This window comes from Zalophus californianus, chromosome 3, assembly GCF_009762305.2.
Source record: "Zalophus californianus isolate mZalCal1 chromosome 3, mZalCal1.pri.v2, whole genome shotgun sequence".
In the NCBI taxonomy this organism is placed as follows: Eukaryota; Metazoa; Chordata; class Mammalia; order Carnivora; family Otariidae; genus Zalophus; species Zalophus californianus.
Window position 1 is genome coordinate 154485136 of NC_045597.1, and position 144179 is coordinate 154629314.

The 144179-nt window shown below is 34.5% G+C and overlaps 1 pseudogene; it reads left to right on the plus strand.

The window, feature by feature from the left end:
* The first annotated feature begins 16986 nt into the window (after positions 1-16986).
* LOC113920329 lies at positions 16987-104251 on the plus strand (annotated as a pseudogene).
* Positions 104252-144179: the final 39928 nt, after the last annotated feature.

Below are 144179 nucleotides of genomic sequence, written 5' to 3' on the forward strand. Positions count from 1 at the left end.
TACTTTTTCTTCATTTTTTACAGAGTTTTATTATTGTTGCTACTCTCTAAGATACCTTTGTTTTGTGTTTGTTTTTTTTTTTTTAATTTGTGCTTCTCTTTATTATTTCTCTCATCTCTTTTTGGTTTGATCTGTAATTACTTTTCTAACTTTTTAGGCTGGATACTCAGACCATCACTCTACACGTTTCAATGAGATAAAATTTGATTCAAGAATTAGTGGTATTTTACCAATCATAATTTTTGTTTTCTTTTAATCCCTGTTCCCTTTAGTTTTTCCCTTATATTCTTCAAAGTTCAGCAATGGACTTTAGTTGATGTTTGATAAATTTTATAAAGAGTTTTTAGTTGGTTAGCAGCAAATGCAAATTGATTTTTCAATCCATCTGGCTCACATATTGCCAGAAATATGTCTCAATTTACAATTTAACTCTCTCTAATTATGCTTCTACCATTACAACTCAACCAGCAAGCTCATGTCTAATGGACATTGTTACTTCCTCAACAGAATCTTGAAACACTCTATTTCCATGTTTCAGCACTTACTCTATTGGTTTCCTTGACACCGCAATCTCTTGTCCTCATATCTATTTGTATGTAATTGCCGTCAGCAGGTGACACCTTTTTTCACCTCCTGTTATGCTTGTTTTCAATTGAGTTTACCTATTCAAATGGCTCAAACTATATCTGTTAATGATTCCTAAATTTGTTTAGGAAATTTATTAATGTTTTAAAAGATTTATTTATTTATTTTCGAGGGGATGGGGGAGGAGCCAAGGGTGAGGGGGAATCTCAAGCAGACTCCTCACTGAATGTGGAGCCTGACATGGGGCTTGATCTCATGACCCTGAGATCACGACCTGAGCTGAAACTAAGAGTCTGATACTTAACCGGCTGTGCTACCCAAGCACCCCTAAATTTGTCCTTTTAGACAGGTCTTCTGAGTTGCAGATTCATCAAGCTAATACCTCCCTTTGACTCTATCATTTGGATGTCTACCGTATGACTGCCTATTTTTTTAATATTTTATTTATTTATTTGACAGAGAGACAGTGAGAGAGGGAACACAAGCAGGGGGAGTGGGAGAGGGAGAAGCAGGTTTCCCGCCAAGCAGGGAGCCCGATGTGGGGCCCGATCCCAGGACCCTGGTATCATGACCTGAGCAGAAGGCAGACACTTAACAACTGAGTCACCCAGGTGCCCTTTTCTTGTTTTCCTTAAATGACCCTTGTATCCATTCCTTATTTTGGAATTTCAGTGAATTTGCCAATGTGTATCAGGATTTTGTTATCTACTTTTTTTTCTTCCAAATTCTTTTCTTTGACCCACATAGTCTGGTATTCAGTCATTCATTTTAGAAAACAAAACAAAACAAAAAAACCTTCCTTCAATTATTAAATAATTGGCTTTAAATCTATGCATAAAATTCTGTCACTTTACTCAAAGGTGCTTAAGTAACACATGTGTAGTTAATTGGTTGGCAGGAAAAATCCCAAATTATTTGCTCTGATTGTTTCAGAGTAGGGTTTTATGCCCATTTTCAGAGTACATGAGCTATTATGGTAGAACTTTTGGAACATTTTAAGCCATAGTTTTGTGTTGGTGGAGACTGTTGGAGTACCATGAGAATGATTATCCCCATTCAAAAGTACAATGTTCTTTAGGGAGGGAATAAAATTAGAATTCAGTGCTGGAATATTAAAAATAGTATTCTACTTATTTTAAAGCTGAACATGTTGCTAAGCTTAGAATTTTTGTCAAATTTGCACAACATAATCAGAGACCTTTTACAAGAGTGTCATTTGAACTAATCCATTAGCCTTGTCCAAATTAGCCCAATTGTTTATAAGGTATTAAATGCACTACAAAGCCTAACATGTTTGTTATGCTCCATAATCATAGCACCTGTTAAACAGCCCACCGCAGCTGTACTTTTAGCAGATTACAGGCCATTAGGCAAGTTATACAGTACCTTCCTTTTATAACCTAATTTCTCTTGCAAGAGACTTTCTGGATCATAAAAATGAGAACTTTTTTATAGCCCTTCACTGACTGAGATGAAGAGAGTGATTTTAAAATTATTAGGATGCTCAGATACAACTTGCAAATGCTATAGTAAAATGAAGTAGGAAAATATTTCATTAACTTTTAATCCAATTTAGGATTGTTTTCTTCCCCTTGGGACTAGATGTCTTCAGATTTATCATGCTTTTTTTGGAATAATTTTTTGAAGGAAAGTTAAAAGTAAAACTATGGAGTAAGGAAACACAAAGACCTATGTTAAAAGATCTTTTTTCAGGGTCCAGACAGTTGCCAAATGGAAGAAACATCTGGCACCTATTTTATTCTCTCATTAATTTTTTAAGCATTTGCAGGTTGTCTAAATCATCAAAACCCTCCTGTGTATGCAGACACATACACACAAAATTACCTTTAGAGTAATAAAGAATATAAAATAGATGAGGCAGGGCGCCTGGGTGGCTCAGTTGGTTAAGCGACTGCCTTCGGCTCAGGTCATGATCCCGGAGTCCCGGGATCAAGTCCCACATCGGGCTCCCGGCTCAGCGGGGAGCCTGCTTCTCCCTCTGACCCTCTCCCTCTCACGCTGTTTCTCTCTCTCTCTCTCTCTCTCAAATAAATAAATAAAATCTTTAAAAAAATAAAAAAATAAAATAAATGAGGCAATTTATTCGCTTATTCAAGATTAAGTAAGAGTCCAGAAGTTTTAGGCATTCTGCTAGGTACTGTCAATAAAACAGTGAGGAAATCTAACTTGTCTAACTTGGTCTCTGCTCTCATGGATCTTACAGTTGCCTGGAGAAGGCTGACTTTAATCAAATGTACCAGAAAAAACAAATAACAGCAATAATGATATACATATATGGAACAATATACATGCAAAATATGTACACACACATAAATACATATGTGTGTATCTCATATTATATATACATTATCACTCTGTGAAGTAAAATGTTCATGTGTGTGTACACACACAAAACAAGAGAATTACAGCGTGTTGTGGCTTTGCCGTAATACAGACAGGGTAATATTTTCATAGAAATCTAGTGTCAAAAAGACAACAGTGAAGTAGAGTATGTGAATTAGGGAGGAAATACAGTGTTATTCTGGACAAAAGAACCACAGTGCAGAAATTCTATGGTAAGGGTTGCACGGGAAGCAATTGAAAAGTTGAGAGAAAGCCAATAAGCCTAGAGCACCAAAACAAGAAGGAAGATTGCAATGGATGAGTCTACAGAGTTTCTCAGGAACTAGCTCATTTAGCACCTTGCAACCCATGTTGGTTTTTGGTCTTTATCCTAGATATAAGGGAAAAACATGAGTTTTTATGTAAGGGAGTCAGATGATCAAATTTGCAGAAAGAACTTCTCTGCTGTATGGAGAATGGAAATAGAGAATGGGAAGTGGTTGTAATAAATATACACTCATACAAACCAGGACAAAGATCTCATTTTGCTGCAAACTTCAAACTAAGAAATCAAATTCTATTTCACCAACATCCCCCTGGAATTTTCATACTGTTTTTAAGGGATTCATTTGACCCTTAACATTAAAATGAAACAATGAACACCTATTGGAAAATGGCACTGAGGGAGTGAATCAGAATGTAAATTATCCAAGTGCATTTATAACCTGTTATACCATTTGGGGTGTGGTGTCAGGGATGTCAATAATTAGTACCTATATTCTTTGACTGGGTTTGTAACTAATAGAGAGATTGACAAAGGAAACTGGCAGAAGGTGATCAAAATATCATCTCTGTTAATGGTAAGCCATAGGGGAGAACATGGCTTAGCCCCGGCCAAATGGCTTAGGAAAACTGCACTCAAAACTGCATGGAACTGGAGATGATTATGCTAAGTGAAATAAGTCAAGCAGAGAAAGATAATTATCATATGGTCTCACTCAAATGTGGAACATAAACAATAGCATGGAGGACCATAGGGGAAGGAAAGGAAATCTGAAGGGGGAGAAATCAGAGAGGGAGACGAACCATGAGAGACTATGGACCGTGGGAAACAAAGTGAGGATTTCAGAGGGGAGGGGGTAACAGGGTAATGGGTATTGAGGAGAGCACGTGTTGTGATGAGTACTGGGTGTGTTACGTAACTAATGAATCACTGAACACTACATCAAAAACTAATGATGTACTATACAGTGGCTAACTGAACATAATAACAAAATTAAAAAACCCTGAATAACCATAATTGTGTTAAAGGCAAGGTTGGATATCACTAAGGAGGGTGGGAGGTCAGCTGGACTTGTAATAGTTAAATTATATACCAAAACAGAAGAAGGAATCAGAAGAGGTTCAGCCATTCTCTCTTAGTGTTTCTCTTTTAAACTCACCATTAGATTCTTCTTTTAGAATGAATTGGTGGAGAGAGAACTGCTACTCTAGTGAGCAATCTCAACATTGAAAACAATGAATGGAAAGTTAACGTTTTACCTAATACTGTCTTTTTAATGACCCATCACTCTTAATTATTAACTGGTATCTGGCTCTTCCTTTCCATGAAGGAGATAAGCAATTTCCTGTTTCTTAGGGAAGTCCTCCCCCACTTTCCTAAGTCTGGTTCCTAATAACAACAAGCCTCTCCTTTGGGCATAGCAGTGTACATGGGCAGTATACCTTTTTGCATTCAGAGGCTAAGAAGTGGTTCTAAAGAGTAATTAAATGAACTTCAAAGCATTTTGAACAAAAAGATGAAATACTACTTACATTCTGTTTTATTTTTGCTCAATTCATACCCATTCATATTGTATAGTATAGTTCATCAAAGATTTTAGAATGACACTAAAAGAACATAAAAATTTCAATAATAAAATGTTAATGATATGGAGATAACCAAAACCTGATTTTTTTCTTTATAAAATCCCCAGGGGAAAAATAGAACTAAAACGATTAAATCCCCTTATAAAGTCCCAAAATGAAAGAAATTATGTTGAAAATAAAATTATTTTAGTAAGATATGTAAAAGCACCCATTCCTAAATTCTTACTTACTTTAATATAAAATCCAAAGAAACAAAATTGTTCCTAATTTCTTATTAAGTTTCATCGAGAATAATACCTAGGTGGAATTGGGTATGGTTTCATTAATATGACCTAAGCTCACTAATAAGAATCATATAGTTCCTTTAGGATCTCAAAATTTGTAATAAGCTCAATAATAAAAACACAGTAAATGGGGAAATAGTTTGAATAGACATAATCATGTAGGGGAAAAGTATATGAATGATCAATAAGATGCAAATTTAAGTAGCCATATAATGAATATAATGATAAATAGTCATCAAGGAAATGTCCATTAAAACCAATTTTCATGATCCTCATGCTTAAATGGCTCATCTAAAAAAAAAAAAAAAAAGAGGGGCATCTGGATGGCTCAGTCAGTTAAGTGACTAACTTGGTTTTGGCTCAGGTGATGATTTCAGGGTTCCGGGATCAAGCTCCACATAGAGCTCCATGCTTGGCAGGCAGTCTGTTTATGGATTCTCTCTCTCCCCTCTGTCTCTACCTCTCCCCCTGCTCATGCTCTCTCTCTCTCAAATAAATAAATCTTTAAAAACAAGGTATGTAATTATCAAAGCTAAGTCTCTCACCAACTAAATTTATTTTTTTTTAAATGTCATTCTTCAAGCTACAATGCACTTATTCGGGGAAAATTATTTTTTCCAAAACAGTATTTTATGTTGTCAAACCCCATACCAAAGATGCAGTGGCATATTAATGATGAAATTTAGACAATCTACCAGATATCAGCCTCAACAGAATGCCAGATACCAATATTGGAACAGATGCTTCAGTGGATGTTTCTGAGCCTTGTGATGCAAGAGCCTATTTAAGACCAATATTTCTGTCATGAACTAAGGCATTGCTTTTTAAAGCATTCTCCTTTCTTTCTTTCATTTTTTTTTCTTAGAACCTACATCATAAATTAGATCCCCCTCCCCTGCCCCACCCCTGCCTCTTTCAAGGTAGGCCAGTATTATTTCTAGAATCAAATTTTTTTTAAAGATTTTATTTATTTATTTGAGAGAGAGAGAGAGAATGAGAGTTAGAAAGCACGAGAGGGAAGAGGGTCAGAAGGAGAAGCAGACTCCCTGCCGAGCAGGGAGCCCAATGTGGGACTCGATCCCGGGACTCCAGGATCATGACCTGAGCCAAAGGCAGACGCTTAACCAACTGAGCCACCCAGGCGCCCTAGAATTGAATGTTTTATTTCTCTTTCCCCTTGCCTTGATTTTTGACTGAGGCATTTGTTTGTTTGTTTGTTTGTTTGTTTCTTATATATAATTCTGAATTTGGTTGGTTGGTTTCCCATTGTGAGAGATGCAAAATCTTGTAATCTTGTTCATGTTCAATTCTTTGAGTTTAATAACTCAGCCCTGAAGGGGCTACCATTAGAATAATACCCTATCTAGGTCTAAACTTTATTTATTATTGTTCTGTCCAACACTCTTTTAATATATCCCATCTTTACTGTTCTATACCCAATAATCCCATTTTCCTATATTTCTCAGTCATGTTTCCTCAGATAATACACCGTACTTATATGCCTATTTAAATAAATATGACTTTTTAAAACTCCACCAAGCACTTTAACAATTTTTAATGCTCATCTTTCTGATTTTTCTCTTCACATTTTGTCCAGAGTTTCTGCTATCAATTGATATCACTGTTGATATTCAAGGAGTAGTTTGTTAATTGCCTTTCATATGAATTTTCTTCTTGTGACTTCAATTGCATTCTTTAAAAAAATGAATTAATTCAAAAATTACTCATAAAAGTATTTACATAATACCTCTACTGCACAAACTTTAAGTAAACAGATAAGTGTATTTTATCAAATATATATTCTTGTGTACCATGTAACCACCACATCAATCAATATATAGAATATATCAATTATCTTAGACAGTTCCTTCAAGGTTCTTAGCACAGTGCAATCATTGATTGGATGTTTATCACCACAGATTAGCTTGTCTGTTTAAAACTTTACTTAAATCAAATAATGCAGTAGGTACCATTTTGTGTCTGGCTTCATTGGCTTAACATGATATCTGAAGATTCATCCATGTTGTTAAGTGTATCAATAATTTGTTTATTTTTGTCATTAATTAGTATGGTATTTTATTGTACAAACATTGGTATAATTATTAAACATTTGACCTGCTATTATTATTATTATTTATATTATTTTGGCTATTATGCAAAAGCCTTCTATAAAAATTTTTTGCTTGAATATTTTTGTGCTTATATAGTTTTGTTAATCTTTGGTAAATATCTAGGAGTGGAATTGCTAGATATTGTGATAGATGTATATTTTACTATATAAGAAACTAAATACAAACTATTTAATTTCCAAAGTGGTTGTACCATATTATACTCTAATAAATAGTTGATAAACTTTCTAGTTGCCCTGCATTCTTACCAATATTTGGTGTTATTAATCTTTTAAATTTTAGTAATTCTTGCAAGTACTCAATGGCTTTAACCTGAATTTCCCTGGTGATTACATATATGCTTATTGATTTACAATCCACTGATCATTTATATACATTTTTTCTTTGTGACTGGCTATTCAAGCCTTTTCCTCATTTATTGTGTTTTTTTTTCTTATTACTGAATTTCTTATTTATCCTGGATTCAAATCCTTTGTCAGATGTATGTATTGCAAACATTTGTTTCCTAGTTTTTGTCTTGCTTCTTCGTTTTACTAACAGTGTTTAATCCAGAGCAGATATTTAAATTGAAGAAATCTTATTTATCATTTTAATTTTATGGTTAGTGGTTTTTCTACCGTTTTGGGTAGTGCTGTTTCTGCCCTTTCTAACAAACATTTTCTTACCCCATGATTGTAAAAGTTATTTTCCTGCATTTTCTTCTTGAAGTCTTCATATATATATATATATATATATATATATATATATATATATATATGACATTATATTAATGTATACTTTAAATATATCTTAGATAAAGTTTCCTAAAAAAAATACTGAGATATTTGTAAACAGTTTTATTGGGGAGAACTCTTAAGTTTAATACTTGTAAGGGATTAAAGGATCTTTGGAGCTGGGATTGATCAGTAATTAGATGAAAACTGCCCCCATGGAAGGGGAAGGACTGGAAGCAGAACTGACTTTCTTTGGCCAAGAGCAACTTTCAGAGAGAAATTCAGCTTTAATGCTGAGCATGCCAGATTTGGTCGAAGGGCCATACTTTCTTGACCCCTGATCCAGGTATAGTATATCATTTGCAAATTAAGATAACTGTCTCCTTCTTCACCAGTTCTGATAACTCTCTGATTTATTTTGTCTAATTGCCTTGGTGATATATATAATCATGTTAAGAAAATATCTCTCAATTTATTTTTCTTGACTTTTTTATCAGATGTAGTTGGCTTTTGTCAGAAGGGTTTTTTTTTTTCCATGCATCATGGAGATAATAAAGGTATTTTATTAGCTAGATCTATTATATAGTGCATTAATATTAATGAACTCTATAGAATTGAACCAATCTTATATTCCTGAAATAAATTCCACTTGATCATTAAGAAGTTTTACTTAGGAGACTATTTTTAAGATGTCAACAAGGAAAAGAATATTTTTAGAGATTTTCCATAGAATAAACAAATAAAATAAAAACTAAACAAAAAAGGAAACAATAACAATAAAAATAAAAAGGTTGATTTATGCTTCCTAAGGGAATTTTTATCAAACTAATTTGCGTTATAGAGGTAAATCAAGTGGTTTTATGGCAATTGTCAAAATAAAGCTTCGCTACTTGTCTTGAGAAATATTTCCACACTATGACTCCACCAATTGTAAGCAGAGTGTGAATAAGTATTATGTGCAAGAAAATCCAAATCCAAGACTTAAATGATTTGGATGAAATTTCATTAAATAAATAGTATTTTAATTTTTCTATATGTTGATATTATACATTTTCCATATGTTGTGATAAGAATGGCACTTTAATTCTTTGGTCTTCCTCTCAAAACCCACAACCACTGTCTAATCATGAGAACAACTTCAAATAATCTAATAGTGAAAGACAGTCTACAATGTTCCTGACCAGTAGTCCTCAAAACTTTCAAGGTCATCAAAAAAGAAAAAAAATCATCTAAGAAATTGTCACAATCTAGAGGACTCTAAGGGAATATGATGACTAAATAAAATGTGAAATGCTGGATGAGATGATCCTGGGACAGAAAAAGTACATTAAGTAAAAATTAAAAAAAAAAAATCCAAATATACTATGTACCTCGGTTAATAATGATTTATTGATATTGGTTGGTTAATTGGTACAAATGTATCATAGGAATATAAGATAATATAAGGGACACTGGGTATGGGGTTATGGGAACTCTTTGTACTATCTTGGCAAATTTTCTATAAATCTAAAACTATTCTAATATAAACATTGATTATATAAAAAAACTTACAGTGATTTTTGTTTATGTCTATTCTAAGTAAACACTTAATGGAACCTAGATAGGATTCTTTTGTAAGCATAACCCAAAATGTAGTTGCCTATGCTTATAATTGCCACTTTGTTGTTATATTTACCCCTTTTGAGCAGTTTATAGGTTTCTTGAGTTATAATTAGGTCTACTAGTCATTTTTGGATCTTATAATGTTTTTTATATACATGCTGATAAAGACAATATAAAAATAGCCTATTAAAATATTAAAGTGAGTTATCCTTTGTTTATTAGTGCAGTATTTAGATTGCTTTGGAGTATCTTTCCTCTTTGGTAATCATTCCAATACTCAATACATAGCTTCACAAACATCAAAACCTAATTAAGAAAAAAGCAAGATAATGAAACTGATTTTTCTTCATGTAATGTAGAAAAAAATAATAACAAACAAAAAGCATTTTCAATGATTTGAAGCAAATGTCTCCTCCAAAATTCCATATGTACCTAAAGATATATTTCACATGTATACACATCTGTTCACTGTTCTTTAAATAAACATTACTCATTATTTTGTGAGTGATTTTTAAACACCTTTATTGATGTTTAACTGAAATACAATAAATCACATATATTTAAAGTATATAACTAAATGTGTTTTGACGTGTGTGTGTGTGTGTGTGCGTGTGTTTAAGTGAGGGAAACCATCCCCTCACCACAATTACTGTAGTGAACATATCCATCATAGCAAAAGTATCCTGGTACTACTTTGTAATCCTTCCTGCCTTTTATGAACATTCCCTCATTCCTACGCAAACAACCACTGATCTTCTTTCTGTCGCTATAGATTAGATTACATTATCTAAAATTTTATAGATATGGAATAATATGAGATGTTGTCTTTTGGTCTGGCTTTTTTGTGAAGCATAATTATTTTGAGAGTCATTCATTTTGTTTTGTATAACAAAAGTTCGTTACATTTTACTACTGAGTAATATTTTATTGTATGAATATGCCAAATTTGTTTTTCCTTTGTGAATGGATATTTGTGTTATTCCCAATTTTTTGCTAATAAATTGGTATGAACATTTATGTGCAAATTTTTATATGGTCATATATCCCTTTTTTTTTTTAATAAAATGACTGGATTAAAGAACAGACTTAACTTTTAAGAAACTACCAAACTGCTTTGCAAAGTGATTGGAACTTTTTCATTCTTAACTGAAATATTTATTAAAAAAATAAAGTACATACATTCTATAAACCCATAAATAATAAAAATACAGAGTAATGTTAAAAAGTAGGTGGGCAATGTTTGTGCCTACTTAATATACTCCTGCACTTGGCATTTTTCAAAGGAACTTTTTCCTAACTACGAAGATTTCTAGTAGTAGTCAAATAGCTTCAAGTAGCAAAATTATCTTCTCAACACTCAGAAAGTTACTAAATTGATGGAAAATCCAGAACACGGGTAGTTAAAGTTAATTGTATTATATATTTAGCCAGTTTTTAATTACACTAAAAGAAGAACAAATTGTCTGGATTTCTGCGGTCCAAAAAATACTTCTGGGCTTGAAATTCACTTCTATATGAAATACTTTTATCTAGTACTTCTCATACAAACACATTATCATTCAATCTTCTATTTCAATCAGATTATCTGGCATAGCAATTACTAGATATTAACCCATAGAAAAAAATTAAGGTATGCATGCTTTTTTCTCTTATGTTAATTTTTTAAGGTAAATGTGGTAGAGATAATAGAGTATAAACAGTTTCTAAGAAGTTTTTCCTAGTTCCTTTAAATTTGAGTTTATAAAGACAGATATTTTCATATTATGCACTTGTATTATCACATTCATTGTGAGAAAAGTTCCAATTCTCCCAAAATTTATAATATTATTACAGTTTTGTAATTTATTTTATTTTTTTATTTTCATTAATATATGATGTATTATTTGTTTCAGGGGTACAGGTCTGTGATTCATCAGTCTTACACAATTCACAGCACATACCCTCTCCAGTGTCCATCACCCAGCCACCCCATCCCTACCACTCCCCCTCCACTCCAGCAACCCTCAGTTTGTTTCCTGAGATTAAGAGTCTCTTATCATTTGTCTCCCTCTCTGGTTTCATCTTGTTTCATTTTTCCCTCCCTTTCCCTATGATTCTCTGTCTTGTTTCTCAAATTCCTCATATCAGTGAGATCATATGATAATTGCCTTTCTCTGATTGATTTATTTCTCTGATTGACTTAGCATAATACCCTCTAGTTCCATTCATGTCGTTGCAAATGGCAAAATTTCATTTTTTGGATAGCTACATAATATTCCAGTGTGTGTGTGTGTGTGTGTGTGTATGTGTGTATATATATATATATGTATATATACACACACACATACATATATATGTATGTATATATATGTATGTATGTATGTATACATACATATATATATAAACACACCACATCGTCTTTATCCATTCATCTGTTGATGGACCTCTATGCTCTTTCCATAGTGTGGCTATTGTGGACATTGCTTCTATAAACATTGGGGTGCATGTGCCCCTTCGGATCACTACATTTGTATCTTTGGGGTAAATACCCAGTAGTGCAATTACAGTTTTGTAATTTTAATCTAAACGTTTCTTTTTTTAATAATATCAGGGGTGATGATTTTTACAAAAGGATTCAGGTTGGGGGGGGCATGTTCTGAATCTCCATTTAACATTGAGATGTTAAAACACCACAGGCACAAAAGCTATAAAAGCACCTGGAATATGATTCCAATAAATAGTACTATAAGCACAACTCAGACTGTTTTTTTTAAAGTCGCACAAAGACTTTAAGCCTAAATTTCTTGCCATTTAATTGAAATTACGTGTTTCCATGACTGGCAAAATTTTTTTCAACACAGAGTCTTATTTTGCTTTTACTTCTTTATGCTGCTGTGTTTGCTTTTGCCCTTCTGAGCTACAGTGCTTTAAGAAATGTGACGAAATGGAAAGAGTGGCCTGAGCAAATAAATAAATAAATAAATAAATAAATAAATAAATAAAAATATAAATAAATACTAATATTTTCCTAAATCAAGGGAGTCTATTTTTATTCTTGGGTAAATATTTTCATAAGTGATTGGGATAAAAATAAAAACAAATAAATAAATTATAAAACACCTATTTCAAATAATTTTTAACTCCAAATTTTCCATTAAACCCTAGTAGACTAGGTGGCATGAAATTACATTAATGAAAATGTCATCTTAGTAATAACTGTGTTGACATCAAAGACAGCAAGTATAGTTTACATTTAAACACGCTCTCCTTCAAATCCTCTAGGCTACCACAAGGATGTCGTTGAAATCTAATGGACCTAAAATTTGTGCCATGTTTTTCAATGAGTATAAAAATGCTTTAATGATTTTGGTGATAATTATGCATTACTGTCAATCAGCCTGTTTCCATTTTCCTCTCTATGATTTCTTAAAATTAAAGCACTAACTCAATACAACATGCAAATACTTCACGCTGTCTATTCTTAGCCCTGCTTAATGTTATTTTTACAGTCAGATATGTCATTCTGCTCAAAAAGAACCATTTTACCTGTTGCCATCATATTTTTGAGAACTTGACTTCCCAGTTTAATGATCTATAACCAAATAAGATATATTCTGCCCTGACCATACTATATTAATCATCCTTCTTTAATCTCTTTCCATTCCTCAGGATGGTAACATTAGCTCAGATGATAACATCAATTAATGTTAAAAAATATACCCTCTACTGAAATTTTCAAATAAGCTGTATTTTGATATTGTGTCTTATTAGCACTTATGGTGTTCATCACCAAGCAAGAATTGGTGGTCTCTAGTACTGCTAATTAAACTAAAAATGTGACCTTCAATAGGCATTTATTTCTGCTTCTCTGGACCATAAGGATATATTTAGATATGAGACAATAACAGCTAAAAGAATATAATATCTGAGAGAATGTAATCAAATGAAATGAGTCTTATGATAATCATGGCTTATCTCTGGGAGTCATGTTCTGGCCATGGTCTAAGTTAAGCCAAAAACTGTAAAGGGCTTGAGATTTTATCCTACCTGTAAGTAAGCTAACAAGTTAGTTTGTCACAGATACATACATACACATGCTCAAGTCCTCTGGAGGAGAAAACAGACATCTTATTTTTGTACAGAGTATTTTATGTCAGCTCCTCCTACTCTAAGTCCATATGAGATGACACTTGAGCCAGCTATCACGGGCAGGTATTTGTACCACAGGAGAGAAATTATGAAATTATGAAACTTTGATCTTAGATAGCAGCTGTTGGCACATCCAAGTATCCAACTTTTCAGAGATAGCAAGAAAGACCTTACTCTAAATGTAAACAAGCTTTCTCCAAAGAGGGGAGGGGAAATCTCTAGTTTTCCTTCATCACCATGGAATATATAGAGATATTAATGAGTTTTATTATTCTTAGAACATAAGCAAATGGTTTCGATGGGGGAGAAGACTTTATTTAAATCTCGTGAGTGCAGTCTCAAACTTTCAAGGTATGTGTGTCATTCAATCATCTTATAATTTAGATGTCTCTTTTCTTAGAAAACACTGACCATCCAGAAACATAAAAATATGAACAGAGTGTTGTCTCTAGAACTGTAGATTGGGGAAATCCAGGAAGAACATAACAGTCACACTGAATTGAGGATACAGAGATTGGAATTCAGGGAACATGAGGTATCTTGAATTTGTAGAATATATATCCAGAGAAGTGGGAGCTACATAGAGAAAGAGCTCAAACAATCTTCATCAAGGTACCCTTAATCCAGATGAAGAATATTAAGCAATGCATGCATAGAGTGGCACTCCATAAAACTAAGCAAGGAACAAACAAGAAGTTGTCTGCTGAAGCTCACAAAGTGCTCGGAGACATTTGAATTCAGACCAGCCACAGTGAAGAGTCTTGTTGAGGCATTTAGTAGAGACTCTAGAAGGGGTAAACCATAATAGTAAGTCTAAACTCTTTTAAATAGTCTAAACCATTATAAAGGTTACTCCAAACTTGTTCTAAGCAACTTAAAAACAAGGCTCAAAAGAACTAAAAGGAACTTAAATGTCTTTTGGAATAAAGGAAGGAAGAAACAGTTGTTGAAGGAATACAACAAAATATAAAACTTACAATGTCCAGCAAATAATCAAAATTACTAGACACAGGAAGAAGCAGGAACATAAGACCCACAACCAAGATAAAAATGAGTCACAAGCAATAGAAACAGAAGGAATAAACATGTCTGAATTATTGGACAAGGACTTTAAAACAGCAATGATAGCTATTTTCAGATTTAAAGGAAAATAAGTAAACATAACAATAGTAATATAAAACATATGAGAGAATCCAACATAACATCTAGAATAAAAATAAATAAATAAATATCTGGAAAAATGTTCATTGAATGCTATACAGGAAAAGAAGAAAAAAATCAAATTTAAGGACCAGATAATGCATAACAGATCAGTGAAGTGAAAGATATAGTAGTAGAAAATATTAAAAATGAAAAAAAAGTACTAGAAAATTGCTAGGAAAAAATATGAATGGACAGTACTCTCTGAGATAATATTAATATGTGTGTATTAATATAAATATATGTGATATTTGAAAAGTACTTGAAAAATGACAGAAAAATTTCTGTATTTAATGAAAATGATAAAGCCACAGATCTGAAATTCTCAATGAAAACTATAAAAATAAACATAAAAACACAACATAGAGTATTATAATAAAATTTCTGTAAAGCATAATAAAACTGAAAAGCCTAAAATCTGCCAGAGGGTAATATAAATATACTCATAACAGCTAAGTAAAGAAAACTAGTGTGAGGGAAAAGAGGTTAACAATCTAGAAAAAACAAGTAAGGTCATTCTGTTAAAACTGCAGAATGATTCTATCTACAGATTCCTGTAGATGACAATGGACAAAGTTCCTCTGTACATTCAGGTCAATTCAGAGCTTTTTCTAAAGTTTGGGAAATCTTTAGGGTAAAGTATGAAGGATACAGAGTGAGCAGTAACAGAGATGGGAAGTATTTCATGCTTGATACACATGTGATACTTAAAGCACCAAAGATAATTTAAAATTGTAAACTAATGGTACAATTAGTATTCAGGAAGTCCTGCCAAGTATGTGGTTCATAATAAATATCCTAGATTGAGACCAAGTCCTTCCAAGCTACTTGCAAACACATTCTGTAATGCCTCAAAGAGGAACTCTTGAAAAGTTAATATTCAGACAGAAAACATGCGTATCTGTCATAATTATTATCTTCTAGGTGGTTGCTCATCTTGTAGACAAGCTCTTGTTCTTGGGGCACAGGATTTTGTATGATGTGAAAAGATATATTAAAGCACTATTTATATTTAATAACTTTCTATTGTTGCAGTTATTAATATGTTCTGGTAGAAGTTTTGGGCAATGTAATTAAGGATTTCAAGTTTAAAATGTCCTCCTCCTGACAGCTGGTAAGCTTTGCTAGTAAAAATTAATTTTCTGCCTAAATGCTGAAATGTAGAATTATATTGTACTTGCTTTTTGGGAAAAGAGGAACATGAAAATTAGCACTTAATCTTTCTGCTGAATTTCATATATAAGGTATTATGTTTTTTTACCTGTATTATACCCTAACAAATCATGGAAGAATGCTTTAAAAATGTCTACTCTAAAAATTTCTTAATATATGATTTTTCTTTGCCTCTCTATTCACCTGTCAGAGTAAAAGACTATCTCTTTATAAGCTAATGATTAATCTTGCCCAGGTGTTGGAGATTATTTTAATGCTTCCATCTTTAAGACTCTATGTTTAAATAATAATTTGGCATCCCATTGTGCTTATCAGTTCTCTGTTCCTCAAATTAATAAAAGAGTTAATAAAGCTGTCTTAAACTATTATTTTCTTTACTGTAGGCAGTGATTTTATGTTTCTATTTAATAAACTTTCAGTTCAGTTAAAAAATTTTAAATAAACACAAAAATTCCTCTACTGAACTTAGTTTACCAAAGAGAGTGGACAGAATTCCTAAATAGTTCACAAGCGCAACATTAGCCTTGCTGACCTTTGGAGGCCTGGCCTCAGTCCTACCACATATAGTGGTTGTTGACAGTTTCATGTCATTCTGAAATGCATCTTTGAAAATCTCCTTTCTTTTTAACTTCAAGAAGAAAGCAACTTTGTTGACACACAGGTCCAGCAGCTAAAATTAACCTCAGTGTCTTGCCCCATGTGTTCCTCTTACCCCACACCTTCTCCCAGATCCGCCATAAATTAGGCACATACCCTGGAGTGAATAAATGAAGTGTAACAGCATTGTAATCGTTGCCACCAATCCAAAATGAAAGTCCAGGGAAAAGGAGCATGAAAAGACACAATTTCACAAACGTGGATACTCATGTGAGTTCTCTTTTTTTTTATTGCTGTTGTTAGTTCTCTCTTTAAAGACTCTGGTTCTAGGAACAGGCTGCCTGAGCCTGGTACCGGTGCCCCATGACGGCCGTACCATGGCTGCCTCCAGGCTGCGACACTCATGTAAGTTCTCTTAATAGTAAAGAACTTTAAGAATAAAAATTTATACTCACAGAAAATGGTTGCATATTTTTTAGGTCTCTCTTTGGATCCTCCTGCCAGTCCTATGGAGTTGGGATTCCACATCAGTTCCTAGCATCAAGAGATAAAAGAACAGTGAACACCTGTGGGGTGTCCCTTAAATTTTCTATCACCCATAAAATACTTAGCATATTTCTGCCACAAACTAAGCAATCACAAAATATTAGTCATTGAACTATGTTAAGCTTTTTATGGAAGGTGAAAAGTATGCTCTTTTCTTCATGATGTGTTTAATAAAAAATGCTAAACATCTCTAGCTGTTAATACGCCACAGAAAGATTAAGCAATGGCAGAACAACTTCATAAAATGGAAAATGTTAAGTAGTTCCAGTACATTTAACTGAAAAATTGATCCAAAGCTTGCTTTATTTCTACTTATTTTATTTAAGATAAGGATAATATCAAAGGAACTAGAATTCTCATTTAATTCCTTCTCTGCCTCTTCAACTGTACTTTCAAGCATTGCTGAAAGGAGCTCTGATCAGGGGCTCTGTTCAGGGTGTGCATGACCGGATATTTGACAGATGCTTGCCTTTTCCAAGGTGAATCGCTTTTATTAAAACATACTGTGAATGGCATTTTACCCTAAAACATGGCATTTTAGAGGTCAAAATAGTACTTCTCCAGCTAAAAATAGTATTAGGAAATGATTCTTACCAAATAATAAACACCTGCCATTGTATATATAGAAAAAGGAAATGAAATACTTTTCATGTCAAAGATCCAATTTTCTTTTCCTGTGTTATGATCAAGATCACTAAGCACTTTACACGTCCAATAAATGGAGCAATACTTCATTGTCATGCATTAGATTGCAAACCTTGTATCATTCTACTTCAAATCATCCCAAGCAGTTGTTGAACACATCATTAGTGTTCCTTCCCTAAAGGGACATTGGAAACATTTTCATAATGAAGTGCAGGCATATTTTGAAAGAAGGTTATTATTTAATAAAGATAAAAAATCATCAGTTTAAGCTGGGCATAAGAAGTATAAATACAACATCAGACATAAGGACAAATGCAGATGCCTGGCTGGCTCAGTCGAGAAGAGCATGCAATTCTTGATCTTGGGGTCATGAGTTCAAGCCCTGCATTGGGAGTAAAGCCTACTTAAAAAAGAGAAGGAAAAGAAAAGAAAGAATGATGAATGAAAAATAAAAGGCTTTAGGTCAGTGACTAAGCCTGAAAATATCATTATTTTATATAAATTAATTTGGTATCAAATAAATAGTAATTATTCATTTTGAAAAGATTTTTTTCCATTAACAGAAATATATCTGTGCATATAAAAAAGCAAGAATACTAATTTTCTATGAAATCATTATCTTTCCCATATCCATGTGCACATACACTTTTATTGTGAGATGTGTCCAGTTCTCTGAGGTTGAATGAATTGAATGGTGGAGAGTGGGAAAGGAGGGAAGAAAAAAAAATATGGGAAACAAAAGAAATAGAGCATCTTTGCTTTAATTCCTCAGATGCACCCATTAAAAAGGGGTAAAATGAATCTCAGAAACCACACGTGCTGTGCAGAAAACTTGGTAGCAGATGTATATTTTACTGGTCCTTTTATGAATTAATTCTGGAAACATTTATTGAACATCCACTGCATATAGGTTACTGTCCTTGCCACTGGCAACACAGATGAGTAAATCATGGTTCTTAACATCAAATGATCATAGTCTAATAAGATAGATAGACTTGCAACCAGATAAATGCAATAAAATATATTAGAATTGGAATATAAAGGTGAATGTGGATTAACACCTGGAAAGCAGAGGGAGATTCATTATTCCCTCATCACAAGGAGGAAGGAAGAGGGCCTCATTAAATACTGGTGGAACATGGAGGTCATGGATGCACTGCGATTTTAAGAAAGACTATCAATTTGCTAGACAGAGAATCTGATAAGGGCACGTAGACCAGAAAGCCTGTTCAAAGGAAGACCTGTGACTTATTACACTCTTGCTGGAACACAGAGTGCAAAGGGGTAAATGGTAGCAGATGAGAGTAAAGTAAACCAGAACACAGAAGGCCCTTGCTTAGAATGCAAGACATCCTGGGCTTTAGCTCTAGGCAGTGGGGAGTCTTTAATTTGGAGGGCAGCATGGCATATAGAACCTATTGTTGAAAGAGAAAGTGGTCTGCAACTATGGAAGGAAAGGAGCTTATAAAGATATATTGATACGTGTAGGCTTGGTGAGTATTATTTATTGAAAAGTATTCTTATATTTGATACATTCTCCAAGTCAGGAATCTGAAGATCGGATCTCTTTAGAACTCCCCAAACATACCTGAGGCCAAGACCAAAGTGATCTCTGACTCCAGGCTTCCTAGAAAGAAATTTTTATTCTCTCTGAATCAGTGAAAAAAATATTTAACCCATATATGGCCCACCAACTTCTCCCCCCAAGAGAAAGCTTTAACTGTTAATACACAAATAAACTGTACTTTCTACTGGGAGTTTATCTATATTAAAAAAAATTGGTTTGGAATTGTTGATTTAAACACCACATGATTTTAACATAAATATTTGTTTTTAATTTTCTGCTGCTTTAGGACAGTGACTTTTGACTTCATCTCATACTTTTTTTATTTAATAAAATGTGTATTTTTTTCTATTTTTCAAGGCATAAAAAGTTTGTGCAATATTTATACCTCAATCAAAAGATAATTATTGTCTGATTTATGACCACCATTGTGCTCAGCATGGGATAACCAAGGCACAAGTTTTCAAATGCCCTTGGGGGAAATGTGTTCTTTGCTTTAGAAAAGATAAATATACATGGAGGAAACAACCCTCCGGAATAAGTTCTGATTATTAGTACAACATTAATGGAGAAAGTGTATCATCAGTAACAATTAGAATCATTCACCTTAAATGGGGACTCAAAACAGAGCTAGTACTTAACATAAACACAAGAAGAGAAGAGAGGAATTTTTAGTTTAATTCTAAATATGATAAATTAGAGGCTGTCTTTAATGTATTCCAAGGATTCCAAGTCATATTCATTCTCAGAAGGAACCAATTTAAGGTTGTAATAGCAAAGGCTTCTGAATGCAGAGAAAAGGGAAGGTAGCACATGTACCATATATTTATTATCCCTGACAAACGTGTACAACAATATTTTGTATTAAAAAAAAAGAAAGAAAAACAGAAGAATCACATGCAAAGATATGGAGGAATTCACGAATGTACTGTGCTAGAGCTATAGGGATGCCCAGTGAAGTAACATTCACAATGAAAAAGTCTGTGTTAGTAATTATGAGAAAATGAGGTCTATTCTCTTCTCTAACTCTAACTACATATTTATTGGTTAACCTTGGTCTTTCACTATGATACTTTTGGTGTTTATAACAGCTTAGTTTTATTTATTCTATCAGTGTTTTCAAACTAAAGGGTGCGTCATAAAATTAGGAGTTCTGTGAGTGAGAAAGAAGCATACCTACTTCATATGATGTTCTGAGGCCAGAGAAGGTAACTGACAAATGGCTGAAAGGACTGGCCAAAAAAGATTGCAACATCAATGTAATTGGTTACAGGGTTAATTTGGTTACTACTCACCACTACAATCGTATTTATTTATTTCCCTATTGCTCTCCGTTCCATATACACATCCAGCTCAACTATTCAAAACTACCTGCAGCCTCCAAAAAGCCCTTCTTCCCTCTAGGCTTTTCCCACATTGACATTCTCCCTGCACTGATTCATTGTCTACTCCACAGCCCCACCTCCAATCTTCTGAAATTTTCACTGCCATTTTGATTATTAGATAATTTAATTCAATTGAGTTACCAAATTTTTGCAGTTTCCTTAGCCCAAGCTACATGAATCAGATACCCATCTGCTCCCTTGTAGGTTTTTCAGGTACTTTTTTACACTCCTTTGTCTCTCAATATGTCTGTCTTTCCACTAATAGGTGAACTTCTTTATAGCAACAGCATTCTTTTCTGTTCTCCATGCTTCTAACAGTGCCTAGCAAGCAGATGGTGACTGATTAATAAATATTTTTTAAAGCATAAATGGTAAATAATTTTAAAATGAATCACCCTCTAACTTCATTTATTGAAGGAATTGTTCTTTTATTGAACAAAAAACTCATCTGGCTTTTCAACTGCCCTAATTTATGACTTAACTAGCTCTGTGATTATGTCTTTCTTTATTGCTCTATGAATTTTTTGTTCAAGCCACAAAATTATAGCAAATAGCATTTGGGCATTACTTCCTTAGGTCCAATGAATGCATGCCCTAATAGATAATTTTGAAGACAGCACAAAATATTCATCAGTTTTCCTGTTAGTGTGTACATACGGTGCTATTTTCTTTCCCATGTTAATTATCACTTTCATAAAATTCTCCATATTTTAAATACTTATAAAATTAATAAATTTTTTCATGTGTTATGAAGATTGAATTTATTAATTATGAAATTCAGAAAAGAATGAACAATTATGAATATCAAAGGGGAAATTATTTTAAATAGTAAAATAATTGAGTAACATTCACTTCATTTTATGTCATGACCTCATAGAAACAAAAGAGACTTTAAATTTAATTCAATATATATCTTCTATTTTACACTTTATAAGTAAGGAAAACAAAGCTCTGAGAGTGTAATTTGCCCAACCTGAGACGACCATTTAGTAATAAAATGAGCACAGACCTCCTGATTACTGACCTAGTAGTCTTTCCAGTCTACAACAATGACATTTCAAAGATTTTAGGAATGTGGCATTTTCTACTTTACTGGATATCTTTTCTGAATTTCTCTCATCTGACCAATAAGTTGAGGGGCATTCCTTCCTTTGGAGACAGCCCACTGCTAAAGAGTGAAGTATCCAACTGAACTGCTAATTTAAGGATGCCTGGATGGCTCAGTCGGTTAAGCATCTGCCTTTGGCTCAGGTCATGATCCCAGGTCCTGGGATGGAGCCCTGCATGGGGCTCCCTGCTCAGAGGGGATTCTGCCTCTCCCTCCCCATCTGCCTCTCCCTCAGCTCATGCACTCTCTCTCGCTCTCTCTCAAATAAATAAGTAAAATCTTAAAAAAATTAAACGGCTAATGTAAAAAGTAAATGATTTGCATGGAAGACAAAGGAGAGAGAGAGAGAGACTTAAGTGCCTCCTCTTCATATAACAAGATCTGGAGAGGGGAAGGAAGGGAATCAGAATTGAAATAAGCATGGCATTTCAGAAGTAATACAGACTCTTTGATCATTAACTTCTCAGAATGAATTCAGAAGAGTGCAAAGAAAGAAAAATGAGGAGTTCCCTTACAAAGTTTGTGGATATTGGTGAATAGGAGAGAGAGAAATGCTGCTTCTCAACTCTAGGTTAGCATTGGCCTTTAGCAAATGTGGTCCATGCCACCAGGCTGGGAAGAACAGTTCAAATGGTGGTATGGTCCCTTGTTACATGAAGATTTCTCACTGCCATCCCTGCAGGATACATGTGGCAGGGAAGAAGATGTTTCTGATACCATATAGCCTCGAGTTGGGGGAAGGGTGTCGAAAGTGGTGGTTGGCAGGTTGGCAGATTCTGTAGTATGAGATCTTATCCTACGCACATTACAAAAAGACATTGCATGTCACCAGCTGAGGGCTGAAAGAAAGGGCAGCTGACTTTCTGAGGGGTTCATCAACACTAAAGAAAATGAGTAAGTTAAGTATGTGCTGGAAGTAGCCATAGTATCAGACAGGGTCAGCCCCAAAAAGACACAAATGGCTGTATATGTGATTCAATTTTATAAATATGTACTCACTCTTCCTAATATTTCTACTTTTAGAGAATTTAAAGTGTGACAGAGAGGCAGCAAAAAAGTTCAAAGGCAGATATTTAACCTACCCTTGGACTAGCATAATCTATTATGAATTTGACAAAACAAACAAGGCTACTCTTAACTAAATATTTCTATTAAAAATCATGATGAAATCATCTGCTAAAATGTGAAAGAACATTTTTTCACATCTGAAATACATATGGTTATCAAAATAAATCTTATTACTAAATTATGCAAAGTATGATTTATATGATTCAGTCTATGTGTAGTGAGTTAATCCTAGAACCGGTTGGTGAAACCAGTTGGTGAATTTGTGAAAATTTGAACATATATATATACATATATATTTTTAAGATTTTTGTATTTATTTGAGGGAGAGAGAATAGTGAGAGAGCACCAGCAGGGGGGAGAGGGAGAAGCAGGTTCCCTGCTGGGGTGGGAGCCCCCCATGGGACTCAATCCCAGACCCCAGGACCATGACCTGAGCCAAAGGCAGATACTTAACCGACTGAGCCACCCAGGTGCTCCAAATTTGAACATATATCAAAATAGGTTTTATTCTTACATAATTCTAGCAAAGACTTTGTTAAAAAAAATTAATGCTGTATATAAAGGAATACAAAAGGCATTATTATCCACTTTAGAAAATAACACATTATCACATGCTTTTAAAAACATGCATAAAATTTTATATAATACACTCATTGATCAAATTGACATACATAGTTTTGACTATATCTACATATATTTATTCATCTCTCTATTTTTGGTAATTCAGAATTTTCACATTAAAACTCCAGTATCTTTTCACTGCATCACCTTGTTTCTTACCCACATTATCTTAATATCTTATTCCCATTAGTGGCATCTCCATCTACCCAATTTTTGAAACTGAAAACTTTGTATTTGTCTTTGAGTTCTTATTCCCTTATACTCCTGCCATTCAGCTGTCACACATACCATGCTGATTTTTACCTCTCAGTTATTGCTTGAATCTAGCTTTTCTTCTTTTGATTTAATGAAGCTGGGTTGTTATAATACCTCTTTGACCGGTTTCTGCTACTAGTTTCTTCCCCATTCCCATATATCTTCTAATGTTTTAACTTTCCTCACTATGACTCTCACTTTCTGATTAAAACCTTCTACTGAATGGCTACAAGATGAAATCCAAACTGACTAGACTGACAAAAAGAAACTGACATATCTGGCTCTAAATTATTATTTTAGCATCATCTTCAACCACCTCTTCAGTTTCTATTAGTAATACACCTAAAGTTTCCCTTATAGGATATACACTTTCTTGATGCTCTACCTGTTCTTATTACTTTAAATGAGCTTTATGTTAATTATTTTTTTCAATTAATTAACACATAATGTATTATTTGTTTTAGGGATACAGGTCTGTGGTTCATCAGTCTTATATAATTCATTCTTTCTTTAAATCCCAAACTTAACATAGAATTTCCTCCAGAGACAGAGAGATGATTACTCTCTCTATCCACCATTCCCTACCACACTTTAGTCACATTATTGTTTTACTCACCACATTGCAATATTAACTTAAAGCTGCCATTTTCACTAACTACTGTAAGATCAATGTTTAAAAAAATTCTACTTTTTATTTATTTTGCAGCATGTGGCAAAGATCCTGGAGTTCATCAGAGGCTAAATAGGTTTCTTGAAAGAACCAGAGGTTTGCTCAAATTAGGGAACTAAGAGAACAAAAATTTGGATAATGATGCATATTTTAAGTACTTGTTTTCAGAAGAATAAATACAAGAAATGGTAAGAACATCAAAATAATAAATTATTTTTTAGCATTTTCTTATCATATTTTAGGTACTGTATTATTTCAATTAGCAAGAACTCTAAAAGTGTTCATGTGAAATATAAATGGGAACTAAAAATAGTTTATTAAATCTTGCTCTTAATTCAGAAAATGCAAAAATAAAGCAATTTCATACATGGGCAGCTTAAATCGTAATATTATCCTTATATTACAATAAATGTCCTCCAACTTCACTACTTCAAGCTTACACATCTGCTTTGTTCTGATGGGATTGTTTGGATTCTTTTATTGATAACTAAAAATAAGAGTAGTACAAGGTGGTACTGCCTATTATTTACTGAAGATTTACTTTCAGCAGGATGTAGACTTCTTTTATCTGAAGATACTATAATAAATGGACTATTTTATTAAACCTTATGCCTTTTCATTTTCTTTATTTTTAGGTGAGACTGATTTGATGCTATGAGTCATAAATCAATAATTTTAAGGAGTAAATATCATAATTTTTTTCAGATCTTTAAGACATAAATGTGGAAGCCCTTAAGATACAGTGTTCAGAATGCTTTATGTTATTGTAACAATTTTTTATAAATTATACTTACTAATGTACTTAACAATTAGTAGTCTCTACATGCTTGATTTTTTTTCTTAGTACAATGTTATCAGAAAGAATATGTTTAAAAAAATAAACCAAAACTATTTTTTATTTTCTATTTCTCTGATCTGATCTGTAAAATTCCTTAGGTTCAACCTAAGCCTGATCCCATTATGTGGTTACTACAACTATTTCCAGTTGTTCATGGTATTAGTTTACAATGACTTGTCCCCAATTCTTTGTATCACGTTAATCCTGTTCTTGTGTACCTACAGTTTTGTGCATCCTTACTCATCCTCTTGTTTCTGGTCTTGGTGAATTTATAGTAATTCAGTTGGAATCTCTTCAGAATCTATAATAATTCAGATACTATCTGAGTTAATTTATCAGTCTTCTAGCAAGATAACATGTTTTGCATAGAAAGTAAGCAATATAAACACAATTTCAAAGAAAATATTTCAAGTATTTGAGAGATTAAACTGTCTGTAAGTATTCCCAGGTCCTGAAAATGTCATTCAAATTAAAACAATTTGGATACTATTTTTTCTTCATTTTATCTTTTCACCAAATAAGTCACCTAAGCCTCTTTACAAGGAGAAAATTATGGGTTTTTTTAAATGTATTTCATTTCTTTAAAATATCCTACAAATCATCAGACAGGTACAACAACCAGTTATTCTAAGAGAATGAATATCATTCTATCAACTTAGGCAAATTTATGATTTACTTTCCTAGAAATATTTAGACTGAAATGATTTATTATTAACTCTGCTGCTTATCTCTGTTCAATAATTCTCATATATTTTATAGAATCTATTATTTTAAATAAAAATTGTAGTGGTGTTTCTTAATATATTTCAAACAATAATAGTTCAGTTTAGTTTTACATAGGTGTTTTGGGGTGAATTATGTCCTCTCAAAATATATGTGTTGAAGCCCTAATCCCAAGTACCTCATTATGACTGTATTTGGAGACAGTGCCTTTAGGAGATGAATAAGTTAAAATGAAATCATTAGAATAACCCCTAATCTAATATGATGTGTGTCCTTATAAGAAAATTTGATTAGGACTCACAGAAAGACACCAAGATGACCATATTAAAGGCGGAAATAGGGCAGCCATTTATAAGCCAAGGAGAAAGGTTTCAGGACAAACCAAGCCTGCTGACACCTCGATCTTGGACTTTCAGCCTCCAGAACCATGAGAAAATAAGTTTCTGATGTTTAAGCCATCCAGTCTGTGGTATTTTGTTATGGCAGCCCTGGTAAATTAATACAATAGGTTTTTTTTGAGGTGTGAGTTAGTACTCTTTATTCAAAGAATTTGTTTTTCTTGTAGATAGCACATGAAAGAATATTTGTATACAAACCAATATAGGTAAAAATCCCAACTCAGCTACTTAACAGTTGCCTGATTTACTAAAACTCATTCAACTTCAATAAGCCCATTCATAAGTGGGAATAATTGCATCCACCTCATAAATATATGTGAAAATTAAATGAGTTTAGATATAGATATAGAAAACTAACTGAAATCATTAATTTCATTGACCATTTTTAAAATGAAAAAGATTTTGCTTACTTTTGGAAAACTTCTCCTTAAGTAAAATATTTACTTGTTATTTTTTAGTTTTTTTAAGAGACTGACCCTGTTTGTTTTATTATCTCTTAGTAATCTTCTTGAATAGTTCTCATTTATTCAAGGCTATCTTCTTTTTTTTTTTAAGATTTTATTTATTTATTTGACATAGAGAGACACAGCCAGAGAGGGAACAGACACAGGGGGAGTGGGAGAGGGAGAAGCAGGCTTCCTGCAGAGCAGGGAGCCCGATGTGGGACTCGATCCCAGGACCCTGAGATCAAAGGCAGACGCTTAACCGACTGAGCCACCCAGGTGCCCCTTCAAGGCTATCTTCTTAAAAGCACAATGTTCTTGATTAATAACAATTAAAACATCCCAAACCTCCCAGTATAACATCAACAGTAAGTGCATACTACCAGTTACAATGAGAATTTATGGATATGTAATGGTTATTTTTCAGAATTGATGTGGCTCAAAGAAATGCAAAAATGTTAATCTCTTCATTTCTTACCTGTGCAGTCCTATTTAAATTCAAACTAATTACATTAAATTAAAAATTCAGTTTCTCAGTCACACAAGCAATTCATGTGCTCAATTGCTACATATGGCTAGGAGCTACTGTATTGATCAGTGAGGATATAGAACATCTCCACCATCTCCATAAGTTTTCTAAGACTGCGCTGCTAGTTATTGACTACAAAGAACATGCAAAACAAAGTTCAAATAATTTGGAAAGGAAAGCAAGAGGTTTAAATTCCCTTATTACTGGCAGTCATTTCCTATAAAGGCCTTAAGGTATTCATAAAACAATATCTATGCTTAATTATAAAAATATGAAATATGCACAGTTTTCTATATCAATAAATATTACAAAGTAAAATTTTCTTTTTACCATAAAACTGGAAATATGTCAGTAAACTTGGCTTCATTTCCTCCTTGATAATTATGGAAATAGATAATTAAATGATGTTTATTAAAATTCCCTCTGGCACTCAATATTTCAAAATAATATGCTCCCTATTATTGGATAGCAAAGAAGAAGAAAAAGAAAAGAAATAGTTGAGCGATCATTCAAATTAATTTATCCTATTAAAAGGTCTATTCATGGATATCAGTTTTTATTACATTCTGCAGCCTACAGGATTACATTGATATTATAAAAATATCTCCTCTAGTTCAAAGAAAATGAGAATGTATACTCAGAATTATCTGGAAGAATCATTGCTAAAAAGAAATGCTTTGCAATGCTGTTTCTTTTCATTTTTTTACTGGTACCTAAAAAGTGAAGTAATATATCAAGCTGGAACTGTTATCATAACCTCTTCCAAGGACTATAATATTGGTACAGTAGATTTAGTTACAAAAATATTTAGAATAGGGCCCCTGGGTGGCTCAGTTGGTTAAGCATCTGCCTTCAGCTCAGGTCATGATCCCAGGGTCCCAAGTCGGGCTCCCTATTCAGCAAAGTCTGCTCTCCCTTTCCCCCATACTCATGCTCTCTCTCTTGCTACTTCCCTCTCAAATAAATATTTAAATATTTAAAAATGTTTAGAATATTTTACTAGTATTATTATGAAGTAGCATAAATTCACCTTTTGTGATGTATCAGATGTTTTTGACTAACAGATTTTATTTACTGAGCAGCTTTATGTTTACAGAAAAATTGAGCAGAAAGTGCAGGGAGTTCCAATATTCCCACTACTCCTCCACCTGGGTTTGCATTACTATTAACATCTTGCAGTAATGAGGTACATTAGTTATAATTAATAAGTCAATATTGATACATGATTACTAGCTAAACTCCATAGTTTACCTTAAGGCTCTCTCTTTGTATTGTACCTTTTATGGGTTTTAACAAATGTGAATGACATGTGTCCACCATTACAATATCATACAAAATAGTTCATTGTTCTAAAAATCTCCTGTCCTCCACCAGTTCATCCCTCCATCCTTCAGTCTAAAACTCTTGCAGCCACTGATCTTTTTACTATACCTACAGTTTTTCATTTTCCAGAATGCCATAAAGTTTGTAATATCTAGCAGGTAGAGTTTTCAGACTGGCTTATTTCACTTAGCAATATGTAAGTTGTTCAGAAAATTTGTGTGTGTGTAGAACCAGTTCTTCCTTAAGTCTTGTTCATATCAGTAATTCATGTCATCAGTTATCCAGTTGCTAAAACCAGTAATAGAGTATTCATCCTTGATTTCTCTCTTCATATCTATTATTCATCTACTGTTACACAGTAAATCACCAACTTCAGCTAGCAGAAACTCTGTAAGTCTCAGTTCTGTTCTCCAATTTCTATCTGCACCGCCACCTCCTCCCAATCCAAACTACCACTGTTCCTCACATGGCCTAGTGAAATATTTTTTTTTCCAATCTTGCCTGTGCCTTTCATTTAAATTGGATCTTACAATACTGACCAGTATCCTATTAAAAATATAAATTGATTAAATTACTATTTTGACTAAATAATATTATGGAATCCTCATTAAACTGAATAAAGTACTCATTCTTTCAATGACCTATAATGATTATAGGCTCCAGAGCCATCACTACTGTCTACACTCAAACTTCACAGCTTCTGATCATTTCTAGAACACATTACGTTTTCCCAGCTTTCCCTAGAAGTATCTATTTTTTAAAAATGGGCTCTTGGTCCAAATGTGTCCTGTTCAGATAAGCAAAACCCAAAACAAAACCTATATCTCATAGTACACATAACATCTTTAACTCAATGATATTTCTCACACAATAAAACTCAGCAATCTTTCACAGTAAAACATATTTTATTTTACCTTAAGCCATTTTCAAAGGTGTATTATTAAAGAAGTTTTTCAAGGAACTTTAAAGAGGTAAAATCTTGGAAAAAACATAATTTATTTTATACTATCAGCCACTCAATGATATTTTAGTCTGTCAATGAAATAAAATTGTCTCATTTATTCTGCTATAAATTTCAGGTCTGAGTTTCAGCAAAAATAATCATTTTCAATATTAGAAAAAGTCTATGGAAAACAGAATAAATTGCCTTTTTCTATCTTTATCCTTATCATATATTTTCTGAAATGGCTTTAAGTTTTCTGGAGAGATTGTAGTTATGAACAAACTTCTGGGGTTGGTTAATTGTAATAAAATATGTTTGCTTAAAAGTACTCATTTTATTTTTAATTTTTTTTATTTATTTGAGAGAGAGAGCACAAGCAGGGAGGAGGGGCATGGGGAGAGGGAGAAGCAGACCCCCACTGCTTAGCAGGGAGCCCAATGCAATTTGGGGCTCCATCCCAGGACCCTGGGATCATGACCTGGGCTGAAGGCAGATGCTCAACTGACTGAGCAACCCAAGAGTCCTGAAAATACGCTTTTTAAAAAATTATTCATGTATATATGTTTTTCTTTAAGAAAAAAGTATACTTACCTTAATAATAATATGGAAAAATATTATCCATATGCAGTAAATTACTGGATTTACATGCTTTCTAAATTGTTTAATTTCCTCATAAATGATATACATATTAAACAACTATCTAAAACTGAGTTCTGGATAGGATTTATTATTTTTCTGCTTGAAATATTTATTATGGATATTAAAACATTTAAATTATTATTTGGGTTATTATTAGCTGTTTATACAGTAATTGAATGTAATTAAACTTGTTTTTATTAAATAGATGTGATTTGTGAAAAAAATAATGAGGCTTACAACCATAGTATTATCATTACAGAGTTAAACTGAGAAGTCATGCTTTTAAAGTTAATGCAGTCAGTGTAAATACCAGCATGGCGGGGAGGAGAGAAGACAACCAGATCAATCTATTTAGCAATATAAAAATAAGAGGTTTAAAAATAAGTTTTGCATTAAGTGTTTGAATTTGAGAAAAGCAATTGTGTTGAAGACAACCTAATGCATAACTGTTCTACTAATCAAGCAGAACTAGAACACATAATAAGGGGAGTCAGAATTCTATTAAAAAAATTCTATTTAAAGAAATGAACTTCACAGTCAAGTAAATCTGGTTTGCAATGTGGTTTAAAACTTATTTGCTGTATGATCTTAGGAAAAATATTTATCTTTTCTAAGTTTTTGGACCTCTGAAAAATCAGAAAAAAATCTACATTACTGGAGGCTTTTAGATATGAAGTAAATGTATGTATAATGATTCATATATATTAGTGAAATATATACTGAACTCTTGGTAAATGGTAGATATGGCATTCTTGTGAATAAATCAAAATCATCATTTTTTGTGGTGAATCTTCCTAAGGTAGATGTGATATGGTGCCCTGCAGGGCAAAGAATGGGTCCCAAAGCTGTGTTTGGAACAGCTAAGTCCTGAAATATAAAAGACTCATTCATTGCAGTTTATTCCCATTGAAAGAAATACACATTCACACATAAATTAGAATAAGAAATAACATAAAAACACAGTCACAGGTATCTGTTACAAAATACATCACCTCACATGTACTTTTCTTCCCACTATGGATTTCCCAATTTAGAAGAAAATCCTAGCCATAGTACAGTTATGAAGAAAGTAATATGCTGATGGGAAAGAAGAATGGAAGGGCAGTGTGAAGATTTAGGATAAGAGATTAAAGCAACAAGAAAACAAGTTTAATTGTGTGAAACTAATAAACTGCAAAATGTAAAGATAATATCTTATTGTCATTTATCAAAAAATATCATTTACTGAATCAAAATACATAGCAAAAATTTTTTTTGCAGTATTTGATAATTATTAAAGCCTTAAAGGATTTGCATGGGGTAGGGAAATAGAATAACCTGAATAGGCTAAGTGAATGATGGCTTAGAATAATATAATAAACTGATTCCATGAATATTTATACAGAGTCTGAAAAATTATGAGAAAATTAAACCATGATATATTTGTTAAAATGTTAAGCACAAAAGAAAAAAATTCAAAAATTTAACACTAGCATTCGTGTCAAATTTTTGTGTTTTACTGATTTTTCAGGGAATCTATGTAAAAATAAGGTTAATAGGATTTTTTTCTTTTTAAAATTGCCTTTAATGTTTCCATTAATAATGTTAAGATTAATACAGTGCAGGGAAAAAAAGAGAAACAAACATATACAATATCAAACTCTGTATATTTCTTCCCTTTCTAACTTTCAGGAAATATTTTGACTATTCATTTAAAACAGAAAGACCAATGTAAGTAAGGAATGAGTTTGTCAAACATTATAACACTCTATTCTATTATGAAAGAGACTCTGACCTTGAATAATTCTGAACTTTATAAATACATAGAAGATATAGTATAATGATAGACATGTCGATTCTGGATCTAGATGTCCTATGTCTAAATCCTGTGGGATCTTGAGCAAGTTGATTAACTCATATATAAATTGAGTCTGTTAATGGAAACTACCTCATAGGCTTGGTAAGAAAATAAATGAGTTAATGTATGTAAATCACTTAGGACCTTGAACATAAAAGCTCAAGAGGTATTAGTCAAAATTTTAAGTGTTTTTGTTATGTCAGTGATATGATATAAAAAGGGCTTTAGACCCATTTCAGCAGAAATATGGATTTCTAAGGGAGTATTAGTATGAGGAATAGAGATATAATAAATCTAAGTAAATACGTTTAGAGACAATGACATTCATATACACAAAGACTCGGTATTTTTGTTTTACTCGTTAAATACCTTAAGTTGAGAAGTGACTTAAAATTGATTTTTGTTTGGAAGGACGTCCCAATGTCCATGTGCATATAGATAATTATCCCATTGGACTAACAGAACATATTTGGCTCAAGAGCTTTTAAATTGAGTTATTTCATAAGCCTACTAAACATTTCATTAAAACTAAATGAACCAACACATCTGCCAGAAACCTCTGAAATGGCAAATGCTTTCTAAAAACTATTAGATTGCTTGAATGTTGCTATTTTCATTCTTTTAACAGTTGTGATATACAAAGGTGACAATGTTCCTAATCACCATGAACAGTTTCAGGTCAACTTACATTATAAATGGATTACTCTGCATTGGGTGAAAAATATTTACCTGGAGAAATGCACTGCATTGGACATTGAGGGAGATACCTTTGACTATTTTCAAGAATATTTGAATTCTCAGTATAATAAATATTACAAATAGGTTATGACATTAAAGATATAATCCTACTTTCTATAAGTGTATTCTATAACATATTTTTGAAAGTTGGAACTCTCTCATTCTTAGAACAATTATTGTATAGGATGTGCCACATTTTACAAAAAGTTTCCAAAAAAGAGTAAACATTTTTTTTTTCCAACATGACCTTAACATTCCCCTAAGTTTGATTAAATTTTAGACAGGTTTCTTCCTGACTGTTGGCTCCTGACCTCTCCTTTTTTTAAACCATTTGCTTTAGAAAAAGTTCAATTATAAATTCTTTATCTGTCCCTTTGAGACAGGAATCTTCTTTTAGCAACCCAGGAAAGTCTTTCTGAAGGACCTGGGAGCCATCTCTTTGAAATGTAAACACCAAGAAAGATGGTGTCTTATCTCTCAGACTATGTTGGAGGCTAGAAGTCTAACTTCCACAAGCAACCATTAGCAAACAGATAGTCCAATTATATTAACCTCCTCCCTAATGTCCTCCAATAATTTTCCACTAGGTCATCCCAGCATATAAAAATCTTCCTGCCTTTTGTTTCAGTACAGTGGGATTCAATCTCTCTCCCCTATTGCAATAGTCTTGAGTAAAGTCACCCTTGCCTGTCTAAATTGTCTGGTAAATTTTTGAGTGTTTGTTTGTTTATTTGGATATTTAAAGTAACATTTCACTAATATCAAGAGTAACCAAATCTCAATACTGAACTAAAAGAATGTATCTTCATTACATTTCTATGAATTTTTGATGCATGCCTTATTTTTAAATAAAAACTATAAAAGATATCACCCAGGCCAATTTTTTTAAAGGGACACAGCCTATGATATTCTCCTTGCACAAAATTTATTTTATAATTCAAATGAAATATTGTGCACTTTGTAACACAACCTCAGTTTAAGATAGAATAATTTAATGCTTATTTGGAAAGTAGTCCTAGTAGGAAAAGCTATAATGTTTGAAGACTACATATCTAACACTAGTTAAACTCCCAACAACTTTCTATTATTTTCAAGTAAGTATATTTGGTTTAGAGAACAGGGAAGAAAATGTATTATTACAACAAAGATCACATGCACACACACAAAAAAGTAGAACTCTGTTGTAAAGTGATTTCTTGTGTGTTACCTATCATTAGGGTGAAAATATGAACAGATTTATTTTAGTCAGAGTCCACTCAGAAATACTGTATGTCAAAAATAATAGATGCTTATGAGAGACAGAAAACCAAAGAGCAATTAAGAATAATTGACACCTCATTGTCTTTGAAAGACATCTTTTTCTGAAGAGTTAAGGAGCACAATACCTTGAAATTTTTCCTTGGAATAAAGCCAATACCTACACACAAAATGTGCAATACATGGCTGAACTTCTAAATATTGCTAATTATGTTGAATAATTGCAAGAGGAAAGGAACAGTTGGATTTGCATGAACAGAGCTTGGAGTAGACAGCAGCCAGTTTAGAGAACAGCTTAAAGAAGTTTTACATAGGAATTTGAGGCAGGGAAGTCAAAATATTCATTCTTAAATCTCTTACACTGATTTATTCCACTCTAGATTTATTCTATATTTAGCATAATTGCCCATTTATGTTTCATAGATGCTGTTGCCTATATATCAAGAAAGAATTTTCTTCCACATTAGTCCCTTATATAGGCATTTAAAAAAATTAATGGGAAGTTAAGCTTTGAAAAGTTAGTAAGATTAAAGTAAGATTATTAGTAAGATAAAATAGTATCAATTAGTCTCAATGGTTGAGTAAAGCAGGCACTCCTTGGCATGATTTATAGGTTTCATAAACCCTTGGTGACAAAACACAACTTCCTCCATAGAACTACCATCTTGCAGTCCATGCCCATTTCTGACTATTACAATTATCACTAGAACAAAGCCCCAAGTTAGGAAATAAATGAATGCCATTATTTAATAAATATTAGTTCCAAATCACATTTGTTGCTTGATTGGGATGCATACAGCATCTGCTAAAAGCATTGACTAATTAATCAAATAAAATTGCCATTATCTTAGAAGAAATAGAAGCTATGTTTGGGTATATATGTTAATATGTCGTAATTGGGGAGTGGGCAATAATATTCTGAGAGTATGGTTACAACAGTCTTTAGCATTGTAACACTTGTGGGAATGTCAGCCACATAAAGAAAGTTGGGTGAAATTTTTTAATTGATTGATTGACAAAAAAAAAGGTAAGGTTAGGAGAAATTGGCTACCAAAGCAAGACCAGATTCAGAATAATCCTTGCTCATTCTCATTCTATTTTTAATCCAGGCATTTCTCTTCCTTTGATGTTCCTTCATAGCTAACTTTCCTTTTGTTCATTTTGGTTTTCCCTCTTTTTCTGATTTGCAAAAGAACTTGAGGGAAATAGAACTTATTCAAGAGAATTTCTTGTTACAGAGAATTAAAAATACTTAAGAAAATCAGAAACTTTTCAGAACACAATGCTGTTAAGATACTGAGAGAGTAACACTTGCTTCAACAAATGTGTACAAAATTTGATTTTGAAATTCACATCAACTCTACAGGGTCAAGAAGATGGCACAGTAGAAGGACCCTGAGCTCTCCTCCCATGAATACTAGATAACACTCACATCAGTGTAAATAACCCAGAAAACAACATGAAGACTGGCAGAACAAACTCCACAACTAAAGGTCAAGAAGAGGCCACATCTAAGATGGTAGGAAGGGCAGCCATACAGTGGTGGGCTAAAAGGACCAGGGACCATCTGCAGTAGGGAGGGAGCCATGGGTGTAAAGAGGGAAAAGAAACACACCTTCACACCAGGCAGGGAGCCTGCACAGGGAAGAAAAATCCCCATAACATTTGGCTTTGAAAACTAGAGAGGCCAAACATTAGAGGGTTGTGAAATCCTAGGAGTGAGACTTAAAGCCTGGAATTTTAAAAGTTCAGTGGACTAGGTTCCAGGAGAGCCTAGAGGGTGATAGGAAGCTGAGTCCCCATCCTTAAAGAGACAACACAACAAACAGCCCAAGGAGACACAGCACAGAAGCAGCAGTTTGCAAAACACTTGCAGCATACAGGAGGGAGTTAATTCCCAGAAGGACAGGGTTCCCTGAGGGACTTCTCCAGGAACAAACAATCTGGCAGGTGCCATTTCCCTCCCTTGCTTTCCCCCCAACATAAACACACTGCCACCTGTAGGAACCAGCACAGTGCCAACACTCACTATCTAACTTGCTTATACCAAGCCACACCTCCTGGGGTTTGGTGGATCCCCCTTTCCTGTTATACTTGCCTCAGTCCTGATGTTTCAGGCCCCCTCCCCCAGAAGACCAATGCAAACCTTGCCAACACTGAGTCTCCTGACCTATCTGCTTTATGAGGCCTTAGTCCAAGGTGGCAGTGGTGGTGGTGGGCCCCACAAAAGACCTATCAGCACTTTGCTAAAACTGCATACACCACTCAACAGTGGTAGCATATCCCCTACAGTAAGGTCCTGGCCATAGCCCATTGAAACTGGGGTCATAAGCCTGGCAGTGTGCAAACAGCCTGAACAGGAGTAAGAATGCCTCTCAAGGGACTCTTGCTCTTGGGTTAAGGTAAAATTACCACCACACCCATCAGACAGTGGCCCCAGTAGTTGGATGGGGACAGACAGTTGGTCGGATTACAGGTCACACCCAGCAACAAAAGCTTCTCCAGAGACAACACAGGGAAAGCACCCAGCAGTTTGGCACTATTGCATCTCTGAAAAATGCCTGGTCTGACTCAACTCAAGCCCAAGGTGGCCCCAGACTTGTCCTCTAACACCACAGGGACCAAACACTGCTCACAACAAGCAAAGAGAGCCACCGCAGACAACAGGACTGAAGGCAAAAGTGGCCAGGACACAACAGCAGTGTGCACACAACATACATAGAAGACATCCTTGAAGAGCCAGCTTCAAAGAGTGAAGGACATTAGTGAGACCTTAATAAAGAGATAAAAAGAACCAATCAGAGATGAAGAACACAATAAATGAAATTAAAAATACACTAGATAGAATAAGAGGCAGACTAGAGGAAATAGAAGAATGAATTTATGACCTGGAGGACAGAATACGAAAAACAATCAAGATGAGAAGGTAAGAGAAGATCCCAGAAGAAGAGAAAAGGGGGCAGAAAATTTATTTGAAGAAATAATAGATATAAGCTTCCCTAATCTGCAGAAGAAAACAAACATCCAGATCCAGGAGAAACAGAGATTTCCCCCAACGAAATCAACTCCAGACATACAGTAGTTAAAATGGAAAAAGTAGTAATAAAGAGAGAATTTTAAAAGCAACAACAGATGAGAGAGTCGATGTACAAGGAGAACCCTTATAAACCTATCAGCTGATTTTTCAGCAGAAGCCTTGCAGATCAAAGGAAGTGGCATGATATATTCAAAGTGCTGAAAGGAAAAAAATCTGAAGCTAAAATATTGTATCCAACAAGACTATCATTCAGAATAGAAAAGATAGAGTTTCCCAGACAAACAAAAGCTAAAGGAGTTCATGACCACTATGACAGCCCTACAAGAAATGTTGAAAGGGACTCTTTGAGTAGAAAAGAAAGAACATAAGAAGAGTAAGAAGAGTAGGAGGCACAAAAGCAGTAAAAATAAATATATCTGTAAAAATCAATCAAGAGATTCACAAAATAAAAGGATATAAAGTATGACGTCTATAGTTAAAACATGGGGAGAAGAGAAAGGAATGGGTTCAAACTTAAGTGACCATCAATTTAATATAGACTGCTATATGCAGAAGATGTTATATACAAAACTAATGTTGACCACAAATCAAAAACCCAGTACCAGGTATGCAAAAAATAGAGAAAGGAATCTAAGTATATCACTAAAGAAAGCCAGCAAGCTGTAGAAGAGAGCAAGAGAAGAAAGGATAGAGCTACAAAACAACCACAAAACAAGTCATACATGCCAATAAATACATACCTATCAATAATGATTCTGATTACAAATGGATTAACCATTCCAATCAAAAGACAGAGGGTGATAGAATGGATAGAAAAACAAGACTTATCTACTCGCTGCCTACAAGAGATTCATTTAAGACCTGAAGACAAATGCAGATTGAAAGTGAAGGGATGGAGAAACATTTATCATGCAAATGGATGTCAAAAAAGCCAGGGTAGCAATACTCTTATCAGACAAAATAGATTTTAAACAAAGAATGTAACAAGAGACAAAGAAGGACACTATATAATCATAAAGGGGACAGTCCAACAAGAAGATATAACAATTGTAAATATTTATGCACCCAACATGGGAGCTCCTAAACACACAAAACAGTTAATAACAAACATAAAAAAAGCTAATCTATAATAATACAATAATAGTAGGGAATTTAACACCCCACTTACATTAATGGACAGATCGTCTAACCTGAAAATCAACAAGAAAACAGTGACATTGAATGACACACTGGACAAGATGGATCTAACAGATATATTAAGAACATTCCATTTTAAAGCAGTAGAATACACATTCTTTTCAAATGCACTTGGAATATTCTTCAAAACATTCAGATAACACCTTAGGCCACAAAACAAATCTCAATAAATTCAAAAAGATCAAAGTCATGCAATGCATCTTTTCAAACAACAACACTATGAAACTAGAAAATCAACTACAAGAAAATCTGAATGCATATGATTAAGTTACATGCTGCTAAACAATGAATAAGTCAACCAAGAAATCAAAGAAGAAATAAAAAAATTACATGGAAAGAAATGAAAATGAAAACACATTTGTCCAAATCTTTGGGATTAAAAAAAAAACAACAACACAAAATCTTTGGGATATAGCAAAAGCAGTTCTAAGAAAGAAGTTTATAGTTCAGGTCTACCTCAAGAAGCAAAAAAAAATGTCAAATAAGCAACCTAACCTTATACTTAAAGAGCCTAGAAAAAGAAGAACAAACAAGATCTCAAAACAGCAGAAGAAAGGAAATAGATTAGAGCATAAATAAATAATATAGAAACTAAAATAACACTAGAAGAGATCAATGAAACCAAGGGCTGGTTCCTTAAAAGATCAAAAAACTGATAAACTGAGGAGGAGCAAGATGGCAGAGGAGTAGGAGACCTAAATTTCATCTGGTCCCAGGAATTCAGCTGGATAGGGATCAAACCATTCTGAACACCTACGAACTCCACAGGAGATCGAAGAAAAGAATAGCAGCAACTCTATGAACAGAAAAGCAACCACTTTCTGGAAGGTAGGAAGTGCGGATCCAAGGCGACATTCAGGAAGATAGAACACGGGGGGAGAGATCCTCCTTCAGCCAATACTGACAAGTGATAGAGCAGCAGAGCACAAAATCGAAACTTTTAGAAATCTGCTCCACTGAGGGATGTCACTCAAGTGCCTTAGCAGGACGTGGAACCCTCACTGGGACAGTGTGGTCTCAGGACCCTCAGGGTCACAGAAAGACCGAGGGTGCCTGAGTGTGGCAGAGCTCCCAGGTATCGGAGCAGGGAAGCAGGCTGAATAGACCGAGCTGAGGCGCGGGCTCTCAGCTCGGGGTTGCCATAAACTGTGATCCACGGCCCAGTCAGGCCACTGCTCCTCCAGCAGAGACCCAACAAGCGGCAGAGCCGGGGAGACTCCCCTTCCTTCCCGGGGAGGAGCAGCGCGGGAACGCACTGCAGGGATCTGCTGGGTTTGGAGACTCCACACAGGGTCAGGTGCCAGAGATAGAAATGCTCGGTCACAGGCCGGGTGAGCACAGAGTGCGGCCGGAGACCAGGGAGACAGGAGTGATTGCTTTTCTCTGGGGGCGCACTGAGGAGCGGAGCCCCGAGTTCTCGGCTCCTCCGGGTGGAGATTGGGAGGCCACCATTTTCACTTTCATCCTCCAAAGCTGTACCCAGAGCTTGCAGGGAACAAAAGCTCCCGAGAGCAAACCCGAGCAGATTGCTTAGACCGGACTCACAAGGGTGGGGCAATTCCACCTCTGGCAAAGACATTTGGAAACCACGGCAACAGGCCCCTCCCCCAGAAGATCAGCACGAACAGCCAGCCAAGACCAAGTTTACCGATCAAGGAAAACGGCAGAACTCCAGCGCTAGGGGAATACTGCACATAGATTTCATGGCTTTTTTACCATGATTCATTAGTTTTTCAAAGTTAATTTTTTAACTGCTTTTTTAAAAATTTTTGTTTTTCCCCTTTTCAACCAACATCTTATCAATCCCTAAAAAAAAATTTTTATTTTTCATTTTTAAGGTCATATTCTATCCCTTCATAATAGTTACCCTTATTTTTGGCATATATATGAGTTGTTCACTCTTTAAAATTTTGAGATACAGTTTCTTCTAACAGATCAAAATATACCCTAAATCTCTAGTGTATGGCTTTGTTCTAGTCTCCTGCCTGATCACATTCTCTCCCTTTTTTTTAAAAAATCTTCTTCTTTCTTTTTTCAAACAACTTATCAATTCCTTTTATAAAATCTTTTATAATTTTCATCTTTACAGTCATCTTCCATCCCTTCATTGTATCAATCCTTATTTTGTACATATATAAGTCTTTCTTTCTTTACAATTTTAGGAGGCACTATCTTCTAACAGACCAAAATACACCCAAAATCTAGTGTGTGGCACTGATCTATGCACTAGCCTGATCATATTTGATCATATTCTGGTTTTTTTTTGTTTTGTTTTGTTCTGTTTTTGTTTGTTTTTATCTTTTTCCTTTTCTTTTTTTTTTTCTCCTTCTTTTTTCTTTCTTTCCCTTTCTTTTCCCCTAGTTTCAGGTCTTTTTTGATTTGTTTAGAGTATATTTTCTGGGGACGTTGTTAACCTGTTAGCATTTTGTCCTCTTATTCATCTATTCTCCTCTGGACAAAATGACAAGACGAAAGAAATCACCTCAGCAAAAAGAACAAGAGGTAGTACCATCTGCCAGGGACCTAGTCAATACGGACATTAGTAAGATGTTGGACCTAGACTTCAGAATCATGATTTTAAAGATACTAGCTGGGCTTGAAAAAAGCATGGAAGTTATTAGAGACACCCTTCCTGGAGAAATAAAAGAACTAAAATCTAACCAAATCGAAATCAAAAAGGCTATTAATGAGGTGCAATAAAAAATGGAGGCACTAACTGCTAGGATAAATGAGGCAGACACAGAATTAGCGATATAGAACCCAAATGATGGAAAAAAAGGAAGCTGAGAAAAAGAGACATAAACAACTACTGGATCACAAGGGCAGAATTCGAGAGATAAGCGATACCATAAGACGAAGCAACCTTACAATAATTGGGATCCCAGAAGAAAGAGAAAGAGAGAGAGGGGCAGAAGGTATATTGGAGCAAATTATAGCAGAGAACTTCCCTAATGTGGGGAAGGAAACAGGCATCAAAATCCAGGAGGCACAGAGAACTCCTCTCAAAATCAATAAAAATAGGTCAGCACCTTGACATCTAATAGTAAAACTTACAAGTCTCAGAGACAAAGAAAAAATCTTGAAAGCAGCTTGGGAGAAGAGATATGTAACCTATAAAGGTAGAAACATTAGATTGGCAACAGATCTATCCACAGAGACCTGGCAGGCCAGAAAGGACTGGCATGATATCTTCAGAGCACTAAACGAGAAAAATATGCAGCCAAGAAACTATATCCAGCTAGGCTGTCATTGAAAATAGAAGGAGAGATAAAAAGCTTCCAGGACAAACAAAAACTAAAGGAATTTGCAAACACAAAACCAGCCATCCAAGAAATATTGAAAGGGGTCCTCTAAGCAAAGAGAGAGTCTAAAAGCAGCATAAACCAGAAAGGAACACAGACAATATACAGTAACCGTCACCTTACAGGCAATAAAATGGCACTAAATTCATATCTTTCAATAGTTATCCTGAAGGTAAATGGGCTAAATGCCCCAATCAAAAGACACAGGCTATCAGATTGGATTAAAAAACAAGACCTATTGATATGCTGTCTGTAAGAGACTCATTTTAGACACAAAGACACCCCCAGATTGAGGGTGAAGGGGTGGAAAACCATTTACCATGCTAATGGACACCAAAAGAAAGGTGGGGTGGCAATCCTTATATCAGACAAATTAGATTTTAAAACAAAGACTGTAATAAGAGATGAGGAAGGACACTATATCCTACTTAAAGGGTCTATCCAACAAGAAGATCTAACAATTGTAAATATCTATGCCCCTAAGATGGGAGCAGCCAATTATATAAGCCAATTAATAACAAAAGCAAAGAAACACATTGACAACAATACAATAAGAGTGGGGGACTTCAACACCCCCCTGACTGAAATGGACAGATCATCTAAGCATAAGATCATCTCAGCAAAAGAAAAAAACAAGGAAATAAAGACTTTAAATGACACACTGGAACAAATGGACTTCACAGACATATTCAGAACATTCCATCCCAAAGCAACAGAATACACATTCTTCTCTAGTGCCCATGGAACATTCTCCAGAATAGATCACATCTTAGGTCACAAAACAGGTCTCAACCGCTACCAAAAGATGGGAATTACTCCCTGCATATTTTCAGACCACAATGCTTTGAAACTTGAAGTCAATCACAAGAGGAAAGTCAGAAAGAACTCAAATACATGGAGGCTAAAGAGCATCCTACTAAAGAATGAATGGGTCAACCAGGAAATTAAAGAATTAAAAAAATTCATGGAAACCAATGAAAATGAAAACACAACTGTTCAAAATCTTTGGGATACAGCAAAGGCGGTCCTAAGAGGAAAGTATATAGCAATACAAGCCTTTCTCAAGAAACAAGAAAGGGGGCGCCTGAGTGGCTCAGTTGGTTAAGCAATTACCTTCGGCTCAGGTCATGATCCTGGAGTCCCAGGATCGAGTCCCGCATCGGGCTCCCTGCTCAGCAGTGAGTCTGCTTCTCCCTCGGACCCTCCCCCCTCTCATGCTCTCTCTCTCTATATCTTATTCTCTCTCTCAAAGAAATAAATAAATCTTAAAAAAAAAACTTAAAAAAAAAAGAAACAAGAAAGGTCTCAAATACACAACCTAATCCTACACCTAAAGGAGCTAGAGAAAAAACAGCAAATAAAGCCTAAACCCAGCAGGAGAAGAGAAATAATAAAGATCAGAGCAGAAATCAATGAACTAGAAACCAAAAGAACAGTAGAACAGATCAATGAAACTAGGAGCTGGTTCTTTGGAGAATTAACAAGATTGATAAACCCTTGGCCAGACTTATCAAAAACAAAAGAGAAATGACCCAAATCAACAAAATCATGAATGAAAGAGGAGAGAACACAACCAACACCGTAGAAATACAAACAATTATAAGAACATATTATGAGCAACTCTATGCCAGCAAATTAGATAACCTGGAAGAAATGGGTGCATTCCTAGAGATGTATCAACTACCAAAATTGAACTGGGAAGAAATAGAAAACCTGAACAGACCTATAACCACTAAGGAAATTGAAGCAGTCATCAAAAATCTCCCAACAAACAAAAGCCCAGGGCCAGATGGCTTCCCAGGGGAATTCTACCAAACATTTCAAGAAGAATTAATACCTATTCTCCTGAAACTGTTCCAAAAAATAGAAATGGAAGGAAAACTTTGAAACTCATTTTATGAGGCCAGCATTACCTTGATGCCAAAACCAGACAAAGACCCCAACAAAAAGGAGAATGACAGACCAATATCCTTGATGAACATGGATGCAAAAATTCTCACCAAAACACTAGCCAATAGGATACAACAGTACATTAAAAGGATTATTCCCCATGACCAAGTGGAATTTATCCCTGGGCTGCAAGGTTGGTTCAACATCCTCAAATCAATCAACGTGATACCATACATTAACAAAAGAAAGAACAAGAATCATATGATCCTCTCAATAGATGCAGAAAAAGCATTTGACAAAGTACAGCATCCTTTCTTGATCAAAACTCTTCAGAGTATAGGGATAGAGGGGACATACCTCAATATCATAAAAGCCATCAATGAAAAACCTACAGCGAATATCATTCTCAATGGGGAAAAGCTAAGAGCTCTCCCCCTAAGGTCAGAAAAGCGGCAGGGATGTCCACTCTCACCACTGTTATTCAACATAGTATTAGAAGTCCTAGCCACAGCAATCAGACAACAAAAAGAAATCAAAGGCATCCAAATCAGCAAAGAGGAAGTCAAACTCTCACTCTTTGCAGATGATATGATACTGTAGGTGGAAAACCCAAAAGACTCCACCCCAAAACTGCTAGAACTCATACAGGAATTCAGTAAAGTGGCAGGATATAAAATCAATGCACAGAAATCAGTGGCATTTCTATACATCAACAACAAGACAGAAGAGAGACAAATTAAGGAGTCGATCCCATTTACAATGGCATCCAAAACCATAAGATACCTAGGAATAAATCTAATCAAAGAGGCAAAGTATCTGTACTCAGAAAACTATAAGATACTCATGAAAGAAATTGCGGAAGACACAAAGAAATGGAAAAACGTTCCATGCTCATGGATTGGAAGAACAGACATTGTGAAGATGTCAATGCTACTAGAGCAATCTACATATTCAATTCAATCCCCATCAAAATACCAACCACTTTTTTCAAAGCAATGGAAAAAATAATCCTAAAATTTGTATGGAACCAGAAGAGACCCAGAATAGCCAGAGGAATGATGAAAAAGAAAAGAAAAGCTACTGGAATCACAATTCCGGACTTCTAGCTCTATTACAAAGCTGTCATCATCAGGACAGTATGGTACTGGCACAAAAACAGACACATAGATCAATGGAACAAAATAGAGAGCCCAAAAATGTACCCTCAACTCTATGGTCAACTAATCTTCCACAAAGCAGGAAAGAATGTCCAATGGAAAAAAGACAGTCTCTTCAACAAATTGTTTTGGGAAAATTGGACAGGCACATGCAGGAGAATGAAACTGGCCATTTACTTATACCACACACCAAAATGACTCAAAATGGTTGAAAGACCTAAATGTGAGACAGGAGTCTGTCAAAATCCTAAAAGAGAACACAGGCAGCAACCTCTTCAACCTCAGCCGCAGCAACTTCTTCCTAGAAACATCGCCAAAGGCAAGGGAAGCAAGGGCAAAAATGAACTATCGGGACTTCGTCAAGATAAAAAGCTTTTGCACAGCAAAGGAAACAGTCCACAAAACCAAAAGACAACCGACAGAATGGGAGATGATATTTGCAAATGACAGAGCAGATAAAAGGCTAGTATCCAAAATCTATAAAGAACTCATCAAACTCAACACCCAAAGAACAAATAATCCAATCAAGAAATGGGCAGAAGACATGAACAGACATTTTTCCAAAGAAGACATCAAATGCCCAACAGACACATGAAAAATTGCTCAACATCGCTCAGCATCAGGGAAATCCAAATCAAAACCTCAATGAGATATCACCTCACACCAGTCAGAATGGCTTAAATTCACAAGTCAGGAAATGACAGATGTTGGAGAGGATGCATAAAGGGGAATCCTCCTACATTGTTGGTGGGAATCGAAGCTGGTGCAGCCACTCTGGAAAACAGTATGGAGGTTCCTCAAAAAGTTGAAAATAGAGCTACCATATGACCCAGCATTTTCACTACTGGGATTTACCCCAAAGATACAAATTAGGGATTCGAAGGGGTACGTGCACTCCAATGTTTATAGCAGCAATGTCCACAACAGCCAAACTATGGAAAGAGGCAAGATGTCCATCAACAGACCAATGGATGAAGAAGATGTGCTATATATACACAATGGAATATTATGTAGCCATCAAAAAAAAAAAAAACTAAACTAAACTAAATCTTGCCATTTGCAATGATGTGAATGGAACTAGAGGGTATTATGCTAAGCTAAATAAGTCAATAAGAGAAAGACATATATCTTATGATCTCACTGATATAAGGAATTCTTAATCTCAGGAAACAAACTGAGGGTTGTTGGAGTGGCGGGGGATGGGAGGGATGTGATGGCTGGGTGATAGACATTGGGGAGGGTACGTGCTATGGTGAGTGCTGTGAATTGTGTAAAACTGTTGAATCACAGACCTGTACCTCTGAAACAATACGTTATATGTTAAAAAGAAAAAAAAGTAGGATGGGAAAAATGAAGGGTGAGGAAATCGGGGTGGGAGATGAACCATGAGAGACTATGGACTCTGAGAAACAAACTGAGGGTTCTAGAAGGAATGGGGGTGGGGGGATGGGTTAGCCTGGTGATGGGTATTAAAGAGGGCACATTCTGCGTGGAGCACTGGGTGTTATGAACAAACAATGAATCATGGAACACTACATCAAAAACTAATGATGTAATGTATGGTGATTAACATGACATAATAAAATTTAAAAAAATAAAATAAAATAATAAAAAATTTTGGATCTTTAAAAAAATTGATAAACCATTAGCCATATTTATCAAAGAGAAAGAAAGAGAGAATGAAAGAGAGAGAGAGAGAGAGAGAGAGCAAGGATGCATATAAACAAAATCAGAAATGAAAGAGGAGAAATAACAACCATCTCCACAGAATTCAAATGATTGTAAGAGAATATTATGCAAAATTAATGCCAACAAATTGGACAACCTGGAAGAAATGAATAAACTCCTAGAAACATATAAGCTGCCCAAACTGAAGAAGGAAGAAATAGAAAATTTGAACAGACTATTACCAACAATGAACTTGAATCAATAATCAAAAACTCCCATCAAACCATAGTCCAAGACCAGATGGCTTCACATTTGAATTCTACCAAACATTTAAAGAAGACTTAATACCTATTCTTCTCAAACTACTCCAAAAAAGAGAAGAGGAAGGAAAACTTCCAAATTCATTCTATGAGGGCAGCATTACTCTGAGACCAAAACCAGATAAATAAAGACAACTACAGGCCATTATCTTTGAAGAACATAAGTGCAAAATCTTCAACAAAATATTAGCTAACTGAATCCAACAATACATTAAAAAATCACCCACCATGATCAAGTGGGACTTATGCCCAAGATAAAATTGTGGTTCCAATATTTGCAAATCGATGACCATGATACAATGTATCAATAAGAGAAAGGATAAAAATCATATAATCATTTCAATAGACGCAGGGAAAGCATTCGACAAAGTACAACATCTATTCTTGAAAAAAATCCTCAACAAAATTGGGAACCCACTTCAATAACAAAGGTCTTTCATGAAAAATCCACAGCTAACATCATACCCAAAGGAAGAAGAACTGAGAGATTTTTCCCTAAGGTCTGGAATAAGACAAGTTGTCTACTCTCACCCTTTTTTCAACATAGTACTGGAAGTCCTAGCCATAGCAATCAGACAAGGAAAAGAAATAAAAGGCATCCAAATTGGTAAAGTAGAAGTAAAACCGTCACTGTTTGCAGAGGACATGATATTATATATAGAAAACATAAAGACTCCATCAAAAAACTACTAGAGCTGATAAATGAATTCAGTAAGGTTGTAGAATACAAAATCAATATATAGAAATCCCTTCCATTTCTATACACTAATAATGAAGCAGCAAAAAGAGAAATTAAGAAAACAATTGCATTTATAATTGCATCCAAAATAAGAAACTAACTATGAATAAACTTGACTCAAGAAGTGAAAGACCTGTACTCTGAAAACTATAAAACACTGATGAAAGAAATTGAAAAACAAATGGAAAGACATTCCATGCTCATTGATTGGAAGAACAAATTTTGTTAAAATGTCTACACTACCCAAACCAATCTACACATTTAATGCAAGCTTTATCAAAATATCAACAGCGTTTTTCACAGAACTAAAGCAAACAATCCTAAAATTTTGCTTTAGTCAAAGTAATCTTGAAAAAGAAAAATAAAACTGGAGTTATCACAATTCCAGACCTCAAGTTATATTATACAGCTCTAGTAATCAAAACAGTATGGTGCTGGCACAAAAATAGACAAATAGATCAATGGAACAGAAGAGAGAACACAGAAATAAACCCACAATTATAAGGTCAGTTAATCTCTGACAAAGGAAGCAAGAATATGCAATGCAGAAAAAGTCTTCAACAAATGGTGCTGGGAAAACTGGACAGCTATAGGGGGCGCCTGGGTGGCTCAGTCCTTAATTGTCTGCCTTTGGCTCAGGTCATGATCCCAGGTACTGGGATCGAGTCCCGCATCAGGCTCCCTGCTCCACAGGAAGCCTGCTTCTCCCTCTCCCACTCCCCCTGCTTGTGTTCCCCCTCTTGCTGTGTCTCTGTCAAATAAATAAAATCTTAAAAAAAAAAAACTGGACAGCTATATGCAAAAGAATGAAATGGGACCTGAAAGAAATAATACATTATATGTTAAAAAAGAGAGAGAGAGAGAGAGAAGGTAGCAAGAAGGGAAAAATGAAGGGGCAGAATTCAGAGGGGGAGAGGAACCATGAGAGACTATGGACTCTGAAAAACAAACTGAGGGTTCTAGAGGGGAGGAGGGGGGGAGATGGGTTAACCTGGTGATGGGTATTAAAGAGGGCACATTCTGCATGGAGCACTGGGTGTTATATGCAAACAATGAATCATGGAACACTACATCAAAAACTAATGATGTAATGTATGGTGATTAACATAACATAATAAAATTAAATTAAATTAAAAAAATGAAATGGGACCACTCCCTTAAACCACACACAAAAATAAACTCAAAATGGATTAAGGACCTAAATGTGAGACCTGAAACCATAAAAATCCTAACAGACAGCACAGGCAGTAGTATCTCTGACAGCCATAACAGCATCTTTCTAGATGTTTCCTGAGGCAAGGGAAACAAAAGCAAAAGTAAACTATCGGGACTGAACCAAAATAAAAAGCTTCTGCACAATAGAGGAAATAATCAACAAAACTAAAAGAAAACCTACAGAATGAGAGAAGATATTTGCAAATGACATATCTGATAAAGAGTACTGAACATATATAAAGAACTTAAACAACCCAACACCAAAAAGAAATAAATAATCTAATTAAAAATGGGCAGAAGACATGAAAAGACATTTATCCAAAAAAAAAAAAAGACACCCAGATGGCTCAACATCACTCCCCATCAAGACAATACAAACCAAAACCACAATGAGATATCACCTCACACCTGTCAGAATGGCTAAAATTAAAAACTCAAAAAACAACAGGTGTTGGTGAGTATGTGGAGAAAAGAGAACACTTGTGCACTATTGTTGGGAATGTAAACTGTTGCAGCCACTTTGGAAGACTATAGGAGATTCTTTAAAAAACTAAAAATAATAGAACTACCCTTTGATGCAGTAATTGTTACTACTGGGTATTTACTCTAAGAATACAAAAACACTAATTCAAAGGGATATGTGCACCACTGTTTTTTGCAGCATTATTTACAATAGGCAAGATATGGAAGCAGCCCACGTATCCTTCTGTACATGAATGGGTAAAGAAGATATGAAATATACATACAATAGAATATTATTCAGCCATAAAAAGAATGAAATTTTGCTATTTGTGACAACATAGATGGATCTAGAGTATAATGCTAAGTGAAATGAGCCAGCCAGAGAAAAACAAATATCATATGATTTCACTTATATGTAGAATTTAAGAAACAAAATAAATTTAAAAAGAAAAAAAAGAAACAAACCAAAATACTGGACTCTTAAATATATAGAACAAACAGATTGTTACCAGAGGGGAGGTTGGTGGAGAGATGGGTGAAATATGTGAAGGGGATTAAGAGTACATGTATCTTGAGGAGCAATAAGTAATGTATAGAATTATTGAATTACTATATTGTACACCTGAAACTAATATAACACTGTATGTTAACTACACTGGGATTAAAATTTAAAAATAATGTATCAACTCATAAAATACAGATAATGTAGTACTGGCAGGATAAGTCAGATACACTCACTAATTTACAAATCCCTATTTCTTGTTTTGCATATATTTTTCTCTTCTTTCTACACACATTCTCTTTTTCTCAACTTATATTTTAGGGTTATAAAAATGTAAAGATAAGAACAATATCATCTATCATGACAGATTTCTGAAACTAGAATTCTAGACCAATTGGTGATGGACAGCCAGTAGTGTAGTCAAGGAATAAGAAACGCAGTTATAAATTGGAATAACTTCTGGAAAATTATAGAAATAAAAAGCTTTAGTAGGGAATTTAAAAAACACTCCTATTCTATAATGCACATCATCACATTTTTCTCCAGTCATGTTCAGTAATTCTGACAAAGTGATTAGTTTTGAAGAAATTATAAAAGGAGACTTAGCATAACTTAGAGCAGAGAGCCAACTAAACCAATCTGTTCTTTTTGAAAATCTGCAGCTGCTTCATCCAGTTATTAAAGAGACAGATATTATCTCAAAATTTTAGTTGTAACTACTGTAGCAAAGAGCACTCTGAGGTTAGGACTGGCTGCCTTCAAAGAGAGATTTGAATGACTGTAAAAGAAAAAAAAATGAATTTGGGGTACCTGGGTGGCTCAGTTGTTTGTGCATCTGCCCTTGGCTCATGTCATGATCCCAGGGTCCTGGGATTAAGCCCCATATCGAGCTCCCTGCTCAGCAAGGAGTCTGCTTCTCCCTCTCCCTCTGCCCCTACCCCTTGCTCATTCTCTCTCTGTCTCAAATAAATAAATAAAATCTTAAAATAAAAGAAAAAAGTGACTTTAGTATTAAAACTATTTAATGTCTATGACAGAATATGAAAAAAAAGTGCCTGTATTCATGGATTGAAGGAACAACTGAAGGAAATGGTTAAGAAATTCTTTTTATACATAGATCTAGATCTAAATCTAGGCATAGATGTAGATATATTGATCTAGATGTAAATTGACATATAAAGAGAATTTCTTAATAATTTCTCTATGTAAAGAGATATGTAAGCACATATATGTCATGGGGAATGAAGAGAATGTCTAATACTGTTAACACATTCAGAGTGTGGCAGTTTTTCATCAAAGTTTTTTAAAGGTATTTATAGCAAACATTTTATTATCAAAGTGTCAAAGACAAAATACTGAATAAAGACCTTTATAATATCCAAATCAACATTTCATAATAATTCAAAGAGAAAGGTATTTGACAATCCTTAAGGAGATGGAGACTCTTATGTGGGATGGATAGATCTATCACCATGCCCCATCCACCCTGCAGTCCTTTTCTATAGGAATCTGCTCTTAGTCCACAGCCCCTACCTAAGAGTGTATCTCAAAGAAATACGTCCTTGCCCTTTGCCACAAATGATTATATCAAGGCTCCATTATCTTATTCTTGCATACCAAGCCATAGTCTGTGTAGCAGTTAATGGTGTAGAAAGAAATTTCCAATTAGTGTTTTAGAGTCTTTCCATCAATCATAAACATTCAGGACTTAGAATACATTTGCAAAAAATCATATCATTTTGTTAACAGCAAGTAAATAGTACTGAAATAATTTACAGAAATTGGCCATGTACCACCATAGTTAGTAAAATGCCATAAATATATGAATAACTAAAAATGATGAATCACCAGGAACCTTGGGACAGAAATATATCCTCCTAACAGGATGGTTGTTTATACTGTAATCACCTGTAGAGATTTTTTTAAAAATATGATGCTAATTCCCACCATCGGAGATAAAAGAGTTTATTGATTTGGCCATTGTGCCATTTTATAATCTCCTAAATTAATTCTAATTTGCAAGCAAGACTAAAAACACCTGGAGTAGAAAATAGGAATTGTCTAGTTGTATCAAGAGAAATGTAAGTACTAATAGAAAGTGATATTTGGAGTTGCATTGGATTTTTCCATCTCCAATGTTGTTCTGAAGACTACTTGGGATTTGGGGTATGCTCATATTTATTATTTACACTTATATCTTATTTGTAAACCCCCATGATGTTGGATACTCAAATAAAAATAAAAAATAGCAAATCTGAACAGAAAATTATGAGTAAGGAAACTGAATTGATAATCAAAAACCTCCCCCCACAAAAGAAAAGTCCAGAACCAGACAGTTTCACTGGTGAATTCTACTAAACATTTCAAGAAGAGTTAATAACTATCCTTCTCAAAATCTTCCAAATAATTAAAGAGTGAGAAAACTTCCAAACTCATTTCTTGAGGCCAGCATTAATTACCCTGATAACCAAACCTAGACAATGACACCAGAAGAAAAGAAAATTGCAGGTCAATATCTCTTATAAACATATATGCCAAAATCCTGAACAAAATATTAGCAAAACGAATTTAAACGTACATTTAAAGGGTCATACACAAAGATCAATTGGGATTTAGTCTTTGGATGCAAGTCTAGTTCACCATATACATATCAGTAAATGTGATACACCATGTAAAAAAATGAAGGATGCAAATCATATTATTATCTCCATAAATGTAGAAAAAGCATTAGACAAAATTCAACATCCTTTTTATGACAAAAACTCTCAACAAATTAGGTATAGAAAGAATGTACCAGAGAGGAGTTAAGATAGTGTAGTAGTAGGGTGACCCGATGCTTGCCTCTTCCCTCAAACTAGGTGGATACATATCAAATCATTCTGAATACCCAGGAAATTGATCTGAGGACTGAGAGAACAAATTGTACAACTAGAGGGAGAAAAAGGGAATATTGTGGAAGGTAGGAGGTACACAGATGTGATTTGGGGGAGAAAAGAATGATGGTTGTTGCAGAGGGGAGAGAACCCTGACCACAGAAAGAGGAGAGAGAAAGAGAAAGAGAGAAGGGCAGTGTGCAGGGCATTGCACAGGAAAAACACTTCCTCAAAATCACTGACTGGGAAAATGAGAGAGGCTGATTATCACAAGTTTTCACAAGCAGCAGAGCTCAAAATTTCAAGTTTAGAAGTCTGTGCCATCTCCAAGGTGGAGGGTGGCAGGTGTAGTGGTACTCCTGTGGAGGAGGAGGGCAGAGGCCTGGAAGGGAACAGCATGCTCTGAAGATCCCCAGGGTTGCACTGGGAAAGATAGTTCCCCTTCTTGGAGTGCATTTGGGAGAGGTGGCACTGCCTCTCTGGGGACAAAAGAGCCAGCAGGTGCCATTGAACTCCCCACTCATTAGCCTAGGAGCAGAGGCATCTGCTGAGGGCGGCTAACCTGGACGTCCGCTTTCGGTTGTGCTTTACCGTAAACTTCAAGTCCATGTGTGTTCATGTGGCTACCTTTCTGGGACAGACTGGCACCAGCCACAGTGCAGTGAGATCCTCGCCCAGAGGATCAGCACACATCCCTAAATTTTAGAGTTTTGAAACCAGCCTGTGTGCCTGAGGAAAAACACGGGAGCACTGTATCATTGGGTGGGCAGATGTCTTGGACATAAACAGGGTGAAGCAGGGATCTGAGGGAAGCCTGGGATAAACCAGGGGAGATTGTTTACTCTTCTGTGAGAGCTTCCTGAACAGTGGCAAGTGCGAACTCCCCTATCCATGGATGAGAAAGTGGGTGGAGTCCATTTTATTCCCTTGCCCATCAGCAGAGATGGACTTCAGTGAACAGCCCAGTACCCACCATGAAGCCTTGAGCTGCTTACACCAAGCCCCAACAGTCCTTGCTCTGCAGGATCTCCTTTACTAGGGCAAGTGTGCCTGAGAGCCAAAAAAGCAGTGGGCCTCTCCTATAGAAGGTCAGCACAAACCCCTTGCATATACCAAGTCCACTGACTGTAGACTACTTGCAAATCTTCAGCTCTAGGGGAAATAGGATCTAGCCTCTTTTAACAAACAGACCAAATACTTAAAACTGATCACACATTGGACAAGTTTCAAACACTCCCCAATGTAGGCAAGGAGAAACTCTGCAGATGACTGCCCTGAGGGGAAACGTAGCCAAAACACAACAGCAGAGGGCATACAGAATCCACCAGAATCACTTCCTGAACACCAGGAGCAGGAAACACAACAGGCTTTCCTAAAACACAGAAGACAGAGACTCGACACAATGCCAAGATGGAGGAATTCATCCCAAAAGAAAGAATAAGAAGAAGTCATGGCCAGGGACCTGTAAAAACAGATATAATTAATATGCCTAACTAGAATTTAAAACATTAATGATAAGGATACTAGCTGGGTGGGAGAAAAGCATAGAAGACACCAGGAAGTCCCTTACTGCAGAGACAAAAGACCTAAAAACTAGTCAGGCTAAAATAAAAAATGCTATAATTAAGATGAAAAACTGATTGACTGGATGTAAAGACAACAAAGATGGAAGAAGAAGAGAAATGAATAAATGATATAGAAGATAAAATTATAGAAAATAATGAAGCTGAAAAACAGAGGAAAAGAAAAATTGGATTAAGAAAGTAGACTTAAGGAACTCAGTGACTCCATAAAGCATAATAACATTTGTATCATAGGAGTCCCAGAAGAAAAAAAGAAGGAAAAAGAGGCAGAAGGTATCATAGTAAAATTTGCAAAATACAGGGAATAGGAAAGAATCCTGAAAGCAGCAAGGGAAAATAAAACTGTAACCTACAAGAGAAGACAAATAAGGTTAGCAGCAGACATCTCCACAGAAACCTAGCAGGCCAGAAGACAGTAGCATTATATATTCAATATGCTAAATGGGAAAAAAATATATAGCCAAGAATACTTTATCCAGCATGGCTGTCATTCAGCATATAAAGAGAGATAAAGAGCTTCCCAGACCAAAACAAACAAACAAACAAAAAAACTAAAGGAGTTTGTGACTACTAAACCAGCCCTGCAAGAAATATTACAGGGGACTCTTTGAGTGGGAAAGAAAGACCAAAAGTGACCAAGATGAGAAAGGAACAGAGAAAAACTCCAGAAATACTGACTTTACAGGTAATACATTGGCACAAAATTCATACCATTCAATAACCACTCTGAATGTAAATGGGCTAAATGCTCCAATCAAAAGACACATGGTATTAGGATGGATAAAAAAATCAAGACCCAAATATATGCTGCCTATAAGAGACTCACTTCAGACCTAAAGGCACATGCAGATTGAAAATGAGGGAATGAAGAACCATTTATGGTGCTAATGGATGTCAAAAGAAAGCCAGAGTAGCCATACTTATACCAGACAAACCAGATTTTAAAGCTAAGACTGTAACAAGAAATGAAGAAGGGCACTATATCATAACAAAGGGGTCTATACAGCAAGAAGATCTAACAATTGTAAACATTTATGCCCCCACCTTGGCAGCACCCAAATATATAAATCAATTAATAACAAACATAAAGAAACTTATTGACAACAATACAATAATAATAGGAGACTTTAACACCCCACTTACAGCAATGGACAGATCATCTAAGCAGAAAATTAATAAGAACACAATAGCTTTGAATGACACACTGAACCAAATAGACTTAAAAGATATATTTAGAACATTTCCTCCTAAAGCAGTAGAATACACATTCTTTTCAAATGCACATGGAACATCCTCCAAACAGATCACAAATGAGTCACAAATCAAGCCTCAATAAGTACAAAAAGATTGAGATCATACCATACATATTTTCCAAACACAACAATATGAAACTTGAAGTCAACCACAAGAAAAAATTTGGGAAAGACTACAAATACATGGAGGTTAAAGAACATCCTATTAAAGAATGAATGAGTTAACCAGGAAAGTAAAGAAAAAAAAATACATGGAAGCAAATGAAAATGAAAACACAGCACCCTTCCAAAATCTTTGGGATGCAGCAAAAGTGGTCAGAAGAGGGAAGCATATAGCAATGCAGGCCTACCTCAAGAAGCCAGAAAAGTCTCAAATACACAACCTAATCTTACACCTAAAACAGCTAGAAAAGGAACAGCAAATAAAGTCTAAAATGAGCAGAAGGGAAATAATAAAGAATAGAGCGGAAATAAATGATATAGAAACAAACAAAATAACTCAGTAGAACAGATCAGTGAAACGAGAAACTGGTTTTTGAACGAATTAATAAAACTGATAATCCCCTAGGTCGACTTATCAGAAAGAAAAAAAAGCGGGGGAGGAACAAGATGGAGGAGGAGTAGGAGACCTAAATTTAGTCTGGTCCCAGGAATTCAGGTAGATAAGGATCAAACCATTCAACACCTACAATCTCAACAGAAGATCAAAGAAAAGAATAGCAGCAACTCTATGAACAGAAAAGCAGCCACTTTCTGGAAGGTAGGACGTGCGGAGAAGTGAATCTGGGGCGATATTTGGGAGGATAGATGGCGGGGGAAGGGCCTCCATCAGCCACTTCTGGCAAGTGATAGAGCAGCAGAGCCCAAAATCAGAACTTTTAGACGTTGTTTCCACTGAGGGACATTGATCCAGTGGCTAAGTGGGGGGTGGAACCCTCTCTGGGACAGTGTGGTCTCAGGACCCTCAGGGTCACAGAAAGACTGGGGGTGTCTGAGTGCAGCAGAGCTCCCAGGTATCAGAGTAGGGAAGCCGGATGCCCAGACAGAGCTGAGGAGTGGGCTCTCAGCTTGGGGTTGCCATAAACCATGATCCGTGGCACAATCGGGCCCCTGCTCTTCCAGCAGGGACCCAACAAGCAGCAGAACCAGGGAGACTCCCCTTCCTCTCCCAGGAGGAGGAGCTGCGCGGGAGCACACTGCAGGGATCTGCTGGGTTTAGAGACTCCACAAGGGGTCATGCGCCAGAGATAGAAATGCTCGGTCACAGGCCGGGTGAACACGGAGTGCGGCTGGAAACTGGGGAGATGGGAGGGATTGACTGCTTTTCTCTGGGGGTGCACTGAGGAGCGGGGCCCCGAGTTCTCGGCTCTTCCGGGGGGGGGGGGGGTTGGGAGGCTGCCATTTTCACTCTCATCCTCCAAAGCTGCACGGAGGGCTTGCAGGGAACAAAAGCTCCCGAGAGCAAACCCGAGCAGATTACTTAGCCCAGACCAGCAAGGGTGGGGCATTTCCGCCTCCGGCAAAGACATTTGAGAACCACGGCAACAGGCCCCTTCCCCAGAAGATTAGCAAGAACAGCCCGCCAAGACCAAGTTTACCATCAATGAGAACGGCAGAAGGCCAGCACTAGGGGAATACTGCACATAGAATTCATGGCTTTTTCCCCATGATCCTTTAGTCTTTCAAAGTTAATTTTTTAAATTTTTCTTTCTTTTTCTTTTTTTTATAATTTTTTCCCTTTTTCAACCAACATCTTATCAATCCCTTATTTAAAAAATCTTTTTTATTTTTCATTTTTAGTCATATTCTATCCCTTCATAGTAAATTATTTTTGTTATATATATAAAAGTTGTTCTCTCTTTAAAATTTTGGGATACAGTTCTTCTAAGAGACCAAAATATACCCTAAATCTCTAGTGTATGGCTTTGTTCTAGTCTCCTGCCTGATCACATTCTCTCACTTTTTTTTTAATCCTCTTTTTTCTTTTCTCAACCAACTTCTTATATTATCAATTCCTTTTATAAAATCTTTTATAATTTTCATTTTTACATCCATATTCCATCCCTTCATCGTATTTAACCTTATTTTTGTACATATATAAGTTTTTCTTTCTTTAAAATTTTGGGAGGCAGTTTCTTCTAATAGACCAAAATATGCCCCAAATCTAGTGTGTGGCACTGATCTATGCACAAGTCCGATCATATTTAATCATATTCTTTTTTTTTATCTTTTTCATTTTCTTTTTTCTTTTCTTTTTTCTTTCTTCCCCTTTCTTTTCCCCCTGTTTCAGGTCTCTTCTGATTTGTTTAGTGTATATTTTTCTGGGTCATTGTTACCCTGTTAGCATTTTGTTCTCTCATTCATCTATTCTCCTCTGGACAAAATGATAAGATGGAAAAAAAATCACCTCAAAAAAAAGAACAGGAGGCGGTACTGACTGCCAGGGACCTAATCAATACAGACATTAATAAGATGTGAGAACTAGAGTTCAGACTGACAATTTTAAGGATACTAGCTGGGCTTCAAAAAAGCATGGAAGATACTAGAGAAACCCTTTCTGGAGAAATAAAAGAACTGAAACCTAAACAGGTTGAAATCAAAAGGCTATTAATGAGGTGCAATCAAAAATGGAGGTTCTAACTGAGGATAAATGAGACAGAAGAGAGAATTAATGATATAGAAGACTGAATGATGGAAAATAAAGAAGGTGAGAAAAAGAGAAGAGCAACTACTGGATCATGAGGGCAGAATTCGAGCAATAAGTGATACCATAAGACAAAACAATATTAGAATAATTGGGATCCCAGAAGAAGAAGAAAGAGAGAGGGGGGCAGAAGGTATATTGGAGCACATTATAGCAGAGAACTTCTCTAATTTGGGGAAGGAAACAGGCATCAAAATCCAGGAGGCACAGAGAACCCCTCTCAAAATCAATAGAAATAGGTCAACACCTTGACATCTAATAGTAAAACTTACAAGTCCCAGAGACAAAGAGAAAATCCTGAAAGCAGCTCGGGAGAAGAGATCTGTAACCTACAATGCTACCATTGTAGATTGGCAACAGCCATATCCACAGAGACCTGGCAGGCCAGAAAGGACTGGCATGATGTATTCAGAGCACTAAATGAGAAAATATACAGCCAAGAAAACTATATCCAGCTAGGCTTTCATTGAAAATAGAAGGAGAGATAAAAAGCTTCCAGGACAAACAAAAACTAAAGGAATTTGCAAACACAAAACCAGCCCTACAAGAAATATTGAAAGGGTCCTCTAAGCAAAGAGAGAACCTAAAAGTAACATAGACCAGAAAGGAACACAGACAATATACAGTAACAGTCACCTTATAGGCACTACAGTGGCACTAAATTCATATCTTTCAATAGTTATCCTGAATGTAAATGGGCTAAATGCCCCAATCAAAAGACACAGGCTATCAGATTGGATATAAAAACAAGACCCATCGATATGCTGTCTGCAAGAGACTCATTTTAGAACCAAAGTCACCTCCAGATTGAAAGTGAGGGGGTGGAAAACCATTTACCATGCTAATGGACACCAAAAGAAAGCTGGGGTGGCAATCCTTATATCAGACAAATTAGATTTTAAACCAAAGACTATAATAAGAGATGAGGAAGGACACTATATCATACTTACAGGGTCTATCCAACAAGAAGATCTAACAATTATAAATATCTATGCCCCTAACATGGGAGCAGCCAATTATAGAAGCCAAGTAATAACAAAAGTAAAGAAACACATTGACAACAATACAATAATAGTGGGGGACTTTAACAGCCCCCTCACTGAACTGGACAGATCACCTAAACAAAAGATCAACAAGGAAATAAAGACTTTAAATGACACACTGGACCAAATGGACCTCACAGATATATTCAGAACATTCCATCCCAAAGCAACAGAATACACATTCTTCTCTAGTGCCCTTGGAACATTCTCCAGAAGAGATCACATTCTAGGTCACAAATCAGGTCTAACTGGTACCAAAAGCCTGGGATCGTTCCCTGCATATTTTCGGACCACAGTGCTTTGAAACTATTACTCAATCACAAGAGGAAAGTCAGAAAGAACTCAAATACATGGAGCCTAAAGAGCATCCTACTAAAGAATGAATGGGTCAACCAGGAAATTAAAGAAGAATAAAATAAATTCATGGAAACCAATGAAAATGAAAACACAACTGTTCAAAATCTTTGGGATGCAGCAAAGGTGGTCCTAAGAGGAAAGTATATAGCAATACAAGCCTTTCTCAAGAAACAAGAAAGGTCTCAAATACAGAACTTAACCCTACACCCAAAGGAGCTGGAAAAAGAACAGCAAATAAAGCCTAAACCCAGCAGGAGAAGAGAAACAATAAAGATCAGAGCAGAAATCAATAAGAGAGACCCCAAAAGAATAGTAGGACAGATCAACAAAACTAGGAGCTGGTTCTTTGAAAGAATTAATAAGATTGATAAACCCCTGGCCAGACTTATCAAAAAAGAAAAGAGAAATGACCCAAATCAACAAAATCATGAATGAAAGAGGACAGATCACAACCAACACCAAAGAATTACAAACAATAATAAGAACATATTACAAGCAACTATATTCAGCGAATTAGATAATCTGGAAGAAATGGACGCATTTCTAGAGATGTACCAACTATCAAAATTGAACCAGGAAGAAACAGAAAACCTGAACAGACCTATAACCAGTAAGGGAATTGAAGCAGTAATCAAAAATCTCCCCAAAAACAAGAGCCCAGGGCCAAATGGCTTCCCAGGGGAATTCTACCAAACATTTAAAGAAGAATTAATACCTCTTCTTCTGAAACTGTTCCAAAAAATAGAAATAGAAGGAAAACTTCCAAACTTGTTTTATAAGGCCACCATTACCTTGATCTCCAACCAAAGAACCCATCAAAAGAATTAGAGATCAATATCCTTGATGAACATGGATGCAAAATTTCTCACCAAAACACTAGCCAATAGGATCCAAAAGTACATTAAAAGGATTATTCACCACGACCAAGTGGGATTTTTTCCCTGGGCTGCAAGGTTGGTTCAACATCTGCAAATCAATCAATGTGATACAATACATTAATAAAAGAAAGAACAAGAACCATACGATCCTCTCAATAGATCAGAAAAAGCATTTGACAAAGTACAGCATCCTTTCTTGATCAAAACTCTTCAGAGTATAGGGATAGAGGGCACATATCAATATCATAAAAGCCATCTATGAAAAGCCCACAGCGAATATCATTCTCAATGGGGAAAAACTGAGAGCTTTTCCCCTGAGGTCAGGAACACAGCAGGGATGTCCACTATCACCCTGCTATTCAACATAGTACTAGAAGTCCTAGCCACAGCAATTAGACAACAAAAAGAAATCAAAGGCATCAAATCAGCAAAGAAGTGAAACTCTCACTGTTTGCAGATGATATGACACTTTATGTGGAAAACCCAAAAGACTCCACCCCAAAACTGCTAGAACTCATACAGGAATTCAGTAAAGTGGCAGGATATAAAGTCAATGCACAGAAATCAGTGGCATTCTTATACACCAACAACAAGACAGAGGAAAGAGAAATTAAGGACTTGATCCCATTTACAATTGCACCCAAAACCATAAGGTACCTAGGAATAAGTCTAACCAAAGAGGCAAAGAATCTGTACTCAAAAAACTATAAAATACTCATGAAAGCAATTGAGGAAGACACAAAGAAATGGAAAAATGTTCCATGCTCATGGATTGGAACAACAAATACTGTGAAGATGTCAATGCTGCCTAGAGCAATCTACACATTTAATGCTATCCCTATCAAAATATCAACAACTTTTTTCAAAGAAATGGAACAAATAATCCTAAAATTTGTATGGAACCAAAAAGACCCTGAATAGCCAGAGGAATGTTGAAAAAGAAAAGCAAAGCCGGTGGCATCACAATTCCTGACTCGAAGCTCTATTACAAAGCGTAATCATCAAGACAGTATAGTACCAGCACAAAAACAGACACACACATCAATGGAACAAAATAAAGAGCCCAGAAATGGACCCTCAACTCTGTGGTCAACTAAACTTCCACAAAGCAGGAAAGAATGTCCAAAGGAGAAAAAACAGTCTCTTCTACAAATGGTGTTGGGAAAATTGGACAGCCACATGCAGAAGAATGAAACTGGACCATTTCCTTACACCATACACAAAAGTAGACTCAAAATGATTGAAAGACCTAAATGTGAGACAGGAGTCATCAAAATCCTAAAAGAGAACACAGGCAGCAACCTCTTCAACCTCAGCCTCAGCAACTTCTTCCTAGAAACATCGCCACAGGCAAGGGAAGCAAGGGCAAAAATGAACTATTGGGATTTCATCAAGATAAAAAGCTTTTGCACAGCAAAGGAAACAGTCAACAAAACCAAAAAACAACTGACAGAATGGGAGAAGATATTTGCAAATGACATATCAGATAAAGGGCTAGTATCCAATATCTATAAAGAACTTATCAAACTCAACACCCAAAGAACAAATGATCCAATCAAGAAATGGGCAGAAGACATGGAACAGATATTTTTCCAAAGAAGACATCCAAATGGCCAACAGACACATGAAAAAGTGTTCAACTTGGCATCAGGGAAATCCAAATCAAAACCTCAATGAGATACCATCACACCAGTCAGAATGGCTAAAATTAACAAGTCAGGAAACGACAGATGTTGGTGGGGTTGTGGAGAAAGGGGAACCCTCCTACACTGTTGGTGGAATTGCAAGCTGGTGCAACCACTCTGGAAAACAGTATGGAGGTTCCTCAGAAAGTTGAAAATAGAGCTACTGTACGACCCAGCAATTGCACTCCCGGGTATTTACCCCAAAGATACAAATGTAGGGATCGGAAGGGGTACGTGCACCCCAATGTTTATAGCAGCAATGTCCACAATAGCCAAACTATGGAAAGAGCCAAGATGTATATTGACAGATGAATGGATGAAGAAGATGTGGTATATATATACAATGGAATATTATGCAGCCATCAAAAGGAATGAAATCTTGCCATTTGCAACGACTTGGATGGAACTGGAGGCTATTATGCTGAGCGAAATAAATCAATGAGAGAAAGACATGTATCATATGATCTCACTGATATGAGGAATTCTTAATCTCAGGAAACAAACTGAGGGTTGCTGGAGTGGTAGGAGGTGGGAGGATGGGGTGGCTGGGTGATAGACATTGGGGAGGGTATGTGCTAGGGTGAGTGCTCTGAATTGTGTAAGACTGCTGAATCACAGTCCTGTACCTCTGAATCAAATAAGACATTATATGTTAAAAAAGAAGAAGAAGAGCAGAAGAAGAAGAAGAAGAAGAAGAAGAAGAAGAAGAAGAAGAAGAAGAAGAAGAAGATAGCAGGGAGGTAAAAATGAAGGGGGGGATATCGGAGGTGGAGACGAACCATGACAGACTATGGACACTGAGAAACAAACTGAGGGTTCTAGAGGGGAGGTGGGTGGGGTGATGGGTTAGCCTGGTGATGGGTATTAAAGAGGGCACTTACTGCATGGAGCGCTGAGTGTTATACACAAACAATGAATCATGGAACACTACATCAAAAACTAATGATGTTATGTATGGTGAATAACATAACAAGAAAATTTTTAAAAATTTTAGAAAAAGAAAAAAATAACATTTGACAAAATACAGTACCCATTCTTGATAAAATCTCTCAACAAAGTAGGGATAGAGGGAACACACCTCAACATCATAAAGGTCATATATGAAAGACCCACAGCTAATATCATCCTCAATGGGGAGAAACTGAGAAATTTTCCTCTAAGGTTCGGAACAGTACAGGGATGTTCACTCTCAACATTGTTATTTAACATAGTACTGGAAGTACTAGCCTCAGCCATCAGACAAAAAGAGAAGTAAAATGCATCCAAATGGGCAAGGAAGTTAAAATTTCATTCTTAGCAGACAACATGATACTCTACATAGAAAACCAAAAAGACTCCACAAAAAAAAAAAAATTGCTAGAACTGATACATGAATTCAGCAAAGTCACAGAATATAAAATCAACATACAGAAATCTGTTACATTTCTATACACCAACAATGAAGGAGAAGAAAGAGAAATCAAAGATTTAATTCTGTTTACAATTTCATTAAAACCATAAGATATGTAGGAATAAACCTAACCAAAGAGGTAAAAAGATCTATACTCTGAAAACTATAGAACGGTTATGAAAGAAATTGAAGATGACACAAAGAAATGTAAAAATATTCCATGCTCATGGATTGGAAGAACAAATATTGTTAAAATGTCTATACAACCCAAAGCAATCTACATATTTAACTCAATCCCTATCAAAACACCATCAGCATCTTTCACAGAGCTAGAACTAACAATCCTAAAATTTTTATGCAACTACAAAACACCCCAGATATCCAAAACAATCTTGAAAAAGAGAAGTAAAGCCGGAAGCATCACAATTCTGGATTTCAAGCTATATTACAAAGTTGTAATCATCAAGACAGTATGGTACTGGCACAAAATAGACACACAGATCAATGAAACAGAATAGAAAACTCAGAAATGGACCCACAACTATATGGTCAACTAATCTTCAACAGAGGAGGAAAGAATATCCAATGTAGAAAAGACGGTCTCTTCAACAAATGGTATTGGGAAAACTGGATAGCAACTTGCAGAAAAATGAAAATGGACCACTTTCTTAAACTGTACACAAGAAGAAATTCAAAATGGATGAAAGACCTAAATGGGAGACAGGAAACCATCAAAATCCTAGTGGAGAATACAGGCAACAACTTCTTTAATATCAGCTGTAGCAGCTTCTTACTAGACATGTTGCCAGAGGCAAGGGAAACAAAAGCAAAAATGAACTATTGGGACTTCATCAAGATAAAAACCTCCTGCACAGTGAAGGAAACAATCAACAAAACTAAAAAGCAACTTACAGAATGGGACAAGATATTTGCAAATGACATATCTGATAAAGAGTATCCAAAAATCTATAAAGAATTTATCAAACTCAACACCCCAAAGAACAAATAATCCAGTTAAGAAATGGGCAGAAGACACGAATAGACATTTTTCCAAAGAAGACATATAGATGGCTAACAGACACATGAAAATATATTCAACATCACTCATCATCTGGGTAATAAAAATCAAAACCATGATGAGATACTACTTCACATCTGTCAGAATTGCTAAAATTAACAACGTAGGAAACAACAGATGTTGGTGAGGATGTGGAGAAAGGGGAACCCTCTTACACTGTTGATGGGAATGCAAGTTGATACAGCCACTCTGGAAAACAGTATGGAGGTTCCCCGCAATGGTAAAAATAGAACTACCCTATGACCCAGCAGTTGTACTACTCAGTATTTACCCAAAGGATATAAAAATGCTGATTCAAAAAGGCACATGCACCCCAATGTTTATAGCAGCATTACCAACAATAGCCAAATTATGGAAAGAGCCCAGATACACAGACACACAGACACACAGACACACACACACACACACACACACACACACACACACACACACAGACACACACACACACACACACACACACACACACACACACACACACTGGAATATTACTCAACCATCAAAAAGAATGAAAACTGGCCATTTGCCATAACATGGATCAAGCTACAGTATGCTATGCTAAGTGAAATAAGTGGGAGGAAGACAAATACCATATGATTTTACTCACATGTGGAATTTAAGAAACAAAACAGATGAACATAGAGAAGTGGAAGAAATAAAAAGAAAGGAGGGCAAACCATAAGAGACTCTTAACTATAGAGAACAAACTGAGAGTTGATAGAGGGGAGGTGGGCAGGTGATGGGCTAAATGGTTGATGCATTTTAAGGAGGACACTTGTTGTGATGAGTACTAGTTGTTGTATGTAAGTGATAAATCACTAAATTCTACTCCTAAACAAAACAAAACAAAACAAAAAAGAATGTACCTCATCATAAAAAAGAACACATATGACAACTCCAAAACTAAAGCATACTCAGTGTTATAAGCTGAAACCTTTTCCTTCAAAATCAGAAAAAGACAAGGATGCTCAGTCTTGACACTTTTATTCAATGTAGTACTAGATGTCCTAGCCAGAGCACATAGGGAGAAGAAGAAATAAAAGACATCCAAATTAGAAATAAAGAGATAAAGTTGTCACTGTTGGAGGATCACATGATATTATATAGAGCAAACCCCAAAGACTCCATGTACACTCACACACATGTACACACACCTCTTTGAGCTTATACACAGATTCTGTAAAGCTGCTGAATAAAAAATCAATATTAAAATCAATCACATTTCTATACACTAACAATGAGAAATTTTTAAAAATCTCATTTACAACAGCATGAAAATGAATAAAATACTTAGGAATAGATTTAACCAAAGATGTGAAAGATTTATACACTGAAAACTGAACAATATTAATGGATGGAATTGAAGAAAACAGAAATAAATGGAGGGATATTCTGTATTCATGAATTCAAAGAATTAATATTGTTAAAATGTCCAAAGCAATCTGCACATAAAACTTTTCATGGCATGTGGATCTAGCTGAAGTCATTTCCAACTTTTATGGACTGCATTTCTTTATAAGAAATTAAAAGTAAAGCAAAATATGGAAGTCTTTTTAAAGGCTGGTTTCTATTTATAAAAATTAGATCACACTCATATAGAAAAAAGTAAATGGTTAAAAATGCCTCTATGGTATTATTTTTAAAAGATGTTGCCCTTTTAGGGACTTAACAAAAGTGTAATATATAACTTAATGTCTTATAGTATGCAATCATTAGCCATAGATCAACTTTGTAAATTGTTACATTGTGAATATTATACAATGTCTCAATTACCCCACTTTTTAAAAACTTTTATTTAGTATTTTCTAAGTTAAAAAATATACCAAGCAATTTAGACTAATTTCTTTTTTTTTTTTTTTTAAAGATTTTATTTATTTATTCATGAGAGACAGAGGGAGAGAGAAAGAGAAGCAGAGGGAGAAGCAGGCTCCCAAGGAGCAGGGAGCCCGATGTGGGACTCGATCCCAGGACTCTGGGATCATGACCTGAGCCGAAGGCAGACGCTTAACCATCTGAGCCACCCAGGCGCCCTAGACTAATTTCTAAACCATTTTTTATGTAAGCTACATGTCCATCAGTTTCTGATAACATGATTTTTAGGACAGAATTGAAAAAGAATATATTGTGTTTATTTTATTATATAGCAGGCACAAAGAGATGTTTATTAAACTACAGATAGAAAAAATAATACTTTGGGGCACCTGGGTGGCTCAGTCATTAAGCGTCTGCCTTCGGCTCAGGTCATGATCCCAAGGTCCTGGGATCGAGCCCCCCATCAGGCTCCCTGCTCCGCAGGAAGACTGCTTCTCCCTCTCCCACTCCCCTTGCTTGTGTTCCCTCTCTCACTGTGTCTCTCTCTGTCAAATAAATAAATAAAATCTTTAAAAAAAGAAAAGAAAAGAAAAAAATAATATTTAATTTCAGTTACTATGGTATGATGGCATTATTAAATAATGTAATATTATCAATATTTTTAGTGAAAAGTAATATTATCCATTTGATGCTATTTTATGATTAACATATATTGTTGAACTCCATAAATATTATTAAGTCAAATTTCTGAAATGTTTTAATATGAAGATTTATTCATTATGCTCAGAGTTTGCTTATTAAGCATGATTAGTATATATTAAAGCTTCTTCATGATATGTCTTTTTCCATGAGACATCTTATTTTTTCAACTGCTTTTTTTAAAGTTTTTATTTAAATTCCAGTTAGTTAACATACAGTGTAATATTAGTTTCGGCTGAACAATATAGCGATTCAACACTTTCATATGACACCCAGTGTTCATCACAAGTGCCCTCCTTAATCCCTATCAACTATTTAACCCTTCCCCCTGTCCATCTCCTCTCTGTAGCCATCAGTTTGTTCTCTATAGTTAAAAGGCTGTTTCTTAGTTTGTCTCTCTCTTTTTTTCCCTTTGCTCGTTTGTTTGGTTTCTTAAATTCCACATATGAATGAAATCATATGGTATTTGTCTTTCTCTGACTTTCGCTTAGTATACTACTCTCTAGCTCCATCCATGTCATGAACTGAGGTCTCAGTGAGAAACAAAGTCATTCCTCCACATTAGAGATGAATCCAGTTATCCCAAAGAATTTGTCACTCTGGATAATTTTAAATAGATATATTAGTAAGCACTCTAGACACAACTAGATGAGCACCAAATATCTTTATCATTAATATCAAGAGCAATAACATGGTGAGAAAAAAATATTACTTAGCATTAACTTTGTGCACCCATGCAAAAAGTGATGTGCATTCCTGAGAAATAACTAGGTGAAACAATAGGAATTTTACAATATCTATTTTTTTTTTATTTTAAGTAGGCTCCATGCCCAATATGGGGCTCAAACTCACAACTTTGAGATCAAGAGTCACATGATCTTGGGGCGCCTGGGTGGCTCGGTTGTTAATCATCTGCCTTCGGCTCAGGTCATGATCCCAGGGTCCTGAGATTGAGCCCTGCGTCGGGCTCCCTGCTCGGCAGGAAGACTGCTTCTCCCTCTCCCACTCCCCCTGTTTGTGTTCCTGCTCTCGCTATCTCTCTCTGTCAAATAAATAAATAAAATCTTTAAAAAAAAATTAAACAGTCACATACTCCACCAACTGAGCCAGCCAGGTGCCCCTACAATACCTATTACAGTGACTTGCTCAAAGTATGAACTCAGTAAGTATTTATTAACTAGTTGAATAAAATAATAAAAATGGAAAATGTTAAATGATATAAGGAAATATGTGGCTTTAAAACACATCTGAAATATTATGCAATTATCCACTCTTAATCTTTATTCAAAACATTCAATATATTTTCTGAGGTGATCATTCTCTTATACTTTGAAAAAAATCTAGATTGATAAAACAGATTCAGAAATATGAATAATTTCCTCCATGTCTTAGTTCAGGTTGCTATAACAAAGTAACACAGACTTGATGGTTTAGAAACAACAGAAATGTATCCCTTACACTTCTGGAGGCTGGGTCCTAGATCAGAACGCCAGCATGGTCAAGCTCTGGTGAGGGTGCTCCCCCGGGGCACAGACTGCTATCTTTTGATCAAATCCTTGTGTGGCAGAAAAACGGTGAGAAAGTTTTCTGGGGCTCTTTTGTAAAGGGTGCTATTTCTATTTATAATTGTTACTACTATTATTTCAAAGACAATCAAAATATTGTCTTTTAAGCTAGAAAGAAAATAATGACTGTCCCATATTTATTTTGAGGAAAAAAGTAGAAAGATACCCAATAGGACTAAATGAACAAGAAATTTTGTCACATATGACAAATGATGTTTTCCACCTCTTAATAAGTCAGAGTTTGATATACCTTTTATTAGTACTAAATAGTAATATTTAATAAATACAATATTTTATTATTCTTTCATTTAAAAAATAGTGCTACCCCTACAAAATTTAGAGGGGAATATTCTAGATAGATAATAAGTCTTAGTCTAACTTCTCACCAGGAGCAACACCTGAGATAAAAGACTAAGCAGGGGTTTATTTTAGGAAATGGTCTTAAGGAATAGTGAGACACTTGGAAACATGATACAAAGGAGGCTGGAAAGCCAACCTAAGCTTATGCTATTGGGCTGCTTATTCATGTAGGTCATTGCACCTAAATTCGGTTGGCTATTCTTGGGGAATCCTGCAGAATGAATCACAGACTTGTGCTCTTGAAACAAAGAAGGGTGACAATATATACATAGACTTCTTGTTCTCCCACTGGTGAAAGGTTGTCGCATGTTTTGTTAACCTTTCCCATTCCAGGTTTGTGCCCTAATCTGAATGATTGAGCTGATTCCTGTAGGAGTCCCATGTGCCCAGAGAAGCCTTGGGGTGGAAAGTAAGAGATGCAGAGTTCAACCCACGTGATATGCTTGTAGGTTACACCTAAGGCAGCTGATTGCCAGAGCAACGAGGAAGAACTGGAGTTACCTGAAGGCAAAGAGGATGTTTGCAGAAGAGTAGATATGTCGACTAAGGAATGTAAATGTTTTTCTAGGCTGTGGTAATCTTTTTTTCTCTCCCCATAGTTAAAAAAATAAATAAATAACCTATGGACTACAGGAAACAAACTGAGGGTTTCAGAGGGAAGGGGATATGGGGATGGGTGAGCCCGGTGATGGGTATTAAGAAGGGCATGTATTACATGGAGCACTGGGTGTTATACGCAATGAATCATGGAACACTGCATCAAAACCTAATGATGTACTGTATGGTGACTAACATAACATAATAAAAAAAAGTTATATATAATATGATGTCTGATCAATTCTTTTGAAAAAATGTGATTATTTTCACATGCTTTTATGCACAAATATATATGAATTAAATTTTACTCTTTCATTTGAGTTTCAAAAATTCCTGAGACATGCCCCATTTTTGTTTGTTGTTTGGGTGTGTTTTTACCAAATTTTCCAGTCAGTACAAATCTAAGATTTTCTTTAGATACAAGAACACAAAGACCATTTGTATATTTGCAAATATTATGAGAATCTCTCTTTTCTTCAACTGTCATTTACATTTATCTCTTTATTGGTAGGATAGATTTGTACCTATTTTGGTTTCCATGCAATGGGATCACATAACTAAAATTGTGAGTTAGGTGGAATTATTTTGGCGTCATACCTCTCTAACAGAGAATGACAAAATGAAATACATCCCCCAGACTGAGACATTCTTCAGTTTCCCAGTTTCCAACCCGTAATATGGGTTTTGGTAACTTCTTAGTGTTTCATCATGTAGCAAACTTATTAGTGCCTAAACTTTTCCTTCTTCTGACTACTCAGTATTTACTTAGCAAGCTCTACTTCTACTCTCTTTCCTGTGGATCCTGATAGAGCCAACAACTCAGCAATTTATTCACACCCCATGATTCTTTATATAAATCTTGTCAATGTTCCATGACTGAGGTAGATCATGGATACTATTTGTAATCCACTGTTGTATGTTCCCTACAAGACCCTCCTGTCTGTCCTCCTTTCTACTTGCTAATGGTTTTAATTCTGATCATAATATTTGGCCTATTTCTTCCCATCCAGATGAATGCTGGCTGATTTCTTTATTTTATGTGTATAGCAAACACAAAAGTAGATTTATAACTGCCTTAAATAAAAGGAGGTGTGATCATTTAAACAAAGGAACCAGCCCTAACATGCGTAGTACACCTGCTTGTCGGTAAAGATAAGCTCCAGCTGCAAGCTCAGCACACTACCAATATCCTCCAGGACTTTCTTTCTTTTTCTTTTTTCTTTCTTTCTTTCTTTCTTTCTTTCTTTCTTTCTTTCTTTCTTTCTTTCTTTCTTTCTTTCTTTCTTTCTTTCTTTCTTTCTTTCTTCTTTCTTTCTTTCTTTCTTTCTTTTCTTTCTTTCTTTCTTTCTTTCTTTCTTTCTTTCTTTCTTTCTTTCTTTCTTTCTTTCTTTCTTTCTTTCTTTCTTTCTTTCTTTTGTTTGTGCATTACAGTGGTCATCATAGAATAGCTTTGTGCCTCCACAATGCTGTAGAGAAACAGAATCAGAAGCTGTTCTGTTGGTGTGACAGAATATGTAGCAATAGTTTCACTCACTGATGATTACAGTCATTTTGTTTGTTTGTTTGTTTCAATTGTATAGATTTCACAGAGACAGGGGAATACAGTAGTTTAGATCATAGACCACTTTGGTTCAAACGGCACTTTCATTTTCTGGCTGTATGACCATGGGCATGTTGTTGCAAAACTTTGTGCCTTAGCTTGTCTTCTGTTAAATATGTATAAAATTATTCCCTATGTATAGAATTCTGATGAGAAGTAAATGAGTTAATGCGTGGAATATTCTTAAAAGAGCTATGCAAATATTAAGTGCAACATAAGAGTTAGTAATTATCGTTATATGGAACTTGAAGGCTCTCTCTTTTGTTTTGTTTTGTTTTTGATTATTTTTATTTTATTATGTTATGTTAATCACCATACATTACATCATTAGTTTTTGATGTAGTGTTCCATGATTCATTGTTTGCGTATAACATCCAGTGCTCCATGCAGTACGTGCCCTCTTTAATACCCATCACCAGGCTAACCCGTCCCCCCACCCCCCTCCCTTCTAGAACCCTCAGTTTGTTTCTCAGAGTCCATAGTCTTTCATGGTTTGTCTCCCCCTCCGATTTTCCCCCTTTCATTTTTCCCTTCCTACTATCTTCCTTTTTTTTTTTTTTTTTAACATACAATGTACTATTTGTTTCAGAGGTACAGGTCTGCGATTCAACAATCTCACACAATTCACAGCATTGACAGCTCTCTTTTATTTATTTATTTATTTTTAAAGATTTTATTTATTTATTTGAGAGAGAATGAGAGATAGAGGGCACAAGAGGGAAGAGGGTCAGAGGGAGAAACAGACTCCCTGCCGAGCAGGGAGCCCGATGAGGGACTCGATCCCGGGACTCCAGGATCATGACCTGAGCTGAAGGCAGACGCTTAACGACTGAGCCACCCAGGCGCCCCAACAGCTCTCTTTTAAATGTGCCCTCCTCCCAAACATCTAATTTTTCAGTGATCACTCTGAGCACAGACCAAAAGTCCAATCCATTTTTAAGATCTAGACAGAAGGAAGTAGTAACTGTAAGTCATAGTTAGCATGGAGAAAAGGAGTAAAAGTTACAGAGCATCCAAAATTAAAGGCATGGCAGGAAGGATACATCATTGCCATTTTATTCTGAGACATTTCCCCAAGGCCTTTATCCTTTACTTAAAGTCAAGTGATCATAGATGTTAATCACATCTATAAAAATAACACCACAGCATCTAGATTAGTGCTTGATTGAGGAAATGGGACTGTAGTTTAGCCAGGTTGACACATAACACAGACTATCACAAGCCTCTTAAACATTATATAGTTTAATAAATTTCATTTTATTGATATACATTTCCTATTATTATGAAAATAATTGTATTCAATAATCAAAGTCATTAGATTCAGAAAACAAGTACAGTAGTAAAGCATACAACTTAAGTCACTGATTAGGCAGTATCATAAAGCTCATCTAAAATCTGATTTGTATTTCTCAGTCTAAATATCTTAGAGGCATGAAAAATTCCCAAATGATGTAATAATGTTGATTGAACTGCCCCAGAAACTTACCAAATATTGAACACATATGAAAACAAAAATCCTGAAATTGCATTAAATGTAAGTAAGCCTAAATGAGCAACAAAATTATTTTATGAAATGTTGCAGTAATATTGGAATGAACTGAATATATTTTATAAAAGATTTCACAACATGGGGCCCCTGGGTGGCTCAGTCGGTTAGAGGTCTGCCTTCGACTCAGGTCATGATTCCAGGGTCCTGGGATTGAGCCTGCATTGGGCTCCTTGCTCAGCGGGGAGCCTGCTTGAGCTTGTAAATCCCTCTCGCTCTGCCTGCCACTCCCCCTGCTTATGCTCTCTCTCGCTCTCTCAAATGAATAAATAATATCTTAAAAAAAAAAGATTTCACAACAAATAGCCAAAGCAAAAATGCCTCACAAATTGTAATGCTAGGTTTCAGACCAAAAAGGTAAGGAGATAAGGGTAAGATTTTAAGCAATACCATCAGTTTAATAATTGAAGACATTTAATTATGGATTAAGAATGATGAAGATTGTTAAATCAAAAATGTTTACAACAGATTGATAAATCTATAGATATTAGTGACTACTCAGTCAAGAACACAGACTAGATTCTCTGAAGATAGATGCTTGGAAAACAGTCTGTGAAGAAATGTCAAAATTATGAAAGAAGTAATAGCCAAATCCCTAAGTAAATCCTTGGAAACAAGTAAGTTTTTATAGTAACATTTCATAAATGTGCGTAGTGATGAGACCTAACTCTAATCCTAATCTTTTTGCTAACTCTTTCTAGGACACTATTAAGAGAGGAACATGTAAAGGATATGCCAAGAGTTTGTTCTAAAAATAATAATATTCAAGTTATACTTTTTTTAATTCATAGAAGAGCTCTTTTATGCAAATATTTGTCCATTGATCCAAATTCTGACTGTCAATGATATTATCTACATGGAAAATCTAATAGCATTCTGATCTCTATCTACAGTCCTGTTTGTTTGGGGCATTGTAGGAGGAAATGGAATCAGTGTGGCCCTTTTGGTCTTTTAATGACTGTATCTTTGTTGCACAAAGTTTTCTTATATGATTATGGACTGAGAGAAAAATTTAAATATACTTTTATATCTAATTCAATAATTTATAACAGTATTGTACTGTATTTATGAGCTCTAAGAAGCCCTTTTTTATTTAATTCAGTAACTCGTGTATTATTTTTATTGGTCTTTGCTATATCAGGGCACAAACAGTTCATACCATCTCAGATTTAGTAAAACTTCTTCATATTATCAGTCAGTAATCATTCTAACATTCCCCAGTGGTTTGTAATATTCCTTTATTATAGGTACCTTACTCTTATATGTTTTGATCTGTATTGGAATTCATTTCATATATCTAGAAAGAATATCCATTATCCATGGTTTTGCTTTCCACAGCTTCAGGTACTCTTAGTCAACCATAGTCTGGAAGGAGATGATGCTCTTTCTGATGTATGGTCAGGTCAATAGTAGCCAACGGTATGTCACAATGCCTATATCATTCACCTCACATCATCTAATCATATAGGCACTTAACCATTTCACATCATCACAAGAAGAAGGAAGTACCCATTGTACTGAGTACAGTACAATAAGATATTCTGAGAGAAAAAGAGGGAGAGAAAGAGACCACATCAACACAACTTGTATTACAGTATATTGCTATAATTGTTCTATTATTAGCTATTGTTAATCTTTGTGTCTATTTTTAACATCTTTTTTATTTATTTATTTGTCAGAGAGAGAGAGAGCACACAATCAGGGGGAGCAGAAGACAGAGGGAGAAGCAGGCTCCCCGCTGAGCAGGGAGCCTGATGTGGGGCTTGATCCTGGGACCCTGGGATCATGACCTGAGCTGAGGCAGATGCTTAACTGACTGAGTCACCCAGGCATCCCTCTTTGTCCCTAATTTATAAATTAAACCTTATTAAAGATATTTATGTATAGGAGAAAATAGTATATATGGAGTTCAGTACTATCTATGGTTTCAGGCATCCACTGGGGGTCTTGGAATGTATCCCCCTCCAATAAAGGGGGGCTACTTATTATGTCATAAAATAAGTGATGGTATATCTTTTCATCATATTTCCTTACTTTGTTTCAATATTTATGATGGCCTATATAAAGATCCCTACCCAATGACTGACCCATTGCAACTGCTCTGCTTCTCAACTCTCTTCCTTTTCATTAGTCTGGCATTATACTGATGAGGAACTTGGCATCATTTAAAGTATATGAGCCTCAAGACTCATCCTTATCTTAAAAGGCTGTCTTCTACTTAAAAGGCTTTCATCTACTTTGAAACTATAATAGCATCTCCTTAATTTCAATATGATAATTCCTAGAACATATGACTATACCTCTTGAGAAAGGCCATTTGAAATTTTTGAAGAAACCATGATGCATAAAACAATGAATATGAAATCACTTTAGAACCATAACATTCTCTCTTACCACTAATGCCTACTTTTTTATTCTGAGGTTAGAGATGGTGGGAGTGTTTCCTCAAATGACTATAGCTATGAATAATCTTCTGGACACAATGTTAAAATATTTCATAGTCTCTGAGACGGTGTCAAAGTTAGTGAAAGTTCTCATTACTACCTTCTACCTCCCTTTTCATGTATCGTCTTTTCCCAGGCACCCAGAACTCTCATTCACTCTTTGGTGTCCCCTGCTTAGATTAAAGGCAGACTTAACTTCATTAGGCTATCTCCTACTCTAAAATATCTCTGATTTCCCTTCTCAAATCACACATGATATAAGTCTCATTCTCTTAGGATTTTCTGAAAAATTACTTCACACCAAATAAATGGTTGATAATGATACAACATGCTGTTCCTAGGAGAAAACATTCACTATTTAATCAAAGACTTCTGGAATGAGCATGATTAAGTCAAAGGCATAGCATGTCAAGGATAGGAACAAGGATCCTGGGGCCAGATGGTTTATTCTGATTCTACATGAGCACTGCACTGAATCAGAGACTCTGATATTAAGGGATTGAATGGCTTGAACCTGAGCTGTCTCATTTTGAAAAACCAGAGAAAGGAGAAGCACAGTCTGAGATATCAGTGGAGCATAATATTGGGATTGAAAAATATCAGGGCATTTAGATTCAGGCACATTTCAGCAAACGAAGTAGATAGAGGTTTAATAATGGGTGAAATAAGAAGCAGAGATTGGATATAATTGGAACTTTCCTCTCATTAGTTATTCTCTAATTTCCTTCTCCTTCTAGCACTCATACAAATTCCTCTTTGTAGTCTGGGACACATATTCTTAAGTTGAATGTCAACAGAGGAAGTGTTAAGGGGTACATGTGTCAGTATGAAAATGTTAATAGCACCTCATGCCCTGGGCTATTTGTGGTACTAAGTACATGCAGTTCTATAGAGAAAAACTTGCATATGATTTGTGCTCTGAGTTCTTGTTCACATTTCAATTCTAAACCTGGAGCAGTATTTGAGGCATTTTTTTAAGAGAGAAGTTTTATGTGATTATTTCCCCAGGAGTTTAACATTTCAAATATTTTAGATTTTTTTTCATTGATTAGTATCTGAAAAGATCAAATATTATATAGAGTAGCTTGGAACCTGTTGTTTGTGTTTTGCACATCTAGAGTCCTAGAGATTAAATTCATGTTAACTGACAATTTCCTGGGGAAAATATATACTATAGGTTTAATAATATCTACTTTAGAAACATCATGTTATATATGGTGTAACAATATCCACTTTAGAAACATCCTGTTATATATGCATGGCAAAGAAGGATCAAAGATTACTTAAAGTAATGAGAGCAGTGGACTATTTTTTAAATTGTGTTTGATAAAGCTCTGAATCTGCATGGAGATGTTTATGTGATTGGGAAACTAGCTGTTGGGAGATTAGCCATTAGGAGACTCGAGATGGCCACAGGAAATAATTTGGCGAGGAAGGAAATAGTGCTCATCATTGGTTAACAGTCAGTTAATTGATCCACCTGAAAAATATGCATCCTCTATTACTATTAAAATTGTTAATGTGTGTTGAAATGCATGTGGGAAGATAAGATTCAGTAAGCTGTGTAATAACTAATTCTATATAAAAATATTTTTAAGAAAAAGTTGTATAGAGAAAATGATGATTTTTTTATTTATCTTTGAATTCATTTATCTTACCCCAAACTTACCCCTTAGAATACACACACTTTCCCACACACACACATGTTTGCAGGTCATAGGAATTTACATTTTTTCCTAACTTATTTTGTAGCAACAGAAAATATTAATGGCTTTTGGGGTCACAGAACTGAGGTAAGACAGAATGTGTTGGGCATGACTAGAGGTGATCTTCTCTACAATTTGGGCTAAAGAATAGGTAAATTGTTTGACAGAATATTCAGGGGTAACAAGCACACATATCTTCCTCCTTCATTTCAGAATACAAGACACAACTAGGAAAGAATTTCTCAAGTATTCTATTTCACCCAATCACAAAGTAAAACATTTTTGTTGCTACTTCTGTTTCATCTATTTCCTTGTTAAGGTTTTTGTTTGTTTCCTTCTGCCTTTCAGCTATTACGGTAGAATTTTTTTCATCAGGATAAGTAACATAGCATCATGTATGTATTGATATGAAATATAAGGAAGCTGATCAGTATGACAAACAATTTAGACCTATTTTGATGGCAAATAAAAGAATAAAAATCTCTTTTGACATGTACTTTATTGAGATTAATTTTGTGATCTTAGTCTGTGTTATGGCTTCCCAGATTTTTAAGCAGGATTGTGTACAAATGAAGTAACAAGTAGAGAATCATATAATTTGTCTTTATACAGGGACATTTGCATTAATGAAAAGGGCACAAAAAATAACTACCGGGAGTCAACCAATCTGTAAAAGGCATACACCCAGACTGCCTTGGAAGAATCAAGAATAGTGATAGGATACTATGTAGTAGGATCACAAAATTCTCCCAGATGTCCTCATAGATTAAAAAATATCTCTCCTTTCATCATACTTCCTTCAAGACATTGAACAAGCAGCAGTATAGCCATTCAAAATGGCTGAAAAATAAAGATGGGATTATTTTAAGAAGTCAAAATTCCAATGAATAAACATTATTAGCATATGGGTAGTCTACCTTACATTTATTAATGTATTTTTTAGATGAATATATCAGACTGGAAAAATGACACCTTCGAAAGCCCAAGAAATCTGCTTTCAAGGGCAAGTATGAAATATAGGATGGTTCCATGGTATTGGCACACGGGAGCCAGAGCATAAATTATCACTAAGGGATGGCAGAGGCTAGTTAATCCAGCTGACCAGATGACTGGGTCAGTTCTCAGACTTGTGAGTTCTAGTATAACTTGGGAAAAGAGACAGACATCACAAAAAGAGGTGCACAAATATCCGTCATTTCACAAATTGATTTCAGGCACACTGCAGCCTTACTTCAGAAGTAAAAGACAATAAGAATAGATCTGGACAGATTATTAGAGATAACTTACTTAAAATTGCCAATTTTGTAGATAAAGTTACTGAGACTTACTGAAAGTGAGAGATTTGGCCAAGGTTAAACAGTTTTAAGAAATTTTATTATTGTTTTGGAGATGAAAAAGAATTTTAAAAATTATTCCCCATTCAATTGTGAGATAATAGGAGTATAGAAGTGAGAACAAATATGACTAAGAAAGAGTGTTCCTAAAGGATTTTTATAGCTTAATTAAAATATATAGATTTAGAAGAATAAGACATTCATTGATTACTTGTCATTTGTATTGTTAGGACAAGAGTTAACTACTTTTGTTATTTTTAACATTTTGATATTCAGCATTAACAGAATTTAGTATCTAAAATATTCTTAGAAATTTAGTAGAGTTTTTTACAGCTTTGACCTTTCAATATTTCACATTAGGATTGGTTGGCAATTCTTTCTATCCCCACAGGTTACTAAGGCCATAAAAAGAAAGGGGAATTGAATAACTAGTGAATTAGGCACATTATATGAAAAGGCCAAAGAGGAAGTCTATGGCTCCATAATTTATGGAAATTATAAGATATCAAAACATCTGGATGACAAGATATGTACTATGTGGGAAGGGAGGGAATGTTTTTAATCCTTGCTAAAAATAGATTTTCGAAACTCCTAGAATTCAACATCAGAATAGTGTTTTATATTCCAAAAATGTAGGATTAGAAAGAAAGGTGTATGTCTTTCAGGGGATTGCTGATCACACTCATACCCCTTAGGTTGCTGCATAGACAGCTCTGATGAACACTGTATTGTAAAGACTGTTCAGTACCAATGACAGAAGCTAACTTTAGGTGACATAAGGCAGGAGGGACCGTATTGGGGCATATATTAACTCTGATTTATTCTGCTTAAAGGCAGTAATTTTTGGTCTTACTTTCTCACATATAACCCCCCCAAACAATAACCTACTATATCAATCATCTGCCCCTTCATCTATATCCCTTGCTCACTCTGTCAGGCAGGAAATATTTTTAATTTTTTCTTATATGGAAGTATTTAGCATGAAATATTTAAAAATTTTTTCTTATATGGAAGTATTTAGCTACCTTCTTAGTAGATGACTTGACTTTAAAATATTCACATGGCTTAGGTATCTGAGTCATATTTGTAAAAAAAATGTTTATGTAATAGTACAAAACAAAATAGAAGAAACATCAATACAAGATTTAGCTAATAAACTTGATAGAGCTTTATATGTAACAAAATTTATACATTCTTTATATGCTGAGAACCACGGGAAACTACTAACCACATATTTCAAAATAGACATTCTCTCTTAGATCACATATTCTGACAAGGGAAAGAATTATTCCATAGTAATTGTGCAACTACACATATAAATGCATTTGTAAAATATTCTTCAAAAATGTATAAGTTGCTTGAGAGTAAAATATAAAACATGAATTTATGCAACAATTATTCAATAAAGTCCATATATTGACAGCCTATATTTGAGTGTCAGCTATTAAAAATTGGGGTAGTGATCTTAATACCAATGATAAGGCATTAGAAATTTTAAGTGTTAGCAAATATAATGTAACATTTTATGAATATATAAATGAATATGCCTTCCATATATATGGAATATATACATCTATGTAAATATACATACATAACAATGAAATAGATATAGTACATTTATTGCACTAAACATAATTATTAATATCAAATATATGCTAATGGATGTTGGCCTTATTCTCTTATGGATTAAGTACATTTTAAAAATTTATACAATAAATTATGTATGTCATTTATGATTGTTCTCAGGTGTAGGATTATATTAGGTATTGACATAATAAAATCTGGCCTAGAAAAGAATTTTATAATCTAAGACATATTATGAACAAGAAGAGTAATATGAATGGTTATTTCTAAAACACAAGAAAACATAGTAGAATGTTTTTATAAGGAAAATGGAGGAGTAGAGCAATCACCCCCCCAACCCCCCCCCACATACAACACACACACTCAATGTATTATATATAGTGCAAGTGCTGGGTACAAAGGTGAGCAAAATCTGGGCCTGTCCTTTTAATCACAAAACAAATAACTTTTATTTGTAAAGGTACCACTTAGTGTTATAATTCTTTAATGCTCTTGAAATACAGTTTTAAAACCATGATTCATTTTGCTGTGTGTGTATATAGACACATGCACACACACACACAATTCCTTCACTAAATTGAAATTCTCCACTTATATGTAAGTATACTGTTAATTTCTCAAAGGTAGAACCTATCTTTTGTCTCTGTATCCCTAGCACCTAACACAGCTAATACAGCACATGCCACACAGAAGGAAATGGACTACTGCAGATTTATAAATAATGAATTCATGATAGAAAACCTGTTTCAAATGAGTTTTGTTTACCTTTGATTGTAGAGCTTCATTTCTCTTCATAATATTTCTCTAAATCTCATTGTTGAGTGTTTCATCTCTGAGACATATATTCTTAAACAACAACAAAACACTAAAAATGTAATTTAAATGTTAAAAACCTCAAATATGATTTCATAATTTTAATTTAAAAAAAAGCAAAGCAATTTCTCTTTCTTTCAATGTACATATTTGAATTAAATTGCATTTAAATAAGTTTTAACATTCTAGCAGAAAATCTTCAATTTGTAGATTTTAAATGCAACATATAAAAGACTTCACATCTAGAAAATAGGCCTTTGGGATCTAAACTCATTATCATCAAAGTGTGAAGTTCTAATTGTATTACCTTTAATAATATATCTTCTACATAGATATTACTCAATGCCTGCAAATTCAGGAAGTGGGAAATGGAGAGGTTATAATGCAGGGGAGATTTATGCTAAGAAGATTCTGAGTTGTCACGATTAAAAATTTTCCACCCATTATGTGAATCCTATTGATCATTGCAGGAAGCAGAAAAGTGTGTTGTTCATTGATTTTCTTTGGCTACTGAATGCATTAGGCCTGACACATTTGATGGGTAGGCAAGTTTTCAAAGGAAGCTCAGTTAAGCTAATCTTAGTTCAGAGGAATATACACAATGAAATAAGAAACCTTGTAATTGCAAGAGCAAATAGAAGAGTCAGAGGACTATATTATGAGCCATATCAGCATAAAAATTAGACATGAGCCTTCTCAAGAGACTTCAGTAAAACACATCAAGGCTTTGATGCTGTTTTTCACAAATGTAGCACTTACTGGATAAATTGGGTTTTAGCTTTTCACACTTCAGCCAAGATAGTGAATGCAATGCAATTAGTTGTTCTGTCTTCTTAGCTAAGGGAGAATATCAGAATTTCATCAAGTTTATAAAAATACAAATGAGGACTTAGACAATTGCATCCCACAATGAGATGAGTAGCCACAATGAGTAGCAATGCTACTGCTTATAAATTCAATATTTTATTTCTAACAATGTTAGTGATTCCCCTTGTTATTATACTGATTCTTTAAGATACAGATTCACCCATGAGTTGCAACGGACTATTAAACCAGAAAGAATAATAGCAAATGCAATCATAAAGACAGTTTTACTCCAGGAATTAATTCCCATTTAAAAAATAAAGCTAGAAAACATGATCTTGAATCCAGGTAGGAAGCTGTCTAGTGACTTATTAATACAATGTCAGGGTACAATGTTACCTCTCAGTAGTACAGGATAGTGTCAAAATGCTATGTATATTTTTCCAGTACATTCAGTACCAGGGCAGTGTGTATCCTTTAGATGAGGATTAATTAAATTAGCATAAACCAAGTGGTCCTTTATACCCACAAACAAACATTGTACATTTTGCAATCACCTTTCTCATTTTTTTACAGGCCATTTGGCACACAAGCAAACAATTCAAATTTATAAGAATAAATGAAGACATATAAACTATTAATATCATGTTCTGATTTAGGAAAATTCCATAAAAATCCTTTCCCTGGGCATTATAACATGCCTTTGGATATGTCTGGAAATTTGTCTTTCAATACAGTAAGCTATTATGCGTTATCAATCATGTGTGGAATATTTGAATTTTAATAACTCCTTTGCCTTTTGATATATTATCAAAATGACATAAAAATAAGCATTTTTAAATGTTACAATAACCATATGTTGGTCCCTGTACACAAGGGCAAGAAGAGACTGAATAAGGAGGCTGGACACTCTAGCTAGGTAGGGGGCAGGTTTAATAAGCAAGGGGACTTACATATGAGTCTTGTCTTGGGAGGCTGCAGAGTAGATGTCCACACCTGCCCACAAGAATCTTAAAAGTTTATATAGAGGTTTTCACTGGGTTTAATCATATATACCATCCAGATGAATTCAACACACCTTACTCTCTCAAGGCTTCATCCTTGAAAATATCTCCCACTGTGGGAATGGTGAGCACAAGGTACATTTCAAGAATAGGGGAGAGGGTGAGAGACCTTCTATTGTTGGGGTCCAGCTCACAGGTCAACCAGGGTCACATTCTCTTGATGACCTCCTCCAACACTCCACCACTAGTGACTGGCTCTCACAATCTAATATGTACCCCCTCTTCCACATTGTGCCCTGAGTGGTTAGCAAGGGGTTTTATTAGCATGGAGGTGGCTTATTTGGCAACTATCTGGCTGTATTTGGGGGCAGATACCACAGCATCAATACTAGACTCTTTAGAGTTGATATAGTCTTTCGGCTTCTCGAGTTCCCTCTCAATTTTGAGTCTTTCCCACAGCATGTATCTGTTCTGAGGATTTGTCAGTTTCCCCTAGATCGGCAATGGATTGCCCAACATTGTAAACGTCTTGCCCATTGACTGGGCACAGCATGGATATCAGCATCCCATATCAGGGGCTGAGAGCAGAGTGTAGTAACTTGGCTTTCATTCCTGTAGTGAATGTAGCCTGATTAGGGCCTTCAGAGGCAGGGTCATACATGGCCTGTCTCCTTCCCAACTCCCTAAAAATTTCTTATACCTCCTGTATAGATTTCCAGGTTTCCATGTGCCCAGGGAGATTTCCCTCATTAGGCAAAGCCTCCCTAAGGCTAGAAAAAACCAGTCCATAAGAGAGTGAGTTCCTTGAGCCCCCAAGGTCCATGCAGGTGTTTCCAGAGGGCAAGGTGTGTGGTGATGTTGCTCATTTTCTTTGCCTTCTGCCCTGAGAGAGAAATGCCATTGCTCCCTATTTCCCATAGCCATTCTAACCATGCCTGGGCACTCTCCCTGGCCTTTTGCTGGACCTTGCAGCTCTATCAATAAGCTCAGTGGGAGTATATTCTCTCATCATGAACACTTCCCAAATTGAGGACTGCCCCGCTGGCTGGGGCTGTTGGGGTTGCTGTTCTGTGCCTTTGTTACCCTTTGTATTAGGGGCCAGACAGCATAAGATGTTTCATCTGTTTCACTGTCAACCACCACAGCATCCTCCTTTTTGCTGTCCCCAGTCTCCCAGGGATTCCACTCCTTAGTCCCCAGTCTCTGTCACAAGTGTTTGGACCTTAATCTGCAGCAGCTTGCACCCTCCTAGCTTTGCAAAATGGTATGCTAAAGCATCCAGTCTATTATCCTGCTCTTGCACCTTGTCTGCCAGCCCTGGAGCCGGCAGAATAGTCAACACCCAGAAATCCTTCTATAATATCAGTTCTTCCAACCTTCTAACTCAAACTCTAGGTGGGCATGGGCAGGCAGCCAAATTGCCCACAGCAGTGGACAGCCCACTGTGGTGGCAATTCATTTCCCTTCTTTACCATGGTATGCTTTGTGTAGTTCCTGCAACAAGCACGTCAAACCAGTTGGTGTTTTCATGGCCTCCCATACTCACACGACAGTCCACAAGCCTCTAACCTACAGGCCACTTTCCTCACATAGAAGTTGATGGGCACCTTGAGATTTCCCCTGCCTCCTTTCCCAGGGACTATTTCTTTAGTCTCCTGCCTGCTAAGCAATCGTTGGTTCACAAATTGGTCCCCATATGAGAGAACAAGGAGAGACTGAAGAAAGAGGCAGACTACCCAAGACTGGTAAGTGGCAGTTTTAATAAGCAAGAGAATTTTAGTACAAGGCTTATCTTGGGTGGCTGCAAGACAAGTAAATCTCTGCACTGACCCAATAAAATCTTAAAAGTTTATATAGGAGCCTGAATGGGGTTCAGTCACATATACCACCAAGACAGTCTCAAAAACACACAGGTCTCTCAGGACTGTGTCCTTGAAAACTGTTCCCACTGTGGCAACTAACTGTAGACAGAATACACAGACCAAGGACAAGGGAGGGAGGGAGGAGTCTTCAATTGGCCAAGTCCACTTTGTGGCTCAACTGGCAGTCACATCTTTTCAATGACCTCTTCCAACACTATATTATTTCATTGTTATTACCTTTAACATGGCTTTTTGGGGCATGACATCTGTGCAGGGCTAAAAGAAGTTCATGGAATTTCATTTATTTACTGGTGATTTTTAAGCAATTTAATTATAGTGTCAAGGTTTGAATCTAGAACTTCATATAGCAAGTCTAATTTTGTTGGTTCAGGAGGAGTGGGAGAGGGAGAAGCAGGCTTCCCGCTGAGCAGGGAGCCTGATGCGGGGCTCCACCCTAGGACCCTAATATCATGATCCAAGCCGAAGGCAGACATTTAATGACTGAGCCACCCAGGTGCCCTGTTCACGCTTTTAATGTCTCTGGTCTTTCTTTTTGTCTTTTCTTTTTTCTCTCCTTTTTCCTTCCCTTCCCTTCCCTTCCCTCCCCTTCTCCTCCCTTAAATATCCAAGAAACAACTCAAAGAATGATGTGCTCTAGTTGAGTAGATGGCCCTTGACTTACTTTAATAGACCAATAGTCTATTAAAAGGTATATAATTTTACCTCTTTGGAAAGACTTAACTCTCTTCTTCCAACACTCTACCTGCCTCTGCAAAAATAATTCCTATGACATTTTATTTTTCTCTATGGTTCTTGCATCTTTTGTTTTAGAGGGCCAGGCTCTGTTTTCCTTATAGTTTGCTTCAAAATAAACATTTTAAAAATTCTGCCAGAAACAGTGACATTATATAAATACAACTATGGTAAGGAAAATTTAAAAATTTGAAAAAGAGAATTTCCTCTGGGGAGTGTATGTTTTGTGAGAGAACATATAATGCTGCACTGAACATGACCAAAAACTTACCAAGAAGTCAATATTATGTTGCACTACTACAGGCAAAAAATTTAGTAAAGAAAGTGATAGTAAAACTTAGTGTATTACAATCTGGAAATTGGAGATAATTTGGAGGTTTGTTTAGAGGATGAAGGCCAAAGTGGAATGTTGAAATTGGGAAAGAGATTAAGCCAGAGGCTTTGACAGTTTTCTTCAAATATTTGAGAGACTATCTCATGAAAGTGACATCATTCTGACTTTACATATTTCCAAGTCATAGATATTGCAACAAAGGATAAAAGTTACAGAGGTAGATTTTGTTCAAAAAAAGGATAAAATATTGATTATAAGAGTTAGAGAATCATAAAGAGGGAATATTGGAGTCACCAAAGATTTAAGCACTCAAGGAATGATCTTCCCCAATAAGGTGGTATACTGTTTTCTTACACTAATCGTTTAAAATGAAAAAGAAGAATGGAACAGTATTTAAGTTTTCTTAATGTCAATTTAATACAGGAAAAAAAATGAATGAGATCTAAAAGTTGAGGCTTTGATGAAATTTTAACCAACTTCCAATATTTCCCACCCGAAGTTTCTATATATTTTTAAATGATCCTGACAAAAAAAATAGTTTAAAAAAAATCTAAAACTGCCTTTGCCATGTAAACTTAAAATGGCAACTTTGTTAGAATTTATGTCTCTATCAGCCCTCCAACATCCTTTTCTCTCCTCTTCTTCCTGTAGGTGTCAAAAATCATTACAAGGTAATTATGGTGACAAGGACTAAGAGGGAATGGTAGAAATGAGATAAAATGTAAATGAAGAAAGATGTTTCTTAAGCAGTAGGATGTACTCTAAATGGCCTCCTGATAAGACTGTGAAGCTATGTAACTACTGCTTTGAATTTTTATTTGTTTTGTTTTGTTTTCTTAAATATTGCTGAAACCCCAGAGTCAAATCCCTGGGAATAATATGCTATGGCTACAGATTTTTGCCTCTGTAAAATGTGAACCTATTCAGTGAGAGTGGCCAATGAAAATATAAACCCTGATCTTTCTTTTCAGCAATACAGAAAAACACGCAAAGTGTTTTTTTCTCTATTTCACTATGTGAGATATTTCATTATTCAGCAAATCAAACAGTCCATCCATGGATTTTGCCATCACAGCTCTCAGCAGGAAGATACAACAGGTGATACGCACTATTTTTTAACATGTATAACTGAAGATACTTGTGTGAACATAGTGAATATAATAAGAATATAGTAAATGTTACTCTTTGCCTATTATAGAAACCTTCTTAATTTACATACATTATCTTGTATGTCTGAAATTGTGTCCTTTAGAATGGATAAGGTTACTGCTTTAGCAATAAATTAGTAAAGTAATATAATTTTAGAATAAAACAAATGATGAAATGAAGGTCCTAACTGTGCTGCTCATTCAGAAGCATTATTATTCATTATAATTTCACTGCCTACCATATAAAATCAAATGATGTATGTTCTAATGTAGAATTTAGTGAAAACCGTAGAAATCATCCTTTCTCTTGGACAAGTTCCATATATTAAAATTAGGTATTAGTGTTTCATTTCAGGTCACATAAAATTCACCCCCAGCCCCCCCAAAAAAGTCATCACATAGCAGACCAACAGAAGTGAATTGAAGAATTTCTCTAGCAGGAATATGAGGAACAGCATCATTTCTGAAAGATAAATTTCTATAATGTTTATATAAGCCACATTGATCTGGAAACCAAAAAGAAAAGTTAAAGAGAACTTATACTTTCTATGTGTCTCCAAACTATAATATACATAAAAGAATTGTAATTTCACTTGCTTAAAACTAGAAAGATGCCTGTCAACTGGAATATCAACCTCTGTAAAATGAAAGTAATTCTCTGAACATGATGTCAGAATGCCTTATCTAGTGTTCCCTGGATATATGACAGCATACCATAAGGGCTCTAGAGCATATATAAAATATACTTATTATGTACTGTGACTACTGTTTTCTTCTTTCAAAATATATTTTTAAGGGAACGATTTTTTTCCCAAATTTTGATTTTTGTTTTACTCCAAAGCAAAACAGACAGAATGTTTGTATATATGGGCAAGAAATATACTTAAATGAATTAAACAAATGCGCCCAAATAAGAGGGTTTTACTTAGTACAGAACATTTAAGTTTTGATATATTAATCTTTTGAAATAATAATTTATACATAAACATGCACACACATGTATATATATTTATACATATAAATAAATATATATATGCATATATACTTAGGGAACATTAAGGGGGAAAGCAAAGCACAGAAAAGTACTCTATTTAGATATCCTTATTATTCCAGAAATTACATATGTATTTATTTCTATTCTCATAAAAATTTTACACTTATACAGAGAGACTGTTATCATATATTACAATAAATATCCAGAAAGTAGGAATGGGAAAGAAGAGATTGACATTTAATTTTATTTCCTCATGTGTCTGAATTATTTCATGGCTGTACATCATTTTTACTATGGTAAATGGAGAATCATAATAGTTATGAAGTTATGCTCTCTAAGATAATTACTCATTAATATAAATTAAATGGAATTTACTCTGTCATTATAATTGTAGACAAATGTTTTTGCATCATTTTGACCTACAGTAAAATGAAACAAAAACAAACACAAGGAACTCTGATTATTAATTAACATTTTTATTAGTTTATCATCCTGGATCACCACAAGATGTAATAGGTGCAATGTATCTTTTTCAATGAAGTTTCTTGCCAATGTTTATTTGAAGACAGCAGAACTTGTTATTTGCTGGAACTTGACATAAATTTGGTTTTACTCTAATACAAAGAGTTTTGTCTTGAAGTATATTTCAAAGGGTTGTCAGTGTTGTTACTGTTTTTATATTCCAAGCAAAGAAAAACATGTATAACTGAAGATACTTATGTAGGAACACATGGTACATAGTTCATAAATGGTCTAGTTAGTTATTAACTTGGAACAGAACATAAACATTTGATGTTACAATTTGGATAAATTAGGTTAACTACTGCAAAATGTCTGACACTACTTCTAACGTTTTTAAGTTACTTATAATTAATCAGTAGATGTGGTACTTCCTTTCTACCTACTGGCAAAGTCAGAAGAAAATTCCACAATTGTTAATATACTTTTTAAACTGAAGATATTGTCAAAATTTTTGAAATGGTGAAATTCCTTTGATAAATAAAATTTTAACTTTAAAAATAAACCACCAGTATTTTTGTTAAATAGATCATCTGAAATTCTTATCCAACACGTCTAATTTAATTGCTTTCTTAAAAATAATTTTATAACATATTCAATGCTTAATAAAGAACATGCATTAATGTTATTGGTAAATTCAGTAATTACGACACATTAACAGAATAAAAGATAAAAAGCACATGAAAATGTCTATAGAATGCTAAAAAAGCAGTTGACAAAATTCAACACCCTTTCACGATAAAAATGCTCAACAAAACAGAAATAGAAGGAAAACATCTCAATATAATAAAGACCATACATTAAACACCTATAGCTAATGTTCTATGCAGTGATGAAAAATGATAGCTTTTCCTCTACAATCAGTAACAAGACAAAGGGGCCCATTCTCATTACTTCTATTCACATAATACTAGAAATCCTAGCCAGAGGATTTGGTAAGTAAAAGGAATGAAAAGCATCCTAACTGGGAAGAAACAAAACTGTCTGTTTGCCAACAGCATCATTTTGTATATTAAAAATCCTGAAGACTCCATAAAAAAAGTGTGAGGGCTAATAAATGAATTCAACAAAGTTGCAGGACATAAAATCAACACACAAAAAATAGTCTTTCTATACACTAACAAGGAACTATCTATAAAGGAAATTAACAAAACATTCCCACTTACAATAGCATGAGAAAGAATAAAATATTTAGGAATAAGCTAACCAAGGCTGTGAAGGTTTATACACTGAAAACTATGAAAATTGCTGAAAGAAATTAAAGCAGACATGAATGGAATGACATTTCACGTTCATGGACTGGAAGACTTAACATTATTAAAATATCCATACTACTCAAAGTGATCTGCCGATTCTATGAGATCCCTATAAAAATCCCAGTGGCATGTTCTTGTATACATAGAAAAAAGCATCCTAAAATTCACATGGAATGTTAAAGGATCCCAAATGGCCAAAACAATCTTGGCAAAGAAAAACAAAGCTGCAGGTCTTACACTTCCTGATTACAAAACATGTTAAAAGCCATAGTAATAAAAACGGTATGCACCAGCATTAAGATATAGCCAACTAATGGAACAGAGCAGAAAGCTCAGAAATAAATTTGTATATTTTCAGAAGGTCCTAGACAAAGGTTCCAAGGCTATTCAGAGGGGAAAGTACAGTCTCTTTAACAAATGGTATTGGTAAAATTGAATATCCACATACAAAGGAATAAAATTGGCCTTTACCTTACACCATATACAAAAATTAACTGAAAATAGATTAAAGACCTAAATATAAGACCTGAAACTATAAAACTCCTAGAAGAAAAGTTGGGGAAAGATTTCATGACATTAGATTTTGTAAGGTTTTTTGTTTGTTTTTGTTTTTTCTTTTTTTTTGTTTTTTTAGCTAAGACAGCAAATACAAAGGCAGCAAAAGGAAAAATAGACAAATGAAACTACAACAAACTTAAAAAACTTCCACACAGCAAAGAAAAAAATAAACAGAATGTAAAGGCAACCTATGAAATAAGAAATAATACTTGCAAACCATATGTTAAATAAGGGGTTCATAGCTAGAACATATAAAGAACTCTTACAGCTCAACAATAACATAATTTGATTAAAAATGGTCAAAAGATCTGAATAGACATTTTTTAAAGATGATATACAATTGGTCAAGTATACAAAAAGATTCTCAACATCATTAATCATCAAAAGTGAAATTGAAACCATAGTCAGATGTCACCCTGTACTCATAAAGATGGCCACTATCAAAAGAAAGAAAGAAAGAAAACAAAGAAAAAAAAGAAAGAAAGAAATGTTGGCAAAGATGTGGAGAAATTGGAACCCTCTATATGTTGGTGGTAGTGTAAAATAGTGCTGTTGCTATAGAAAACACTATTGAAGTTTCTCAGAAAATTAAACATACAATTACCATATGGTCTAACAATCTAACAGCTGACCTTTGAATGATGCAGCTGTTAGGGAAGCCGAGCCCCCAGGCAGTGAAAAATCTGTGCATAACTTAGACTTCTCTCAGATTTAACTACCAAAAGTCTGTTTTGACTAGAAGACTTGCCTATAAATAATTGATTAACACATATTTTGTATATTTTATGTGTTATATACTGTATTCCTAGAATAAAGAAACTTAGAGAAATGAAAGTGTTATGGAGAAAATAAAAAAAAGAGACAATACATTTATAATACTGTACTGTATTTATAAAAACAAACAAACCTGTGTATAAGTGGACCCATGCAGTTCAAACTTACATTGTTCAATGGTCAACTGTATATCCAAAAGAACTGAAAACAGGATCTCAAAAAGATATTTGCACCCCATATTCATTGCAATATTATTGTGATAACCATGTGGTAGAAGAAACTTAAATATCCATCAATAGATGAATAAAGAAAATGTAGTATACACATACAATGGAATGTTATTCATCCTTTAAAAACATGGAAACGCTGTTTGATACTACAACATATATGAAATTTGAGGACATTATGCTAAATGAAACAATTCAGTTGCAAAAAGACAAATACTGCATGATTCCATCCTTATAAGTTATCTAAAATAGTAGAACTCTTAGAAACAAAGAATAGAGTGGTGGTTGCCAGGGGCTCAGGGGAGGGAGAAAAGGGGAATTGTTTCATGGATATAGAGTTTAAGTTTTACAAGATGAAAGATTTTGGAGATCCATTGCATAACAGTGTGCATATAGTTAATACTACTATACTGTATACTTAAACATAGTTAAGATGGTAAATATTGTTATGTGTTTTTTACCACAATAAAAAAATTACCTCGAAATTACCTCAAGATCAAAGAGCCAACTGTAAGAGCTAAAACTATAAAACCTTTAGAAGAAAACATAGGGAGAAATCTCCATGACCTGAGATTTGGCAGTGATTTCTTAGATATGACACTAAAAGAACAACCAACAGAAGAAAGAATAATATATAAATTGGACTTCAAAAGATACTATCAACAGAGAGAAAAGGCAACTCACAGAATGGGAGAAATATTTGCATATTATATATCTGATAAGGGATTCAGGTTTAGAGTATATAAGTGACTTCTACAACTCAATATCAACAACAAAAACAAACAGCCTGATTTAAAAAAAGTGTTGAGACCATGAACATCTATTTCTTCAAAGATATACAAATAGCCAATAAACATCTGAAAAGATTCTCGACATTTGTAATCATTAGGGAACTACAAATCAAAAGCACCAAGAGATACCACTTCCTGTCCATTAGATTGGCTATTATTAAAACACCACCTACACACACACACATACACACACACACACACACGAAACAAAAAAACAGAAAAGACAAAGTGTTGGTAAAGATGCACAGAAATTGGATCCCTTGTGCATTATTGCTGGTGGATAAGTAAATAGTGTGATCCAGCTGCTTTGGAAAACAGTATGGCAAGTCCTCAAGAAAATAAAAATACAGTACCATATGATCCAGCAATTCTCCTTTGGATATAAAGCAAAATAACCAAAAACAAGGAATTGTAGAGAAAAGATATTTGTATACTTACACATTCATAGCAGCATTATGCATGATAGTTGCAACATGGAAACAATCTCCATGTCCTCTGATGGCCGAATGTAAAAACATAATGTGGTATATACATAGAATGGAATATTAGTCACTCTTTTTTTAAGATTTTATTTTATTTATTTGACAGAGAGAGAAAGAGCACAAGCAGGGGGAGCCACAGTGGGAGAGGGAGAAGCAGGCTCTCTGATGAGGAGGGATCCTGATAAGGGGCTCCATCCCAGGACGCTGAGATCATGGCCTGAGCTGAAGGCAGACATTTAACCAACTGAGCCACCCAGGTGCCCCTGTTACTCAGTCTTAAAAAAATTCTCACACATGAGATGCCTGGGTGGCTCAGTCGTTAAGCGTCTGCCTTCAGCTCAGGTCATGACCTAAGAGTCCTGGGATCGAGTCCCACATTGGGCTCCCTGCTGCACAGGGAGACTTCTCCCTCTGCCTGCCACTCCCCCTGCTTGTGCTCAATCTCTCTGTCTCTCTCACAAAACAAATAAAATCTTAAAAAAATTCTCACACATACTGTAGCATGGATGAAGCTTGAAGACATTATGGTAAGTGAAATAAACCAGTCACAAGAAACAAGAGCTCCATATGATCACTTTTATGAGCTATCCAGAGTAGTCCAGTTCATACAGACAAAAGGTAGAATGGTGGCTTCCAGGAACTGAGGAAAGGAGAGAATGCGGAGTTACTATTTAATGAGTATGGTATTTCAGTTTGGGAAGATGAAAAAAATTCTGGAGATTGATATCAGTGATGGTTGTACAAAAATGTGGATATATTTAATGCCAGTGAACTGTGCACTTAAAAATGGTTAAAATTATAAAATTTTATGTTATGTATATCTGACCATAATTAAAGAAAAAACTTCATTTGGGTGGCAAGGAAGTTTATAACATACATGTGCTCTCTGTAGGTCTAAAAAAAGAAAAAATCTTTCAAATGAAATCTGAGATTCAAATTCATGCATTTTTCAAATTTATACTACCTAAATGGCCATAAGTCCTAAGATGGGCTCAAGCCATGGCTAATGGAAAAACAGATGCTTGTAAAACAAAAATGTGAAGTTTTTAGAAATAATTTCATAATCACGGGCATAGGGAAGTACAACTGAAAACCAAAAACCACTGGATATGATCTTTATAAAAAAATTAAACCATATGAGAAGATAAATCACCATGTGAGTGAGACAGCAGATGCATAACATAGACTTAGTTTCAACTACCAAAAAGTATAATGATTTGAAGGAAACTAAAGGATAAAATAAACTTTATTCCAGAGGATAAAATAATTAAGTGTATTAAAAATAATGTAAACTATCATGGAGAAAAGAATGGTGAGAAAAAAAAGAACAATCAGAATAGACAAAAGGAAAAAAGCATATTTTAAAGAAAAAAAATGATAATTAAAACTTCAATAGATTAATTAGCATATGAACAATAAAATTCCACAAGTCACAAGAAAATGGGAAAATGTAAAAACATTTAATAAAAATGGATAATAGAATGAAAAGTTACAACTTAATTCAAACTTTGCAATAAAAATTGAAGACAAATTTTAAATTATAGATGTGGATATGTGAAGAAAAATTTGATAATATATTTTCAGAATTTAAGCATGATATGAATCCCCTAATTAATAATGATATGAATCCCCAGGTACCCAGTGATTTCTGAGAAGTGTTAATAGGAATAAATTCAAAACCATATAATGAAACAACATACTCAAAAGAGTGAGTATCTTAACATCAATGGCAATGTAAGGATAACTAAAATAGGCAAACAGTAGATTTCTCATCATCAAATTCACAGGTTGAGTAAAAAAGAAAAAAAATCTAGCTTCATTTTATGTACAATGCATTCCTAAGCATAATGATATAAAGAGGTTGAAAATAAAGAAACAAAAATATGCCATGATACTGACAAAATATATGAGTAGTAACTGAAAAATCAGGGAAAAAATGTCTCTAATAAAACAAAGATACTGGGATGAGCAGGAATGATTGATGGAAAGGTGGTAAATATAAAATCCTAGCTCCCCAATCATATATCTTCAAAATACATTAATGCAAAATTTAACACACTTTTCAGGAGAAATCTTTTTTTTAAAAGATTTTATTTATTTATTTGAGAGAGAGAATGAGATGGAGAGAGAGAGCATGAGAGGGGGGTTGGTCAGAGGGAGAAGCAACTCCCTGCTAACAGCAGGGAGCCCGATGTGGGACTCGATCGCAGGACTCCAGAATCATGACCTGAGCCGAAGCCAGTCGCTTAACCAACTGAGCCACCCGGGCACCCCAGGAGAAATCTTAATAAACTCTCTCAGAAGCAAGTTGAACCAAACATAAAAAAAAAAAACCTAGTATTAGATTGATGTTAAATTTTATTCATTTAAAAAAATATCCTCACTATTCTCAGAATTTACCAAATAATTCAGGATGGTTAAATAATCTATAAATCCTTAATCAAAAACCATCTTACCTTTCCTTCTAAACAAAACAGCACGGAGGCTTTTTTAAATATGAAGGTTGTCAAAGTATACATCTAAAGCAAAGATAGAGTACATAACTAAAACAAAAGAAGAAAATATTCACATTTTTCCCCTAAGGAAAAATAGGGCAAAGAGTTTTGACAGGTTAAAGATGATTTTAAATTTTAAAATCATTTAATGTTTCACTCTGAAAACACAATTTATTATGAATTCATCAACTTCATAAACATGTTCCTTTCTGAGGCGAATCTGCCCTAGAAGGAGACCCTGAGACTGAATTTCGATGCAAGTAGTTTCTTTGAGAGCTGACTATGGGAACTGCTGTGGGAGGGGTAAGGGAGACAGGAATTGTAAGGAAGTATTAGAGCTCTGGGCTACTGGAATCCCATCCCAGTGGGAACTTTTGGGACATAGTGGAAATCCTACTTCAGACATGTCTTCTGAAAGTCATGAAATTCCCTTCATTTTTGGTCAAATGCTGTTACTAGGCTGGTAAATTCTAGCACTTAGGACCTGCCAGGTGTAAAGATAAGGCATCTTTTGGCCAGACAAAACATTAGGCAAAGAGTTTTAAGTACTCATAGTAAGAAGCGGTGGTATATAAAAGACTTGAGAGTGTTGGCATAATAAGCCAGAGCACTGAGAGCATCTTCAACAGTAGTTTCTTTTCCTAAAACTTGGATTCTTTATATATGAATATTATTGCATGACACAAAGCATCCACAACTTCTTCAAAGAGTCAATAAATTGATTTCAGAATAGAGTTAAACAAACTGGGATAGCCTAATTTATTGTGAATTGACTAGCTGGTTACTACTGTCATGTATGTGTCTTTTCATTATTATTCATTATTATGTAAGACAATAAATGTTAAAAATACAGAAATTTTTTTCTAGTAATTATTTACACGTGTGATTTTCTGCATAAATGGGCAAATAAGGTAATAAAAATACATTTTGCATTTGTTGCTTTAGATGTATTATCTGGCACGGACAGTTTGTTTCTGGATATTCCAAGGTTTTGGTGGTCATTATCACCACCTCAATTACTTTTCTCTCCATGTAATTTTGAAAAGGTTTTTTCTTTCTTCATTAAAAAAAAAAAAATCCTTTAACTACTAATGTCGAGGAATAAAGGATAAAATATATACTTTAGATGTTATCTACTATATATCCTATCTCATGACAGATACTGGGCACTCATAAATATTTATTTGAACAAAATAAACAAGTTTCAGTGAACACTTTTATTTCAGTTTGATGTTATGCTCTAAAAAGATTATACTTGTTCAAGAAATTAAAATCTTATATAATCAAATTCTAGGTTTAAATAGCTATTTATTGATTATGAGTATGTATTGCTTTTACTTATTTGTTTGACTATGTATTGCTTTTAAATGTGTACTCATAAAAATATTTTAGGATAAGCAAAATAAAAGCCTGAACAAAGCAACTCCAGTATATATTGCTTACATAACAATTTTAAACTCATGCACCATCTTAAATCATGTCATAACCATACATTTTTAGTTTGCTTCTTAAATTTCATGAAACATCCCTGTGAATTCATTATAATTATAAACTTTTATTTTGATGATTTCATTCTGGATTAATGTTTCAACCTACCGGCAGGGGAAAAAAAATCTAAGTTTGTCTTCTGACTCTTGTAAATATTTCTGTTAAATGTAGTGAGGAAAAAATAATTTAAATTTTAAATTCATTTTAATTTCATTACTAAATACCCTTTAGGGAAAACATTTTTTCTCTGTCAAGATAATTAATAATTTTAAAGGATGTTTTCAATATGCATTTGCCTGTAAGAAAATATATAATACAAAGGCTTGGGAAAACAAAAATTATATATTTTTAGATACGATATGCTCCATGTATCTACCAGGAATGTGACTATATTAATATCCAAAATTAAACATAAAAGATACATACTCTTTTCACAAAGTCAGTCTCTGAGATAATAGCCTATTAATATCAAAAATAAATGAAATATTTTGCTTCTGTTTGCTTAACCAGTTTCTAATTTGTTTTTCAGAACTGTAGTAAGATACTTCCTGACACAAATGTTTTGCTTTGTGAGTCCTTTCTCTCATATCTTCTCTCATATCAACCATTTTATATAGTGACTGTTTTCTGTGATGAATTACTTTTTACCTCTGTTGGAAAACATTAAGTTTTTATGGAAAAATGGGAACAAACCAGTGCTAAATAAAATGCATACTGAGTAAACTCAAGTGCTGAACATGTTATTATTATGATTTCTTTTTACAACCAATAGCACAAGGTGGGTGGCAATTTTATTTTATGTTTGGTTTTATTTTGTTTTTTGACTTAATTGTAAAAGTTTTATTCTTAGTTGACTAAAAAATTCATAAATGTCACAAGGTGTTTGACTGTGTGATGGATGATGAAGGAGTGGGAAGAATGTGGCCAAGAGAGGCCTTGATCTCAAACCAGCCTACCGGACTAATCCATCTGATAAAACAGAATAATCTAATCCTGAAACATGATTTAGTGTTAGGTAGAAAGTAACCTTTTAATGAAAATCTAAGGCTACTATCAGAATAAAACCGAGTTATCGTGTGTAAAAGTTTATAGATTATATTTGAATAACTGTGTTGAGAATCAGTGTGGAATAATGAAGGGGGGAAAAAACACTGTCATGTTAGATCTAACTGGATTTGAACCTTGATTTTGCCATTGAAGAGGTGATTGAATTTACCTGAAATATTTAAATACTCTGCAGTTTCTCTTCCAATGTAAAATGTGTATACTAAACAATCTTTAGGTATGTTTCAATAATTAAGATGAAAATGTAAAGTTCAAATAAGTGAGCTGGTCCATAGAAAGTGCTCCTTGACATTATTATCTTCATAATGTATATTTTAATAATAGCATAATTAGAATATTCCCCCTTTATCTGTGAGGATACATTACAAGACCCCCAGTGGATCCTGAAAACACAGAGAGTACTGAACCCTATCTATACTATGTTTTCCCTATGCATACATACGTATGATAAAGTTTCATTTATAAATCAGACACAGCAAGAGATTAACAATTATAATAAAATAGGATAATTAAAACAATGTAATAAGTTATATGAATGGGTTCTCTCAGAATATCTTATTGCACTGTATTCACCCTTCTTGTGATGACATAAGATAAAACACCTATATGATCAGTTGAAAGGAAATGAATATTGGATGTGTTGAAGCTATTATTGAACTGATGGTCTTCAGAAGGAGGATCATCTACTTCTAGAGTGCAGTTGGCTGCAGGTAAAAGAAACCTCAGAAACTGAAATCATGGATAAGAGGGGGACCACTGTTATCTTGTTAAGCAGGGAACTCTCCTTCAATATGTAGGTACTGATGTGGATTACTGATAACCCTCAAGCTTAGCCATAGAGCCCATGACTAAAAGGTTGTAGTAAAAATAACATGAGCTTTCCTGATGTACTTATGAAATTAAAGTTCTCTGAAGCCAAACTTTATAGTCCACTTTTTTTTCATGCCTATCAAAAGCCAATTGCAGAATGCCTGCAAGTTCGGTGGCCAACTACATACTTAAATGAAACACCCTCGGGCACCTGGTGGTTCAGTTGGCTAAGCATCTGCCTTCAGCTCAGGTCATGATCCCAGGGTCCTGGGATTAGTCCTGCATTGGGCTCCCTGCTCCGCGGGGAGCCTGCTTATCCCTCTGCCTGTCTCTCTCTCTCTGTCAAATAAAATCTTTAAAAAAATAAATGCGATACCCTTTGTACTTAAATGTTATGCTTTAATAAGAACTGATAAGCATTCTAACCAGTTATATAAACACTGGGCACTGTTATACTGATTTGGTTAAAGTGGCTCAGAAATGATTGCCACCAAATGAAGTTTTTGTTTCTTTGTTTTTGGAATTCTATTTGGGAAGGTAGATTGCTATAATGACATAAAGAAGCAGCAGAAATCGTTTTATACTTTGTTACAGCTTCATTAAATTCTATAACCTAGGGCATGGCTTTAGTAGGAATACTGAAGCAGATCCTGAAGTTGGAACCTGTTCTTAGAGGCTCTCAGCTAACTCTACTTCTCACAGCTGAAAGTCAAATGAGGGAGATCTGAACAGTGTACCTCCGTTGCTGACACAAGATTATCCCAAGCACTGAATTATGACAGAGTGGTGGATAATTGGTGGATAACACACTTCAAATGATTAGTAATCTTTGTACCTTAAGATAGGAGTAAACAAAACCACATCTTTGAGCATAATTACATTGATTAACACACACTAATTAAGTCTTATAATGATATTTGAATAGCCCCCAAAATTTAAATTTATGTCCCCTGCAGCGCTTTAATTAATATTAACTCCCTTTTCTGAAAGTGTTTTACCATGTCCCTCACTGACACCAATATCAAAGTTTATCAAGCACTTGATAAAAATTTACAGAATAAGTTGATAACAAAAGAATATGGCCAAAACCCTTGTTTAAGTTCAAAATAGGCTGTGCTATGTGAAAGATAGGTACTATTTATGAAAACATTGCCTCAATAATATTTATGTTCCCTAGGACAAGGAGATTATCTATTACTTTAGAGAAAAATTAGTGAATGATTGTTGAAATAATAAACTGACTTATTAATTTTTTTGTAGGTCCGTATCCAAAGTCACTAATTTATAGACTATTCCAGAAGTAAAGGACGCATGTATACAAAACCAGTTTTCACACAGAACACAGCTTCACTGGAATAAACAGCCAGTACATGGTTCAACATTTTATTAAAATATGTGACACATCATATTCTAATTTATCTGCCCACCTCATTGGTTGTTGCATTTCCTCTTATGATGAGGTTTATTGTAAGCATCTATTAGTGCTCTACATATGGTAATTAATATGTGTCGAATAAAGAAATACTGATGGGTGGAGTAAAACACACAAATGGAAAGGGAAGGCTAACTCCTTCTCTTTGGGCAAAGAACTCACAGGGATTATGGGGACATTTGTTCATCTGAAAGACCAACTCAACAGATGGTTATCTGTTATCTGGTTATCATGGTTATCTCCACTCTCTGTTTGTTGGATATTCAGAATTATGGATTTGGAGAAAATATTAGAGCAAAACTCAAAATGAAAGGTTATAGATTAAATAATTTTCAAGAATAATCTTGAAGACTTTTTCCAATCAGGGCATTAAAGTTCTATGAGTACTTCATGAATACTAATTCTAATTTCTGTTCTCTACAACGAGTCTGCTCAAGAAAAGTATAACCTCTGCTAGTTTTTTTCCTAGAAAAGAACTGGCAACAATTAAGAGAAAGGTAAATTCCCAGTACTTGATCTCTGGTAGTGGCAAAAACCCAGGCAGTAGGTTTGTGCCTCAAGTATATTCTCTACCAGAAACTCTATTGTACAGAAATATTTTCCTCCATCTAAAAGGTCCCTTAAAGTAATTGCTACTGCAGAAGCAACCATTCTGATTTGCATTGACTTTCAGTATTTCCTGTAGGCATGCAAGACTCTAAATGCAGTGTTCTCATCTAAAAATATGAATTTATAGACACTAGTTTATTGATCATTTCTGCTATTGGGTAGATATTACTGACTTATATCGGACATCCTTTCATAATGCTCTCCCATTAAGGAAATCTGGACTAAGACTGAAAATACACCGTAGGACTGCCTTGATACACAATTTCCACTTAAAGATGCTGAAATTGCAGTGTACGAGATGTTAAGTGTGGTGGATAAAATTACACATAGAATGAATATTACAAATTAAAATTGAGTTCCATAAGAATTCAAAATCAAACAGCAATAAAATATGTATAGCTACTTAAATGAAATGTTTAAGTTCATACATTAAAAAAGAGCCTATACAATGGGGAAAAGACAGTCTCTTCAACAAACGGTGCTGGGAAAACTGGACAGCTACGTGCAAAAGAATGAAACCGGACCACTTTCTTACACCATACACAAAAATAAACTCAAAATGAATTAAAGATTTAAATGTGAAACCTGAAACCATAAAACTCCTAGTAGAAAACATAGGCAATAATTTCTTTGACATCAGCCATAAAAAAATTTTTTAGATGTATCTTAGGCAAGAGAAACAAAAGCAAAATTAAAGTATTGGGACTACACCAAAATAAAAAGTTTTTGCACAGTGAAGAAAACCATCAACAAAATGAAAATGGGAGAAGATATTTGCAAATGATATATCCAATAAGAAGTTAATAACTAAAATATATAAAGAACTTATGCAAGTTTGCAATACCAAAAATCAAATAATCTGATTAAAAATGGGCAGAGGACCCAAATAGACATTTTTCCCAAGAAGACATACAGATGGACAACAGGCACATGAAAAGATGCTCAATATCCTAATCATCAGGGAAATGAAAATCAAAACCACAATGAGTTATCACTTTACACCAATCAGAATGGCTAAAATCAAAAGCTAAAGAAATAACAAGTGTTGGTGAGAATGTGGAGAAAAAGGAATCTTAATGTGTTGTTGGTGGGAATGCTAATTGATGCAGCCATGTAGAAAACAGTATAGAGATTCCTCAGAAAATTAAAAATAGAATTGCCGTATAAACCAGTAATTCCACTACTGGCTGTTTATCACACACACACACACACACACACACACACACACACACACACACACACACTAATTCAAAAAGATATATACAGCCTTATGTTTATTGCAGCATTATTTACAATGGTCAAGATATGAAAACAACCTAAGCGTCCATGGCTGGATGAATGGATAAATAATATTACCTATATCTATGTATGTCTATCTCTATCTCTACGCCCCCCCATACACAAAGGAATACTACTCAGGCATAAAAAAGAAGGAAATCTTGCCATTTGCGACAACATGGATAGACTTTGAGAGTATCATGCTAATTGAAAGAAGTAAGACAGAGAAAGACAAATACCAGTGATTTCACTTACATGTGGAATCCAGAAACAAGACAAATAAAACCAAACAAAACTAGTAGATATAGAGAAGTGGTTATGAAAGGGGAAGGATTTTGGGGGCTGAGTGAAAAGGGTAAAAGGGGTCGATTATATGGTGACAAATGGTAATAACTTAATGTGATAACATTTCATTACATAATGCATGCAAATATCAAATTATTGTGTGGCACACTTGAAACTAATATGTTATGTACTAATTTTGCCTAAAAAAAAGAGCTTAAAAATTCTTTGTTTCCTATTGCTGCTGTTAGAAATTACCATGCAACACAAATGTGTTCTCCCACACTTCTGGAGTTCAGAAATCTTAAAGCAATTTCACTGGGCTAATGCCAAAGCTATACTTGGATGTGAAGATATTATATAATATAGGTCTAAGAGTATATTCAATAATTCTCTGAGACCTTGATTCTGGCTCTTACTATTATACTTCAAACTGTACTATTATTACCAATAAGTATCAATAATCCAATGTCTGTTGCTTTGTCTAAAGAATCTTTCTGAGACAGTCCTCATTTGAAAAATTTTATCTTTTTTTTTCAGTCGCTTATTGTTAAATGTTAATGCTCATCCTTTTTCAATTGAACATTTAACAGAAATCTGAAATATTTACAAATTCTGTCCTTTGAGGAGCATGTAGATTGGTGTGTTTTACAGATGATGTTCTAATTATTGTATGTTTATGAGAATTCCTGTGGTGTTAAAAACAAATCAATATATAAAAGGGCATGTACGGACTAATCATGTTAATATTACAAGAGACAATGATTAAGATCAAATTAGAGTTGTCTACCATAAGACAAGACAAAATGTACATTTTCCTTTTTACTTATTTTACATGATATTCAGAACAGTAGTTAGAGTTTCAACCAAAATCATTAATATTGAAGCTGCAGGATCGTTACTTAAGCTGCACTGTTTTATTTATGAAATAGATCATTGTTTCAAAAATCCTATTTCAGAAGACTAGTCCAACCCTATTTACAGTGACTACTACTATGACTAAATAATTGTAATTTATATTATAATTAAAATGTTCAGATTGGTTTCATTCTCTGCTAGATTATAATGAAGCTTTATGGGTAGCTATAATTAACCTCCACTGATATTAATCATGCATATTTAGGGATCTTGAAATTGCTGATCATGCAGTTCTCTTAAAGATGTATGGGGCAGTGTGGATTAAAGAGTACACACAGCAGGGCTTGCAGTCATAGTCTATGTGGTGAGCAAAGATAGATAGTTGCTAGAAGTGACATGCAGACGTCATTCAGCTCATGTTCTTATAAATTATTTCATTTTCTGCCTGTTAGGTATATGAAAGCCATATATGATGTCACACATTTTCTCCAAAGTAGCTCAGGCTCTTGGCAGCTCGAGCTACCAGGCTAATCTGTAAAAGGTGAATGACACGGTTCAATTTTCTATCAGTGACTTTCATCCTCTCCAAGATTAGCCAAAGAGATCCAGCAAGATTCTGTTCCAGAAGAGAACTTAATAGGAGCTGAATCTTTATGCAGTGTCTTTATGTTTGAAATGTCAGGGCAAATGCACATCCATCTCTCCTTTCTCTTCCATTACTCCCTTTGTTACAATCCACTCCTAAAGTGATTTCTTTCTTTGGTTCTAATAAGGCCCCGATTTTGTGTTTACTAACATCAAGAACAGAAGCACAATAGGAGTGTGGGTGCATAGTTCAGCAGTAGAACTACTGCTTAAAATAAAACAGCATTATGCAGAGAAAGGGGAACCCTCTTACACTCCTGGTGGGAATGCAAACTAGTACAGCCACTCTGAAAAACAGTATGGAGGTTCCTCAAAAAGTTATAAGTAGAACTACCCTACAACCCAGCAATTGCACTACCAGATATTTACCCAAAGGATACAGACATAGTGATCCTAAGGGTCACCTGCACCCAATGTTTATAGCAGCAATGTCCATAATAGCCTAACTATGGAAAGAGCCCAGATGTCCACTGACAGATGAATGGATAAAGAAGATGTGGTATATATATGTGTACACACACACACACACACACACACACACACACACACACACACACACACAATGGAATATTACTCAGCCATCAAAAATAATGAAATCTGAGTCCTTGGGCTGTTGGGCAGAGCAAGTGCCAGGCCTCCCTCCTGCCAATGGGGCCTTCCCTCTCCTCGAGTTGTCATCCTCTCAGCCCTTCGGGGATATAGCACCCAGAAACCAGGTTTGATGATGTCATGAGAAGACTCTTGTCTTTGGAAATGGCCAACCAGAAAGAAAAGCTAAAAAGCAAGCAAGAGCAGTTGACAAACAAGATTGTGGCAAACCCTGAGGACACTAGCTCCCTGGAGGCTCGAATTGTTGCCTTGACTGTCAAGATTAGCAATTATGAAGAACACATGCAGAAACATCGAAAGGACAAAGCCCACAAGCACTATTTGCTGATGAGCATCGACCAGAGGAAAAAGATGCTCAAAAACCTCCATAAGGCCAACTACAGCGTCTTCGAGAAGACATGCAAGGAGCTGGGGATCGAGTACACCTTTCCCCCTCTGTACCACTGGAAAGGCCACCAACGCTGGGCAACCAAGAAGGCCCTGTGCATTCGGGTTTTCCAGGAGGTACAAAAGCTTAAGAAGCAAAAAAAGGGCCTTAAAAGCTAGAGTAGCAGCAGGCCGAAAACAAGGCCAGAAGAACCCAGACAGCCCTTCTCAATCTGGAACAGAGGCAATCAAAGGAAACCAATAAACTTTATTAGACTTAAAAATAAAGAATAAAATCTTGACATTCTCAACGACATGGATGGAACTAGAGGGGATTATGCTAAGCGAAATAAGTCAATCAGAGAAAGACAATTATCATATGATCTCACTGATATGTGGAATTTAAGAAACAAAACAGAGGATCATAGGGGAAGGGAAGGAAAAATAAAATAAGGTCAGATCAGAGAGGGAGACAAACCATAAGAGACTTTTAACTCTAGGAAACAAACAGAAGGGGAGGTGAGTGGGGGGAGGGGGTAACTGGGTCATGGGCATTAAAGAGGGCACTTGATGTAACGAGCACTGGGTGTTTTATGCAACTGATGAATCCCTAAACTCTACCACTGAAACTAATAATACACTATATGTTAATTAATTCAATTTAAATAAAATAATATTTTTAAAAAAGAACAAGAAAAAATATAACCGCATTATGTTTTAGAATTGGCCTAAGAACCTGGATTACACACTTTTTTTAGTTATGGAAAGGTGGAATTTATTTTTTGGATGTTTAGTTAGCCCACATACCCGGCCTGGTTCTGGGGGCAGACCCTTTGGGAAGCCGTCTTGGACCCTCAAGAACCTGTCCTTTGGGTTTCTATGCCCCCTGTGCTTCCCTGGCTGTCTCCAGCCGGACGGTTTCTGGAGGGCAGGGTTCAGATCCTATTTATGTCTGTGTTCCCCCGAAGCCCTGTCACCTACACTCAGTAGGAACTCCGTCAACGTTCAGAGGACTGAGCCTGCTGGGGTCCCTTCTACCTGAGGGGAAGACACAGTTGGATCTATGGATGAGAGGTGCCCCTGGGCTGAAGAAACCAAAGAGCAGCTGGGGTCAGAACACCGCCCAGGGCTGCTGGGCATCTCGGCAGAGTGGCTGAAGCCTCTCTGTGCCCTTCTTCCTCTCACCCCACCCCGGGCTTCCTGGACAACTAGTCCAGTCCCAGAGATCTGAGTCTCCCAGAGCCAGCACCAAAAAAAAAAAAAAAAAAAAAAAAAAAAAAAAGTTTTGATGTAGTGTTCAACGGTTCAGCAGTTGCTTATAACACCCAGTGCTCATCACAATTTCTTTGACCAAGAACACTTGTCTTGTGCTTGTATTCCTTCTCTACCCTCCCCCTTCACGGTTTCTAATTCCTATGGAAACACCTATTTCAGTCAATTGATTTAGTTACCATAAATGGGGTATAAACCACCACCTTCTTATTTATCTCCCTAACTGCTTCTTCCAGTAAGTGAGATGGTATCCTTCCAAATTTCAGGACCTGAATTTTTTCTCTCCTCAGGCTATTTTCAATAGCTTAAAATCATTAATATTGAAGCTGCATGATCCTTACCTAAGCTGCACTGTTTTATTTATGAAATAGATCATTGCTTCAAAAATCCTATTGCAGAAGACTAGCCCAAACCTATTTACAGTGACTACTACTCTGACTAGACAATTGATGCTCACAGTTAGGTCTGAAACTATGCAGGACCTTAGGTATTACCCTGCTAACAGGATAGCCTGCTGCAGTTTTACACCCCCCCCCAACACACACACACTCAAGCAGGCATACCCCGCTTTTCAAAAGTTTATATTAGGCCACTTTGCTTTTATGAAAGACCTGCATTTGTACGTGTTTTTGCTAACTAAAAGAAATGCGAAAAGGACTTCTACTTTTATAGGAAAAGGTGAAAAGCAAAAACAGCGCTCCGCATGTGTTTTGCAGCAAACTCACCCTTAGCGGCCAGAGTGGCCCCCCAAGCTCTTTCCCCAGGAAAGATGCATCTCAGCATCTCAGCATCTCAAGCCACTGTAACTTTGAACTGTATCTGTGAACATCTATTTTATCTCAATTTATTTTGTGCATCCTTAGCAAGACGTGTCCTAAGTTTTCAGAAAAGCTTAAGAGAGGTTGTTTTTTGGGTCTGAATTGTTCAAAAAATTTTAATATAAATTAATGATAATTGTTTCTTCACTTAAGCTGTTTCAGCCTACAGAAATTTTCATAGGAAAGCTCTTCTTTCAGATAGTGGGAGAATCCTGTATAGACGTATATTTGTATACAGACACATATATATGCATATACACATTTTATATATGATTATATATACACATATAATAACATATGATACAATAATACACATAGGTATGCATATACATTCATAGATGATATTTATTTATATATGTGCGTATATACAGAGTATGTGTGTATCTCTCTATAATAATCTATATCTGTATCATCTATATCCATATGTATCTGCCATCTATTAACAGGAACACTATATTTCTGGATCAGAAAACAGACTTTTTTATTTATTCACAGAGCAATCTGAGCAGTACTGATTCTGTGTGCCCCAATCCTCCACACGGAAATGCAATGACAACAAAATGTCACTGCGTGCGGTGGTTGCACCAGAGGAGATTCAGTTATGAAACCTGGAGCATGTGCAGGGCAGCTCGCACACTGTACTTAGAATCTAAGTAAATGGATCTGGGGAGAGCCTACTTTACATTCCCTTGGAGCAATACACAATGTCTAACTTCAAAGTCATGTTTACCATTCAATCCTCCTTAAACCCAAGTACCAGTGTTCTTTGCTCTCAAAGCTCTGACCATATAGAAACATAAAAAATATTCATGGACTGTGGTTTCCAAACACCAACGTGGAGTGTTTCCGTAGATATTTAATAATTATGGGATCTAAACTCCAAGAGATTACTTCCTTATTCCAACCTATTGCCCTTAATTTAACAGCATTCTCTTCCCTCCAATCATTCTGGCTACCTAGCATAATCTTTTCAATAATCTTAAATAATTATAACCCAGTGGTTTTTATTACTGTGGAATAACATTTTTGCATTACACAGCCTGCACAAGTTCTGATATGGAGATCCTTAAATGTTGGTCTATGTGTTGAAACCATCTTCTCTCATGAAGGGAGACCACTGACATTTTTGAGCAGCAGTGTGTCCATAGTATTAATTTATGATGATTATTTCAGTAGCAATTGGTTTGAAATATAAATGTAGAGAAACAGGAGACTGGGAAAATACATTAGAAAATATTGTAGTAGTCCAGGTGTAAGATGATATATTCATGAACTAGAGCAGCAATAAAAGTAATAAAGGAGGCATTTAAAGCAGGAAACATTCAAAAGGGAAGAGCTGATACCTGAATTTGGAAGTATGGGTAAAAAGAAAAGTCAAAACACCAAAACTTAAGTGGTGGGAAAAATGAAAATATCTTTACTAATAATTAAAGTCAAAGGAGAATGTTAGATTTGGTGGGAATAGAGGGCTTTTAGAAATGTTATGTTTGAAATGTTAGAACAGCCAAGTAGAAAGGCACAATACTCTGGAGTGTCACTAACCAGAACATGGGGCTGTATTGATTGTGGGTATGGCAAATGCAATTATATTTATGTTCTTTCCGTTAGAATAGCTAGTTTATCCCTGGTCGTAGTCACTTAATGAAGCTATTTTTTTTTTTTTCTGGTGGAAACTTAGTCTCATAGACAAGTATGACATACTTTTCTTATGAAGTCTTCACACATTTCTACCTGTGTCATTATTTTCAGGAACATTAACTGTCACAGGTGGTATCAAAACTTTACAGGTTTTTGTCCTCTGAAATCTCTGTAATATGTTTTGAGTATGTGTTTCAGAGGATATCTCTTTTTGTCTTAAAAACTAAATTGCAGGGGCGCCTGGGTGGCTCAGTCGTTAAGCGTCTGCCTTCGGCTCAGGTCATGGTCCCAGGGTCCTGGGATCGAGCCCCGCATCAGGCTCCCTGCTCTGCGGGGAGCCTGCTTCTCCCTCTCCCACTCCCCCTGCTGGTGTTCCCTCTCTTGCTGTGTCTTTCTCTGTCAAATAAATAAATAAAATCTTAAAAAAAAAAAAAAAAAAAAACTAAATTGCACACAGTTCAATCTCATTCCGTTAGGGATATTACATTAGGGTGTTTCCCATCTCTGTGGATTAGTTGTATATTTAAGTTAAAGTGAATCAATATAATTGTACTTCTAATGATTTCACTTTTCCTGTGTAATATTAATGTATTTTATGAATGAATAGAAGATGTACTTATAATATTAGTTAACGACCAATTGTTCCTTTTAAATATTATTCCCAAAAATATTCTCAGTAATCATTTGCTGTTTTCCTTTTCTGTGACACATGGGTCACAATATGATGTCAGCACAGACCTTTATAGTTTTTAACCTTCTTTTGATACCATTTCAGGTGAATTATAGGCACTACAACTTTTAACAAGTTTTCAAATTATCTAAAATGTTACAACTAATATTTGGTTGTAATTCAAGAACAAAAATATATAAAACCTTGAACAAATCTAATTATCTGATTTATTTTACAAGAATTAAAACAATTATACTTAGGTTAATACATAAGCCTACCATTAGAACTCTCCTGGTACTTTGAGATAAGGTATGATGCATATCTCTATGTTATATCTGAAGCTAATAGTAGTCTCCAGGAACACAAGCATTAATTTCTTGTCTAGTTGCTATATTTTTGTGGAATAAACAAAAAACAAAAATGAACACTTAAGTGATAGGTAGTAAATTGACCTTTTCAAAGAAGGTACTACAATGGCTAAGCGGGTAAAATCAACAAACTGTCATAGTTTTCAAACTACAGACCACTTAGACCAGGTAAAATGCATGTGACTAGGGGCTCCTGAGTGGCTCAGTTAAACATCTGACTCTTGATTTGCCATGAGATAGAGATTCTCTCTGTCTCTCTCCCTCTGCCCTTCCCCCCCCTTAAAAATGCATGTGGTGGGCGCCTGGGTGGCTCAGTTGGTTAAGCGACTGCCTTCGGCTCAGGTCATGATCCTGGAGTCCCGGGATCGAGTCCCACATCGGGCTCCCTGCTCAGCGGGGAGTCTGCCTCTCCCTCTGACCTCCTTCCCTCTCATGCTCTCTCTCTACCATTCTCTCTCTCTCAATAAATAAATAAAAATCTTTAAAAAAAAAAATGCATGTGGCAAATGATTTAACCTGGGCATGCATTTTTCTGCCCTCTTTATAAGAGGAAGCAAATGAACACAGTAATTTCATGTGTCTAGATAAAATCATTAATATAGCTCTGACTTGATGATATTCTTCTGTGACTTTTTTGGTAGGTTTAAATATGCAGTTGGGAAAAAAAAAAAGGTCTCCTAAGATAACACACATTCTAAGATGGCTTGTATTGAGATGAAAATAAGCAACAATAAACTTCCATGGCTCAGATTTTGAGATGTGCCACTTTAAAGAAAAGCATTTTAAGGGGCATAGTCCTGATGTTGGAAATCTGCAAAGAGAACTGGATCATAATGATGTATAAACTCCTAGAAGAGTTAGTGCAAAATCAAATCTTATCAACCTATATCCTTGAGATACAGAAATTATATGATTAAATTAAAGCGTAATTTTAGGAATCTTTTACCATATATTTCAATTGTGTGCTCTTTCTCTACAAATAATAAACTGAATGAGCTAGGAGAGAATTAAATATCAATATACTTGTAGGAATACTTCCTACTCTTGAAATGGCTTATTTGTGGAAATGACTTTAGGGGACTAATATGAAGAATGCCATGGAAGCAACCTTATGATAAGTCATTTGTTTTTCTGTAATCTGCCTTATTGTTTATCTTGTTAAGAAACTTGTTGAGCAATTCTGCTGGATCTCCTGGCACCTGACAGGAGCATCATCAGTCACTGCACAAGCTTTGGCCTACAAACTCTTTTACGGGATTCAGGAGGGATATGGATTTAAATTTTAAACTGGTTTCTGTCAGTGTGACAAATGAACACCAGAAAATTGTAGGACAATGGTAGAATGTTGAAATGCATGCCAGAAGTAATGGGCCAATCTTCAAGTGGAATCGACAAAAATAGCCTTAAAGCATCTCCAGGTTATACCGTTACTATCATTCTATGTCCAAGGCATGTGGACAGCCTATTACTGAAGTTTTCAACTCTGCATTATATTTAGAAGTAACATAACTAACTGACTGCTCAGAGTAATTAAACCTTTTAGAATGAAAAACACTGTTAATAAAGTATTAAATTCTTAGCATCATTTTTTTCAAGAGTCAAATAACAAAGAATAACCTAACAAAGTCTTAAGATAATGACACCTAAAACTTTCTCCCGGTTTATTTTTCCCAGATTCATTTGCTTTATTCCTTTACTAGTTACATATAATGGTGATACTCTCAAGTGTGCTATCTTATTCAGATTTTAAGAATATGTTTTTGCCAGAAAGAACTAGAAAAGATTACTGCACTTGATGAAGTGCATTTTAATAGATCTAGGGACTCGTAACAGAAGTAACTGGAGAGTGACTGCTATATTATCAGATGGAACACAGTGGGGCCTGCCTCAGGATTTAGATTCTATACTTAGAAGTCAAAACTAGAAAAATGCTGGGCTTCAGACTTTTCCGATTCCCAACAGCTTTGCTTTGTATCCTTGCGAAGCTGCTTCGCTGTTCTCTAGCAATGAAATCCAACTTACAAGTGGTTCAGTGTTGATATGCTAATACAAGTAACTTTAAGATGCTGCTGGGAATATTTCATACGGAATTTTAATAAAACACTTATTTTATAAAATTTCTAAACTAAATGCTTGTCAGAGTTATTGCTGCACAATTATGAAGAAGAAAATCTTAAATGAAAATGCCTATTCATAAATGTGCTTTAATTAAAGATTCTCTTAACACTTGCCTTCACCTGATTCTCGAAAGTTTTGTAAAAACAGATTCTAATTGTTTTAAGTAAAAACAAAATTGCTGTTTAGCTTTAAAATATTGAGGTCAAGTCATTTTTATGAATCGTTCATCATACGGTAAATTTGCATCCATTTGAAAATATTAAAATTAAGAGGGTTTTTTGTTGTTGTTATCATTTTTGAGAGGCAGGTGAGGGAGGACAGAGAGAGAGGGAAAGAATCTTAAGCAGGCTTCATGGAGTCTGAGATGTTTATCAAGAGTCAGATGCTTAACCGACTAAGCTACCCAGGCGTCCCAAGAGCTTAATTTTATAACATGAGATAATATCTATTTTATTTACAGATAACAAGGGATACAGATGGCGAGAAATATGTTTGCTTTTATTAACATTTTTTAGCCATTAGAGTAATGAATACCATAAATAAAAATAAGTGTTCAAATTGTGATGGCACAATTTAATACTTTGCTGAAAATGCAAGGTTGTTTTTTCTTGTTTATTATATAAAAACTATATTTCTTATCTGAATTTATCTAAAATAGAAATGACTTAAGCCACAGAGTCATCAAATATTTCAATGATATTAAGTGCTATTTATATATATATAAGTATAAATATATATATATATATATATATATATATATATATATGACACAGGATAGTGAGCTTCAAGTTGCTAAAGGATCTGTATTATTATATGGATATCATTGATATTCCTGAACATGCTAAAATGAACACTACTAAAACAAACAATAAAGTAGGCCTGGTAAACTAATTTTAGCAATCTCATACATCTCTGGTCAGTTCAAGTCTGTATGATTTACAGATCAACCTGATCCTCTGGGGAGTCCGAGGGAACATCATCCCTTTATAATCATCATGGTAACTATAGAATATATTTATGTAGTATTGCTAAATATCATAAGGGCTATAAATCATATCACTAATCAATTTCATACAGAAATAATGACAAATAGCCAAGGTGAACTCTATTCTAAAAATTGCACATACTACAGAAAATTGTGTTAGCAGAACTATGAATAGATACACTTAACTAATACATTAGCAATATGTTGTTTAATTTTTCTTTAGAGTATGGGAACATATGTAAACTGAAATATAAACACATGAAAGAATAAGGGAAAAAAGGTTTGGGCCATGAGCAAATTCAAATATTAAAGGAAAGTGAAATATGAAAGAAAGGAAAGTAATAGAACACACAACTGTAAAAATTTCACCAGAAATATAGGTTCAAATAAAACAAACAAATGAAGGTAATAAAGTGAAATGAAATGTGCTTTAATTTTCTTTCAACATCTCGGAGTTCTGAGCAGAATTACAGCACCTACCCCATAAACTTGCTTAGCAAATATTCATTAAAATGAAATATAATGATGATGGTTGCCAAAAGTGAATAGAATTGCTCTTCTTTCTAAATACTGTGGAGTTGATTATATTGGAAAATTCAGGATCTAAAGCCAAAATTTCTCTTAACAATCAAAGTAAAACCATCCTTGGCAATCCTACTCTAAAAACCAAACTAGAAATCACTTAAACTCAAATTACCCTTCAAAGTTCCTTACAGAGTTGTGATGTTGAAGACCTACAGACTTTTTCTCATAAGCTTGGCTATAACTCAACCAAAGTTTTTCTCTAGCATTGAAAGAGATAGCTCTTTTGTTTTACAACAGCTAAAGTAGATGTCTTACACTGGGGGGTTTTATATTAAATTTAAAATTTTCCTTAAATATCTAGAATCACATTCAGCATTAGGAGAGATCTGTCTAATTCTGGGTCAGGGGTTCTGAACCTAAGGGAATGAGCAAATCTAATTATTTCAAGCTCACTTCTGGGTATAAGCTCAGTAAGTGGATTGATAATAAGAATTATCCAGGCTATTTAATTGCTATTTCTACCTTTGAAAAAAATCCCACTCTGTCTTTTTTCAAAGTCCCTACATATATTAAATACAGTTAAGTTGAATGTATATATGATGTGATTCCACAATATAATTCTTATAGTATTTTGTCTTTACATTAAATTCACTTTATTAGGGTTAGTTATTTCATTGTTTTTACCCTTACAAAAATATGGATATATATCTTTCCTCCCTAAATTGGTCCTAATGATTTCTTTGAATGAGATCAAGAGAGAGTTGCTTATTTCCGTATCTGATATTCTGATTATTCCTGACATAATAAAGTGCTGGAAAAGATAAGGACATTTTTCAAGGGGATTATGGTTTTAGTTAAGTGAGTAGAGATGTGTAAAAATAATTTCAGTCTTGGGGCGCCTGGGTGGCTCAGTCATTAAGAGTCTGCCTTCGGCTCAGGTCATGATCCCAGGGTCCTGGGATCAAGCCCCGTGTCGGGCTCCCTGCTCAGCGGGGGCCTGCTTCTCCCTCTCCCACTCCCCCGTTTGTGTTCCCTCTTCCACTGTGTCTCTCTCTGTCAAATAAATAAATAAAATCTTTATAAAAATAATTTCAGTCTCATTTGGGACAACACAATTTATTTTCGAGATGCCAGGTGGATTTGTATGGACTTATGTGAAATATTTTTTATGCTATATCATAAGTACAAGCATTGGTTATAATTCTTGCTCTTTTATACTTGAGTCATTTATCTATCTGCTTTGCACCTAAGAGTATTAAAAATCCATCCTTTATAAACCTAAGCTATTTTACATCTTATTTTGTAATAAATAAGATGTATAAGAGATATACATGTCATTAAGTTTCAATTAAAGACTACAGAAAAACCAATGGATGAATAGTACAGAGACACATGACAGCTTTGAAACATTTTAAATGTTGATACCAGTTTTTCTCCAGCATTTCACAGATTGTGATCTGATAATATTCTGTTTGGATGAAAGTGTTGGCTCAGGGACAATGACACAGCTCCTGTTTTGCTTTTTCTTCTAGTGGAACTCCAGTAATGCTGGTATGGAGGGATTCTGGAGTGGTGTTGAAGAGCTTGAAGGGCTTTATACTGAGCAGATGATGGAGACTAACTGAATAGAGAGTTCACATGAACTGAGCACTGGTGGTGGATGAGAAGGAAAATATCAGAAGAGCTGAGGAGAAAGCATTCTGGTCTGAGGAACAAGGGAAGGAGAAGGTTAGCCTCTGTGAAGAACATTAAAAGTTACGTGATGAGAAAATAGCAACTAAGAGGGGAATGGGAAGAGATAGACTGAAAACATGCAGACTTTTGAAAGTTCTAGTCCTACTAAGTAGTTTGGGCTTCATTTTAAAGACTAATTCACTGAGGACTGTCCTCATTTATAAAGTGAGGCTAACGCTATTATACATTGCATAAGGTTGTTATGATAATAGCTAATAGTTACACAATATGATGTGTTAGACACTGTTTAAAAGTGTGTTTAGTATTAAAACTCTTTTTGCTATAAATACCATCATCCCTATTTTATGGATAAAGATATTGAGGCAGAGAAAATTAAATTGTACAAGTCACACACTTTGGACATGCATGCACTTCTTAAATATCAGAACCAAAATTTATACTGAAGCCACTGACCTCTAGTTGTTGTGCTCATAACCACACATATACTAGACTCTGTTATCAGAACTAAATGAGATTATGTATGTAATGAAGGAATGTCACCACTCTGATACTGTTTATGTCCTATGCTCTAAAATCAACACTTCTCCTTTCAAGTCTTAAATATTTTAAATCCTGTACACCTTTTATAATCTTGTTTCAAAAGCTATAGCCCTTGCTTCATTTTCTCAGCCTCTGTAGTCTCTAGTGCCTCATATGTGTACCCATGGTTACTTTCCCCCTGATCTCAGTATCTCACTCCCCTCTCTCATTTTAACATCAGGTAAAATTAAAATAAAATAAAATAAAATAATAAAATAAAATAAAATAAAATAAAATAAAATAAAATAAAATAAAATAAAATAAAAAATAATAAAATAAAATAAAATAAAATAATAAAATAAAATAAAATAAAATAAAATAAAATAAATAAAATAAAATAATAAAATAAAATAAAATAAAATAAAATAAAATAAAATAAAATAAAATAAAATAAAATAAAAAAATAAAATAAAATAAAATAAAATAAAATAAAATAAAATAAAAAATAATAAAATAAAATAAAATAAAATAAAAAAATAAAATAAAATAAAATAAAATAAAATAAAATAAAATAAAAACAGAAAATGTGTAAATAGCCTCAGCTTCCTATTTATTAAGTTTAAAATTGTGTCTCTCACCCACTATAGGGTGCTTCACTTCATATTCTAAGGATCTTTAAATAATTCCTATGACTAGATTTTCTGACCAGTCTGACTAATGCACTTAACACCCAACAGCATTTTCTTACAGAAAGGGGAATTACTAGGGCGCCTGGGTGGCTCAGTTGGTTAAGCAACTGCCTTCGGCTCAGGTCATGATCCTAGAGTCCCGGGATCGAGTCCCGCATCAGTCTCCCTGCTCAGCAGGGAGTCTGCTTCTCCCTCTGACCCTCCCCCCTCTCATATTCTCTCTCTCAAATAAATAAATAAAATCTTTTAAAAAAAAGAAAGGGGAATTACTAGAGATTATAAAAAGTTAAAAAAATATGTCAAATGACTATGACAAAGCAGTAAAATATTCATCATGTTACAAATGTCGAGAATGTGTATATGTCCTTCAAATATTTGAAGGAATTAGGTGTAGAGTCAAGGATTCATTAAAAAATAAAACAAAAATTAAACCACACTTTTTGAATCATTTCAAAATTCAATTGTTTAGAAAGTTTTTCTTTTAGATCTAGTTCTACGAAATAATCTCCTCAGCAAGAGAGACTGTTTTTGTTTCATATTTTAGTTTCATACTCTCTAAGCTGTTTATTTCATTATTATGAGTTTTAGTGGTTCCAAAATATCTTCATTTTCTTTTTGTAATATAATATGATTTTCCCCTTGGTGGCCTTGTTTGAGGAAAGTGCTTTGGTATGATTCTCAATATAGTCACTAGAGTTCTTCTAGTCAAATAGTTTGAATTTAGATATACAGAAAAAATAGATACCAACAGTAGATGAGCCATCCTGTTCAAAACAGACATGACTAGATAGTGGTAAACCAAAAACATACTTGGAAATGATTTGAAGGTTATAGAAATCCAAGAAGCTATAATGCAAAAATTCCTTCAAGATCATCATCACAATCAATTCATTCATTTACAGATAGTAAGGCCTTTCGTTTTTTTGAAACATGCCAGAAAATGAACAATGTTGACAATACCAAAGGTCACGTGTGATGTTGAATTTCAATTTCATTTCTCATTAAATATTTGTTTCCAACTAGGATATATTACAAAGAAATTCATTTCGATACTTTGGTTATATCATCCTAATCCAAACAATGATTCCTGTGTAAAACAAAACCACACTTTAGATTTATTCTACTGTTAAAGTTACAAATCCAAACATCCAACTGTAGTTTTTCTTTGCATACAACTTAGTTTTTTCTTTTTTTTTAAAAGATTTTATTTATTTATTTGAGAGAGAGAATGAGAGAGAGAAAGAGAGCATGAGAGGGGGTTGGGTCAGAGGGAGAAGCAGACTCCCTGCCAAGCAGGGAGCCCGATGCGGGACTCAATCCCCGGACTCCAGGATCATGACCTGAGCCGAAGGCAGTCGCTTAACCAACTGAGCCACCCAGGCGCCCTACAACTTAGTTTTCTCTTCTAAACTGCGTTCATATTTGCCTAATTTCTTCCTAGGGAATTTGTAAATAATCCTGAAAATATGTTTCACAACACAATGAAATTACAATTTCCTTGTACATCAAATTAAAAATTATTTTATTTCATCCATTTTAAATATTGCATTTTTAAATTTTGATTTCTTATATCTAACATTATTTCCTTTTGTCTCTTTATCCTTCCTTGAAACATGAAAAATATAAAAGTGGGGCGCCTGGGTGGCTCAGTTGGTTAAGCGACTGCCTTCGGCTCAGGTCATGATCCTGGGGTCCTGGAATCGAGTCCCGCATCGGGCTCCCTGCTCAGCGGGGGGTCTGCTTCTCCCTCTGACCCTCTTCCCCCTCGTGCTCTCTGTCTCTCACTCTCTCTCTCAAATAAATAAATAAAATCTTAAAAAAAAAGAAAAATATAAAAGTGATTTTTGTCATAGAACAGAGAGATACATGATGAATATTCTCTACTGAATATATTTGGAATTATTATCGAATGGTATTCAACTTTCTCCTGTTTGAAAAAAAAAGATTGTCTTTGAAATATTTAAATTCTTACCTACAAGTTTCCTTATACTGAAAACAAACAAACCCGGTATTTCCTTTAATGTATGGAAGATCTTTGATTTAGTCCTACATAGTCTTTAATTGAGAGTAATAAAATATGAATGAGTTTGAGATTTTGAGGGTGGATGTGTTAATATTTTTTTAAAGAATCTAGCTTAATAGCACACTTAGCCTTTGTCTGATTCAATAAGAAATCTTATAACCATTTTTCTTATTAGATGCCAAACAGAAAAAAAAAAAAATCTTCCCTGAGACATGTAGAATTAATGCTCTGTTGTAATAAGAAAATTCTGTCTAATCATTAATTTGCCTCTTGAATTTTATTTTTAGCAGAATATTTTCAGTATCTTTTTTACTTGATTCATAACATTATTTGAATTTCAACTATCATTTATGTGTGAAAGAATTTCCCCATACTAAATAAAAATAGCTTATAGATTTTAGGTGTTGATTCTATTTCTTGCATATTTCTACAGTTTTGGTCCTAATACTTTGCAACTACTGAGACAATAACATGTACATAAGTTTTTATATATACATATTTTGTTAGAGGGAAAAAATTCTGTCTCTAATCATAGAAATTAACAACAATGATTTTAGAGTTAGTGTTAAAACATGTAAATTCCCATTTTAAACTCTCTAATATCTAGGGCGCCTGGGTGGCTCAGTTGGTTAAGCGACTGCCTTCGGCTCAGGTCACGATCCTGGAGTCCCAGGATCAAGTCCCGCATCGGGCTCCCTGCTCAGCGGGGAGTCTGCTTCTCCCTCTGACCTTCTTCCCTCTCATGCTCTCTCTCTACCATTCTCTCTCTCTCTCTCAATAAATAAATAAAAATCTTTAAAAAAAAATAAAATAAAATAAACTCTCTAATATTCCTGTGATTATACTAATTTTAGAAATAGCTATCTTCTCCATATTTATAATGTTTCCATATGTATTTGAAAAACGTTTGCAGAGTTTCAAAATTCTTTATTATGTTAGGGGTACTTAATAAAGAAGTACTCTCTTTTTATTTAAAAAAAAATCTTAGTCTTTGGACTAAATATAGTTTCATGGTTGGAAAAGTTCTTTTTGTCAATCTCGGGCAACTGCTTCTAGCATGCAATTTGTCATTTGAGAAGTAAGTGGAGCATGGCCCAGGTGTGAAGTGAACTGATGGAAAATTATGAATCAAGTTAGCAAGAAGGAGAATTCCAAGGTTGGCTTGAAATATCAGGAGGACCTATGCTTCAGGAATCATGGGCAGAATTATGGAAACAGTTCATGTAAGGCATTAATAAAAACAGTCTGAGGAAATGACAAAAAGTTATGCCAGTTTGAGGCTTGAAAAGTAGGGCAGATACTGAGAAAACCTTTAAAGGGTAGAACTGAAACCAAAAAAAGGAATGGTTTAGTCAGTCTTACTTAAAACATATTCTTGTTCTTCTAACTGCAAAGCAATATGTGATATCCTCAGGATAAAAATAATAAATAAAACAAATAAGGTCCATATGTTCTAAACTTAGGGTCAGTAATGCCAAGATCAAGTCTACATTTTTTTTATCTTGAGTATATACACTGGTCCCACTTCAACCCATACTCAATCTACAGCCAGAGTGCAGAAACTTGAGTTAGTCTAATTAGGTCTAAGGGGAAGTCATAAATATATACACTACAGCCAGAATTTACCAATCAAAAAATTCAGGGATGGGGTATGGTACAGTTTGGGTTGCCTTCTCTAACAACATTTATTATTTTGGTTAGAAAAGTCTTAAGTGTTATTTGAAAAATATCATATAATTTTTAAAAAAGTATAAAGAGTAAAACCAAGGTCATCTTTCATTCTATCTACCACTGATTGCTGTGTTAACATTTTTATGTATATCTGTTCAAAGTTATTCTATTCATGTAACACAAATTTAGATATGCTGCTTGATTTTTCTACTGTGAAATACTTTTAAAACTTTTTATTGTTATGACCTTTTACTTTTGATCAAATCCAAAATCCTTAACAGGCTCTACATATTCCTTTAGCCTCTTAAACCTTGCCCTTCAGTCCAGTTAAGCTCCTCACAGTGACCCAGCATTGAGACAGGTGGCAGATGTGCTTGATATGTTCTTGCAACATGCCAGCTTTTACTGACCTAATTCCTTCTTCTCATGTGTATTTCATCTTAATTTTCATTTTCCTTGACTTCCCCTAATCCCTCAGGCAAGGTTGCACTCTAATTCTCCGCAATAATTAATACACTTGATATACCTTATTTTAGCCTCTTCATTCTCACTAACTTTTCTTTTTAAAGATTTATTTATTTGAGAGAAAGAGAGAGAGAAAAAGTGCAAGTGGGAGGAGGGGCAGAGGGCGAGAATCTTCCAGACCCATCTTGGGTCTTCAAGAATCTTAAGAATCTTCATGACCCATGAGATCACTACCTGAGCCAAAACCAAGAGTGGGACACTCAAAAGACTGAGACACCCAGGTGCTCCTCTCACTAACTTCTTAATTATACTTCATATATTTTATCTTCATTGTTTACTGATATATTTTCACTCAGTAAATGTTTGTTGACTGAATCAATACCCTTTTCATAAGCTGATTATTATAATTTTAGATATATTAACAAATATATGACTGACTACATATTTTAATAATAATATATTTCACTAAATGAATTGACTGTATTTTATTCAGCAGTTTCTCCTTGAACTTTGGTAATTACTATTCTGATACAATTTTCAACGAACTTTTTTTTTCCTCCTTATTTACTTTTTAAGATTTTACTTATTTATTTGACAGAGACATAGCAAGAGAGGGAACACAAGCAGGGGGAAGTGGGAAAGGGAGAAAGAGGCTTTCTGCCAAGCAGGGAGCCCGATGCAGGGCTCGATCCCAGAATCCTGGGATCCTGACCTGAGTTGAACGCAGACACTTAACGACTGAGCCACCCAGGCGCCCCTCAACGAACTTCTAATAAGCAATTTAAACAAATGTTTTATTAATTAATTTATTTATTTACTTAAGTATATGTATTAGAGAGAGAGTTGTTGGGTAAAGTATATGTATTTATTTTTATTTCAGTATGCACACACATAAAATATATTGCCAAATGAGCTCAAGACTAGCAATAAACATACCAATTTAGTTTTTTTTTTAAGATTTTATTTATTTGACAGAGAAAGACACAGCGAGAGAGGGAACACAGGCAGGGGGAGTGGGAGAGGGAGAAGCAGACTCCCCGCTGAGCAGGGAGCCCGATGCGGGGCTCGATCCCAGGACCCTGGGATCATGACCTGAGCGGAAGGCAGTTGCTTAATGACTAAGCCACCCAGGTGCCCCCCAACTTAGTTTTATATTAGCAGTATATAAAGGGCAATGGCCATAAGAAATGGCATCTGAAGTCTATTTTATGAGTCTTTTGTTATGCTGTTCTTTTACTTTAATATGAAATAATATTTTTATATATTTTTAGTTTTATGTTGAGTTTAAAATTTAACCTTTTGTTCATAAACATTCAAGTCTACTTGTTTAAAATGATAATAATAATAGTAATATCAATAGTGGCAGTGATAATAAGTAGCAACTAGTATTAGAAGTAGAAGGAGCAGGAGTTACAGAGGTATCACTAGGAATTTGGCAATCAGTGCTATTCTATTGGAGTAGGAACCCTCTTAAATATTTATAAACAAGTCCTGTCTTAACATAAAGGATTATTAAAGACTAAAATGGGTTGCTGAACATCTGATGAAAGACAAGAAGCCAAAGAATAAGCAAATGATTTTATAAGAAAAGCATATGCAAAAGAAAATAGAAAGTATTCTTAGTGTCTCTACTAACTTCTCAGTTCTGTTTACTTAAAACGTTTTTGTTAAAGATTTTTTTTTTTTATTTGGGAGAGAGAGAATGTGTGCACACAAGTGGGGGACAGGCAGAGAGAAGGAGAAGCAGACTCCCCACTGAGCAGGGAACCTGATGCAGGGCTCAATCCCAGGATCCCAGGATCATGACCTGAGCCAAAGGCAGACGCTTAACAACTGAGCCACACAGGCGCCCCTAATTTTACTTAAATCTTCGAGTGTATTCCACTGCACTCCAAAAATATGTATTACTTACTCATTATAGCAATTAAAATAACCAAAATTTTCTCTTTAAGACTATGATCTTTCTTTACTTCTCTTCAGGATCTCTAAAATACTGTAATCACTGAATAAATAACAGTTATAGTGCTTTACAAATGGGAACTTCTTTCCAGGTTAAAAAATGCATTAGTAGATTTTTTTCAATTTTATTTCTCTTGTGTGGCTAATATTTTGCTTTGCAATATTTGCATGACATTTTTAAAATGTCAATAATTGCAATGAACTAAAATGACAGTTTTTTTTTTTACTTTCTGATTTTGTAAAGCAATCAAGTAATTCAGGGATACAAATAAAATGAGGGATCTGTGGGAAAATTAATATATATGTAAAATTACATATATACACATATACATGTAAAACGCAATTTGTTCAGTATCTACTAAACAGAATCCAGAGTAGTTTATAAAATTAAAAAAATAAGTAGGACCTATTAGTGGAGCATGGAGTTCTGAATAATTCAGATTGATCTAGTAGAATTTCTGTTTGGGCATGTTTATACATCTTATACTATAAAAAAACCTTTTAATACTACGATCAATTACTTTATTCAGTATTTCCCTCTTCCATAAAATGTTTAGCATTTATATGCTGTTAACTAAATATTAAAAATAATAAACACATGGCCTTATTATATTGTTGTATACATTTTTAAGACTTTGAAGTTCTCTGAAGAAGCAAAGTGTTGAGGCTTATTTCATTTTGATTCCTGTTATAGATGCTTTATACCATGATATTGACTTTGGTTGTGAGCTGTTCTCCTGGTAGAATTGATTTATGATACACTCTGTTGCTATCCAGACAGTTTCCAGTGAAGTGACACAGAAGTTCTGCTTCCATACCCATCTAATCAATGGAAAGCAAAGAAAGACCAAACAAAACAAAACCCTTTACACAAGGTGACTGGATACGAAATGTCATGTTGTATATGCTATGTGTGAAAATAAATAGTGGACATATATACTTTGTTAATTGGCATTGTTATTTGCTTCCTAAAAGACCAATTTACACCTGGTACATAGACTATAAAAACTGTTGTTGCATCAAATGGTTTGTTAAAAAAAAAATGCCCATACAGTTTATGTGAAACTTAATACTCTGCTTATAATCTTTGCTTTTTTATTTGTGAGGATATAGATGTTAAACATTTAAAGAATAAATAGCAAGTGACAAAATGAGAGAAAATATATATTCAGGTAGTAAATTGACTGATAGAACATTATTTTGCCAAATTGAAGACCATGAAACATATTATATATTATCTTTACAGTCTAACACACTAAATATTTCAGTGCACTCTGGTTAAAACATTAAACCTAGGAGGAGAGGGAAGATAGATAACAAGGAGTGAAGGAAAGATACAGTGAGGGCAGATTTTAGTGAGTCCTGGATGCCATGATACCCATAAGGCACACAATTAAAAAGTAAACTGAATGGGTATTAAAGAGGGCACATACTGCATGGTGCACTGGGTGTTATACACAAACAATGAATCATGGAACACTACATCAAAAACTAATGATATAATGTATGGTAATTAACAAAATTTAAAAAAGTAAACTGAATGTCCCATCTGTATTTTGCTTTAGAAATATATTTGTGTGCAATGTGTACAGGAAAGGGAATGGCAATAGGATGGCTTGAGAGAAGACTATGGCTGTGGTACAAAGAATATTAGGAAAGTTTCTGGGAGGGACAATATTACAGAGAATTAAGAAGAGGGAGCAGATTTTGTGGTGTTTTGAATACAAATTTTGCAGCTTGGTTACTGATAGAACATGGATAGTAAAATAGAGAAAGGAATCAAGAGTGTTTCTAATATTTTAGTCCAAGTAAGTAAGTACATTGAAATGTCATTAAGAAATGGAATGAAAACAGAAGAACATCTGGAAGGTGGATGCAGGGCTTACGATGCATTCAATCATAGGTTTCTTGATTTTCAAAATGAATGCAGGTAATCTCTGTAGAAATTGCAAATAAGCTCTCACTATGGCACTCACTATTCCCCACAGGGTGTAATCTGGTATCACAGTGGCAGATTGATTACATTAGACCACTTCCATCATGACACCAATTTTCCTCACAGTGATAGACTTATATTTGGGGAGACTTGCCTGCTCTGTCTATAGCACTTCTGCCAGTACTATCACTCACAGATTTATAGAATATTGTGATCATTACCAAGGTATTACATAAAAACTGCCTACCAGGGAATTTATGGCAAGGTAAATGTGGCAGTATACTCCTCTGCATGGAATTTTCTGGTCTTACCACACATTCCATCAACCAGAAGCATCCGACCTGGGAGATCAGTATAATGACTTTCAGAGGGCTCAGTTAAGGTAATGGGGGGCCAATATGAACATGTTGCATTGGGATGTTGGCTTTTATGATGAGGCATTTGTCTAAAATCAGCAACCAACATATGATGTCTCTCCCTTGGCCAGAAATATAAATCCTGAAACCAAGAGTAGAGATAGGGGTGGTTTTCCTTATAACTATACCTAAATAATCTATTTGAAGAATGTTTGATTCCCATAACTTGTGCCCATAGTGTCAAGGGGAAGTCTGCTACCACCAGAGAATCTGGCAATGATTCCAATGAATTGGAAAATGAAATTTTCTCCCATCATTTGACATTTCTCATTCAGATTAAATAACAAATCAACACGGAACCTACAAAGTTAATTGATCCTGATTACTAGGGAAAATTGTGTTGTTGATATCTAGGAGGGAACAGGAAAACTGATTGAAAGTCAGAATGAATTCACTATGATTCTTCTTAGAATGATCTTTCCTTATAATTTTGGTGAGTGGAAAACTGATTTCCACTAAAAAAAAATAGCAGTAATTTTATTGTGCAGGAATAACACTTTATCTCTCCAGGTCAGGAACTCAATAATATATCTGTGATGTAGAAGAGGGTAGGGGAGATATGGAATGATTAGTGCCTATAATTATTTAGACACATAAAGGTGTCTTTTTTTTAAAGATTTTATTTATCTATTTGAGAGAGAGAGAATGAGAGAGAGCACGAGAGGGAAGAGGGTCAGAGGGAGAAGCAGACTCCCCGCTGAGCAGGGAGCCGGATGTGGGACTCGATCCTGGGACTCCAGGATCATGACCTGAGCCGAAGGCAGTCGCTTAACCAACTGAGCCATCCAGGCGCCCAAGGTGTCTATTTTTATTAACATACTTCATGGCTAGCTAGGAAGCCCAGGACTATAGCAGTTATATATTTTATATTACGCATTTTTCCTTCATATTCCTACAACCTTATAAGAAGAATGACAGGGGATACAAATTGCTAGCACCCATGATGATACATTTACTAACAGATGATTATACTTTGTGTATGCCCTGAAATGGAGACAGAAACTTTTACCTGAATTAAGGACAAGAGTGAAAAGCTGAAGGGGCAAAGTGATGGACTTTGCCAGATTTTCCATTTGTGGTTCTTTTTTTTTTTTAAGATTTTATTTATTTGAGAGAGAGAGCACACAAATCATGGGGTGAGGAGCAAAGGGAAGGAGACAACAGACTCCCCACTAAGCAGGGAGCCCAAAGTGGAGCTAGATTCCAGGACGCAGAGATCATGACCTGAGCTGAAGGCTGATGCTTAGCCGACTGAGCCACCCAGGTGCCTCTCCATTTGTGGTTCTAAATCCACTCTTCCCCTTCCTCCTCCTTTCCTCTGCCCTGGGAAGCTGAGCTCATTGGCTTCTGAATCTATGTAGGCAATACAGAATCCTTGCAAGAAATCACAGGGAGGAATTATATTGATAGAAATCTATTCACTCCACTATATGAGTCCCTGGGAGGTATTTGGTATCTGTGTCCCTTGCACAGATGTCACTACTTCATTTAATGCAACTTTCTTTACCCACCTCTCTTTCCAGATTCTGTGAGCCACTTCCTCATGCCCCTTCATGCCCCTTCATGCCTGAGATATTTAGAGTTGCTCTACTATCAGGTGAATAAAAACTCCTCTGCTGCTACTTGCTGTAGATTCCTGCACTATTCCTTGTGGTTCGAACCATCCTCACACCTTGCATGTATTCTTATTGTAAAGAATACACAATGAAATTTCCTAATTTGAGCATGCCATGCATTTCCTTTTAGGACTGTGAAGCTGACACTGTGTGATAACTTTCAAAGACAAGCCACATAGGAGGCCCTGGAAGTGCTACAGGGAAGATTAGAAATTTTGAGGTGACCATTGCAGGCCAATCTCATAAATCTTCAACATATTTGTTGAGAGGCAACTGCTGTGAGCAAGAATGACTGACCAAAGCAGAATTGCCAGTAGAAGCAGAGATAGTTCCTTTGAAATAATGTTTGATATCAAAGGCTGCAGATCTCATAGATCACCAATGAGATACAAGTCGTAAAAATGAATAGAAGTTAGGACTGGAAAAAGCTCAAGAAAACAAAAAAGGTCTTATTTTTAAGTCCTTTATTAAAGCAACAATAAAAGAGAATTTTCTATAAGACCTATATAAATTTTAAAAATTACCTAATATTTTTGGAGAAATAAAAAGCTAATGAAGCAAGTGTAGCCTTGAAAGAACAACATAAAGAACGTACACATACACACAAACACTCATAGAAGCAGACAAACCATCAAAGATGGCAGAGAACAGAATAATTTGCAAAGGAAATGATAAAAATGATGAAATAATGTTTTTAAATCTAAATAATTCCAGTAAAGATAACCAATAGTTTGGGTATCTATCAAAAATACTAAATCAGATTGGCATCATACGTCTGGAAGGCAGTATTTCTTGTTAGAAAGCAGTTGCTACTTTGACAAGACACTTAAGGAAAGGTCATGGAAAGCAAGAACATATTATCTAGCCAAGTTTTCCTTTGAGTAAAAGAACAAAGAGAGATCTTTGAGTCTGGAACATTAGAACTTGAGTTGGGAAGTCTGTATCGAAGACTACTCATAAATATTCTAGAGAAGAAATGTCAGCCCAAAATTGATGATTGGGAAAATGTGTAAAACATCTGGAGGTGAACACTGAAAATATTTAACTGTAACATTAAGAGTAAAACAAAGGAGGGGTAGGTGGTTCAATATCATAGAATGTAACCGGTAAAAATAAGAAAAAAATAAAAATGGGAGGGAAAGGATAAGAAAAAGTAGAAGTGGACTGATCTTCCTAATTTTCTCATATGTAGTAGCTGGGAATTAAAAGCTGATAAATCACGTAGTAGAAGTTATCTCAAAAACGCAAAAGTAAAGATCAGAAGTGGTAATATTGATGGAACTGATAGAGGGGTTAGGATAAAGGTATTACAAAATGTCATACATATAAAGATGGCTATGAAGAAATAGAATAACATTTCCCTAAATATAAAAGCTAATACAAGACAATTAAGAAAACAAAACACATTTTAAGACATATACATACAAATGGTTAATATACCATAAAATATTACCACAGGACTTTGATCGAACATATCTATCATGTTTAACTCTGTAACAGGAAGAAAAAAAATACCCTAAAAGCATAATTTCCTTTACAAGTTATTTTTTCATATTTTAACATAAAATGGACGATTTCACACATCATTACATATTTATTCTACAAAACTATTTCCTAAATGTAATAGTATGAAATTCACATGAATAGGAATTTAATTAAAATGTAAACTCATTGGGCGCCTGGGTGGCTCAGTTGGTTAAGCGACTGCCTTCGGCTCAGGTCATGATCCTGGAGTCCCTGGATCGAGTCCCGCATCGGGTTCCCTGCTCGGCAGGGAGTCTGCTTCTCCCTCTGACCCTCTTCCCTCTCGTGCTCTCTATTTCTCATTCTCACTCTCTCAAAATAAATAATAAATAAATCTTTAAAAAAAAATGTAAACTCATTATTTAAAATAATTCATATCTTGAAACTTTTACTCAGACTACAATTTCTAAAATGCACTTGATAATTTTTCAAGTAGATCGTGATATTTATAGTTAAAAAATTTCTTCTCTAGGAAAAAATCTCAATTCTGCATTTGAGAACATTTTTTTTTCTCTTTTCAGTTGGGAGAAGAACTATTATTTGCTATAGAAATAAAACAGTAAGAATAGAATCATGGTAAAATTCCACTTTTGTTTATTTCAAAATCAGTGGCCAATACTTCTTGGATATCTTGGATACTTGGATATTTGATGTTTCAAATATTCCTCCTACCTCTTCTAGCTGCCAAAGGCAAGTTAGATATATGCCATCAGAATAGCAGTGCTGTTTTGGAGGAAAAGGAAGCGTTACATTTTATAACAAAAGGTGCTGGTTTATCAATCCTTTCTTTTTTGTTTATCTGAATAAACCATATACATAAATGATTTGTATATTTGTGTAACTTTTTCATAAAAAATTATTTACAAGTTTTAAGTTCTATTTCTGAAATACTTTACTACATTTATACTTATAGGCACTTTATCCCATATTGTATGACTCTTATGTAAAAGAAAAACACATATACACATTGTATTATGCCCAAATTGTTCAACACAACCTAGCGCTATATTCATGAGATGAAAAATAAGAAAATATTGATGCAGAATAACCACCTTAAATTATTTTCAAATATGTCAGTTTTTTTTCTTTTGAGTTAAACATTTAAAAACATAGAACATATAAATTGAACAATCACCTCAAAAATGTACCAGTAGAAATGCCAACAGGAATTTGAATTAGTTTCCTATTTTTTACATCTACTTTTAGAAAAAAATTAACAATATTATGAGGTTTATTTCTTCCTCATCTTTAAAAAATTCTTTTCCTGGGGCGTCTGGGTGGCTTAGTAGATTAAGTATCTGCTTTGGCTCAGGTCATGATCCCAGCGTCCTGGCTTCAAGCCTGGCGTCCAGCTCCCTGCTCAGTGGGGAGCCTGCTTCTCCTTCTCTCTCTCTGCAGCTCCCCCTGCTTGTGCTCTCTCACTCTCTCTGTCAAATAAATAAATAAAATCTTTTAAAAAAATGCTATGGTGAGCGCTGTGAATTGTGTAAGACTGTTGTACCTGTACCTCTGAAACAAATAATACATTATATGTTTTATATATATATATATATATATATACATACATATATATATATCTCAATCACTGGCAAAAAAATTATTTTCCTGCTGTTCTTGGTTTTTGTTGGATATTTTTAGTGATTCTATTTTGTCTCATTTTATCGACTTAGCTCTATCACCTACCTATCATCTATCTATCTATCTATCATCAGTTGCTCCAGGATTCATCTGAGAGAGACAGAGAGAGAAAGAGAGAGAGTGCATGAGTCAGGGGTGAGGGGTAGAGGCTGAGAATCTCCAGCAGACTCCCTGCTGAACATGGAGCCAGGCCCAGGACTCAATCCCATGACCCTGAGATGTTGACCTGAGCTTAAATCAAGAGCTATCCACCTAAGCGACTGAGCCACGCAAGTGGCTCTAGGATTCAAAGATTCACATTATTCACTCAAAACTGGTCCCAGGACTTCAAGTATTATTCCCATCTGAATGCAGTGTGAGAAATTTATTGCAATATTCTTACATTGCCAGTTTCCCAGCCTTTGTTCCATTGTTCACATACATTTTACATCTACAAATGTTATAAACCCTAAAATGCATTGTTGCTATTTTCCACTGTTATTTTCAATCCACTTTTGTAGTCTTAACAAAATTAATAGCATTTATTTAATCATATTTATTTAATTCTATTTAATCATGCATTTACCATTTCCAGTGCTCACTAGTCAATTTTTACAGATATTTTACAAATATCTCTTGAGTATCATTTCCTTCTACCTGAAGGATTTCAACATTTTTGCAGCACTAATCTGCTGACAATGGATTCTCTCTACTTTTTATGTCAAAAAAACAAAAACAAAAAACCACAAGTCTTTATTATGCCTTTTGTAAAAGATATTTTCTCTTGGTATAGAATACTAATTTACTGTCTGGTGTTTTCTGCAACTTAATACAACTGTTTTTTTTTTTTTTTTTCCTTTTCAATACTTTAAAGTTATATGTAGATACAATGAATAACTATGTTAATAAAACTATGCGGTATGTTTATAGCGTGGAATAACTAAACTTTCAATCAGAATATTTTACCCTAGGTTTTATAACACCTATAGTGTCATGTTGAAGAAAAGAGACGAACACATAGAAACATAAAAGTAAAGGCTATAAAGATAAGTGAAAAGGAAAAGAAAAGACAGGAAAGGTGATGTAGTGATGAGAGGTCCATTCAGGTAGAATGTTCAGAAAATGTTTCTCTACATGTATGAGTGTAAAGGAGTCAGCAAGACCATACCAAACAGCAAAAAATATAAACCTAAGCCTTGGAGTGTGTGAGTGCTTGTGTTATTCCAGTTGATTTTCCCAAGTCTGTTACATCTATAAATAGTAAGTTAAACTAAAAAATGTGGATTTGATCCATATAACAAAAAGGAAAGAAGTATATCAACCATGTTAGTGTTTGCTTGTTTTTTATGTTAACAAAAGCCCAATTTTAAACTGTGAAATATTGTATTTTTCTGATCTGTCTTAATTTCCAATTGTACAGATTGTGAAAAGTCACTAATCTATCAGTTATTTCTTATTAAAAGGTATTTGATGAATCATATCCTCTTATTACAAATGATTGTAAATCACTCTTCTTTAAAAATCTAAACTTTAGAAAAGATTTCTTTTTTCCCCTAACCTTTTTATAACCACATGTAGAAAATAAATTACATCTTAATTTAACAAATCATTATTAACTGTCAGTAAGTACGTTATGTTGATACTGGCCTGGATATGATTAGATGCTTCACTGAAACCTAGTAAGAGTCAAAACTGATGGTAAATTAATCTATGACAAAAAAGGCAAGAATATGCAATGAGGAAAAGACAGTCTCTTCATAATGGTGTTGGAAAAACTGGACTGCTACATGCAAAAGAATGAAACTGGACCACTTTTTTAGACTATACACAAAAATAAACTCAAATGGATAAAATATCTAAATGTGAGACCTGAAATCATAAAAGTCCTAGAAGGAGACATAGGCAGTATTCTTTTGGACATCAGCCTTATTTTTGGACATGTCTTCTCAGGCAAGGAAAACAAAAGCAAAATTAAAGTATTGGGACTACAACAAAATAAAAAGCTTTTACATCAAAGGAAGCCATCAACAAAACAAAAAGGTAATATACTAAGTAGGATAAGATATGTGTAAATGATATATTTATTAAGGGGTTAATATTCAACATATATAAAGAATTCATACAACTTAACACCAAAAAAAAAATAATCCAATTAAAAAATGGACAGAGGACCTGAATATTTTTTCAAAGAATACATACAGGTGCCTAACAAATATATCAAAAGATGCTCAATATCACTCATCATCAGGGAAATGCAAATCAAAATCCAATGGGAAAAAAGATGAGATATCACCTCATACCTCTCGAAATGGCTACTGTCAAAAAAAAGTCAAAAAGACATGAAATAACAAGTGTTGGTGAAGATGTGGAGAAAAGAGAACTTTTGTACACTGTTAGTGGGAATGTAAATTTGTGTAACGACTGTGGAAAACAGTACAGGTTTCTCAGAAACTTAAAAATAGAAATACTATATGGTCTGGTAATTTCACTACTGTGTATTACCCAAAGAAAACAAAAATAGTAATTAGAAAAGATATACCCACCCCTGTTTATTGTAACATTATTTGCAATAATCAAGATTTGAGTTGGAAGCAACTCAAATGCCATCTATAGATGAATGGATAAAGAAAATGTGATATGCACACACACACACACACACACACACACACACGGACCCAAGGACACAATGGAAGAGGAATATTATCAGTCAGTCACAAAAAAAGAATGAGATCTCACCATTTGTGGCAACATGGCTGGACCTAGAGGGTACTATGTTAAGTGAAATAAGTCAGCCAGAGAAAAACAAATACCATATGATTTCTTTTATATGTGGAATCAAAAACAAACAAATGAAAAATGGAAACATACTCATGAATAAAGAGAAAAATGTAGTGGTTGCCAAAGGGTAGGTGGGTTGGGGGAATGGCAAAATAGGTGAAGGGGATTGAAGGTAAAAATTTACAGATATAAAATAATAAGTCATGGCAATAAAAAGTACAGTATAAAGAGAGTCAATAATACTGTCATAACATTGGTGATAGATTATACCTACATTTATCACGGCAAACATTGCATAATATATAGAATTGTCAAATCACTATGTTATGCATCTGAAATTAATATAACATTGTACGTCAACTATACTTAAATATGTTTTTAAAGTGTCAACTGAAACATACTGCAAAACTGCTAGCTTCCCACACCCTTATTTTATTCTGTATTTAGAAAATAGAAGACTATTTCTTCCCCAGGACTAAGCCTATGCATATCATTTATTTAAAAAAAATTGCTATCATCCTTTTATCAAAGAAAAAATAATCAACATGGTCAAATTATGCAGAAACTTTCACAACCATGATAAATTTTTATGATTTCAACCTTTATATTCAGGTAGGAGACTGAAAAACTACTAATATGATACCTTTAAATAGAGTTAAGGAACATAGTCCCCTGGAAAATAATGCTCATTCAAATTAAACAATTAAATATATACATACATTTATAGATACAAATTCTACATATATTTTTATATCGTTTAATGTGTATATGCATATATGTATATATGGGTGTGTATATGTGTATATATGGATTTATAAATATATGCATATATATACATATATATGTATTTTTTCACTGCCCAGTTTATGATTTCTTTTCCATATGTATATACATAAGCTGTAGAATGTCAACTATAAGCAAATTCTTGAATTAGAATGGATCCAGAGTCACATCAACAAAATCAGTAGACTGGTAAAAGCTCAACTTAAAATATACTTTTTGGGAACAGGGCAAAAGTATATATTGAATTCTCCAAATCCACACTTGTCAATGAACCAGAATCTCTAGCATGCCTTCTGTGAAGAGAGAAAAAAATTGTAAATCAGGTATTCTTTCTGTTATGGTCAGCTGTATTAGTTTTCTATTGCTGTGTAACATGTATTATCTCTGTTTCCATGGAAGAGAAGTCTGGCTAGTTAGGTCATCTGTTAAGCATTCCATCAGGCTGAAATCTAGGTATTGTTTAGGCCAGTGATCTTACCTGAAGCAAGAAAGCATGCTCGGATATAACAAAGTGATTACCTTCAATGTCTCTCACTAGATAAAACACAAGCATTTAAAATACAAACATTTATAAGCTAATGCCAGACAAATTTCAGGTGAATGATCTTCATCAAGAATTATAACTAGTTTTTAACTAAGTGGTGAATTAAATATAATGGTGATGATTACCTAGAATATTATCTGAGTGAGTCTAACTATCCCCCAAATTGAAAACATACAGATTTTTTCTTAATAATTTGATTGTCTAATTTTGTGTATTATATAAAAAGTTAGAAAGCGACATTAGGTTTTTCACTAGAGACTATATTATACAGATACTTGGATTTTTTTTCCTCCCAAGTTTCCAAGAAAAATTAATAATAGGTTATGTCTTAATATTTGGTTCCCAAGATATCTTATTTTAACTTATTATATGATAATGTGCACTTATCAAAAAAAAACAAATGTTAATTAAACAATAAGAAAAACAGGAAAACTCAAAACATTGTCGAATATAAACATGAAAAATAGCCCATATAATTAAAATTACATATAAGCTTTGTCAAGTTTATGTCTGATGTATGTTTGTAGAGAATGAAAATCTTTATCTCATTTAAATGTTTAGAGCATAATTCAAGAAAATTATATAAAATGACATTCACATTTTTATAAACTTTTCATTTTGCAAAGAAGTTGAAACAAGCTAACAAAAACACTGCAGTATAAAACAAATTTGTTGACCAGTTTTATGAGTTTCCTAGAGTAATAACAAATGCATATCAAATAATCATATTTAAATTTGCTACATTTAAAAATTAACTGTCATTTGTAAATGCCCAGTGTCATTTATCCTCATGTTAATGTGTGTGTGTGTGTGTGTCTGTATCTTTCATACTATTGAATTTTATTTATTTTATTTTGGAAATATATAGCCAGATTTCTTACACAAAATCTAAAATTAAAGGATTTGTTTTTTAGGGGGCATCTGGGTGGCTCGGTTAAGCATCTGCCTTTGGTTCAGGTCACAATCGCAGGGTCCTGGGATCTAGCCCCATATCGGCTCCTTACTCAGCAGGGAGCCTGCTTCTCCCTCTCCCTCTGCTGTTCCCCCTGCTTATGCCCTCTCTCTCTCTTTGTCAAATAAATAAAATCTTTAAAAAAATATTTTTAACTATCATCTACTTTGCTTAATATCTTAAATTATATCTTCCTTATATTGCACTCTTCCAATATGTTTACTGCCACTTTTTTAGTCATTGACATTTCATTATTATACAGCCAGATTAATTAATTCAGGTGAAGTGATACTAAATTTGCTTATCTGCATGACTTTATTTTTGTCATTTCAAGGTATTTTATTTTACTCTCTGTTATCTCCCCTTAGAGAACAAGTAGAATAGCTGTCTACTGAATACTCTGGTTTTCTATAAAATGCCCAATCCTGAAAAATAACTTATTTAAGCCTTTTTAAGCTATAATAGCAGCACTTTTTGACAGTTCTAGGTTAATGTAACTTTGGAGAGTTTGAGCAGAACAAGAGTTCAACTAGAAAGAAACTTTACTTCTTTTTCTCTAATATTTGCTCCACTATAAGACCTAGCTAATTAAATTTACGTCATCTCTAATGAAACCATTTTGCTAACTCCCTCTCCTCAGCCAGCAATTTCTTCCTAGTATTAATCTGAAAACTGCATGTTTTTTCTTCCATTAAAGCTAACTTAATGCAATATTGCTTACAAAGACATAATTTATAATCATAAATATTATCTTTCTAGAAACTAGGAATACACAATACTTATAATGAATTTGCATAATTATGAAAATAATTTTCCAGTTCTCTTAGGTAAGCATTTAATTAAATTATAATTTATTGACATATTTAAGCATAAAAGTCAATAAAAAGTATAATTAATGGAAAAATATACACCCCTATATATATATATATATATATAATTCTTTATCTTTCTTGGATTTTGATGAGATTTTCTTTGAAATTATTTTCTATGGTTAAATGACACCTAGAATGGTGAAAATGGTTTAATTTGCAGCTCAAGATACTAGTTTAAAATGACAGAACTAATGACATTAATTTCAGTGCCTCCTAAAACATTGGAACATAGCAGGTAAACAAAATAATGTGTGTTTTGAATAAAGGAAAGTGAAAGAGACATTTGCAATTGGGTGCTCAGTAGGAATTCCAGGCACCCTCCCTGCAAGAATTTGAATTGGGAAACTGACCACAGTTCCAGAGACTTGAGGTAGGGAAAAATAGTCGAAGTCAATCATACTTCCAATTTTCCTTGACACTAACTGGTTCAGAGCCTAACTGAAACAAGTCAATTTCTCTTGGTAAGGAAACATTAACTATTTAAAGTGAGCAACAAGAAATGAAGCTTTCTTTTTCTCTTGTACTTGAGTGGTAAGTATTGATCTCTCTCTTGCTTTTTTTACTCGTCTTGCTATAACCACATAAGAAATCAGTGATAGGATGGAGCCAACACTGTAGATGGCAAAATAGAGACAAAGATTTTGGTTCTTGATAGCACTGTTGATCTCTTGGACTAACACTGAATGTCTGTTATTTATAGCTAAAAAGCATTCTATTTGAAAGGAAAGAAAATATAGTAAAATTGGAAGAAGAAAAAATATGATGGAATGGTACTATCAAAACCAAATATAAGCATAATGGGAATATTGAAACCAAATATAAGCAGCCAAATATAAAACAAACCCATGCATATAACAAAAATAATAAATGCAATACATCTTTAAATAATTTATTTGAATAAAGAAATAGAGCAGAATGAAGGGTGTTCAAAGACAGAAATATTCTTGCTTTGCTCATTGGCTTAAAGAATCATTTATTATTTTAAAAACCAATCTTCCTTAGACTAAGAAGTAGGAAGAGTTTTAGAATTACACTGAAAGCCATTTTAGTGGTTTATTTTGCTAAATTTCTTAATCACAATCATAACTACTACTTAAGCAGATATGCAATCTTGATAATGATAAAGAAGATGATGACCATGGTAAAAAATTATTACTAACATCAAAAATATTCACTCATCAACATTGTAAAGTTGATTATTTTGTTAGATAGTATGGATTTCGAAAAAACAGTCCCCGTCCACAGTTGTGGAAAAAAGATTAGGCATGCCAAGTATTAGGTAAGCAAAATTATATACATAGGAATACATTATATATTGACATTGCTAAACTGGGAAGTTCATAGAAGATAAAATAAGATAGAATTTATTGGTATGCTAATTATGGTATACAAGTAATAATATAAAACTATGAGGAAGAGCATAATTTTTGTTAAACATTCAACAGGACACTTTAGGCCACATCTAACTTTAATTACGTTAACCACTTAAAAATACATTATTATGCACACTAATTCTGAAAATTGTGGCAGATAAAATGTTTCATGTGAATTAAGTTTGAGAAATATTACATATTTCATTCTCCTTTAAATCCTATTAGAGGTTTAATACTTATGAGCTCATTAAAGGCTATAAAAATTTACTATAGTAAAAAAAAAGATAAAATGCCAAACATTTTAACTTCTTTTTAAAAAATAAATCTTAATTATTTTCTGAAGAGTCAACTCATTCAAAAGGTACAGAAAGTTATGAAAAAAACAATTACTATTTCAGGTTCTTCAGTATCCTGAAGCAACCACTGCTATCAGCTTTGTTTAAACATTTGTAAAACATGTATTTGTCAAAGAGCTAGTATCCAAAATATACAAAGAACCCTTAAAACTCAACAATAAGAAGGGCGTCTTGGTGATGAAGTCAATTAAGTGGCCAACTCGATTTCAGCTCAGATCATGAGCACAGGGTTGTAAGACTGATCCCCACATCAGGCTGTGTGCTAAGTGTGGAGTTGGCTTAAGACTCCCTTTCCCTCTGCCCCTCTCTTATGCTCTGTCTCTGTCTAATAAATAAATAAATAAATAAATAAATAAATAAATAAATAAATAAATAAAATAAACCTTTTTAAAAAATCAACAGCAAGAAAACAGACAATCCAGTTTTTAAAATGTGTAAAATATCTGAGTAAATATCTTGCCAAACAAGATATATGGATGGCAAATAAACATATTAAAAAAAAAAAGTCTGCCTTCAGCTCAGTTCCTGATCCCAGGGTCCTGGCATGGAGCCCCAGGTCAGGCTCCCTGCTCAAAGGGAGTCTGCTCTCTCTCTCCCCCTGCCCTTCCATCCTCTCATGCTGCTCTCTCTCGCTCATTCTCTCTCAGATAAATAAACCCGCCTGGGGGGGTTGCTAGTAATGGGGAAGACTACGCATGTGTGGCGGCAATGAATATATGAGACATCACTGTACCTTCTCAATTTTGCTGTAAATTTAAAACTTTTAATAAAATGAAGTCTCTAAACTTTCTTTTTTTTTAAAAGATTTTATTTATTTATTCATGAGAGAGAGAGAGAGAGAAGCAGAGGAAGAAGCAGGCTTCCCCACTGAGCAGGGAGCCCGATGCGGGACTCGATCCCAGGAGCCTGGGATCATGACCTGAGCCGAAGGCAGACGCTTAACCATTTGAGCCACCCAGGCGCCCTGTCTCTAAACTTTCTTAATTAAAATGTTTTAATCAATTTGTGGAATCTGTGAACAATAAATAAAGTTCTAGTACTCATGTCACTGGAGTCAAAGGAGAGAAGTAAGAATATGGTACTGAAAAATTCAGGAAATAATAATGGTCAAATATTTCTAAATCTGGTGAAAGATTTAAACCTGCAGATTCAAGAAGTGGTTATAACCACACAAGATAAATCCAAAGAAACCCATTTTAAGACATCATAATTAAATATCTGAAATTAAAGATAAAGGGGAAAAAAGTCCTGAAAGCTGCCAGAAACGGTGCGTTATACTTAAGAGAACAACGATTTAAATAACAATGGGTTTCCCACTAATCCATGCAGGCCGACAGGCCAGTTAGAAATGGCACAATATTTTTAAAGTGATGAAAGAAAAAAAACCTGCCACACAGAAACAGTATATCTATTAAAAATATTCTTAAGGAATAAAGGAATAAAGATGAAATAAGGCACTTCTAGATTAATGGAAACTAAGGTATTTGTTACGCGAAAAAAAGAATTGCTAAGTGAAGTTCTTCAAACAAAGGAAACAAAAACAGACTCTTGAAATATCAATAGAGAAAGATGTCAGAAAGGGTAAATATATGCATAAAATAATAGATTATACTTCTAGAGTTTTTAATATTATCTAATGATTAAAAGTAAAAATTATAACTGTGTCATATGGATCTCAGAATATGTAGAGTATGTATTTATGAAAATGATATGAGAGAGTAAAGGATCTAGGTGTTCGTAAGGTTTTTATATTCTACTTGAAGTAGCAAACTTTCAATATTTTTTAAATTGTGGTAAGTTCCACATATATATTGTGATACCTAAAGCAACTATAAATTTAAACAAAATTACAATGAGATATCTTAAGTATCTTAAATTTCTAGAATTTATGCTTCAGTTAAAATAGAGTCAACACTAGAATACTAAACAGCTGTAAACATGACAATGTGTGGGTGGTAAATTCTATGGTAATAGATGGAGATCCTATTAAAGTGATATATGTGTATATAGAAAACCGAAAATAATATATACCAAAATGTAAAAATCAAGAGTGTGTTCTTCCATCTGAAAGAGACTTTGAAGAGCTGTTGTCTGACTCTTTATAAATTTTGAAAGAGTAAGGTATTCCAATATACCTGTTACATGTAATCCTCACTATTTACTACATATGTTTATGTAGATGGATATAAATGTTGCTGTGCAGGTGCCTGGGTGGCTCAGTTGGTTAAGCGACTGCCTTCGGCTCAGCTCATGATCCTGGAGTCCCGGAATCGAGTCTGCTTCTCCCTCTGACCCTCTTCCCTCTCGTACTCTCTATGTCTCATTCTCTCTCAAATAAATAAATAAAATCTTAAAAAAATAATGTTGCTGTGCACTTTTGTTTTTTTAGGAAAAATAGAATTCTGTTATTTTACTGACATAGAGTTCTTTTTTTTTTTTAGATTTTATTTATTTATTTGAGAGAGGGGGGAGAGGAGAGCACAAAGGGAGAGTGAGAGAGAGAAGCAGACTCCCCGCTGAGCAGGAAGCCGATCGAGACCTGGGGCTTGATCGCAGGACCCTGAGATCATGACCTGAGCCCAAGGCAGACGCTTTACCGACTGAGCCACCCAGGTGCCCCTGATATAGAGTTCTTGAGCCTCTTTTTGAGGGGGAGGTTAGTGAGGTAAAGTATAAATAAGCATTAAATAGTTTCAATAAAAAATAGTCAATAATGAAATAGGTGAAGGGGATTAAGAGTACACTTATGATGAGAACTGAGAGATGTATAGAGCTGCTGAACCACTATACTGTACATCTGAAACTAATATAACACTGTATGTTAAATATATTGGAAATAAATTTTTTAAATAAAAAATTTAAAAAAATTAAAAATAGTCAATAAGTCAAATCTTTGTGTAAATCTGTGTAAGGGGCAAAATGTGCTCCTAACACTAGGCATCTGGCAAATTATACCCTATATATTTCAACTTTTAACTTTATTCCTATATGTTTGCTTTCATTATTAAACCGGGATTTGAGTTTCAAAGGAATGCATAATTTTCTTTACAATTTGTTGATCCTCCAACTCCTTTCTTATCCTTAGTTCAAGTTATTCTTGATAACTTATTAAGATTTACAAATCTCTATTTGTAAATGAACTGTAATTGAAGATAATTCAAAAATGAATACATATAATGACAAGTAAAGTTATCAAGCTTCCCTGTAATTATTGAATTAAGAGAAAATATGTACAGATTATTTTGGGTACTTGTTCAATGATTTTTTAATATTATACAAGTGAGATTTTTTTGTGTCATTAGAAATTATTAGTAGCTTCTTAAAAATATAGTTATTATTAACTTCAAGATTATGCCCAACCTCAGGGAATCTTTCAAATTATGATCTCAGACTTCATTCTGAAAGAAGATTATTGTTTTTGGAAAACTTTGGCAAAGAGTAACCAGATCATAATGCTCTGGGTTTTCTGAAACGCTCTTTTAGGCATATTAGTCTATCGTGTATCTCCATCTTCTAGCAGTAAGAGACAAATGGCCTCCCTTTGAATGTATATTTCTGAATCTAAATCATAGTGCCTCAATATTTATATTTTCTGGTAAGTACAATTGACACTTAAACAACATGAGTGTCAACTGGGTGGATCCACCTAAATGCGATTTTTTTATATAGAAAGTTCTGTAAATATATTTTCTTTTCCTTATGATTTACTTAATAACATTTTCTCTAGCTTACTTTATTATAATAATACAGTATAAAATGCATATAAACATGCAAAATATGTGCTAATCTACTGTTTATATATTGGTAATGCTTCCAATCATAGTAGGCTTTCAGTAGTTAAGTTTTGGGGAGTCAAAGTAATACATGGATTTTTGACTACAACAGGGGTTGGCACCCCTAATCCTCACCTATATTGGCAAAGTTATCTTTTAATATTATATATTATATCAAAATATTATAAAAATTACATTATACCTTGATATATTAGTGTTATAAATTCTAGAACAGAATATGAAGAACTATCCTTTAAAAATTCTCATTAGAAATATATATTTTACTTATGCCTTAGTTTTTCAAGTATTAAATCTCCATAGACAGTTGATAACCTTAATTAATTTAAAATATTTTATAACTTGCATATAATACGAGTTCATTTAGCATAGAAGTTTACAAGATATACTTATAAATTTGTATGTGTCAAGTTCTTGTTCTTTTACCTTGATAACAAAATTTATAAAATTATAAATTCAATAGATTGCATTTGGAATTTTTAAATTTATCTTTTTGAGGAAAGAAAAAAATAAAGGCTAGACCTCTTGAAAAATGTTTTCACACACATAATCTTTTGTTAATTTAACACAGTATTTTGGTACGCAAAAATAAAAATTTAGTTTTCAATACCTGTTTCACCTTAATTTAGCTTTATTATTTAAACAAAGATATTGTTTAATACCATCATGTTTTTCTTGTTTTTAAAACTTTAGCAAATAAAACTTGATAAATATACAGTTCTATTTTATACATCAAATGATATTTAATTAGATACCCCGAATGACATCAAGTCTAATGTTTTAAGAATAGGGTAAAATGTGTACTTTTACTTGGTAGTGGTATCTAGTATATATATTATTAGAATAATATCAAATAGAGTACCATAACATAAGTGATTCTACCTTGCAGAAAATAGATGACTTCCCATAACATAATAAAAATAAAATTTTAAACATTATAAAACTGACATATTATATAAAATATTTAAGGAAATAATGTTTATGTTTTTAAATATATAGAATTTTATAACTTTTCTAAGCAGATGAACTTATTATATTCTATTGTTTGTATTTTTCAGTCTTAGCGTCTTTTTGTGTTGCTTATTATGGTCACTTGTGTTCATCTATATATTTTCCAGTTTCTATTCCTTTTACTAGAAAGTTCAATATTTATTTACCTTGATAGTTTTTGCCCATATTTGCACATTTTTTTGGTCAAAGTTGGCCTATTGTGTACATTTTTCCAGTACACATTTTCTACTTAAATTACCTGACTTTATTCATCATGATCTCTATGATCTCATGAATTCTGTTTTTGGAAGGATCCATTGTAAAACCTTTCATGCATATGTACTATATTGTTTGTTTTATTAAAGTACTAATAAGGAATTGTTTGGTGTTATTACTTCAACTACTAGGCTGAGAGTTTATCAGACATTGCCCAAAAAAACTAATGAAAAAAATAATTTGTGTTTCCCTTGGGTTTCCAATCTATCAAAGTCCTTTTTCAAAAGCTTCAGGTTTTTGATGAAAACAATTAATGAACCAAGCTGTGGGGATAAAAATAATCTAAATAAAATATTACCTAATGTTATTGACATACATAAAAGACTTCCCTAGACATCAACTGTCATATAGTAAGTGAGAATTCTGATCCCTGCTGATCTCATTGTGACTTCACGAAAATAGCTGATGTATTGAAAGAAGTCTTGAAATCTGTCATCTACAGATTTTTTATATGGCTAGTCCATGGAAACTAGTTTAATATTTACACAGCTAAAGCTTATCCAGCTGTATTTTCAAAAAGAAATAGGGATGTATGTGATTCCTTTTCTTTTGAATTATAACAGGTAAGAGCAAATGAACTCTGTTTTCTGTTCTTCTACAGAAGAATTTTTGGAATTTTCTTTTACTTCTGCCAACAATTTTATTAATTCTAGTCAAATATATCTTTGATTACTCTTTTTTGTTTTGTTTTTCCAGCTATTTTGGTCTTCATCACTGTATACATGCTGTGTACAACAATTTCTGAAATATAAAACAAAACAAAAATTTCCTAGAAGCATTTCTGTTTCCATTCTCCTTTCTTTCTTTACATCAGGCAAGTCACAACTTAATTACATTTTCTATCCTAACTATGTAGCATTATACTTCTTTAATCTTTTTTCTTCTTCTTCTTTAATCTTGAATACTTATTTTTGTGTTTAGTAAATCTAGGTTTTCCTTTCTTTTGCAATTACACAATGGATTAAATTCTGAATTGCACAGATGCTGAAGATTTCCAAATGAGCAGATAATTAAAAAGACAAAATTATAACTCATAATTTAACAGAAGGAGAAAATATACAGTTAGCTTCATCCATTCTTTTGGTATTATTAGTTTTCTATACCTGATCACTAATGATGGTAGTAACTACAGTCATATGTAATGATCACATCAAAAGTTATATATTTGAATTTTTGTTGCTGTTGAAATTTCTAATTCTATTGTCCAGTGTGATGGGGCCTGGCAGAAACAGAGTCGAATAAGTAAGTGGGAATATCAGTTAAAACAGGAATATGTTCTGTTGTTGATAGAAAATGGCTCAAGAAAAAAAAAAGACTTGAGATATTGCCAGAAGGATTGAGAAATCAGAATTTTATGATGAATAAAGAAGAGAACAAGAGGAACAAAACCTATGGATGACAGCAAAGTCCAGGGAGAATACCAAATGTAATACAAAAGTGTAGTCCAGAATTACAAATGAGAATAGAGTGTGATGAGACATTGGTGAGAATCGAAGCTTGTGTGCTCTAAGTTCTGAGTGGTTTTATTGGTTCACCCTCCCAGGTACCTCTAATATTCTGGAAAAGTCTGAAAAAAGAGCTTGTAAATCCATTGCCTCATGATGTCTTTATTAGGAATTCAAAGGATTCAGCTGTATTGTTTTATATCAGTATGTTTTTATCATGGAATTAATTCAGGATAAAGTTCCAGAATTACTTTTGACATTTTGAGATTATTTGGATACTAAAGCATACAAAATTTAAAAATAAATAAATAAATATGGATCACAAGTCCCACATGCCATCTTTTAAAACAACTGGATCTATTTTATTGATTCTCATCCAATCTACTCAACAAAGAGCCTATTTCAAACATTTTAATTTGTACCAACCTTTTATAAAATGAGTAAATAAAAATAATACCTGCCAAGGCAGGGTCCATTCAAATAGACTAATTTGCAAATGTGATAACACCTATTTCACTATTCAGGATTTAAGGTTAAGCTGAAAAATGTATTCACCACTCGTTTTACTGGTCAACATTATAAGATAGTGTCAACTGCTTTTGTGATTTTTCTTTCCTTACACATTAAAATTACTTTTTTCATGTCTTCCTAATAGTACAGAGTGAACAAAATATATTCACTTTACTGGCACAATAAAACATAAATACTAACTCAGATAAAATAATAGGGCTAATAAAATGTTTTACTTTTTTATATTACTAAATCACAATTACATTTGAAGACAGAACTGGGATAGACTTCAATAGTGTATAAGCCCTTGTTGTCTATGTTGAGGTAGACTAATGCTTAGAGTGTCCAATAGATGATTATCTTTCTCTTTCTTAAAAAAAAAAATTAAAGAGACATTTGAGTCTGTGGCTATGGGCTGCTTTGTAATCCTAAATATGGTGATTTATCTTCTTTCATAGACATAAATTACATAGTAAAATTGTAAAGAATGAGGATGTGTATCAAAGCACTTTGAAAATGTTACTTTCTAATACAATACAAATATGACTTTCATTTTAAGTATGATGTTGATTTTCAGAAATTTGTGGAAGACCTAGCATTTTGTAATGTGTGATGGTACATTTTCTTTGTCATGGCCAAGATACACGACAAACAAGGAACAATAGAGTAAAAAATAAATACATAAAACCAGGAATACCATCATGAAAAATGTCTACCATCAGAAGCAATAGACTTCAGAATGGAACTTCTGCATCAGTATATGATGACAGGGTTTATATTCCTTTCTTGACTTATCCTCCTAACCTTACACTATAAAATTAGATTCTTATAAAATCAGAGCTCTAAAACTCTTCATTTTCCACTGTTCTTCCTTTCTCAGTTTTAGTCTTTGCATCTAAAATGATCTGTGAAAGAATAAAGTCATACTTCAGCTGCTGCTGTGTTTAATCTATCAGCATTCAGACATCTCTCCAATGACATTATTCACAGAGTCAAGAA